Source organism: Heterocephalus glaber, unplaced genomic scaffold (genome assembly GCF_053883595.1).
Source record: "Heterocephalus glaber isolate CG9 unplaced genomic scaffold, H.glaber_assembly_v1.0 deba00001504, whole genome shotgun sequence".
In the NCBI taxonomy this organism is placed as follows: Eukaryota; Metazoa; Chordata; class Mammalia; order Rodentia; family Bathyergidae; genus Heterocephalus; species Heterocephalus glaber.
In genome coordinates, this window is record NW_028258324.1 from 72,749,798 (window position 1) to 72,890,706 (window position 140,909).

The 140,909-nt window shown below is 50.6% G+C and overlaps 4 protein-coding genes and 1 pseudogene across 6 annotated transcripts; 2 read left to right on the plus strand and 3 right to left on the minus strand.

The window, feature by feature from the left end:
• The first annotated feature begins 15,970 nt into the window (after positions 1–15,970).
• On the plus strand, positions 15,971–16,769 carry LOC101721519 (mitochondrial inner membrane subdomain organizer 1 pseudogene; annotated as a pseudogene).
• Positions 16,770–24,525: 7,756 nt separating this feature from the next.
• Ltf (lactotransferrin) lies at positions 24,526–44,843 on the plus strand. The gene is made up of 17 exons (XM_004835024.3): positions 24,526–24,684; positions 27,193–27,356; positions 27,760–27,868; positions 28,056–28,238; positions 28,542–28,689; positions 29,253–29,308; positions 31,392–31,570; positions 31,986–32,160; positions 32,750–32,904; positions 34,047–34,137; positions 34,965–35,012; positions 35,689–35,844; positions 37,066–37,207; positions 40,544–40,611; positions 42,376–42,560; positions 43,260–43,449; positions 44,639–44,843. Exons 1-17 carry the CDS (start codon positions 24,531–24,533, stop codon positions 44,671–44,673), a joined length of 2,238 nt encoding a protein of 745 aa, XP_004835081.2. The 5' UTR covers positions 24,526–24,530; the 3' UTR covers positions 44,674–44,843.
• A 12,205-nt stretch (positions 44,844–57,048) lies between these two features.
• LOC101722915 (C-C chemokine receptor-like 2) lies at positions 57,049–62,561 on the minus strand. The gene is made up of 5 exons (XM_013069394.3): positions 62,483–62,561; positions 62,296–62,420; positions 61,556–62,230; positions 61,432–61,471; positions 57,049–61,086 (listed from the first exon to the last, which is right to left on the minus strand). Exons 1-5 carry the CDS (start codon positions 62,559–62,561, stop codon positions 60,059–60,061), a joined length of 1,947 nt encoding a protein of 648 aa, XP_012924848.2. The 3' UTR covers positions 57,049–60,058.
• A 14,820-nt stretch (positions 62,562–77,381) lies between these two features.
• Positions 77,382–80,270, minus strand: Ccr5 (C-C motif chemokine receptor 5). 2 transcript variants are annotated; one of them, XM_087186860.1, is made up of 3 exons: positions 80,185–80,252; positions 79,660–79,929; positions 77,382–78,724 (listed from the first exon to the last, which is right to left on the minus strand). In XM_087186860.1, the coding sequence occupies exon 3, from the start codon at positions 78,711–78,713 to the stop codon at positions 77,652–77,654; it is 1,062 nt and encodes a 353-aa protein (XP_087042986.1). In that variant the 5' UTR covers positions 78,714–78,724; positions 79,660–79,929; positions 80,185–80,252; the 3' UTR covers positions 77,382–77,651. The 2 variants fall into 2 exon arrangements, with proteins under 2 accessions (XP_087042986.1, XP_004835086.2); XM_004835029.3 differs by lacking the exon at positions 79,660–79,929 and having other exon boundaries at positions 80,185–80,270.
• Positions 80,271–85,939: 5,669 nt separating this feature from the next.
• On the minus strand, positions 85,940–93,014 carry Ccr2 (C-C motif chemokine receptor 2). 2 transcript variants are annotated; one of them, XM_087186861.1, is made up of 3 exons: positions 92,779–93,014; positions 91,393–91,485; positions 85,940–88,722 (listed from the first exon to the last, which is right to left on the minus strand). In XM_087186861.1, the coding sequence occupies exon 3, from the start codon at positions 88,709–88,711 to the stop codon at positions 87,590–87,592; it is 1,122 nt and encodes a 373-aa protein (XP_087042987.1). In that variant the 5' UTR covers positions 88,712–88,722; positions 91,393–91,485; positions 92,779–93,014; the 3' UTR covers positions 85,940–87,589. The 2 variants fall into 2 exon arrangements, with proteins under 2 accessions (XP_087042987.1, XP_004835087.1); XM_004835030.3 differs by lacking the exon at positions 92,779–93,014 and having other exon boundaries at positions 91,393–91,683.
• Positions 93,015–140,909: the final 47,895 nt, after the last annotated feature.

Consider the following 140,909-nt stretch of genomic DNA (forward strand, 5'->3'; position numbering starts at 1 on the left):
AGGGCCCGATCCACAGCTCCGGGGTAAGAACTGACCCAGCCCTACCGGGCTCAAAGCTAGGTCAAATACCGTAGACTAAGAAACTGGACTCCAGGACCATCCTGTCTTTGCCGGGCACAAACCCAAAGACAGAAAGACTGCAGGGAGGGCCCGGGACCTCTTTGGAGCTTCTGGTTTTCAGATGTCTCATCCACAGACCTGGTACCACTCTCCTTTTGGGAGAGAGTTGGCCTTCTTAACGTCTGTAATAAAGTTAAATAATCTTTCCATAAAAATTTTCAACAACTTTTATTAGATTTCTTCTTAGGTCCTTTCTTTTTTATTATTGTTATTATAAAACTTAATTTTTTTTTCCTTTTCTAATTTTTATTGTCTACAAAACACACATGACTTTGACATTAGCATCTTCTAACCAGAAAATTTATACTGAGACTTTCTTGACTCACTCTCACCATCTCTTTAGAGGGGGGGGTGGGGTTAGGCCCAGGCTGGGAGGGCTCTGAGTTTCCTTCCCCTTAGGCTGGTTTGGGAGTTGGGGGAGCGGGGGCTTCAGAAGCATCTGGCTGGGCCTGTGTAAAGGCCAGGATACTCAGGTTGCGCAAAGAAAACAAAATTCAGGATGCCCAGTTCAATTTGGATTTCAGATAAGCAATACATTTTTATTCTATGATAACAATTTTAGTGTAAGGTACTTGTATTACAATACTATTGAGCTAGGCACGGTGGTGATATAGGGGGAATAGATGCAACTCCCAAACCTGCTAGATATCCGAAACTTGAGTTCGTGTTTTCTAAAATCGAAGAATGAATTCTAGGAACCACTGAGGTTAAGAGTCTGGAAAAATCCACTGAGAGAAAGAGACTGGAAAGTGGGTTGCCTGCTAACCCTGCTTCTGAAAGGTGTTTTTTGGGATAAAGCCATGAGGCGAGGCGGGTTCAAAGTGGGACAAACTATAGTCCACTAGCAAGATTGCAAGTACAGTTGCTTAGGTAATATTGATTAAATGGGGATCCAATGGGGAAGCAAGTCACATAGCAAGCATATGAGGATTTTCGGTAAGGGTGGGTCAGGGATCAATCCTGGAAGGGGTGGGTTAAGACCTTGGTCCTCACCCAGGTGATTGATGCCTATTTAGAATATCAATCACTGCTATTCATCCCCAGGGGAAGTATAGGGGTGAGGTAGTTCCTCTCCTTTTACAACACTGGCCTTCAGTGAATGTCTCTTGATTGTCCTCCATGTTGGCTCCTGGAGGAGGGCCAGCCCTGTGTAACTGCCTACGAGACATCTAATTAACTCACCTATCTACAATAGTGGTGCACACCTGTAATGCCAGCTCTGGGAGGCTGAGACTGAAGGGTTGCAACTTCACCCTGGGCAATTTAGCAGCTTGGTGAGACCCTCTCAGGCAGTTAGGAACCCCTGTGCGGTGTCCAGAGGGGTCAGGGCTCCTGAGCCCCGAGGCAGCTGGATACACAGGCCTCAAAGTGGAGGGTAGGCAAGTTAGAGAGGGACTGGGCCAGCAGCCAGCCTCCAAGGAGTATGGAGAGAGCTGCAGTTGAGGCAGTCAGCACACCTGGCCCGTGGGAGAGCGGGTCCCTGGCCACACAGCCCCGCTCCAGCTGCTGTAAATTGCAGCCCGCGCGCACTTTCCTCTTGCAATGGCCGTCTAGCGTCCTCTACTGATAAATCTTAGCATCGTGCCCTCTGTAAAGGACAGATACCTGGAGAACTTAGTACCAGACCAAACAGTGGTGCACGGCTGCACTAGGAGCAATCGCAATGTCCAGAAAATATGACAGAAAATGTTCTGCTCTGTTATAATCTTATGGGACCACAGTGGCCCACTGTTGACTGAACTGTGTTTCTGAGATATGCATGAGTACATTTTATTAAGGTGAGCATTTGGAGCCAGGAAGCAGTGCATTAATAAAAGGACACCAAGTTTCTTACAGATGCATGGTGCACCTGCACTAACGGGGGTTGGGGAACAGGAAGGGCACGCCCAGATAACTCTGGAAAACAGTTTTGCCTGGAAATTCTTATAGTTGGTAAGATTATTTCCCATAGAGTATAGGTTACGGATTGCTTCCCAGGAGTACTGGGGTTGAACATATAAGTGTGCTGCTTTTTTTTTTTTGGTACTGGGGATCAAACTCAGGACCTTGCGCTTGTGAGGCAGGCGGCAGCACCACTGAGCTAAATCTCCGGCCCTTGAACATATAAGTAAATGAAGGCCACATGGTGGGCCTGGCTGTCTACACTGCCAGAGAAGAAAGTTACAGATAAGCAAGAAACCTGGAAGGAATCCTGAAACTGGAGTAGAGTGAGCGATGTCCGTAGGAAACTCAGTACATGACAGGTGAATAGGCCTGGCACAGTGTAGACACTTGTGGACATGGCTTAGTGTACACACATACACCACCCGGCTCTGTCTGTGAGGGGGCTCAGCAGCGGCTGCACCACTGCAGTGACAAGCACTCCTGTGGGCTCTAAATTCCATGCTGTAATAAAAAGGATCAAAGGCTTCCGGGGGAAATGGCTGATTCTTAGTCTGGGGCAGGGAAAAGAGAAGGGTCTGCAGCATTTGGTATACCAGAAAGAGAAGTTGCTCAAGAAGCAAAATGATGGACCAAGTTCAAAGGTCCAGGGGCCAACCAGAAGGAGCTCCTAAAGCCCAAAGCTGAAATGGTCTGAACACTAAAATAAATTACATAGTACTGGGTTATAACCCAGTGTATAAAATAAATACACTCAATATGGATATAAGTCAATAAATATTTGAATACACAGAGACAGAAAACTCTTTACAGGAATTCCAAATAACATAGTAGATATTTCTCCTTCCAGGAATTGAGGTTTAGTTCGGCTCCTACCACCCTCCTGGGTGGGCTAGACTCCCTTCCAAAAACAAGAACACAGGAACATGGGCACAGTAGCTGTACAGTGGAGGAAACAGAAAGACAGCACCTTAACCTAGGTGTCTTAGCTGCTTTGCTTGCTGCTAGAACAAATGTCTGAATACAAATCCCCGACACTCACAGTTTAAGGGAGGAGAGGTTTATTTTGTTCATGTTTCAGTCCATAGTCGACTGGCTCGAAGGCAGGACAGCATGGCATAGGGGCCTGGGGTAAGAAAGCTGCTCACAGTGATATAGGGGGAAGAGATGTTGTAGCGGCAAAACGCCAGCTGGAACATACAGACAGGTCATCCAGGAGAATGGAAGACACATCCAGAAGGTTTGGAGGCAAAGTGTACAGTTTTATTTTTAAGGCCAGTGGGTCAGTCTGGGAGTTTTCCACAAAGAGATCGACCCCCCTTTGGAGTTGAGCAGGAGAGGTTAAACTCTAGGGAGAGGGGCAGGTTTGCAGGAGTTGAGCATTTTGCATTGGTTACATAGAGCACAAGTCATCTGGGCCCAGCAAATTCACCAGTTATCAGGTATACAGACAGCAAGCTCAGTGCACAGAGCCACCTCCCATTTACATTTGGCAGGGAGATATAATAAAACCGAGAGCAAAGAAAATTCCTGAGATGCTTGAGAGGAAGTGTCCGGACACATTGAGGGAATGGGGGAAAACTTTTCCACCAGTAAGTTTGGCTTTAATTGCAGAGAAACACGTTCTCCATTCAATGTAACTCCCAAACCTACTAGATATTCGAAATGTGAGTTCGTGTTCTCTAAAATCGAAGAATGAATTCTAGGAACAATGGAGGTTAAGAGTAGGAAAAGTTGATTGGGAGACAGAAAGCCTCTGCCTAATGTGAGACCAAAGCAACTCCATTTTGCTAAAATGCACCACTCCCCTAGTCTCTCACAAATTAATGGTTAAAATGTGCCTGCTCTGGGACAAAAGACACAATCTGTACCGAAGCAAAGTTCCTAAGTTAATTACTCAACCATCTGTGTGCCTAGGAAAAGAACGTTCCGGGCCCCCTATCCATAGAACAATCTGTAGATGTGCTGACTGTCAGTACGTAATGGTCGTGACTAATAGTCAGTGTGTCTGCTGACCATCAGTACGTGACAGTCGACCACTAACCTTTGTCCCTCATTTCCCTCGTAAAACCTACATGTAACACCCCTCAACCCCCGCCATGAACCTAGCCAATCAGAAATGTACACTTCGTGCTTGCTAAATGTCAACCAATCATGTAACTGCTAAGTGAAAAATCTCCAAACCTTGCTGTAACCTCTATAAAAACCCCGCTAATTTGAAATTCGGGGCTCTCAGTCCTGACCCGCTGCGTCGGTGACGGTTGAGAGTCCCTGCTCGAGCTTGAATAAACAACCCTCGTGTGTTTGCATCGGAATCGGCTCCTTGGTGGTCTTTGGGGACTTCGCGATCTGGGCGCAACACCTAAGAGAGACAGAAGGGGGTCCGGAAAGTGGGTTACCTGCTCACCCCACTTTTCAAAGATGTTTTATACAGCAAAGCCATGTGGTGAGGCGGGTACAAAGTGGGACAAAACTATAAGACCCAATGGAAATTTACAAGGTGGGCATGACGTGGGACAAAACCATGCGCAACCAATTAGATTACAAGTACAGTCACCTGGGTAATATTGATTAAATGGGGGGTCAAATGGGGGAGCAAGTCACATAGCAAGCGTACAAGGATTTTCAGTAAGGGTGGGTCAGGGGTATTTCCCAGAAAGGCTGGGTTAAGACTTTGGCCCCCGCACCCAGGTGATTGATGCCTATTTAGAATATCGAGTATCAATCACTGGTATTCATCCTACATGGGTGTGGTAGTTTCCCTCCTTTTACAAGGTGGCCTTCAGTGAATGTGTCTTCACTGTCTCCTTGTTGGCTCCTTGACTGTCTGTCCTCCATGTTGGTTCCTGGAGGCTGGCCCTGTCTAACTGCCTACAAGATATCTGATTAACTCACCTATCTGCAATAACAGTACGGCAGACAGGAAGCAGAGAGAGCCAGTGGAGAGCCAGGGAGGGAGATAAACCCTTCTGAGTCACATCCACAGTGACCCTCTTCTTCCAACCAGGCCCCACCTCCTAGCAGCAGGTCACCTCTGAGCCTCCATGATCCAATCACCTTCCAAAAGCCCTGCCTCTGATCCCATGAGGCTTTGGGGGAGTCTGGATGTAAACCGTACCACCAGGGGTGAAGGCTCACATTGTGACAGGAAGGCTGCTCACCTCTATGATATTCATGCCCCAAACTGTGGGACTGTATGATTCCAAATTCAATTACTCCCCTAGCCTCTATTGTATTTAAAAATTAATGGTTAAAATGTGCTTGTTAGTTCTGGGATAATAGATAAAATCTGTAGCAAAACAAAGTTCCTAAATAAATTACTCAACCCCTTGTTTGTCCACAGAATGAATGTTCCCAGGCCCACTGTCGGTAGAACAATCCATCAATGTGTCTGCCGACCATCAGTACATGATGGTCATGACCATATGGTTGTGACCAATACTGTGTGTGTCTGCTGACCATCAGTACGTGACAGTCGACCACTAACCTTTGTTCCTTTTTTTTTGTACATCTACATGTTAAACTCCCCCTCAACCCCCTATAAAACAGCCTCGGACTCTGAGCCAGTTGCCTCTCTAAGCTATTTTGCTTTGGGCTTGCCATCTGGCCAGACTAATAAAGGTCTGTTTTATTTTCCAACTTGTCTGGTGTGTTCCTTCCCGGGTGTTCGTCGCTGCAGTCAGCTCCTCGGAGCGTTTGGTAGGGCCCTCGGTCTTACAAAACCTGCAGTCGTAGCTCAGTCCTAAGGAAGACATGAGAAAATCCCAGAGAATTCCCGAAGATCGTCAAGGTAATGGAAAATAAGAACTCAAAAACACAAGACCAGAGGAGACTGGGGAGACCTCATATTAAATACAATGTGATGCCCTGGATGGGATCGCGGAAGAGAAGGACACTCATGGGAAAATTGGTGGAATCCAAATGAGGCCTGGGGTTTAGTGAAGAGTCCTGTAGCCACGCCAGCTTCCTGCTTTCTGACAATGTATCATGGTAACATAAAGTAGTCACAATGGGGGAAGGTGGAGGAGGGGAACTCTCAAAAAATGAGTTTAAAAATGTGTTTGGGAACAGGTAAATTCTCTTTCCCGAGCCTCTGTTTCCCTACCAGTTGAATGAGGGGAACGGACTCTCCCAGGCCCTGGCAGCCATGGCGAAGTGTCTGGTCTGCAGGTGCTGAGCCTGCATGTGGAGCGGCAGGGGGAGGACAGTGGAGCTGCGGAGAGGCCAGGGTCACAGTCCCGCTGGGCCCCTGGTCCTGCCCACCGGCCAGACTCTTGGCTCATAGCTTTCTCTACCCCACGGGGGCCTTGTGGGAATGGAGCTGCTGGCTGAGGTCCCTGTGGCTCTGAGTCTGGGGCAGGATGTGTCTGAGCCCGGCCTAGGGACACACCTCTGTCCTTCCCAGAGGACAGGCAGCCTCCTCTGGCCTCACTTTATGTCTTTCTTTCTAGGGCAGCCAGGTCTGAAGGCAGTTTTCCCGAGACATTTTTCCTTCTAGGTTCCTTCCTTGCCCTTCCCTGGGGCAAGTGCTGGTGGCAATTCTGGTGTCGCTCTCTCTCCAGAAGAATGAATTCTAGAATGAATTCTCCCGCTCCACCTCAGCTCCCTCCTCTGGGGAGAAGTGAGGGCCCCACCCGGTGTGGTCTGTGGCCTCCTCATGCATAGTCACCTGGTGGAAGTCTCTGTGTGAGACTGGAAATGAAAACAGGCACTAGCACTGATTTACAGGCAAAAACTTTAACTGGAGACTAAGAGCAAATGAGAAGGGGTTTTAGAAGAACAGCCAAAGGGGCACAGCCCTGATGGGGATCGGCTGGCTGCTGAAGGCCCAGCATTTAAGGGGCTCTGGAGAGGGTCAGGGCCTGGTTGGCCATTTTCTCAGGCCTGGTTTCACAGCTCCAGGGAAATTCTTAGGCTCCCATGAGATGGGGTCCTGCTCATGGGGGGCTCATGGGGGGCCAGTCTCAGTTCCACACAGGCTCTTGAGGAAATCCAGGTGATGCAGGTTTATAGCAATGGCTGGACACTCATGGGCACACATTCCAGGGTTAAAACTGGTAGCTGAATGTTCCTGTATAACTCTCATCTTGGTTCCTTAGTCAAGGAGGAGGATGAGATAGGTCAGGCAAATTTAGGGTCCATAAAGCACGTATGGCCAGTTTCTGACAGACACTTCCTAAACGGTGAGCCCCCATACCTGGAAAGCGAGAAGGGATCCCAGTCAAATTTGGGTTTGTTTTTTTTTGGTACCAGGGATTAAACTCGAGACCTTGTGTTTTGTGGGACTGCATAACTCTGTAATCATAAAACTCCCCTAGCCCCAACTGTGATTGAATGTGAGTAAATAGATAAAGATGCTGTTAGCTCCCGGACACTAGATAAGATCTGTATCAGCCATAAGGTCCCAAAGTAAATTACTCTGCTCTTTGTTTGAAAACTGATGTTTATAGAACAATCTACAAACATCTGCTGACCATCAATATGTGTCAGCTGACCACTAACCTTTGTTCCTCTTCTGTAAATTACACCTGTTAACTTCCCCCGCAACCCCCTATAAAAGAGTGCAACCCCCTATAAAAGAGCCTCGGACTCTGGGCTAGTCGCCTCTCTGAGCTGCTTTGCTTTGGGAGTGCTGTCTGGCCAGACTAAGGTCTGCTTCACTTTCCAACTTGTCTGGTGTGTTCCTTCCCGGGTGTTCTTCGCTGCAGTCAGCTCCTTGGAGCATTTGGTAAGGCCTTTGGTCTTACATTCTGGAGGCACCGCTGGGATCCCCGGGTGTGCTCCACTCCAGCTCCTCGGAGCATTTGGTAAGGCCCTTGGTCTTACAGTTTGTGAGGCAGGCACTGGAACCACTGAGCTAAATCCCTGGGCCTTCGAGCCAAGTTTTAAGGTAATAAGGAGACTGATAAGCCAGGCGTGGTGCTGCACGTCTGTGATGCTAGTGCTTGGGAGGCTGAGGCAGGAGGTGAGTTTGAGACCAGCCTGGGCTACTAGTGAGTTCAAGGCCAGGCTGAATTACAGAGCCAGACCCTGTGTCAAAAGCAAACACACAAACAAGACACACAAAAGGTGGAAATGCCAAGCTTTGTCCTGCCTTAGTTACCCATTTCGTGTCTGTGGGATCAAGTCAAGAGTTTAGCAAAACTCCTTCTGTGTCCTTGACTTCCTCAGAAGAAAACACAAATCCTGTCTGTAAAGAGTAATGGGCGAAGGGCCCAGGAGCCTGTTGGTCCGCTGCTTCTCTGTGCTGATCCTGGCAGATGGATTATTTTATTTATTTCGCTCCTAGAGACACAGTGGTGAGAGCACCCTGGCCTTCAGAGAGCGCCTGGTTTTTGAGGTTGGTGAGATTGCTGGGGATGAAGACTACACACTTTTGTGGGGATCGGTCCCAGGTTAAGGCCAGGAGTGCATCGGCCCTGTGTCCCTGGATGTCTCAGAAGCCCCATCCCAGCTCAGCCTGAACAATGATGGAGGCATGGAGGACTTGATTTCTAGGACAGGTGGCTGGCAGTGGCAAGTAGCTGACCAAGAATCTCCTGACCCACAGCTCCCGGGAGGAGTGTTGGCAGGCAGGACGTCAGCCCTGTGCGGGCCCAGAAGCTGCTCCTGGGACTGGGGGCCCGAGCGCAGGGCCGGCTGCAGGGAAAGGGTTTGGCCCGAGGGCTGGGGCACATCCAGACACCCACTCTGGTGAGGCGGGCTGCACCCTGGGCTTCCTGCTGCCAGCTTCCCTGTTCTCCAAAGCAGGCTGACCTGAGCCAGGACTCACTCAGCAACGGGGGAGGAAGGAGGGTGCTGGCCCCCCACCAGGAGGTGCTCCTGCAGCTGGAGGGGCTGGGTATTTACCAAGAGGCAAACGGCAAACAGGCTGGCCAGGAGGGGCATTGCTCTGGCAGGTGTCATATCCTGTGACCTTTCTCTTCAGCACCAAGCTGACCTCTTTGTGTTGGGGCGGTGGGGGAGTGGCGGCCAGGGGAGACTGCTGATTGTGCCGCTTGACTGCACCTCCTTGGCTTCTTCCTCCTGAGGGAACGCCAGTGATTCTGCTTCAGCAACCACAGCTAATTTGCATCCAGGCCAATCTGTCGGCTCCTCGCGTCTCGTGTTCCCGGCTCCCATCCGATCTGGCACATTGTCGTTCTTGGACACCTGTGGACAAGGCCCAGTGGCCTGTAAAATGAAAATAATGGATGAGCATCGTGCAAAACTGCACAGGAGCCCTTCCAGGCCTGTGACTGTGCCCGTTGTCCTGGAAGCCGGGACATAAATGCCCTCTGTTTCCCACCGTGTGGGCATCCATCTATCACAAGGTTTAGTTGTGAAACTGCTACAGGCAGGAAGTGCACGCTGCAGAGAAAGATCCTAGTGGCCCTCTGAGCCATACACCAAACAAGGCAGGCAGGAGGAGGTCCCTGAACAGCTAGGCTCTGATCACAAGGCAGCTCCTGCTTTCTCAGATACTGCCCCCCGGCTCTCCAAAATGGTTGTGCCAACTGTCATGCAGGTTAGTGAATTTTTAAACCGAGGTCAGCTGTCCCAGGACCACGGGTGTCTAGACAGTAAGGCCTTGGCCCAGGACACCGAAGCCCACACAGCCCAGCTGGTAACAAAAGGAAAAAATCCCAGCCGCAAACACTTCCTCCTTGGCGAGCAGCACCAAGGAGTGACCCGGGCAGGGCAGCAGGGTGCAGGGAGGAGGTGGCCATGTGGGTGTCGCTTGGGTGCCCCTGAGGATGGCGTGGGGAAGGGGGAGCCAGCAGCAGGCGGGGCCAGGGTGGGCACTGGGCCAGGGTGTGGCTGGGCGGCAGTGCCCACCAGCAGGGCCAGAGGGCAGATGTGCCCCACTGTCCCTGGTGCTCTCCTTCACGCCTCAGCCCCGCCGTCAGCTGGCAAGGGCCATCACGGGCTGTTCCTGGCCAGAGCCCGCGTGTGCAGTGTGTGCTTTCCCAGGCTTCTTGCCTCCCTTAGGCTCACGTCGGGCCTAGTGAGTTCCTTTGTTCTCTGGCACCCGTGGCAATGGTGAGTGGGCTGTGAGTTACGAGCAAACAGTGTCGGAAACTGCACACACCCTTCCCAGGCTCATGAATGAGCCCATTGTCCCCAAAGCCGGGACATCAATTTCCTGCTGTTTCCCACACGCAGAAGCCACCTTGTGGCCACTGATCAGTCACAAGTTTCTCTGTGAAGTCCCAGCGGCCAGTTTAGCATCAGCGTGGACCATGCAGAGAAAAATCCCGGCCCCCTGAGTCCATGGGCGAGGAAGGAATCGGCCACCAAGCAGGGCAGGTGGGAGACAGGTCTCTGTGCCAAAGGCTCCCATGGAAAGTTGGCTACAGATGCTGCAGCCATAGGCACCATGGAGGGGTGCCAGTGAGGTCAGGGCCTGGCGGGGAGGGTCTGCAGGAAAAGTGGGTCCAGACTTCCCAAGAGTGTGCGTGTCTGTCTGTGCCATGGCACAGAGTGCTCTGCGACCCAAGTGGGACCCAGCATTTCCATAAATGGCATCTGCATTGTCCTAGGGAGGAAATGGACCTGTGGGCCGAAACGCTTCAGATCTCTCCTTTGGACTCTGCAGGGCTGGTGCCACTTGGAGGGACAGTGGGCCAGGTACCTGCTGCCTCTTGGGCCTCCTGGATGTCCAGGATCACCAGCCTCACCATGTCCAGAGTGGACTTCTGGTCAACCTCCTCTCTAATCTGTTTTATCCAAGCTTCCCTGTTTCAGTCGGTGTCTAAGCCACTTGCTGTGGTGGCACCCTGTACCCCACTTCTCCATGCCACACAGTCCCCTGTCACGGGAGCAAAGCCCATGGCCTCTACCTTTAACACATGTCTAAGGTTCAACCTGTCCGGCTTCTCCACGGCCACAGCTAGGCCTGGGGACCTCCTCTCTCTCCTGGACTATGGCTGCAGCCCTACAGTTGCAGGCTGCCCCCTTGGTCCATTCTTGGTCTCTGTGTCACCTCTGCAGAGTGAAGCCGACATCCTCTGGGTGTCCACAGCCTCCCCTCGGCCCTGTGCTCCTGCACTTACCGGACTCCGGACAGGGTTGCGGCCCTCTGTTTCTCTTCTGTGGTCACTGGCCTCTCATGTCCTATGGTGGGAGCCACTGGCTTGGCACCTGTTGCCCTTGGTGGCAGGGACCACGTCTGGCTCACATAGGTGGCTCCAGCACCTGATGATGCCCTGGCTCAGAGCAAATGCTCCACAAGGGTGTTTCCGTCTGAGGGAGCCCCCTCCTCAGACACGGAGTCGGGGTGGGTGGCAGAGACCCCCTTTCTAAAATGGCAGTAGAGGTCATGTTCAGCTCCCATGGTGGTTTTCTTTTTTTTTTTTGCTCAAGTTATTTCACAGGAGCAACCTCAAGCCAAAATATTTCCAAATATCCTGGAAATTGCTTACTTTCCTGATGCTTTCTTCCGTTTCCAAATAGCTGCAGGTTCTGCTTCATCTCCCAGGTACCCTGGCTTTCCCCAACCCCAGGTTCCTCTTTCTTCCAGTTGCCTCTGTCCCAGGCCTCATGTTGGCCCTCTGGCCGCCATGTTGCCCCTGTGCTGCTTCCTCTCAGGCTGCACCTTCCCGGATGATGGGGAGGGCTGGCCTCACCTCTCCTGCCATCCTGCTGCGCCTGCTGATAGGCTGGGGGAGGCTAAGCTTGTCACCTGCCACAGTCACCAGCCCAGTGACTTCCAGATCCGGGCATAGTGCCCAAGTGGTTGCATGGGTTCAAGGAAAAAAGCAGGGCAGTGAGAGAGGCAGAGAGCTGAGGGCCAGGGAGAGGTCTAGAGTTTGGGAAAGAGGCGAGGCTGAAAAGTAAAAAGAAGGTGGGTGTGGTGGCACATGCCTGTTGTCTTAGCATTCTGGGAGGCTGAGGCAGGAGGCTTGAGGCAGGAGCCCAGCCTAGGCAGTTGGTGATTTAATTGGTGACTCTGTCTCAATATAAAAATATAAAAAGGCTGCAGTCATAACTCAGTGGGAAGGTTCTGGGTCCAATTCCTAGAACTGGAAAAGAGAGAGAGAGGGAGAGGGACAGAGAAAGGGAGAGAGAGCGCCTTGCAAAGTCACAGATAACAGGACAGAATGTGGCTATGGGGAGGCAGGCTGGGGACCAGAGCGCATGGGTCACAGGGCAGGTGTCTGGAGTCAGGAGCTGCAAACCCTGCTGGGCTCAGCTTCCAGAGGAGCCTGGGGAAAGTAGCCCCCTTCCTCCATCCTCCGTGTGGCCTTGCTTTAGTCCGTGTCATCTGCACACACCTGGTCCCGTGGGAAGCGGCTGTGCCTGGATCGGGCTCCCAGCAGGGCTCAGATGGCCTGGAGAAATAAGAAAGTGGCCTGGCTTGTGCCTGGCACCCCAGCTTTGCCCCCTGACCCATCCCTCTTCCCTCATCCTGAGGACGCCGGAGCAGCAGCCCCGTGTGTGGGCGATGCTGGAAGCATGGTATCAGCTCACATCACGGAATCCTAAGTTTCATGAGAAAAGTACTTTTAATCCTGTGATTTTCACACAGGGAAACAGAAGCCCAGACAGGCTGAATGCTGTGCCTACAGCTGGGAACGGGAAAGGGGTAGAGCTGGGGCCAAGCTCCCAGGCCTTGGATTTTAACCACTCAGGTCACGGTCCCTGAGTTTCCTGCTTAGAAGAGGAGGCCCTGGGCCCCGGCAGGGAGACTGGTGGCTCTGAGGAATCCTTAAAGGACCCTGTGAGCCACAAGGGACAGATGGACCCAGCAAGCAGGATGTGGGCAGAAGACAGAGCAGTCTTCAAAGAAGAGGACTCCTGTGCTGGAGGTGGCTCGGGGTAGGGCACACACTCAGCCTGCACCAGGGCCTGGGTTCCAGCCCCAGCCTGAGGGGAGGGGGTTCCAAATATGCATTTGTGATTTGTGCATTTGTTATAATATGTAGGACATGTAGACATACGTGTGCTATATTTCAATAAAATTTCATTTTTAGGGTCCAAATGTTGCCGTATTACAGACTGAATATCTCTTATCTCTATTGCTGTCTATATATATTCAGAAATGTAAGATCAGCTTGGCATTTAGAAATAAATATTTGCAATTCATTAGGAAAGAGAAAAGTCAAATGATTATTTTATTTATTTATTTATTTATTTATTTATTTATTAGGTACTGGGGATCGAACTCGGGTCCTTGTACTTGTGCAGCAGGCGGCGAAACCACTGAGCTAAATCCCCGGCCCTCAAATGATTATTTTAATAGTCTGGAATTCAATATTCATTGTGTTTTAAACTACTTGTGTTATGTACATGGACCAATTCCTCAGGATTAAATATAATCGTTACATATTGCAAACATGTACTAATAAAAATAAAAATTAAGAAACCCTGAAAAACACTAAGTATCAAGGACCTTTTTAATTATAGAAGTCGGCAAGCCTATAAAAAGCCTGCAGTAAGCAGGTACCATATGTAGTGCAGGAAATGTGGAAAGCTTTCTTCTGGATTCAGAAATGAGATCCAGATGCCATTATCCCCACATCTGGTCAGTGTTGTACTGCAAAGTTCCTTCTAGTGCAAAATCAATGGAAAGAAAATAATCAGGCTGCTTACTGTGTTCATGGAAATTCCCAAGTAATTAGAATTTATCAGTGAATGGTACAAGGTGGGCAACATATGGATATTATGAAAATAGGCTGTGTTGCTAATGTTATCAGCTATTACAAAATAAAATAATAATCGGAAAATTAAAAAAGGATGATTGCACAAACAAGGCTGAATGAGAGGACTCTGACATAAAAAGACTCATCTTGTATTATGCCATTTGCATAAAAGTCAAAGCTAGACAACACTAAAGGATGTGTTAGAAGTCAGGAAGCAGCTAGCTTTGGGGTGGGGAGCTGTGGGGAGGGGGTGTTGGGAGCCTTCTGGGTGTGTGTAAGATTTCCTTTCTTGACCTTGGTCTTGGGTACATGAGTGCTCTCTTTGGAATGACTTGCGCAATCATACATTTAAGTTTTTATATTTTTCTTTAAAATATTTTTATTTTAGTGTAATGCATGTAGATATGAATAAAGAAAATATAAAAGTGGTTCTATGAAAAAATAATTTTTCATAACAAAATTATTAAAGAAGAACAATGGTAAATATACTGTGTATCATGATCTTAAAAGAATATATATATTTTCTTTCTTTTTGGTACTAGGAATCAAACTCAGGACCTTGCACTTGTGAGACAGGTGCAGTGCCACTGAGCTAAATCCCTGGCCCAAGAATATACACATTTTCATTTGCTAATCTATCTCTCAACTCCTTTACTAATAATACTATACGTTTTTTACATAAAATATTTTGATTATTAACAAAATATCTCACACTTGGTACAATTTTGAACAATTTCTTCCTATTTCACAATATCTACTATTGTTTTTGGTCCTTATTTACACTTTAAGTTTCTCACACCAGATAGACAATGTGATATTTACACATGTGTATTCGATTTATTTCACTGGGGTCGGAGATTTAGCTCAGTGGTTCTGCTGCCTGCCTCACAAGTGCAACCGAGTTCAATCCCCAGTACCAAAAAAACACAAAACAACTCAATAAATGATTTATTTCACTGAAGAGTATGGTTTCAAGGTGCATCCATTTACCTAGAAATGTCTCTAGCTTATCCTTCTTTATGACTAAATAGTACTCTATTGTATTAAAAAACACGTCTTCTTTATCCATTCATCAGTTGATGGGCATTTGGGCTGTTTCCAATATTTAGCTATTCAAAACCATGCCACCATAAACATGGGCGTACATATATCGCTGTGGTGTGATGGTTTTAATTCTTTTGGGAAGATACTCAGAAGGGGAATAGCTGGGTCAAATGGAACCTCTAATTCTACATTTTCTTTTTTTTTTTTTTTTTTGGTACTGAGGATTGAACTCGGGACCTTGTGCTTGCGAGGCAGGTGGCGAAACCACTGAGCTAAATCCCCAGCCCTAATCCTACATTTTCTATATGAGAGTTTTTCTTTAAGATTACATGTCCAGCGTGAGTTAGGGGATCTCTCAACGGTCAGTGGGGTGTGGCCAGATCGCAATGGTCATGTGGCTCTCAGCAAGGAGAGAGCCATGTGCGTGTGTGTGTGCGTGTGTGCGCGTGTGTTTGTGTGTGTGTTATGGGGCAAGCAGAAGGAAGTGACTGATATCTTTGGGGTTTTCTCCAAAGAGTAATGGGGTACTCTATTTTTGTAACATAGAGGCCTCAAAATGAGTGGGACAGTATTTCTTCTACGTTTTAGAAGAGATGGTGTAAAATTGGTGATAATTCTTCAAATATTAGGTAGGCTTCAACAGTGAGAGCAACTGAGTCTGGAGATTTAAAAATATTTTTAAAATTGTGATTTTATTTCTTCAGGTTATAAGGCTACTCGAGTAATTCATCCCATGTGAGTGGGTTGTGATAGTTCTTTCAGCCTAGTTCATGCCAGGTACCAAGATGATGTGTGTAGAGACATTTAAACAGCTTGAACTGTACTTTCGGGATCTGCAAAGATAGCTCTTGTTTCACTCCTGATATTAGTAATTTCTCTCTTTGTTCTTCAGTCTTGCTGAGGTTTTGAAGATTTTATTTATCTGTTCAAAGGCCTAGGTCTTCCCCCTCTTCAACTTCATTGATTCCTGCTCTTATTTTTACCGCTTGCTTTCTTTCTTTTGCTTGGGTTTTAATTTGCTTTTCTCTTTCGCATTTCTTTACTTTTGACTTTTGTGTTTATTCGTACACGTTTGCAGTACCCGGTGCTCACTTTCCTGGTGGGGAGTTGCTACATGTGCATAAAACAACTTGATTCCTTTTTGCCCCCACCCTGCTCCCCCGTGCACCTCGTCCTGCCCCCTTCCCATTTGCTAAAGCCCTGGTCGTGGTGGCAGTTTAGACGTGGATGTGAAACTCGTCCTCCGTTAAGATAAGCAGTTAGTGGCGCGAGCTCTTGGGAAGCCTGCAGCGTGACGGGGCGGCCCCCAGTGTGGTGGCGTGGGTCTCGGGGCGGGGGGGGGGGCGGACGATCACTTGCCCCTCATCCAGAACATCAGCACTGGGATGGCCATGGCTGGAATAATGTTATTTCTAAGAAGTGTTCGACTGACATCAACATTTATAAGATCTTCAGATAATCCAGCAGAATTTATAAGGAAGAATGTTAAATTACAAGGACGATTACGCCGGATAACTGAGAATCGTTTAGAAATTGAACGTATTCCCACCGCTTTACCTGTTACATCTTCATGGAGAAAAGAGCCATGCGGTGTTTTGCTGGTTAAACTGGCTGGAGTAGAACTCACCGAAGCTGGGAAGGTATGGATACAAAAAGAGCTCAGAGCTTCCCCAGTACTATGGTTCCAACTTATTGGAAAGGAGAATTCAGTGCTCTTTTGCTACCTTTTAGTAAGGGTGGATATTTTAGCGTGAATCTGAATGAAGAAATTTTGTGAAGAGGCCTGGGCAAAACTGTTCTTGTTAAAGGGCTGAATTATAATTCCAAAACTTACTGGAAAATTCACAGAAAATCACTTGAAGCTGAATTAACAGCTATAAAAAAAAGGAGACGGACTATGGAAGGAAGAATCTGAAAAAGAAAGTTATTTGGAAAAATTCAAAGACTCCTGGAAAGAAATATGGAAAAAAAGAAAGTTATTTAAAAGCAACTGGATGGCTGAGGATTTAGCTCAGTGGTTCTGCTACTTGCCCCGCAAGCGGAAAGACCTGAGTTCAATCCCTGGTACCAAAAATTAAAAATAAAAATAAAAAAATAAAAGCAACTGGATCAGATTTCAACATGAAAAAAGGAAATTATTACGACAAATTGAGAACTTTTGAAACATGGAAAGACAACATGAGTGACTACTCCTTAATACCGAAATTCAGAGAACTCATGAGTCACTTACACTTTTGTAGGAAAGAGTGATATATCCAAGAGGTCTAGAGGTGACTCCTCTGAAGAGTAAAATACATAAACATTCGGACATTTTTCACTGAGCCTGCATGGAAATTTCCATAAATGATTGAAGTTGAATTCTAATGGTATTTAAACATTAAAAAGATTAAGATTAGTGTAATATCAGAAGTAATTTAAATAAATGAGTAATGGTTGATGTAATATGCTTTTAGGAACAATGAAGTACTACAAAAAGTTACCAGAACTAGACTTGGTGGTATAGGCCTGTAATCCAAGCACTCTGAGGGGCTGAGGCAGGAGGAGCAAAGTTAGATCCCAGCCTGGGCAATTTAAAGATTTAGTGAGACACTCTCAAAATTTTAAAAAAGACTGGGACTGTAGCTTAGTGTGAAGGCCCTGGGTTCAGTCCTCAGTGCTGCTCCCTCCCATCATCAGGCTGTATATATGTTGTAGTACCATTGTTTGAAGAGAAAATCCAAGCATTGGCCATTGCGTTACATTAGGTTGAGCAGCTGAATTTAATTTCTGTTCAAAGAGATCTTTTCCATCTTTATCTACTCTCATTATTTATATAATAAAGGAATTACTTATAAAAAAGCTAAGCATTTAGTGCTCTAAACTTCCTGCTAAGCACTGTTTTAACAGAATCCCACAGGGCTGGGGATTTAGCTCAGTGGTTCCAGCACCTGCCTCAAAAGCACAGGGTCCCGAGTTCCATCCCCTGTACCAAAAAAAAAAAAAAGCAGCAGAATCCCACAGTTTCTGATTTACAGTATTTTCTTTCTCATTAAGAATGAATTAAATGTTTCAATGAATTAAGAAATGTTTTCCCTGAGACTTCCTCTCTGACCTGTAGATGATTTAGAAGTGCGATGTTTAGTTCTTAAATCTTTGGAAAATTTCCTGTTATCTGTTACTAAAGTCTAGTTTAATTTCATTTTGATCGAGAAGATGCTTTGTATGGTTTCAATATGCACAAGTTGCTCAGGTTTGTTTTATGTCCCTGTGTGCTGTATCTTGGCAGTTGTTCTGTGGGAATCTGAAGAGCTTTTGTCAGGTGGACATCCTGTAAATATTGTTTAGATCCTATTGGTTGATGATGGTGAATTCTTCAACCTTGGTTTTTATTTTGTTATCTCTTTGTATCAATTATTGTTAGAGGGTTGGAAGTCTTCAAGTATAACTGTGGACCTGTTTTCCTTCAGTTCTACCATGCTTCCTTCATATATCTGCAATTCTGATTTTTTTTTTTGCAGTACTGGGGATCGAACTCAGGACCTTGCACTTGCGAGGCAGGCATGGTGCCACTGAACTACATCCCCAGCCCTGCAATTCTGATTTTTGGTAAATGCACATTCAGGATCGTTATGATTTCTTGGTGTATTGACATTTTTCTCATTAGGTACCAGCCCTCCTTGCCTCTAATACTTTCTTTGCTCTGAATTTCACTTTATCTATTTTCAATGTTGTTGCCTCTGCTTTCTGTTCTTGATGTTTACTCTCCATATATTTTTCCATCTTTTTGCTTTCAAGCTACCTGTATTGTTATTTATTTTAGTGAGTTTCTTGTGGCAGCTTCGAGCTGGTTTGTTTTCTAATCTACTCTTCCAATCCAGGTCTTTTAATTGGAGTAGACTATTTGCCTTTTGTGTAATTTTTGTTGTGTTGGTGATAAATCTGCCATTTTATTATCTATTTATGTTCCCTCTGCTTTTATATTTTACTGTTGTTTTTTTTTCTTGCGGTCCTCTGAGTCACACATTTTTTTAGAATTCCATTTTGATCCCTCTTCAGTGGTTTTGAAGATCTAGCTTCACATAGGTTACTTACTGGTTGCTGTAGCATCACTCTGTAGGTGCACAATTTACTCCAACCTAGTGGTGTGATATAATGAGTAATCATTCCTGAAGATACCCATGCCCAATTCCCAGAACCTGTTAATATGTTACCTTGAAAGACGAAAGGGACCTTACAGATGCGATAAAGTTAAAGATCTTGAGATGGGGAGATTATTCTGGATGATCCCAGGGCCCCCAACAGTGTTACAGTGGTCTTCATAAGAGGGTCAGAGTGTGAAGAGAGACACAAGGGTAGAAACAGAGATGGGGATGGCATGGGACCAAGTTCCAAAGAGTGTGGTTGGCGTCTAGAAGCTGGAGAGGGGAGGGGATTGCTTCCCCCGGAACCTGGAAGGGACACAACCCCGTCTGCTCCCTGTGCAACGAGGCTGAGTTTGAAACCCTGACCTGTAGAACTTAGGTGATACATTTTTGTCATTTGAAGATGCTGTATCTATAACCTCCAGGAATGTAATCTGTGCTTAGCCGGAGGAACAGAGGGAGCTTGCTGTCTCCATCTTGGCGCAGAACTGGAAGGTGGGTGGGTGGCTTCAGGGCCAGGTGGGACTTCTGGTTGGGCTGCTCCAGGCCGCGGTGGGTACTTGTTTTCACAGTGGCGCAGGGGAGAGCAGTTTTCAGCATACAGCTGACACCCCAAAAGAGGGAGGAGAAGCAGATTCCCTAGGACTGATCACAAGGAGAGAGGCAGGGCAAGGAAGATGCCTTGGGATTCCTGGGTGCACTGTGGTGGGGGACACAGAGGCAGGGAGAGTGGCCAGAAGCTGAGACAGGAGCCCAGGGCCAGCTATGGCCGAGGAATGGAAAGGAAGAGGTGGGCTCCAGACTAGGGGGAAGGGGGGATCGAGGGGGGGGCCCAGCTCAAGGCATGACCGAGAGACCAGGGTGCACTTGCCAGGAACCACCTGGAGAGACTGAGTCTGCCCCCACCCTGCCCGAGGGGAGCAAGGAAGAGGCCCAGGCAGGGGACGAGGGTCTAGAAAGGCAGAGGAGGATGTGGAGAAGGGCAAGAGGAACGGCAAGCAGAGAAGCTCTCTGATTGCTGAGTTTCCTTTACAAATGGGGTAACATTTGGCAATGTTGTTGGATCAGAGCCATTGCTCTCCTGAGCCTCCCAATCCTCTGCTTTCCAGAGCCCAAGTCCTCCTGACAGCACCTGCTCGGGAGGTCAGCGTGTTTGTTCTGGGAAGTAGAGTCCACGAGGGTCAACCAGATGGCTAAACTCGCAGTACCTTCCAAGCCTGACTCTCCTGGAAGTGAATACTGGGAGGGTGCGTGGGGGGCTTTGTGCAGCATTAAGCTTTGCTCAGTAGATTGAGAGAGAAGAGGGGGCGTTTTTTGTTCCAGCTGATGAGGTCTGGGGTCCTGCTCAGCTCTGCTGCTCCTGCTCCTCCCCAAGAAGGCCCCGCTGGCTGGGAGGTCTTCGCCAGGCACAGAAGGGAAACTGAGGCAGGTCCAGCTTGCCCGCCCCTGGGGCCGGGGCTTCTGCTACTCCCACATGCTGGTTTCTCTCTACTTCTGGGAAGAAGAGGAGGAGGAGAGTGCTGTTAATTGTAACCAAAAGATTTGAGAGGATCCTCAGCTTCTCAACCCTTGTCTTTCACACTCTGCTGGTCAGCCCTCAGTGAGGCCCTTGATGTGGGCCCTCGGGTGCAGGGACGGGTCAGGCATAGCCCTTCCTTCTGAGGTTCAGAGTCGGGTGGGAAAGGGGACAGGGCCAGCAGGTACAGTACTGTAGCAGAGGAGGCTCAGTCCTCTGTGGAAGGCATACTCCATACCTATAGGCAGGTGTGTTTAAGAGGAATGAGACAGCCAGGTGTGGCGGTGCACACCTATAATGCCAGCACTCTAGGAGGCTGAGGCAGGAGGATTGCAAATTTGAGACCCATCTAGGCAACTCAGTGCCTTAGTGAGACCCTGTCTCAAACTATGAAATAAAAAAATGGGTTGGGGATGTAGCTTGGTGTGAAGGTGCTGGGTTCAGTCTCCAGTATTGCAAAGGATAGAGGCGAGACAGGGAGCTAGGCAGGGAGAAGGAAGCTGGGAGAGGGACAAGGAGAGAGAGAGAGGAGGAGCAGAGATCGAGACAGAGTCAGAAGGGGAGGCGAAGCCCAGGAACGGTGAGACTCTGAAGCCTCGAGGAAGAGTGGGAGCCCTGTTTTGGCCTATGACAGGGCTCGTGAATGTGGACAGCGGCATGCACACTGAGAGCTGTGTGAGCATCCAACACCGGCTTCCGGCTCCACTCCCCCAGGACGTGGCTGCCACTTCTGCACATGGAGAAACTGAGGCTTAGACAAGTGGAGAGATTGCTCAGGTCTCTGGCGCTGAGTAGGGTGGAGTGGGCTCACAGCCAGGCATCCAACGCCGTCTCTGCTTCTCGCCAGGTCTGCAGACCTTCCCCTGCTCGGGTCCAGCGAGGCGATGAAGAGAGGGAGAGGAAGTCAATGGGGGCAGCCGGGAGCCCGAGGACTGGGCAGAGGGGCCCAGGAAGTGGAGGAATTTGCCTTCTTTGCTTCCATTCTCAGTGAAGGCTCCACCTGACTTTGTCTTTGACCTTGCAGGAAGCAGAAAGCAGGTGTGATGGGCAGCTCGCTCCCAGGCCAGAGTGCAGCCCCTTTGGAGGGGCAGCCCCGGCCCGCTGCTTTCTGTCTGGGGCTTTCCCAGGGCCTCGGATCCTTCTGGGAAGAAGTGGCGGTGGCTGGTGCCGGGCCCGCCCCCAGTGCCCTCTGGGCTGCCCTGGCTGACACCTTCCTTCTCAGAACCTGTCCCCTGGGCCTGGCCGTGTCTCCACAGATGAGATAACTGTGGGGCCACAGAGCTCAGATTTCTGCGGGGACTTGGGTGCCACCCTGGCCAGGAGCATGGAAATCTCAGCCCTGGGGGAGGAGCAGGAAACCCCAGAGTCTCCACCCTGGCGGGAGACCTGGGCGGAGCCCAGCAGGTCTGGGGAAGAACTGCCCCCGGAGGGTCTGTCGCTGCCCTGAGAGGGTCCTGGCCAGCCAGAGGGGTGGGCAGGGAAACAGGTGCCCTTTGTCTCTCGGAGCTTTGTGAATTGGGCAACATTTGGCAACCAGACACATTGGTTCACAAAGCCACTGTTTTCCACCTGTTGCTCTACAGCTGTGCTTCCTCCTGGTGGGGCCCCCACCCCTGCACCCACAGGAAATGCCCAGGGCCTTCAGCTCCCCTGGAGGGGCCAACGCAGGTCATGGGCATCCTCTGGAAATCAGTGTCTCTGGCGGGATCTCTGCGGACTCGGTGGTAGAGAAGCAGGGAGGTCTCCATCCACCTCTTCCTCCTCCTCGCCTGTCCTCTGCCCTTCTCTTCCAATCATCAGCAAAGGAATGATCAATACCAGGGCACCAAAAGCCCAAGGGATCACAGGGTGGGTTCCAAGGCCCGCCACTTGCCAGCTGAGTGCCTGAGGGTGCAGTGCTTTCCCTGTCCCTCATCTGGACACCTCAGGCCTGTGTCCTGGGGTGTGGAAGCACTGGAGCGTGCCTGGCTTACAGAGGGCCCATCCTTGCTGGTCTCTTTCCTGCTGAGATCCGTGGGGGCCAAGTTCACATCCAGCTCTCAGGGCTTGGCCCCGTGGGAGGGAAGAGCCCTGGCTGGAGGCCCCTGGGAGACTTGGGATGCATGGTTCTGTCTGTCTCTGTGACCACAGGGCACTCGGTTCACCTAGGAGAACCAGAATGATGACTGTCACTCCACAGCAGTGATCACAGACAGCTGTTTGGAGTTAAAAGTGCTGTCCCTATGCTGAGAATGTCTTGTCTTAGTGCTAGGGATGGCAGAACCGCGCATACAAGTGCTCGCCCACCCCACCTGGGCACCACGTGCCACCCACAGTGACAACGCAGGCCCAGCCGTGGGGCACAGTGGCTCTCCAGGGCACAGTGCCGAGTGGTGGCACTCGGTGACTTTTAGTGAAACCGTAGCCACCCACTCATTTCAGAGTACACCACTGGTTAACTTTCTACAGAATCCCTAAAAGTTTAACAAGTGGCTCTCTTCCAAGATAGCAACCTCCTGCCAGTGGAGGAACAAGAAAGCAGGCCTGGGACCCTGTCAGCCAGGCTGGGTGGGGCCTCTGGGAGGTCTTTTTCTTTGTCCCATCTGGAGCAGGTTCTGCCCAGACCCCTTCCCAGCTCTCCCCTTGGGATTCGAAGCTAGAAGACTTCTAGGGGCATGGACCGGGCTTAGTCTGTGGGAGCCTAGCTTGGTGGGCAGCTACTACCCTGCTGAGGCTGAGGGGGCTCAGACTTGCAATTCTGCAAAGGGCCCCCTGCCTGCCTGTTACATACCAGCGCTCACTGTTGTGCGGCTCTCTATACTGCACCCTTTTACTAGGCTCTGCTTCCCTCTGGAAGGCCCCTCTGTCCGGGTCCCACCCTCCCTCCAGGTAGCCCTGCTGGTGGCCCCAGGTTCTGTGTCCTCATGACACTGTCACACACCCCGGGCCCAGGGATCCTCAGGGCATCCTGCTTGTAATTTGCCCTCCCGTAGAGACGTGGGCAGTCATGTTTCTTCATTCTTTTCTAATCACAAAAAGCCAGGCTTAGCTGCTAACTCTGGGACTGCACCAAGATGCTTCAGGACTCTTGAGCATTGGCCAATTTTGTATTTCTTCACCATTTTTGAAATGGCTTATTTCAATTATTGATGGGAGCAACTTTTAATGTTGCGATATCTTATTTCCAAACAACAAGGGACCCTGGACCTGTCACCCCCCACCCATTGGAGATTCCAGCACCAAGCCCCAGGCCCCTCTCTTGTGCCAGGCTGCAGGATCCCGACCAGTCCCTTGTGCCCTGGCAGGACCATGCCCAGGATGGAGAGGCCCCCACAGCTCCTCTGGAGCCTCCCAGACTGGGCACTTCTCCAGGGCACAGTGCCTGCGGGTGCCTACCCGTGCCAGCACTGGCTCCCTGGGGCTTTACTCAACTGCTGCTCCAGGAAACACCTGACCACCCAGTGGTCTAAGCAAACAGTCAGGACCAGTCTTTCAGGACAAGCACATCTCTTAGGTGACTTCCCCGAGGGGTGGAGCCTCCCTGCCTCACCTGCTGACTCCCAGCCAAGCTCCCACCTGCAGGGACAGGGCTGCAGTGCCCACGAGGGCCTGGAGCGTCCAGGGCGTGCATGGAGGGCCACAGGTAGTGGGCTTCCAGTCAGTTACGGGCACACAGTGAGCGGTGCGGGAGATCTTTGTTACCGAGGCCCCCGAATCATGGGATGGAATTGACAGACCTGTCCTTAGAAGCCGAAACTAGCTTTGCAACGAAAAAGGGCCTCTCCTGATAGGACGTGTGTTAAAATGAGGTTGACCTTTTCGTCTATCTCCCATCACTACTAAAAGAAAAAGAAAAAAAAGAAAGAGAGGAAGGGAGGGAGGGAGGAAGAAGGAGCAGGCATCTCCCCCTTGGCAGAGGAGGGGACAGGGCCGGGGGTGGACGGTCCCCTCTGAGGCCCCATCCTGTTTGGGGAGCCCGACTGTGAGTCTCAGCAGGACTGGGAGGGTCCCTTCCCTTGGAGCCCCAGGTTCCCTCCAAGTGGCCATTCTGTCCCGAAGCTGCCCCTGTGCCCTGTAGGTGGAACCGCTGTGCACACTGCCTGCTGAGGAGCGCCCAGCTCCCTGTTCCCGGAACCCCCTGGCCTGTCCCCCACCTCCAGGCACTGAGCCCAGCAGGAACCAGACTCGGAGGGGAGGGACAGAGGGGAGAGCACTGGGGCAGGGAGGCAGCAGCCTGCACCACCGATGGGGCAACAGGGCGGGGCCAGCCCGCGGGGCCTCCTGGATAAAAGGGCGCAGGGCAGCTCGGGCAGAGCCCTGACTGGCTGTGTCACCACGACAGGAAGCACCATGAGACTCCTCCTGGCCGCCCTGCTGTCCCTGTCCCTCGGGGATCTTGGTGAGTGCTTCGCATCCAGACAGGCACGGACTGGTGCAGGGATGAGAGGCAGAACAGGACTCCCCTAAGCCATGTGGGCCACATCTAGGTCTTCCACAGCTTCCCCAGGGCCTCCGGGGAGGCCTCTGCTGCCCGTGTCCCCCCAGGACCTCCATCACCTATCCTAGTTACACAGGTTCAGAGAGGGTGAGCAACTTGCTAAAGACACACAGCATTGTAGTTGAAGTCAACAGGATCCTAGTTCCTGCAAGGATGTGTGACAAAGCTGGTCTGAGCCTTGGTTTCCTCATTTAGAAACCCTGGGGCTGGGCGGACGTGGAGGTGGGCCGCCACCTGCTGGGCAGAAGGAAGGAGTCTCTTGGGTCCTGGGGTAACTTGGGGCTGCAGTGCTCCGCAGGGATGTGTCATGGTGGAAGCCATGAGTGTGTGTGTGTGTGGGGGGGGGTTCGGGGCGGGAACAGGGGCTTAGACAGCCGGCCGGTGGGGCCGGGCAGAGCAGGCGCCCCACCCTTACCCAGCGCTGTTCCTCCCTCCTGCTTTAGGGCTCCACTCAGGGTGGGAGTTCCTGGAGGAAGAAGGGGTCAGGGAGGTGGTTAGAGAGCCAGGGAGTCCTTCCCCCCAAACCTGGGGAGTGCGAGCAGATCCCGGGCCGCTCTCCTGACCCCTCGGACACCGGAGAGGTGGCCTATACCCCTGCGGAAACCCCATGCTTCTCTGGGATTCCTGCTCTGGTCTCCAGGAGTGGTGTCCAGGCTGGTAGGGGTCAGGCCGGCTGGATCCAGGGCTCGTGGGCAATGGGGGGGGGGGCTTGGAGGAGCCAGGGGAGGCACTCATGGGCTCCCACCAGGCTGGGTCATGTGCCTGGGGCCTCCCGGGGCCTGGGCCGTCTGTGGGGCGGGAAGGACGGAGAAGAAAGGAGCCCTGTCCTTGGCTTCCGCCCTGGCTTGCCCCACCGTGGCTCGCGGCCTGGACTTCCCTCTGGACTCACTTGTTCTCTGGCTGATTTCTGACACCAACCCCCCGTTGCTGCCCCCTCCGTTCTCGGTGATGTCCCTACGCAAGCTGTCCATTCCCCCATGCCTTCTTTGTGCAGTTGTTGGACAGTTAGGCTATTTCCAATATTTTGCTATTCTGAATAATGCTGCTATGAATATTCATGCAGGAGTCTGAACGACGACATGTTTTTATTTCTAGAAGCTCAGATGCTGGGCCATAGGGTTGGTCCATGTGTAACATTTTGGGAAGCACCAGGCTGTTTTCCAAAGAGCCTGCACCAGTTTACACTCCGGGCCATGCAGGAAGGTTTCCATTCTTCCACACCCTTGCCCACACATGTTTCTGTCTGTTTCAGCTGTGATCAGCTATGTGATGTACTCGACTACCTTTTAAAATTCACATTGTTCACTGACTACTGATGCTGAACAGCTTTTCATGTGCTTAACAGCCATCTGTCTTCTTTGGTGGACTCGAGATCTTTTACCCATTATGTATTTAGTTCTCTCTTGTTGTTATTATGAATTAGAATGACAGCCTTCAGGCCTAGGCTTTTCAGTGCTTGTATGCAAAGATGAGATTGATTTTTGTCTCCTGGTCTGGTATCCCTGACCCTGCAGCACCTGCTCATCCGCTCTGACAGTGCTTTGCAGATGCATTAGGGTTCTCTGCATCCAGATGTGTGTCAGCTGCAAAGTTTCACTCAAACTTCTTCACGGTGCCGTTCATTTTGTTTCCTTTTCTTGCCTCACTGCATGTCCCGGGCCTCACACTGTGCTGGGTAGGACAAAGGAGGCTGGACACCTTTGCGTTGCTCCTGAGCGTGGGCAGAAAGCTTTCTTTCTTTTGCCATTTTGATTGGACCTGCACTGTAGGTTTTCCATAGATGCCATCTGCCAGGCAACCAGGTGAGCAAACCTGATCCAACTTCTGCCCAGTTGCGGATTCTAGCACCAAAGCAGGCTGACCAGGGCCCCATCTTTCTGGGCAGGGAGGCCTGTTGTGTCCCCGAGTCCCTACTCCCACAGCCTCCACAGTCGGCTGTGTTTTCTCCCGCTCCGAGATACCCTCTTGGAGGTGCTTAGACCCACAACTGAGAGAGACTCAAGGCTGGATTTGCACCCTTAGCCTCCCTAAGAGCCAAGCAGCGACCCGTCTCTCTGCCCACCTCCCAGGTTCAAATGGGGCAAAGCAGGTGGAAGAACTCCCTAAACTGATCTGAGGGCTGGGTCAGCAGCACTTTTTTAGGAGCAGGAAGAATGTCCAAGTTACAGGAAGGAAAAGAATCTAGAGGCTTTGCCACCCTTCTTTTATTAAGACCCCCCCACCCCACCCCACCCCCGGCCAGGGCAGGGTCCCTCGGGTCTAGTGGAGGCCTCCGTGAGAACGGCTGGAGCGGTGGTGGGGAGCAGAGGACGGAGGGCGGTTGGGAGCACAGAGCTGGGAGGCTGCCGGGGGACAAGGTGGTCCCTCCCAGACCATCCTGGAGACCTATCTCGGGCTCCTCTCTCCCAGGACTGGGCCGGGCCACCCCCAAGGAAAATGTGCGATGGTGCACCATATCCCAAGACGAGGTGACCAAGTGCTTCCGACTGCAGAGGAACATGAAGAAAGTGAGGGGCCCTCCAGTCTCCTGCATCAAGAGAGCCTCCTACCGTGACTGTCTCCGGGCCATTACGGTGAGTCTCGGCTGGAAGTGGGGGGACCAGGGTGCACGGGGGTGCCAGGAAATGGATGGAGTGCCGTGGAGCCGAGCTGGCCCTTGTCCCTCTGCTGTATTACGGTCATGTCAAGACATCTGAATCGCTGTACTTTCTGTTGAGTAAAAAGAACTTCAGCCAGCACGAAGCAAGGCTAGGGGAGATGCACCCAGAACAACTTCAAACACAAACAGCTGGTGTGGCCAGGGGCCGGTGCCGGTCTCTGGAGTTAAAGCCCTTGGGCAGGACCCTGTGACATGTGGCCTCGAGGCCTGCAGGCCCCTTTGGAGCTCCTTCCGGCTGTGCAGCCTCTTGGAGCCCCGACACCCACTCGCTGGGCTCAGGAGGTCTCCCTGCAGCTGACGGACCCCTCATCCTCCAGGATAGCAAGGCTGATGCCATGACCCTGGATGGCGGGCAGCTGTACGAAGCGGGGCAGGCCCCCTACAACCTGCGCCCCGTGGCGGCTGAAGTGTATGGCACAGAAGCACGTGAGTGCTGGTGGCTGAAGGCATGGCCTAGGCTCCCGGGATTGGGGTGCACACCGTGCTGCAGGGAGCAGAGGTGCTGGCCTGGGAGGAGAGGACGCAAGGGCCCCTCTTACAGGGGCTGGCTCGGGGGTGGGTTGTGCTCCTTCTTTTGCCCAGGCTGACTTTCAGGTCTCCCTGCCCCTCGCAGAGCCCCGGACACACTACTATGCTGTGGTTGTGGCCAAGAGGAGCAGCAGCTTCCGGCTGGACCAGCTGCGGGGCCTGCGGTCCTGCCACACCGGCATCCGCCGGACTGCTGGGTGGAGGGTCCCCATAGGGCTGCTCCGTCCGTTCTTGAACTGGACGGGACCCCCCGAGCCCATAGAGGCAGGTAAGACGGCAGAGGGGACCCTGGGAGAGCGCGGCAGGGTGTCTACTACAACTGTGGGCGGGGCCACTTTGGGGTCCCATGGGTGCCTGCGGTGACTCCAAGGTAGGGAGGGCCAGCAAGGAGGCAGGTGTCCCTGGGGAGGTGACCAGAGCCGCTCAGCTAAGGTGTCTGTCCCCAAGCTCCCAGCCCAGGCCAGAGGGTGCCGGGCAGGGTGTGGGAAGCGGCTGTGTCCCCAGGGTCACTGCAGGGGTGACACTGCGGCAGGGTTGCCTCCCACTCTGCAGCCCCCTCTCTGCTCCACAGCTGTGGCCAGATTCTTCTTGGCCAGCTGCGTTCCTGGTGCGGATGGAGCTCGGTTTCCCAACTTGTGTCGCCTGTGTGCAGGGACAGGGACAAATAAATGTGCCTTCTCCACGCAGGAGCCGTACTTCGGCTACTCTGGAGCCTTCAAGTGAGTGACGCTGTCTTGGTCCCCACTGTGGGTCACATGCCTCACCCCAGGGGGCCTCTGCTAGGGCCCAGGTGACTCAGCCGTTGCAGGGACCGAAGGGGACCCAGTGTCCTGGGTTCTGCTGACTCCAGCCCCTCCCCTGGGCACCCTGGGGCCGAAGGAGTCTTGTCATGTGGAGCCAGCTGGGCAGGAGAGCGCTGCGTCCGGGCTCATGTCCCTACCTCTTCCCCAAGGGCAGAAGGAGCCCTGCCCAATTTGCCTGTCCACCACATTCCCCGAGCCCTGGGCTCTGCAGTGTGCAGAGATGCCTATCTGCCTGTCCTCCCACTCGGGGAAGCTGGCAACTCAGGCCCAGGAAAGAGCCACACGGCCAGGGATACCAAGCCTTTCCCCTCCGTGCAGCTCTCTCTTACACAGACAAAAAAGTGACCTCCCTTCCGCCCGAGAGCCATGGTCAGGCCCTGTCAGCACCTGAGCCCCACCTGGAAGGGCCCGATCTCCACCTCAGGGAGCGGGCAGCACAGGGCCCAGGCCACTCACCTTTGGGGTGTCTTGCTTGGCAGGTGTCTGAGAGAGGGGGCTGGAGACGTGGCTTTCATCAAGGCGAGTACAGTGTTCGGTAAGAGCTGGCTCGGAGCCTCGGGTCCCACACCTTCCGTCGGGTTCCCTTGTCGTTCTGTTTTCTCATGAGCGCACTCGGCGTGGCTCCGTCACTGGTGTCTGACATCGCCCACCGACGCCTGCTTTTCCCTGCAGAGGGACGCGAGCCCAGGTGCCCACACTGTCTCCTCCGGGCTGTGTCATACTGTGACGTGGAGGGGCTGCCTGTGGCCCTGGTTCTACGTTCACACATTTCCTGAGTGTTAGAAACCATGGGGTCCCCAAGGGGCTCCGCTCAGCATTTGGTTTGGACACGGGTCTGCGTGTCGTGGGCTCGTAGGACTTGCCAGGGGCCAGCCCAGCGATGGACACCAGGTGTGTTCTCTCCTGGCCTCACACAGAGCCCTCCTCCTCTGCCTGTCCCACCGTGAGGCCCTACTGCTAGGTGCAGACAGGCTGTGGAACTCCCTGGGGCACCTGAGCAGTCATCCAGGGCCCCGGGAGGGACACTGCTCTCAAGATTTCAATTCTGCTCATGTTCGTCTCTGCTGATGTTCTTGCTTTTGCACAACTTTGTTTTTTGACATTCATTGTGTTTGTCTGAATGACGATGGCTATAGAACAATCTCATGGTTGGTTTAATTTGCACTTCTGACACCTGTGAGTCGACTCTCTCCATATATCTCCTGCAGTTTGGGTTTCTTGTTCTTGTTTTATAGACTCTGACTTGTCCTCCAGGGTTTCAAGTTCAGGACTGTCTCTGTCTATTTAGACTTCAGGGTGTCTGTCAGTAGTACAAAGGTCTTTGAAACCCATGAGCTAAAAGCCATCAGTTTTGCCCTGCTGATTTGTGGTTTTGGGGTCTTTTAAAGATGCTCATTTCACCCCCAAATCATGAAAGTTTCAGTGAATAAGATGAATGATTCCTCCCTCTCACAACTGCCTCCGTGTATACCAGCTGGGAAATCAGGCATGGATTTGCCTTAGCCTTTTCCTCCCTTTATGGACCCTTTCCCTGTGCTAACAACAAGAGCTCCACCTGTGTGCTCATGCTACATGGAGTCAGTCCTTTGCCAGGTCTGTACTTATCCATGTGGCCAGCTTCTGGGGTGTTTCGTTTTGCTGGTGTTTGTGTCTTCCTGTTTTTATACCCTGGTATGTGGAAGCTTTCTGTAATAGAGGGAGTTCCTAGCCCCACTTTGCTATTTATTTTCAGTTTTTCTGAGCCCAGTGTGGAAGTGTCTCAAGGGTATTTTCCTTTTTTAATTTTTCAAGGGTATTTTTTGCCTTAATCTTTTGGTCCTTCTTACTGTTCCTTCAGATGTGGGGGGGGAGGCAGCTCTGTGAGGTGACCCTTTCCAGCAGGGCTGCAGGGTGTGTTCAGTCACAGGCTTGAAGCTCTGCCAACCCCTGGCTCTTTCTGGGGCTCTCTTTAACTTTCTGAGTGTTCTGGAGTCATTCACTGCCTTTCTTCTCAGAATTTCCCTCCTTCCCTCCCTCCCTCCCTTCCTTCCATGCAGTAGATGGAATCTAGGGTCCCACACATGCCAGGCAAGTGCTGTACCACTGAGCCACACCCTCAGCCTGATTCTCCACCTGTATCCACTTTGGTTGCCGAGACAGAATACTTGACACCCACAATTTAAAGGAGGAGAGGTTTAATTTGGCTTACAGTTTCTAGAGGGTTTAGTCCATGGTCGCTGGCTCCAAGGCAGAAATGGCTGGTGGAAGGGCCTGGGAGGAGGACAGCTGCTCACCTCATGGTAGCCAGGAAGCAGAGAATGGAGAGAAGAGCTGGCGGGGAGATACGCTCTTCCCGTCACACCCCAGTGACCCGCTTCTAACCCGGCCCTGCCTCCTAACAGCAGAGTCAGCCATGGCCACATCCATGGCTGAATCCACTGATGAGTATAGTGCCTGATCCAGTCACCTTCTGACAGCCCCGCCTCCAAACACAGGAGGCTTTGGGGATATTCTAGATCTAATCTGCCACACTGCATTCCTGGCTCTCACTTCTGTCAGCCGGGCAAGATGTCTCCTCCAGCTCTGAATTCTCTGAGAGGAGCGAAGCTCTGGCTCACTTGGGCCTCTCCCTCCTGCAGAGGACCTGCCGGACAAGGCCCAGCGGGACCAGTACAAGCTGCTCTGCCCGGACAACACCTGGAGGCCGGTGGACGAGTATAAGCAGTGTCACCTGGCCCGCGTCCCTTCTCACGCTGTCGTGGCCCGCAGTGTGAATGGCAAGGAGGACTTGATCTGGGAGTTTCTCCACCAGGCGCAGGTAGCCCCACCTGTGCTGCTCCCCACCTGCTCAGCATTGGGGGTGGGGTGCAAATCTCCACTCCTGACTTGGGACACTCTAGAAGCCCCTTTGGGCTCAGGGGACTCCAGCACAGATGGCAGGAAGGCCGGACTCCTCTAGCACTGCCGACCCCCGGCAGCTCATGGCTGCAGCAGAAGTGTGTGTGTGTGTGTGTGTGTGTGTGTGTGTTTACCACACAGCATTCCCAGGACTCAAAGGCTCTGAGCCCCAGCCACTTCCCAGAGACTGGGCCAAGCTGAGCTCCTGCCTCTGCGATGACCTAGGTCCCTGCCCTCAGAATTACCCCAAAATTCCAGAGACTCATTTTCAACACTGGGGCTTGGTTTCCTCCCTACTGACTGCTAACTCCACAGTTCTATTTTTCCTTCATTAGGAAAAGTTTGGAAGAAACAAGTCATCGGCATTCCAGCTCTTTGGCTCACCCCGTGGGAAGAAGGACCTGCTGTTCAAGGACTCCTCGCTGGGCTTCGTGAGGGTCCCCAAGAAGATAGACACCGGGCTGTACCTGGGCTTCGGCTACCTCTCCTCCATCCGGAACATGGAGGAAAGTGAGTGTGGGGAGCTGTCTCTGGGGGGCCCTGCCCGGGATGGTCACTGTCCTCCCGGATGCAGGTGTGAGCGTCTGCTGTTGACCGGGTCGGGGATCAGGAGAGGGGTCCCCACACCATGCTGGCCTCCAGACTCAGGCTCCCCTGTGGTCCTGTGTGGTCAGGATCGCCAGGGCTGGCAGGAAAACCAGCCGGCCTCCTATTAAGTGAGAAATAGGAGCAGCAGCAGGGAGGACGCTGGGCCTGGAGAGTCAGCTCCTGAGCTTGGCCAGGGTCAGAGGCCACAGGGGACCAGCTGGGCCACGATCTTCCCCTGGGCTGGGGGGTGAGCCGGGAGCAGGTGACCAGAGGCCACTGTGTCCACGCTGGTGACCGTGGGCCCGGAGAGGTCTCCTCGGCCACCGCTCGGGGAGGACACTGGGCTCTGAGGGCTCAGGGATGGGGATGGGTTAGAAGCCAGGGAAGCTGTGGAAAGGAGGGGAGGAGAAACCGAGGCAGCCCCTGGGCCGAGCAGGGTGAGGAGCTGAGAAGTGGACTGAGAGGAGGGACTGGCAGGCGGCGGTGCCCACCACTGTGACCCTCTCTGCAGCGGAGGCGGATGTGGCCGCCAGGCGCGCGCGGGTCGTGTGGTGCGCGGTCGGCCCCGAGGAGAAGCGCAAGTGTGACCGCTGGAGCAGCGTGAGCGGCGGCAGAGTGACCTGCACCTCGGCGCGCACCCCAGAGGACTGCATCCCGCGGGTCATGGTGGGCGGGGAGGGGCGGGGCAGAGGCGGGTCGGGTCGTGGTGGGCGGGGCGGAGGAGGACCCGGTGGAGGACCGAGCGGGCCCCCAGGGCGCTGGCACCTTGCCCAGGGCGTGCGGTTTTAGGTTGAAAAAGCAGCTTATTGTGAAGTTCTCACCTCTTTCACCTGAAGCACAACTCAGGGTTATTGTGTGTAATCTGGAACGTGGGACGTGCACACACACCCGCACGCCCACACACACCAAAAAACCACTTGTGGTCTTACACAGAGAAAGCTACGATTAAAGGGTTTTTTTTTTTTTTTTCATTTTCAGTGCTAGGACTTGAACCCAGGGCCTTCACACTGAGTTACGTTCCCCAGCCCTTTTTTAAAATTCAATTTTATTTATCTTTTAGGGTTAGGGTCGATTCCCCGGGCTGGGGTCGGACTGTGATCCTCCTCCCTCAGCCTCCCAGAGCACTGGGGTTCCCGGGGTGTGTGGCCACTCCCGGCTCTGACTGCGGTTCTGCCGATTCTGAGCTCCGGGGTGTGCCGTGCGTGCAGGGGTGCACGCGGGGTTCCAGGACTGGGTCGGTTAGTGCAGTTTCCGAATGTTTTCACCAGACAGGAAGCGTGTCGTGGGCGTTTCCCGCGTGAATACTTGTTCTTCAGTAATGTTTTTCCGTCAGAGATTTCAGAACCTCTTTTATGTGGACCAGCTCCGATTAGTCACGATCACGTTGCCATTATCCCAACCCCGAGATAGACTCCTGTTTAGAAGTCGTGTCCAGCATTGCTGAGCGCGCTGAGCCCCACTAGTGGCCCGCGTGTGCCCGTGGGGCGGGGATGCGCTTGCTGCCCGTGAGCCCGAGTGGTGCCCGCGGCCCGGCCCTTTGAGGCTGGCGGTTGGGGTGTAGATCCCCTCCCCGCGTCCCCAGAGCAGAAGGGGACTTGCTCAGAGGACGCAGGGTGACTGCAGTGAGGGCCCGGCTCTTCTGAGTTGGCAGTACCCAGCCGAGCGGGCTGGCAGCGAGTCAGTGGGCACGAGGTATTGATCCCCTCGAGGGCTCAGCTCCAACATGGGGATCTGCAGGGGGCTGGGGAGAGAAGCCACTCCTGGGGCTGCGAAGACGGCAGGACAGGAAGCAGCCCCTGTCTCCACAGAAAGGCGAGGCGGACGCCATGAGTCTGGACGGAGGGTTCATCTACACGGCGGGCAGGTGCGGCCTGGTGCCCGTCCTGGCAGAGAACCAGAGTAAGTGGAGGGAGAGAGCTCTCGGGGCCTGGGCGGAGCCGGCCACGCGCTGGACCCGGGGGAGCAGCCTGGACGCCCTGGGGGGACGTGGGGGAGCAAGCCGCAAAGGGGCCCTGCTGCCTAAGAAGCTTGTGCTGAGACTGGGCAAAGCAAAGCGCAGAGGCTCCCTTCCTCCCCGCTTCCCTCTCCCTTCCCCTCGGCTCTGTTCCTTTCTCCTCTCACCCCCCCCCCCCCCAAGTCCTGGGCTTGCTTTTACGTTTTAATCTTTAAGCTTTTACAGATTTAATCACCCAGGTGAGGTTGTCAAGAGTTTATCTTCCAACCATTCACTCGCAAGTCCAAATTTTAAGTTCTTTGGAGTGAGGCAGATTCTTCACTGTTGACAAAGTTATTTCCAAATCACAAAAATTCCCTCTGTTCCTCCCGACAAGTCCGAGGCTCTCCTGACTTCCAGCAGTGCACGCAGCCTGTTCTGGCTGTGTTTGAACTCCAGGCAGCAGTGGCAAGGCACATGGTCAGTGCCCGATGCCTCGTGCCCGGCGTGCTGCCTGCGGTGTCCACCCGTGTCTGCGTGCAGCTGTGCAGGCCCGGGTGTAGCTCTGCCAGAGTTGCCCATCCGGGTCCCTGCGGGTGAGGACTTGCCAGCTGGCGGCCACCGCGGCTCGGGCTCATCTTTGCTTGTCTCCTGGTGACAGTGTGCGTTCACTTCTGCGTATGGCACAGCTGCAGCCCTCTCTGGAAGCCACTCTGTGCTGTGCATCTTTCACAGTGTGTGACTTCGCGGTAAATCAGTGTTTTACAATGGCTTGCTTGTCTTCTTCTTTCAGAATCCCAAGCAAACCCAGGCTCTGACTGCGTGAACAGACCACCGGAAGGTGAGTTGAGGCTGGGCACTTTCCGGGGGGAGAATAAGTTCGAGTTGCTGGAGGACGAGGTGGTAAAGACTCAAAACAAACGACAGAGGCAGACCTGGTCCTGGAAGTCCTGAAGGCAGCGGCTCATCCCTAGGGAGTGGATTGGGCTCCGGTTCACAGTGAGCTTCGAAGGGGCAGAGAGGAAGCAGACTGCACAGAGCCACGGCGGATCCTGCTGTGCACCTGGGTCTCTGTGGGGAATCCGGCCCTCTGCCCCAGTGCGGCCACTGAGAGCCAATGCACCACGTTGACCCTTCACTGCTCAGGGACCCTGCATCCATGCAGTGGAGGCCCGCTGCTCCTGCCTGGTACACACTGCAGGGGACACTTGTTCAGGGTTTGCTCCTTTCGTGGCTCTCCTGTTAACTTGGAGGCATCGTGTGGCTGCTTGAGGACAGACCTGCTGCAATCACGAACAGCCCAGCTTTTCTGATTGCTTTATTTCACAGCCCAGCCCGATCTCCCCTGGATGCAGGGCACAGCCGGCACTTGTGGGTCTGCCTAGCAACGGCCAGCCAGGGATCTGAGGAACCGCCCCCTGCCGATGCGTCTGGCTGTGGCCTGGCTTGTGGACACTGCACTGGAATCCGCATGCCAGGCATCCTGGGGTTAAGGTTGCTCTGTCGTCCGTGTGCAGGGTACCTTGCAGTGGCAGCGGTTCGGACATCGGACTCTGGCCTCACCTGGAACTCTCTGAGAGGCAGGAAGTCCTGCCACACAGCTGTGGACAGGACCGCGGGCTGGATCATCCCCATGGGCCTGCTCTTCAACCAGACTGGCTCCTGCAGATTCGGTGTGGAGTCCCGGGGTGGCGGAAGCCTCCTGGGGAGGGGCTGGGGGGACTTGCAGCTTGGGCCCACAGGTGTCTTTGGGTAGAAGAAAGTCCTCCCTGGGACTACGCCCTGTAAGCCGGGATGCCCAAGGAGGCTTCCTGCCTGACAGTTTCCAAGTCCCCCCCTATGGAGGTGAAAGGCAGGGGCATCAAGTCGGGTAAGGTGGTGCATGTCTATGATCCCAGCTGCTCAGGAGGCTGAGGCAGGAGGATTGCAAGTTCAGGCCAGCCTAAGGAATTTAGCAAGAATCTGTCTCTAACAAAAAGGGCTGGGTATGTAGATAGCCCCGGAATGTTTTCCTAGCGTGTATGAACCCCTGGGTTCAGTGCTCACACACACACACACACACAAACACACGCACACAGACAATTGGAGTATCAGCCTACTTCTCTGTTTCGAAAGAATGGGTGCAGTTCTGAGAAATCCAGTATTTCTTACCTCTTGCAGCCCCAGATCCAAATTCCTCGTAGGCCTCCACTTCCCACCAGCCTGCCCCATGCAGGGAGTTCTGTTTCTAAACAGAACCCACTGCTCACCCAGTCTGCCCTCCGCAGACCCCTGTGCCCTGGGTCCCCCCACACCCTGCTCACCCTGGCTAGTGCTGGCCACACCCTCCCTTGGTGGCCTGGCGATGTGGGTACCTGGTGCCCTCGCTGTGGCTCTCCCGGAGTGGGGACCCCGCTGCACTGTCACTGGGGCTGGTCCTGGCCGGGGCACACGCCAGTCCCCAGCACAGCAGACCATGCTTGCTACTCTTGTCATCTCTGTGCTGGCTCTGAGCTGCCCCCAGGGGCTGCAGGTCTGACAAAAGGTGGTCCGTGCTCAGAACTTTTTCATCACCTCTGCCTCCGTTTCCCTGGGTTGAGTCACATGAGGGGTTACATCCTGCTCAGTTCAGCAGCAGGAGACAGAGCCCCCCTCGGCCCCTCCAAAGAGTGGCTGGGCCAGGACACAGGCTTCGGCCTCTCCCGGGGAAGTGAGGTCCAGCCCCTGTTAGAGCCGGAGGAGCAGCCTGCTTCTGCCTCCTGTGCAGGATGAAGAGCAGAGGAGGCTCCCAGGCCTGCAGTCCGTGACGTGGTGCTGACTCCAGTGGGATGGGCCGGTGTGTTCTGTAGCCCCGGCCGGGTCACCTGCTCAGAGGAGGACTCAGGTGGCCACTGACTGCTGGCTCCTTCCTGCAGGTGAATTCTTCAGCCAGAGCTGCGCCCCAGGTGCGGACCCCGCGTCCCCCCTGTGCGCACTGTGTGTGGGCAACGACCGGGGTGAGAACAAGTGCGTGGCCAACAGCCAGGAGCGCTACTACGGCTACACGGGGGCCTTCCGGTGAGTCCCGGGCCTCCACGTGGTGAGTCTCGGGCGGGCGCAAGGGGTGGCCTGTCACAGCCACCCAGAGGCAGCTCCTGGAGGGCACCCCCGCCTCGCCCAAATGTGTTCATCCCAGCCTCTCAGGAGGCTGAGGCAGGAGGATTGCTAGTTTGAAGTCAGCCTGGGAACTTAGCTAGACTATGTCTCAAAATTAAAAAAAAATTTTTTTAAAGGTCTGGGGACGTAGCTCTGTGGTTGAGTGCTCCTGAGTTTGATCTCCAGTTCTGCCAAAAAAAAAAAAAAAAGTTTTCAGAGTTCATAAATTACATCCAGGGCATGATTCACAGCACCCACAGCCTACATTTATTTCATTAGTGGTGGCGCTGTTTAGGGGTGCAGAGGGATCATCAGGCTCCTCCCCGTTTCCAAGAGCTCATTTTGCCAGCAGGTGGCGCCATGGATCTGAGAACGACCGCGCGTGCTCAAACTGTGGCCTTTGAGCTTTGTCATGTAAACTTTGGTGGCCCGACGCTATAGAAGTTGTTTTTGTTATATTTTGAGTGAGTCATAAAAATCAGACAAACAAAAATGTGCTTTGAATGTACAAAAATATCTTTGAGGAACTAAGGATTTGGGAATAGAAGAGTCGTGATGTGATCCCACTCAGAATGGTGGCTAGACTCGAGGAGACATCGTGACCCCCAAACTGCCCCAGACATTGGGGAGGCACCCCTTTCCCGGGACTCTCTGCAAGGCAGCATTTCTGTTTACACCAGAAGACTCTGCTTTGTCTTTTGTTCTAATTATATCCAGAATCTAGACTGGATGATCTGAGATCCCAGATGTCTTATTTTTAAAATTTGCTTAATTTTCTATGCTTTTTAAAATTCACGCATTTGAAGCCCCCTGCCTGTAGCATGCGTCTCCCAACCACGCAGACTGCACAGACGCGGGCTGCCGTCTTGCTTGGGAATGCTGCTCCGGAGACCACTGTCCTCCAGCCGCAGCCTGGATCCAGAGCTCCCTCCCGGGCCACCCTCACATCTGTGGCCCTGGGACACCCTGAGGCTGTCACTTTAAGCTGTCCATTTCTCTTGCTTCGCTTTAGGCAGCCTGTTTCCTAGATTTCATTTCTTTAGCTTTCTTGGTTTTGTTGCAACAGAGCACAGCCTCCTGCAGCTTCTTGAGAAAGAGTGAAGTGTGTTGCTGGTTTTTGAAATATTTATTTACATGTCTTCAGACATCTTTACTTTTGCATTGATTCATAGTTGGTCTGAATGATGAGATCTAGGTTGAAAAACTTTTTCCCTAGGAATTTTGATAAGATTTCTATATCTAGAAAATGGCAGTATTTAATCTGACTAAACTTTCCACTCAAAACAAGCATTAACACCGGAGGCCATGCCCCGCATGCCTTCATACACATGTCCTTGAAAACGTGGAGGAAAAGGTAAAATGATAAGGAATTATTAGGGCAAAATCCAAGGGGAATGAGGATTCCAAGAGCAGCATGGTGCTGCTTTCTCTTGAGGTGTGTACTTGCTCCAACAATCTTGACCCTCACAGGCTACCTTACCCTTACAGAGTGCACCAGAGTAACTTCTGTGGCCACTCTTGGTGGAGCTGAAGTTGGCCTGAAGTTGAGGAAGATGGCAAAGCACTCTACTTCTGTGAAATTTAAATCATGACCAATCCCTGAATGGATTTGTGATTCAGACTCATGTCCCCTGGGATGGTCCCGAAATCCTCAAGTTATAAATATTTTTTAAAGTGGTCCCAGGTTAATGGTGTCTCTAGGAACTTCTCTGGGACAAAGAGCTTCAGCTTGGTCTTCAAAGACTGCTGAAAATACACTGTCAGTGTCAAAGAGCAACACAGCAGCACAACGTAATCAGAAAAGGGTGACAAGTGCAAACAGCCAACAGAAAAAAACCAACTAGTATTTAAAAAATGAATAAATAGACTTTCTAGAAAGGAATAAAATAGCAATTGAAATTTACTATGGAACTGACCGGTTTAACCAACTACATGTAACTGGAAGAATTAGTGAAATGAAAATTATCCAGAATGTGTCATAGGAAAGTGAAAGATAGAATATAGTAAATTCAAAATTTAAAATGACTAATCCATTGTCTTCTACTTCCTAGAATTGCTGTTGAGAAATATGTTACCATCTTGATTGATGATCCTTTGTATACTGCATTGTTTTCTTTTTCTTGAAAACTTTTTGAGCTTTTAAAAAAAACTCCAGTGTTCAGAAACTTCATAATGATATTTATTTATGTGTGACTTCTTCTAATTTATTGGACTGGGCACTTGATAAGCCATTTCATTTGAAAACTTAGGTTATTTAGTTCTGGGAAACTTTATTATTTCTCTGACAATTTCCGTTCTTCTATTTCTCTGATTTCACCTTAAGTTTTTATTTTTAAATTATGGACTCTCTTGCATTATCATCTGGCTTTCTTATTTACTTTTTATTATCTGTTCCTCATATTCTAATTTCTGGGTTATTTGCTCAGCTTTTATCATTTTTAAAGAATTGTAAAGATTTTTTTTTTTGCTTCCTAAGAACTCTTCTGTATCTCAACTATTCCTTTTTAGAGCTTTCTTGTTTTGTGAATGGTGCTTCTTTCATGTTTTATAAGGATTTTTAAAATAAGGATATATTAATATTTATAAGGATATATATATTTTTTTTCTGGTACTGGGGATCGAATTCAGGACCTTTCGCTTGCCAGACAGGCATAGCGCCACTGAGCTACATCCCTGCCTCACATTTTAATGATATTAATTATAGCTTTTTTCTTAGCTTTATTCTCTACCCTATATTGTCTCTATATCCTGAATTAGAATGATTTCAGCTCCACTTTTTATGATCTTTCTTCAATATCAAATGGTCTCTGGCTATTTGTCCATATTTAAGAGTAAAGTATTAGATTGATTTAAAATAAAAAGTCAGAGACACTGGGCTGATCACTGGCACGGTTCCAGTTGCCGGATGTTGGTAGTACTGGGCCTCACTGTAGGCCTGCTTCTTGGTGTTATTTTATTGTGGGCACCAAAATTTTAGAATCTGTGGGTTTTTTCTTGGGTGATCAGATTCCCTAAGGAAAAACTTACTGTCCACTCCCTGGGGAGAGAGGTCTTGGCAGGCCGCCTCTGGTGTTTTAGGAGGAGGAGGGCACAGATGTGTTCAGTCTGCCATTTAAAACTAAATATTTCCTGGAAATGTTTTCATCTTTTACATGTTTACTTCCGTGTTTCAGTTTTTGGAATGTATTTACAAATATCTGTGACAGCTCTAATAGACTCTTTTCTCTTGTGATGTGTTTATTTTCTGAAATATTTTAGGTGCCTGGCTGAGAGGGCCGGAGACGTTGCATTCCTGAAAGACTCCACCGTCCTGCAGAACACCGATGGTAGGTGAAGTGCTTCCCTTGCGCTTTCAAAGCAGAGCCTTTGTTTAGCTTCACAGCACATCCCTGTCTTCAGATGGGCACTTGCAGGAGACCTAGCTGTTCACAGACTTTTGATTGAAGTCCAGAATCTTAACCTTGGGAGGCAGCATGGTAACACCTGTAGCTGCCACAGTGGTTTTTGAAGCTGAATTCTCTCTCTCTCTCTCTCTCTCTCTCTCTCTCTCTCTCTCTCTCTCTCTCTCACACACACACACACACACACACACACACACACACACACACCATGGCTTTGTCTAGTCATGTGCAGAAGTCTGTCATTTGCTTGCACCAGATCACATGTGCCTCTAGGAAACAGAATGGACAATACGAAAAAATCGAATGATGCAAACAGAATTTCCCTTTTGAAAGAGGGAAGTAAAGGGCTTCCTGAAGCCCCCTGTGAGCCCTCTGCCCCTCCCCTCCCCATTCTCTCCCCTCCCCCTCCCCCTTGGGTCACCTTGTGGCTCTGGAGAGGGATGAGGGCCAGACCTATGGGTCTGGAAGGATCTCAGCATCACACAGAGGAACAAAGAGGAAGGCGCCATGGTTTCTTAGAGAGGATGTGGAGGGAGAGACTGGGAGGCCCGGACAGGGACCTGGATTGGCACACAGTCGAGCCTGCATGTTCACACTCAGAACTGACCGCAGGCGGTGGACGTGGGCTCCAAGGGTCAGATGGGCATCCAGTTTAGTTTTCAGTTCCTCTGGAACTTTACACGGGTATTGGATCAGAACTGACTAAGCATATTTGCTAACCCGTGGAAGTCCTTATCCTTTCTCTGGTTATAGTAAGAGCATCTGACAATGAAAGGAGATACCGGATTTGAAAACCTGGAATTGGAAATGTTCCAGAATGACGCAATGTCGTGGGAAACCCCATCCCGCCACACGATGAGGCGGAGTCCTAGTGTCTTTAGTCCCAGTACTAAAAATACCACATAAAATTAGCTGCAGGCTATGGATGTAATGTGCACAGGAGACATCGGTGAATTTCAGGTTTCAAGTTGGGTCCTCTCCCCAGTCTATAATGCATATGCAAATATCCAGAAACCTGAAAAAAAAAAATCCAATATCCAAAGCACTTCTGGTTCCAGCATTTTGGGTAAAGGATACTCAACCTGTTTTCTTTTTCTGGAACTCATTAGAAATATGGCATAGACAAAAGATTTTCTTTTAAAAAAAAAAATCCAAAAACTTTGCTGGGTGTGGTGGTGCACACCTGTAATCCCAGCACCCAGGAGGCTGAGGCAGGAGGATGTTTGTTAAATTTGAGGCCAGCCTGGGCTACACATCGAGTTCAAGGCCAGCATGAACTGCATAGCGAGACCCTGTTTCAAAAAATGAAGAACCTAAAAAGAACTTTTAACAGCTTTTTGAGATACAATTTACATGCTATAAAACCCTCCCGATCCATCTAATCGAGGTGTATGATTCAGTGGTCTCCAGCAAATGCAGAGTTGTGTGACCACCAACAGATCCCTGGAACCCCTGAGTAGCCCCAGAAAGCGCCCCATCAGCAGTCACTCCGCCACTCCACTCCTTGAGCACTGGGACTGCTGGAATTTGTGGTCTTTTATGCCCAGCTTTCATCTCGAGGCCTTGTGTTTCTGAAGTCTGTCCATGTGTGACTGCACCCCTTTTCTTGCTGAATGACAAGTCCACCCGAAAAGTCCCCTCCGCAGAGCAGGGCGGCTGCAGCTGGTGCCTCCCTCTTTCTCTCGCCAGGAAAGAGCCCCGAATCCTGGGCCAGGGACCTGAAGCTGGCGGACTTCCAGCTGCTCTGCCTCGATGGCACCCGGAAGCCTGTGACAGAGGCTCGAAGCTGCCACCTGGCCATGGCCCCAAACCACGCTGTGGTGTCTCGCAGAGAGAAGGCGAAACTCCTGGAACAGGTGCTGCTGGACCAACAGGTACGGACCTGGGGCTGCAGAGACTCCTGACGGAGCCATCGAGGGGCTGGAGCCACCGCCTGCTGTGGGACCACTGCGACCTTTTTGGGCTGACGTAGCCTCTGCTCTGAGACCTGCCCTCTCTCTGTCCTCTCTGTCCTGCGGCTTTAGGCAAACGGGGCGCCTCCCTCCCACAGTCCTCCTTGGGGACTTGTTTACTGTTTGAAGTTTTCTGGGCCGGCTAACCATGTTCTGCACAAAACCACTCAAAGAACGGACCCAGTGCTCCCCTCCTAGATTTGGGGCTGTGTCCTTGTGACTTGGAGGAATCCTAAGCTCCCCTGAAAATCCAGGATTCTGCACTAGCACCTCGGTTGCTCTGACTGCATCAGGCCCCCAGGTGTCGCAGTGGCCCAGGGGGTGAAGGGACAGTGGCTCTGGAGGGCAGGGCCTGGCTGGTCACCTCCTGGAAGGTGGGAGGACTAGGCTTCCTGTGCAGATGGCCTCCCTGAGGGCAGGCGCTTAGGGTGCCCTGGGGATCCATTCTTCGGAGCAGACCTTGGAAACCCTCAGCTGTGAGTTTCTATGGGATGAGGCCGCAGAGTGAGAAGGAGCTCAGTGTCCCCGGGGCTGGCAGGATGAGGAAGTGCCCTTGGGCTCCCTGTCCACACACGCGCCTGTCCTCCTGGGCCACTCGCTGACCCTCTGGCTTTCACCCAGGCTCGGTTCGGAAGAAACGGATCCAGGTGCCCAGGAGAGTTTTGCCTGTTTCAGTCTGAAACCAAAAACCTTCTGTTCAATGACAACACCGAGTGCCTGGCCAGACTGCAGGGCAGAACCAACTACGAGACGTACCTGGGACGGGAGTACGTCACAGCTACCGCCAATGTGAAGCGCTGCTCCACCTCCGGTACGCGGACCTGGGGGCATCACTGAGAAGCCACCGGGGGCGAAGGCACTGCAGGAAAGCCGATTCTCAAAAGGCTAGGGAAAGGCATGGATAATAATTCAACCCTTTAAAATATTAGGAGTCTTCCCTGAGCGTTGCCAGGCTGCCGGGGGCGATTCTCAACTGTGAGCATGCGCCGAGCCCCCAGCTCTGTGGTCACCCAGATTCCCGCTCCCATCCCTCACCCAGGGCAGCAGAGGCCCTGGGGACACTGTGCCCAGGCCCAGGCTTCCCTTTCTCCCTGTTCTCGGCTCAGGATGATCTGCCTGAGGCCCTGCTGTTGTCAGGGTGGAGGCCAGGATGCTTTCTAAGGAATGCATGGGACAGTCGTCCCCTGGACCCCCAAAAGAATTACGATCAGGCTCCAAATGTCCAGGGCGCCAAGGTGACAGCCAGCTCCCAGGTCACTGGCACGCAGGGGAGGCTCACACAGAGAACTGCAGTGGTGGGGTGATCCTGGGGGGCACGAGTGTGGGCTGGGCCCTGGAGGGCGGGGTGTGGGTCCCGCTGCCCCCAGCCCGCAGCACGGTGAGTCACACAGCAGGTGCTTAGCAGCATTTGCCAAGAGCGAATGGACCCAGGAGCCGCACATTCGGGAGGTTGGGACAGCGACGTCCACGGACGGAGGGAGAATGTGACAGCTGCATCTCCCAGAGATGGGCGTGGGTGGTTCTGTCCCTCTGGCCAGTGCAGGGGAGCCCGGCTTGGCGGGGAACAGAGGTGCTGTGTTCTTGGGGCACCGCAGGCTAGGAGAAGAGGGAGTGGGGACCGCATGGGCAAGGCAGCACTGACTCACAGTGCAAATTGAAGTGCCTGCTTGGATTTACTAATGTAAAACATGGACTTTTTTTTTGGTACTGGCCATGGAACTTGGGACCTTGCACTTGCGAGGCAGGTGGCAGCACCACTGAGCTAAATCCGTGGTCCAAACATGGACTTTTAAAAACCTCAATTTCTAGCTGGGCATGTGGTGCATGCCTATAATCCCAGCACTTGGGAGGCTGAGGCAGGAGGATTGCTTCGAGTTTGAGGCCAACCTGGGCTACATAGTGAGTTCAAGGCCAGCCTGGACTACATGGTGAGACCCTGTCTCAACAAAACAAAACAAAACAAGTCAGTCTCTGAACATCCTTCTGTGTTGTGTTCACAGCTCTCCTGGAAGCCTGCGCTTTCCTCAGCCAGTGAACCGGGGGGAGACCCCTGTCCCCAGCGCCCCTCTGCCGGGCCCCTCAGCCTTGATTGGATCCGAGTGCTGGGACTGCATCCTCCTCACCAAGGACCAGGGTTCCAGTCCCTCTGCTTTCACTGCTTCCTGCTGTCGCTTAGGAAGAAATAAACTTTCTGACTGAAAGGAGAAACGTTGTTGGCTTCCTGTCCTTCTCAGTGCCCCCTTCTCTGCATGGTTGTGCTGGACCCACACTTCAGGTCAGATGTAGCAGTGGGTCCTTTCCCCCAGGTTCAGGTCCAGCCCTTCCCCCGCGCCTTGGCCCGAGGCCCGGTGGCCTGGTGTTGGGGGCGGCCAGGCAGCGACTTCCCCACGGGCACCTGGCTTGTTCACGTGATTGTCTCGGTGCGGGCGGACCTGTGTGAGTGCCCGTGCATACAAGTGAGCTCCAGATTGTGTGTGCACACGTGCGTGCATGCAGCTGCTTCCCTGCACGCGTGCACATGCGAGTGTGCAGATGTGTGCCCTCCCACGGCGGGGCGGGAAGAGAGGGTGTTGGAAGCACAGTGTCAGGAAGGAGCCCGGGAGGAGGAGAGGGGATTGTCTGGGGCTGAGGTGGGCAGCATCTGTACACAAAGCACAGCCTGCACACTGTGCTGCCCGCCAGGGCGGTCACCCTCTGTCGTCTGTCACTTGCACTTTATCTCCTGCGCTCCCTGCTCTCAGGCAGAGCCTGTCTGTATCAAGCTGGGGAGATGCAAGGTGGAGGTCAGACAGCATCTGATTCCTTATAGATAGTCAACTGACCTAGCAAGCTCCCCCTCCCCTCCCCCTCCTCTCCCTCCCTTCCCTCCCAGTGCTTGGGACTGAACTCAGGACCTCTTGCATGCTAGGCAAGTGCTCTACCACTGGTTATCCCCAGCCCCCCTTTTCTTTCTGGGGTACTGGGAATAAACCCAGGGTGTAGGGAACAGGGGAAGGGGACGTTACCAGAACCTCTGCAGTGAGTCCTAGTCTCCTGCGAGCCACGGCAGCACATGGCGAATTACAGGAAAGGTAGACAAATGAGACTGAGAAGAAGCTGAGCTTTGGGTCTGATCCGTGCTGCTCTGGGCGGCAAAGACAAAGCCCCCCTAGCTTGCAGCACCTTTTACTCAGTACCTGGGGAAACAGATGTAACAAGTGCACTGCAGAGTTCAGTACTTCACAGTGGGATAAACAAGGTGTAACAAAAGGCTGGGGGCAGTGGAAATCTAAGAACAATGGGGAACTATGCAGATGAAGATTTGGTTCCTCCCTGGCGTCTCCCGCAGGTGTGGTCTGGTCCTGGAGATGACAGCATCCCGGGATCACTGAGGTCTCAGTTGTGACCCGAGGCCAAAATGCAATTATGTCTGGAATGCCATAGCTGGGCTGTAGGCAGGAGAACCAGGCCTACTCAAATGATTTTTCCCTAGAATTATGTAGCATTGCTCCTAACACCAAGGGCCCACAAACACCAGATAATTTTCTACCAGTGAACAACATACCTAGAGCTACCTGGCACCTCTCATGAAGCCCACCGAAATGTTAAAAAAAAAATACTGTTTATTCTACTTTGAGCTTTAAAAGTCTGGAGGGTACTGGCACCACTTGGATGCAGGTGCCCATCTGATAACCCAGACCTCTGGTCCACACCCTGAGCTGTTTGCCGCATACACAGTTTCCAAAGGTCTGTAAGGCCCAGCTGGTTGCATAACCATACCAAGAAGTTCTTCTCTGGTGGCACCTGAGTGGACTTCTCTGGAGACGGTTAGACATTTCCTACTCTAACAGTGTGGATGCAAAGGGAGAGGGAGAATCAGCTTCTTCCATGAAGCCAGACATTAAAGGAATTTGCAAAAACTGTAAATCAGTTCTTGTTGCTAATTTTTTTCTTTTGGAAAACACTGATTTTTTCCAGAGAAACATGTTATTTATGTTAGTATGCAATAGGCCTGTTATTTTAAAAAGCTTCTAATGAAATATCTAACATCTTTTGGTTGACATTTCCAGTGCATTAAACAGCAATACGCTGAGCCCACACACAGAAGAACCCTTTTGCCCTCAGATTCCAGGCATGTAAAACTCTGTGAGCCGCTGCCCCAGTGAAACTGCCCTGGGTAGACGGAATGTTCACGGGGCCGTGGCAGGAAGCCACCACCCGTGGGAATCTTAATACCTGTCATTCAGAGAGGAGGTTAACGACTGGAGGTTGTTTCTACACTGGATTTCATGCAGCAGAGGCCAGTCCAGACACCGCGAAATGGGCCACAGCCAGAGCATTTATGCCATGAGGCTGTTTGTGTGATTTTGCACAGCACGGTAAACAACACCAGGCTTAGCTCACGGCCACTGGTGGTGGAAACAAAATCGAGTGAAGTTGTTTGGAGGAGGTGTTGTGCCCAGATCGTGAGGACCCTGAAGACCACCAAGGAGCCGATTCCAATGCAATCACTCAAGGGTCGCTTATTCAAGCTCGAGCAGGGACTCTCGACCGTCACCGACGCAGCAGGTCAGGATTGAGAGCCCCCTACTCCAAATCAGCAGGGGTTTTTATAGGGGTTACAGCAAGGTTTGGGGAGTTCCAGTTTGGAAATTACATGATTGGCTGGTACATAGCAAATTTTGAATGTTTAAACCTGATTGGCTGTGCCTCACGGGCCAAACTGCAAATGGTTGCTCAAGCTATCGAAAAGAACATCTGGGACATTGGGGTATTGGGGTAACTACTGATTAGCTGTTGCTAGGGGACTGCTGAACATTATCACAGGCAGGTGGTCAAAGTACATCTTGTCATTTTTCTTGGAACTGGAGTTTATGTCCAGGCCACCTTATTTTAAGATGGAGCCAAATTTTAAAATGGAGTTGCTTAGGTCTCACATTCACTTAGGTCTCACATTCCCCCCTTCATATGTAGCTCTAGAGGCCCAATCATGGATCTCTGGGGGTTAATTCTATTGGGTTCTCTGATATAGGTTGATATTGTGACCTGAGAACCATTAATTGTACTGTACTGATGCATTCTCTAATGAATGAGACCAATTTGTTAAGTATGCAAGGTCCAGATATTAAGAGAAGCAGCAAAATGAGCAGGGGACCTAACAGTGTGGAGATTAGGGTGGTCAACCATGGAGAAGAGTTAAATAGTGACTCGAACCATCCTTGGGCCTGTTCGCGCTTGCGCCTTCGCTTAGCCAGGCCCTCTCTGACTTTCGCCATGGACTCTTTGACCGCACCCGAATGATCTATGTAGAAACAACATTCTTCCCCCAGGGCGGCACAGAGCCCTCCCTGTTGTAGCAAGACCAGGTCTAAACCCCTTTTATTTTGAAGCACTACCTCTGCCAAGGAGGACAGCGACTCCTGTAAGTGAGAGATTGAACTCTCGAATCTCTCAATGTCTCTATCTATGGCTGTCCTTAAATCATTATAATGTTTATTTTGCAAAATTAAGGAGGAGACCCCAGCCCCAGCTCTGGCTAGGCCCAGACCTAAGAGCACCATCAAAGTGATGGCTGTCAGGGGCTCCTGCTTAATTCTAGTTGGGGTTTTATCTAAATAGGTGAAAATATCTTTTTCAGGGTGATAGATCAGCCTGGGAACTAATTGTACTAATATACAAAAGTCACTAGTCTGGTTGAGCACTTTTCCCTGTGCACAAGGGGTGAGCCCTGTGGAACAGGCCCACCATCCGTCTGGGGGGGGTACAACATATTTTTCTGAATTAGACTGGTGAGTCTGGCTACCAAGATGTTGGTGAGTAATCGGGACATTACCAATACAAGTGCCGTACCCAACCACAGATTGTAAAGTCAGTCTAGCTGTTCCCTTCTTTTGCCACCTGCATAGAGTAGGACTGTCTGACTCAGTAAAGTTTCCTGAGAAAGCTATTCCCTCATAATAAGGGGGCTTAATGTCATAGCACAACCAACAAGACTGGGTGAGGTCAGGTCAGGATGCATTTAGGACTTTAAAAGTCCTGACCACAAGCTCCCAGAGAGGGTCGTCTGGGACTTGGCTCTGCCCTGAGTCTGTAGTAATTTTGGTGGTACCCTGGGGAGGAGGCAGAGATGGGCTTACTGTGCTTCAGGGGGGATTGGCTGGTTTAGGGGCTGGAAGGGCTAGTGCAGGGTTGGGTCTGACAGGATGAGACCATAGTGGTGTCCCTACTAGCTGAAGGGTGAACAAAAGTCCAGGGTCTTTGCTCTGTGTCTTGAGGCGGAGGCCCCAGGTCTTGCCTAATTCCCACCCAGGGGCCTGTTTACCTGTTGGAGTGAATTGTAGCCATACTTGGGAATCTCCAGGGACACGAGCCAAGGCAATAAGGTCTGATCCTTTTTTTGGTCCCCACATTTCCCTCCATTGTGTGGCCATATTTCCTACAACCATGGTTTCACAGCCCCAACTGGTGCAGAAGTAAGCCTTGGGTCCTCCATGTTGGGAGGTTTTTTCACCCCCTGGGCATACATAAAATACCCTCCAGAGGCAACCAGGATATGCGTCTGCCGTCTTTTAGGTATGTGTCCAAGACCCCTCAGCCAGTTGGCAGAGGTCAAACATTAAGTGGTCAGGGATCCAGAAGACTCTAGGTCCCACGGTTGAAGCCAAAGGGAACTGGAGCCCAGTCTCTAGGTTGAGAATTATCCAAGTCCAATTGAAAGGGGCATTGGGATTTTCAGCTGTCATCTGGGTGCAACAGGCTATGGCAATTGTCCAAATCAGGAGCATTTGAATTTGAGTTTGAGGGGATTGTCATTGTCCTTGGATACCTGCCATGTTGGGACAAAGTCCTCTCGAACCGCAAAGGGATCCACTGGTCGAACGTGCGTGTAGTGCACCCAAGTGGCTACCCTGTCAACCTTGAGAGCGGTGGGGGTAGTCAGAATTACTACATAGGGTCCCTTCCAACAAGGTTCGAGGTTTCCTTGACGATACCTCTGGAGGTAGACCCAATCTCCTGGACGGTAGCGATGAGGCTCAGGAGGCGGTCCAGACTTGTACAGGGCTTTTAGCTTGGGCCAGATGTCCTTGTGAATCAGTTGAATACCTCTTAAAGAAAATAACAGCTCTTGATCACCAAGTTCAGTGAGCACCTCAGACTGGAGGTTAGGGATAATGGGAGGGGGCACCCCAAACATAATTTCAAAGGGAGTCAGTCCCATTTTATAGGGTGAATTGCGTACCCTATAGAGGGCAAAGGGAAGGAGAGCCACCCAGTCACTGCCAGTCTCTAAGGCTAATTTAGTTAAGGTCTCTTTTAGGGTCCTGTTCATTCTCTCTACCTGTCCTGAACTCTGGGGTCTGTATGCACAATGTAATTTCCAGTCTGCCCCCAGTACCTGCGCTAAGCTTCGACTCACCTTGGAAACGAAGGTGGGTCCATTGTCTGACCCGAGCATTACTGGGAAACCATACCTTGGCAAGATGTCTTCTAGCAGCTTTTTGGCCACAATCTGTGCTGTCTCATGTTTGGTAGGAAAAGCTTCTGTCCATCCTGAAAAAGTATCTACAAAGACTAGCAGGTATCTGTAACCATATCTTCCAGGTCTTACCTCAGTAAAGTCTAGTTCCCAGTATATGCCAGGTTGGTCTCCTCTCAATCTGCTGCCAGGGTTAGCCTTATTCAAGGTAGCATTGGTCAGTTGGCAGGCCTTGCAAGTAGCAACAATGCATTCTATTTTGGTACTGGCATCTCGAATCTTGATTTCAGCGTGTCTTAGGAGGTCCTGCATCTTGCGGACACCCATGTGGGTGGATCAGTGCATTTTGGAGAGAACTTGTTCTCCCAAGGCCTCAGGTAGAATGATTTTACAGTCAGATGATTTCCACCATCCTTTGAGGCATTGGGTCATGGGCAGTTGTTTTATCCATTTTAAGTCCACCTCAGTGTACTGAGGTTTTTCTGGCAAAGCAGCACCCCCTGGATTGGGCAGTTGAGTGATCAGCATCAGATCAGCCTCTAGGGCTATTTTTCAAGCTGTCTGGTTGGCCAAATTATTTCCTCGGGCAATCAGAGTATCATTTTTTTGGTGCCCGGGACAGTGGACAATAGCCAATTTCTTTGGCAGCCATAGGGCCGCCAGTAGGGTGAGAATTTCCTTTTTGTTTTTAATAGTCTTTCCTTCAGCCATTAACAGTCCTCTTTCCCTGTATATGGCCCCATGTATGTGAGCGGTGGCAAAAGCATACCTGCTGTCTGTGTATATATTTAGCTTCCAGCCCTTTCCCAGAGTCAGTGCCTTGGTTAGCACTATGAGCTCTGCTCACTGTGCTGATGTTCCAGTGGGCAAGGGTTCAGCCCAAACGACCTCAGTCTCAGTGACCACAGCCACCCTGGCATACCTTCGACCATCCTGAATAAAACTGCTCCAATCAGTGTACCAGGTATCTTCAGCATCTGGCCATGGTTGATCTTTTAGATCCACTCGGGTCCCGTGTACCTGAGCCAAGATGTCAGTGCAGTCATGCAGCGGGGCCTCCAGGTCTGGGTCAGGCAATAATGTAGCTGGGTTTAGGGCAGCCGGGGTCTGGAAGACAACTCTGGTTGGGTTTAAGAGCAGGCCCTGATAGTGGGTTAGGCGGGCATTGCTGAGCCATCTATCTGGAGGCTGTTTTAGAACCCCTTCAATGGCGTGGGGGGTGGTCACATACAGTTCTTGGCCCAAGGTCAACTTATCAGCATCTTTGACCATCAGAGCCACTGCAGCGATCATCCTCAGGCATGGGGATCATCCAGCTGCAACAGGATCAAGTTTTTTGGACAGATATGATACTGGTCAGTGCCATGGGCCCAGATATTGGACTAGGAAGCCCTTGGCAACTCCTTTGTTTTCATCAATGTAAAGGTAGAAGGGCTTAGTGACATCAGGCAAGCCCAAGGCTGGCGCTGGCAACAAGGCAGCTTTAATTTGATCAAAGGACTTTTGTAGTTTTTCTGTCCACTGAAAGGCCTGATTGTCCTTAGTTGTCTCATAAAGGGGCCTCGCAAGTTCCGCGAATCCCAGTATCCATAAGTGGCAGAAGCCAGACGATCCCAAGAATTCTCTAACCTTTCGAGGGGAATCTGGTGCGGGTATCTTGAGAACTATCCCTTTTCTAGCATCAGACAGCCACCTCTGCCCTTCTTTGAGTATGTATCCTAGGTAGCTTACCTCAGGTTTACAGATTTGGGCCTTGTTGGCAGATGCCCGGTACCCCAGTTCCCCTATGACCGTCAAGAGTTTCTTGGTTCCATCTAGGCAGGCCTCTCGCATCTTAGCTGCTATAAGGAGATCATCTACATATTGTAACAAAGTCAATTGGGGGTTTTGGAGGCAGAACTCACCCAGGTCTTCATGCAGGGCCTCGTCGAAGATGGTGGGGGAGTTTTTGAACCCCTGAGGTAATTGGGTCCAGGTCAACTGTCTGTTGAGGCCTTGTTCTGGGTCACTCCATTCAAATGTGAAGATATGCTGGCTTTTGGGTGCCAGTGGAAGGCTAAAGAAGGCATCCTTGAGATCCAAGACCGTGTACCATTGATGGCTCGGGGGAACTGAGCTCAGAAGGGTGTATGGGTTAGGCATCATAGGGTGGATATCTATGACCCTTCTGTTTACCTCATGGAGGTCCTGCACCAGTCGATAGTCATTTGAGTGGGGTTTCCGTACTGGCAACAAGGGGGTGTTCCAGGCTGATTGACAGGGCCTTAGAATACCCTGAGCAAGTAACCTCCTGATGTGTGGAGTTATTCCTTTGTGGGCCTCCAGGGACATGGGATATTGGCGAACTAGTGCAGGGTCCGCTCCTGGCTTTATTTCTACGAACACAGGTGTCCTGTGTGCCGCCAGCCCCATGCCTCCAGTCTCTGCCCATGCTTACGGGAACATGGCAAGCCATTGTTCCACGTCAGGATTGGGGGGGGGGATGCCCCTGGTGTAGCAGATACTCATCCTCAAGGCTCATAGTTAACACTTGGATGGGCTTTCCCTCCTGGTTAAGGACCTCTGCTCCCCCGGGCTGAAAATGGATTTGGGCTCCTAACTTAGTGAGTAAGTCTCTTCCAAGTAGAGGATAGGGACAATCAGGTATAATCATAAATGAGTGGGTTACCCAGCCCACTCCCAAGTCCACTGTTCTTCAAGTAGTCTATGAATACATTTTCATGCCTGTGGCTCCTTGGACCCAGGAAGTTTTGTCAGATATATGGCCATGTGGTTTAAGCAGAACTGAATGCTGAGCTCCGGTGTCTACTAGGAACTCAACAGGTTTCCCCTCCACTTTAAGGGTTACCCTGGGCTCGGTGAGGGGCGCTGAGCCCCGTTCCCCCTAACCACTTATTTTGTCCATGGCCAGGATGGGGGCCTTTGAGTGGCCTCCCTGTCACTTTTTGGGGCATTCCTTAGCCCAATGACCTTCCTCTTTGCAGTAAGCACATTGAATTTTCCCCAACCAGGGGCACTCCCTGCATTCCCCCTTACCTTCTTCTTCTGCCGCAATTTTTCTCAGACGACGTTCACATTCTCTCGGCTCTCCTGCAGTGATGACCAGAAGGATCAGAGCCAGGTTTCGGGTCTGGCAGTTGTCAGCCTTTATCTGTCTTTCCTCTGCGGTTTCCCTGTTGTTATACACTCTCTCTGCCACTGCCACTAAGTCCTGAATACTCTTTTCTCCTAATCTGTCTACTTTCTGTAACTCTCTCCTAATATCTGGTGCCGCCTGGTTGACAAAATGCATTATTACAGCTGCCTTTGTCTCAGTTGCTTCTGGGTCCATAGAAGTATACCTACGGAAGGCTTCCTGAATTCTTTCTAGGAAGGCCGCAGGGCTTTCGTTCGGTCCCTGTTGTACATCCCCTACCTTGGCCAAATTGGTGGGCTTTCGAGCAGCCGCTTTGAGACCTCCCAACAGAGCCTGGCGATAAACCTGGAGCCTCTCCTTACCTTCTGTTGTGTCGAAGCCCCAGTCGGGCCGGAACAAAGGAAAAGAAGTGTTGATAGTATCAACATTGGTGGTTGGTTGACCATTGTCACCAGGAACCAATTTCCTGGCTTCATTTTGGATTCTCTCGCTCCTCTGTGGTAAACAGGATCTGGAGGAGCTGTTGACAATCATCCCAGGTGGGCTGATGAGTGAACAAAACAGTTTCTAATAGGTTAATTAAATCCCTAGGGTTGTCTGAGAATTTGGCGTGTTGAGTACACCAGTTATAAAGGTCACTGATGGCAAAGGGCCAGTAGTGATGAGGCTGGTTACCATGCTCATCAGGGGGCCCTGTCGCTCTCAGTGGGAGAACAGTAGAATCTGCCGGCCCTGCCTGTGAGGCAGCACGCTGAGGACGAGTGTTCTGGGCGGGGCCATCCCCGATGCTGGTGCCCAGAGTTGGCCCTCTCTCCTCAGTTCCAGCTGGGGCCGGGACTTCTCCCCCTGCCTGTTGTCACGGGGGAGTGGAGGGAGAGTGGTAAAGGGGGAGGAAAGGAGATTTTCCTCGGTTCCTCCTTGGAGGACCAGGTAAAGCGGTGCAGTCAGCTTGGTTTCGGTTTGCCTTTCGTTCTCTGGGAGTCTTTTCACAAGCTGCCAGGATCACCTCTGGCTGCTGTTTCTGTGGAGGCAAAAAGGGCTTGACCCATGGAGGGGGGTCACATATTAGATTTTCCCAAGTGATGATGTAAGGCACCTGGTCAGGATGTCCCGTTTGGGAGTGGAAGACTGCCTCTCGGACCTTCCTAGCCATTCCGAGGTCAAATGTGCCCTCGGGTGGCCGGTCCACTCCATAAGTTGGCCACTCTGAACTACAGAGAGTGATTAGTTTTCCGTTTTTAATTTCTAAACTTAGATTATGAGGGTGCTCCCTAACTTTTTAAAAATGGTCCATCATGAGGGACAGGGGGGTGGTCGCGGTCTGTCCCATCGTCTCAGTCCAAGTCAAGTGACAACAATAATACACGGTGATAGACAGACAGCCAAGCACAACAGAATAACAAAAAGCAAAACAAAACAGTCTTCTGCTCGATCGGAGGCAAAACTGAAAGTAGGACGATGGCTTCATGCCCTGCCGCAGGAGTGACCCGCACCATCCTTCCAGAAGTCTTAGAGACTTGTGGGGGACTCCGTCCCCTCCGGAGGGGTCCGGAACGTCTTCCAGGACCCCGGGTCGGTGGCCCTCCAGTGCATCCGCCTAGACCATCTGCAGACCTGCTCAGAAAATGGGCCCCAGACTTTACAGACACAGAAACACTCACCGGCTGGCTTCGACCCTCCAGTACGGGGATCCTGGGGGTCTTGGGGATCCTGGAAGAGCCCCCAAATGTTGTGCCCAGATCATGAGGACCCTGAAGACCACCAAGGAGCCGATTCCAATGCAATCACACAAGGGTCATTTATTCAAGCTCGAGCAGGGACTCTCGACCGTCACTGACGCAGCGGGCCAGGATTGAGAGCCCCCTACTCCAAATCAGCAGGGGTTTTTATAGGGGTTACAGCAAGGTTTGGGGAGTTCCAGTTTGGAAATTACATGATTGGCTGGTACATAGCAAATTTTGAATGTTTAAACCTGATTGGCTGTGCCTCACGGGCCAAACTGCAAATGGTTGCTCAAGCTATCGAAAAGAACATCTGGGACATTGGGGTATTGGGGTAACTACTGATTAGCTGTTGCTAGGGGACTGCTGAACATTATCACAGGCAGGTGGTCAAAGTACATCTTGTCATTTTTCTTGGAACTGGAGTTTATGTCCAGGCCACCTTATTTTAAGATGGAGCCAAATTTTAAAATGGAGTCGCTTAGGTCTCACATTCACTTAGGTCTCACAGGGGGAGCAGGGCCAGGGGGCGGTGGGCAGGTCACAACCTGCACGGCCTCTCTGGGAGCAGCTTGGTGGGTGGAGGGGCCCTGGGTCCCCCACCCGAGGCCTCTGAGTCAGAGGCTGCTCTCCCTGGGGTGCACCGCTGGAGGAGCCAGCTGAAAATAAACAGCTTCTGGTGCTCTTCGCTACTGGGATTAGAGAGAAGGAACAAACCCTGCAGCTGCATAGTAGGTGGCAGAAGAAGCGGGGGCCCAGCTGTGAAATCGTACCTGAAACCGCAGCTGACCGGCCTTCTTGACGCAGTTTGCAGGATCCATGGCCTCCTTACTCCTCCAAGATCCTCTGATCCTGCTGACCCAAAGGTGCGCTCAGGGGAGGGGACCCCCGTGGCTGTGGTTCCTGCTCCTAGCCTCCAGACAAGGGCACCGTTTGGGGTCCCCTCTGGGTCTCAGAGAACCCCGGTTGTGTCTCAAGAGTTGTCTAGTGTGTCTGCCTCAACACTGTGTGTAGTGTGTCTGCTTCTGCACCTCAGAACCTGGGAATAACTGCAGGGTTTGTTCAGGGTTCTTCTGGGCCACTGTGAAATGGACTAGTGCAGGCGCAGGCCATACGAAATTGGAAGGAAACTTCTAGAATGTAAGGGATCATGTTCAGGACCCTTGGGAAAACGGCCTGCAGGTCCACAGGACCCTGATGCTCGCCCTCTGCGGTGGAGGGCTAGGGGCCTCCCCCCAGACTCTGCAGGGGCTCCCGCTAGGAAGGGGGATAGCTCAGGACAGGTTGCCCTTCTCGGCAGCACAGGATGTGGGGTTGAGGAGAGCCTGGGCAGGGTGACACCTGTCGCACTGCGCCATTCCTAGCTGCCTGCTGAACGGAATCATGATGGTCATTAATCTTTGCCCTAAGCCAGGTGGTCAAAAAAAGATTTATTAAAAAAAAAATGAGCAAATGCTTTGGGATTCAAGTTGCCAGAAATAGCCATGAAAAGTACAGGGTACCCAGCTAAGTTTGAATTTTAGATGAACAGTAAATACTCTGTTGTTTACGGGACACACTTTTACTCCAAAGCAGTTTGCTACTTAGCTGAAATTCGAATGTATCTGGGGACCCTGTGGGTTTTTTCCAACTTGAAATCGTATCATTTTCCACTCACTGTAGAAGGGGTTTCCCATTTTATTTAAATTTTTAATTTTTTTGGTACCGGGGATCGAACTCGTAACCTTGCGCTTGCGAGGCAGGTGCCGGAACCACTGAGCTAAATCCCTGGCCCAGGTTTCCCATTTTAAATGTGTCCTGTGTGTGACCACAAATACACTGAACTGAGATGGATGGGGGGACTCATGAGATTTCGATCTGTCTCTTCAATGCTCCTAACAAGAATTCCACTGATCTACTAGGATTTTTGTGGGTTTTTTTGCACTGGAAAATAATTTTCAGGCAAAACAGAAGCACAGTCAGCTTTTCTGGTTATCTTCTCTCTTGCTTTTCACGGATGGTTCGTTCTCTAAGCAGTATCTGGGGACAGTGGACAAGCCTGTTATTTTTATCTTTAGGGAACTGTCTGCCAACCGGCTGTAACAGGGGAGGAAGGCTGTGTTAGGTTACTAATGTTCCAAATGTGCTCTGCGTGCCGCCGGGGGACATGGAGCCCCCTGCGTCCCTGGAGCTCTCAACTTTCCAGACCCCCGCGGAAGTCACTCCCTGTTCTGGGCGCTTGCCTGTGCACTGAAAGTTCTGCCAGGACAGCTCCCCAAGTCATGCTGCGCCTGTGAGTGCAGGAGGGGAGCCACTTCCTCTGATAGTTCAGCCTGTGGTGGCGAACCTCTCAGAGAGCGAGCACCCAAACTGCAACCCAAAGTCTGCTCATTTATCGCCCACACTGCAGTTGCACCCAAGCGCTTGGCTGCAGTGATGTGGGGGCGCCCTGGCTCGCACGTCCACAGAGAGGGCTGTGTGCCCGAGGCGGCACGCATGCCACAGAGTCGCCCCCACTGTCCCGGAAGTGGAGGGGCAGCCGACCCGCCTCTGCCAGCTCTGCTCCTTCGCCATAGCCCTTGCATTTTTCTGACTCCTTTCCTACCTGTTCAGATAGTTTTCCCCCCAGGCTCTCACCTGGTCTTCACGATGTTTTCTTTGCCATTTAGTGGCGTCTGGATGAGACTGTGGTCACCACGGGCTCTCCCTGGCAGTGTCTCCCCGTCAGGGTGGCAGTGGGCAGGGGGAGTGTGGGTATCCTGAGCACCAGGGACAGAGACTCAGCAAATGCACAGAGACAGCTCCAGTGGTGTCACAGGTGCCTGGAGTCTCAGGGATTTAGAGGATACATTTAATACATTTCTAATTTATGTCCAGGTCAGCAAAACCACCACCACAGGTCCAGATTGCAAAGGCATCCACCACAAACCCACATTTCCATGAGCCCCACTGTAATCTAACTCTTTCCTCTGCCTGCCCCAATACCCTCAACAAACATTGATTTTGGGTCACTGTAGATTTAGTTTGGATTTTCTAAATAATCACAAGTTAAGTAGTTTATTTTATTTTGAGACAGGGTTTTGCTATGTACTTCAGGCTGACCTGGAACTCTAAGGGATCCTCGTGCCTCAGCCTCCCAAGTGCTGGGATTATAGGCATGCACTATCATGCCCAACTAAGTACCATTTTAAATGAAATCTGGCTTCTTTTACTTAGCCTTTTGAGATTCATGCATGTGGCTGTGTGAATCAGTAGCCTGTTCCTTTTTGGCTGATGCGTAGTATTCCACTTTGTAGTTACACCTCTACTTGTCACCTGTGGAGGCCCAGCTGGACAGTTTCCAGTTGGGGGCTATAGAAATATAGTTGTCATGGACCACGGTGTAGAAATCTGTGTATGGATATGTGTTTTCATTTCTCTTGTGTAAACACTTAGGAGTGGAATGGGTATAAGCTTAGTGTTTTTTGTTTTTTGTTTTTTTGGGTTTTTTTTGGTACCGGGGATCAAACTCAGGTCCTTGGGCTTGCGTAGCAGGCGGCAAAACCACTGAGCTAAATCCCCGGCCCGTAAGCTTAGTGTTTTAAGAAACTGGAAATTGCACCTTTTTTTGTCCCAGCAGCAGTGTACGAGAGTTCTGATGGCTCCACATGCTTTTGGAACAAAGTTTTCTTGCTCCGTTCCTCCGTTCTTCTATGTTGGTGGCCCTACTTACCTTTGGGATGGGGGGTGGCTCCCGAGGGTCCCCTTTCAGTTGTACCGTGGCCTGCTCACTGTGGCACATCCGGGCTCAGGCTGAGCCTGTCACGGCCTCGAGGGGGACCGGTGGGCTCTGGGACCCTGTGTGTGTCCTTCCGTCCTCTCCCTAACACCCTGTGGCAGCTGCTCCCTCGTCCCCTCCCTCCCCAGACTCCCGAGCTCGGGGGCCCAGGCAGATGGTTCTGGCCCAGGCCCATCTTCGCCTCAGCCTGGGGCCTGCATGGTGCCACCTTCCGCCCCCCTGAGCAGAGTGGCTTGAGCTGGGCCCTTGAGGGTCTCGGCCTCGTCCTAACAGGGTTTTCAAAAGTTTCATAAGTCACACCCCGGCCCTTCAGGGACAGCGTGGAGAATGCTGAGGTTTGGAAAGCAAGATTTTCGTCACCTTACTTCATCAACTTAAGGCAAATTTCCCTCCTTGGCTCTGGGTCAGCAGGAGCAGCCATGAGTCCCCCAGTGGTGGATCGAGCCCTCAAAGGCCCAGAGTGAAGGTCTTGAGGGAGCAGTGAGCCAGAATCCAGCTGCCACACGGACAGGAAGCAGCCTTGGGACCCTGGACGTGCCGAGCCGCCCTGCAGATCTCGGCTTGGGGACTGAGCCTGGGTGATGAAGTGGCCGAGACCCTGTCGTCTGTAACTCAGCCGCAGAGGGGAAGCGGGACCTCACTGCCTTGCAGTCTCGGGCCAGTGTGGCCTGAGGTGTGTTATATTTAAAAGGTCCAAGCGTTCTCCTGTTAGATGTTTCTAAACCTAATTTTGCATTTGCTGTTGGTAGACTTCCTACGGCCCCATCGCCTTTGTGATGAAGTCACAGTGCTCCCAGCAACCTGAGGAGGCTCACGGCTGGCTGGATGGGGCCCTGGGTGTGTCAAGCAGGTGGGGGAACTTCCAGGACTTGCACAAAACCAGCTACCTGGCTTCTGAGCTCCACAGCCCCCTGCCAGCCACTTCTAATGACTGCAAGAAAATGAGCCTGAAAAATTGCTTTCTTTCCAGTGGGTTGCCTCTAATGTGGAATATGGCCACATTGGTTTGCTTAAAGCACATATTTATTCCATGTATTTTGTGGGACAGCATTTGGAAGGGCAGTGAGCTTGGGTAAGGCACAGGCTCTGCCGCCGGTGATACCCGGGCTCGAGTCTCAGTCCCGTCCCTATGCAGCCTCAGACCCAGTTCTGAGCCCCAGTTTCCTGCTTGGAGCAATGAGACCACGCCCAGCCACCCCGGGGTGGGGGGGGGTTGTTCAGGTTTGTGAAGAGCCCGGCACCTCGCATGCTCACCCTCCCCTGTTCTCCCGCGTCCCGTTTTGCACACAAAGGTACAAAACCACCGGGGACAAAGTCCCCGTTTATGTGGCCCGCCCTTGGTCAGGGGAGTCAGAGTCGCGTGGACCGGTCCTGGCTGCCCCGCAACGGGCCCCGCGCAGATTCCCCGCCACCGGGCCGGGGCGGGCTGTGGCCGCGGCGAGGGAGCAGGCCGCAGAGGCGGCTCCGAAGTGGGGGGTCGAGCAGCGCGTACAGAGGGGGGTTGACCCAGCAGTGCGCGGTGCCGATGACCTTGGCGACCCGCGCGCCCGCGTCCAGTCGGCTGTCGCTCTGGCAGCCGCGCAGGGAGAAGCACTCCTTGAAAGCGGACAGGAAAAGCACGATATTGTAGGGCAACCACATCAAAAGGAAGACGACCGCGACAGCACGGACGAGCCCGGACCTCTCACGCTGCTCCTCCCCGCTCCTCTTCCCCAGGCAGCCGCCCAGGAGAACCAGCAGTGGGAACACAAGCACCACAGCGTTCATCTTCAGGGTCAGAACGCGCTTCCAGGAAGTCTCCTCCGCCGGCAGGAAGTGAGGGCTGCTGATGGAGCACAGGGAGCTCTGCTCGTCCCGTGGAGGTTTATAAAACACCAGTTCAGGCAGAGTCACCAGGAAGGCGGTCAGCCAGGCCAGCAGCGCCATAATGACGCCCCAGGTCGCCGTCCTGAGGGCCGAGGACAGCCCTCTCACCCGGGACGCATGCACAGTCAGGAGCACGGTGAAGAGGGCTTCGCCGTGCAGCCCGAAGGACTGGAGCGCGAGGAGGACTCCGCACACGGAGCGAGGCCAGGCGGCTGCGGCCCAGAACGGCAGGGGCAGCAGGAAACACAGATTGGACAGTGCCACGTTGAGGAAATAGATGTTTTCCACGTGCCTGAGTCCTTTGTATTTGATCAGGATGAACAGAAGCCAGCCGTTGGCCAGGAGGCCGACCATGAACAGGGCGGAGCACAGCTGGGCCGCCTGCTGGGCCGACAGGACCGCAGCGCCCGACCTGTCACAAGGGTCCCCCTCCCCGCTGCTCAGATCACCGTCGATGAGGACGTCGTACTCGTCCTCGGGCACCGCCGTGTGGTTGGCCATCTTCCGGCTGCCTGCGGAGAGACAGAGGCTTTTTCCTGCCCGGCATCGGCGTCAGCCCAGAGGACAGGGCAGAGGATCAGTGCCCACACAGCCACACCCGACCTCCAGCCAGCCAGAGTCCTCCACACTCCCAGGAGGGAACAAACACTCCCCAGACACAGGCCTGGCCCCAGAGCCGTGACTCAGCTGGTAGGGGACGACACCTGCCCTCGCTCCCATTCTTTTGGGAGAGAAGCAAGACTTTCTCACGGGGACATGGCATCTCAGAAGCAAACAGTTAAAGAGACAAATACCGCGGCTTAACTGGGAGAGATGGGAGCAGGTTTAACCTCCGCAGGGTCGGAAATATCGCTCACCCTTGAGGCGGCTTCCTGCGGCAGGCTGAGATGGCTTCCTCTTGAAGGACACAAACAAGTGTTTGCAAAAGTGAAACCGTGCGGGACGCGGACAGGGACAGGGCTGGGGACACAGGGGACTCACCGCTCCGGGGTTCCGGGGTGGGGGCAGGGTGCCGCCCCTCTGCCACCCATGGGGGGCTCTGGGAACGCTGGGGGGGCCACTTCCTGCTGCACAGACCCGTCCTGACCCGGGGCGGGGGGAGCCACCGCTTGGTCCCCCGGCGCCTCTGCCCTCCCGAGACAGATGGAGTTGGCAGCTGGAAGAAAGCAACTTGAAAGGCGGGGGGGCCTCTGCAGCCTTCTGGGCCTCTGAGAGAAAGCGGGAAGTTGTCTTGCCTTCCCCTCCTGCACCCCGCCTCTGATTTCCCCAGACCTTCGCCTTCAGACAGCTGACTGGCTGCTGCTGATAAGGGCGCTGAGGCACCACCCGCCTGCTGGGGCAGATCGGAGGGGCGAGGGTCAGGCAGGCAGCGCTGAGTAGGGGGCAGCTACAGCAGAGAAAACCCTCCTTGGTCAGCACAAGTCCATCCCGGGTCCTGACCCGCAAAGGCAGCTGGGCCCGCGCTGAGCATACCCACGCTGGCCAGCCTTGCGCCTGAGTTTCTGGGGTCCCTTGTGAGGGTCTGGGTGGGCTGACGGAGGCACAGGCCCGAGAGAGGATATGGGGAAGCGAAGCCCCCAGGGGGTGTTCCCAGGGTAAGAGGCTGGGGCCGTGGGGACTGGATGGAGCCTGGGAGGCGGCCCCAGGTGGTGACAGCTGGAAACACAAGGGGGCCCTGCAAGGCACCTAGGGGGCTGGAGCTGGGACGCCGGGAGCCTGACCCGAGAATCCCGTGTGAGGACCAGGAGGTGACACAGCAGGTCGGGTGACCCTGAGAAAAGAGCCTGGATGGGCCCGGGGAGGGTGCGGGAGGGGTGGGTGGCTTGGAAGAGGATGAGAAGAGGAACTGGAAAGGACATGAAAAGTGAGGGTGACCTCAGGCTGAGGCTCTTGGCAGCTCTCCCCGACCTCCCTGGGGCCTGTCCCGCGCGGCCTCTGCTCGGCGGTGTATCCGGAAAGTGTCCCTGCCCTCGCAGACGCCGACCATGGGAAACCCCAAGGAGAAAAAGAAAATCGGAAGGGCCCAGACTTTGGCACGGCTGAGCTGAAGCCCCCCGAGGCAGAAGAGGGACGCGGGCTGGTGCTGGGGGAAGAGGGCCGGGCCTCTCCCAGGAGGGGCAGTGGTGGTCACCGGGGCCCTGGGAAGCTCTGACACCCTGGGGTCCCCTTCCAGGGTCTCTCCCTCCTGCAGCTGGGTGATGGGGGCCGCCCCAGGACACTGGGAACTGAGCGGGCAGCTCACGGTCAGTCAGTCCAGGGCAGGAGAGCAAAGTCACATCAGACTTGGCAGCGCGAACAAGCCCTGCATACACGGGTTGCTCTTTGGCTGGCCACTTGGAGGGGAAAAACAGCAGCAGGCGCCACACCTGCTGTGTGTCACAGAATCATGGGACGTTTGGGAAATTTGAAAAGTTTCCCCAGGAAAGCATTGCCCTGTAAACTCAGGCTCACCCCGACTTTCTGATTATCGCAGCCTCCGCTTTCACTATTGTTATTTTGGCTCAATTCCCAGCATGCTGCTTCTCCACATCCACGCAATGGGATTCTAGAAACTTCTACACTGGTGGAAGAGAAGGCTTAGGACTCCAAAGCTGAGGGAAGAGGGAAGATTCCTTTGCCATCTCAGTACCTGAAGCTAGACAGGGCCATCCTGCCAGTCAGCTTCCTGTCACTGCAACAAAATACCTTTCAGCAGAGGGGAGGCTCGCGTTCCCGAGGTCTCAGGCCATGGTCCCAGGGCCACACGTCCTGGCGTGATGGCCTTGTCCGGGCCTTTAGTCTGAAGAGCTGTCACTTTAGACTCTCACTGCCCCATCCATGGAGCTGGCCAAACCATGGGTTCCTCCGATAGCCAATGCTCCTTCTTGTCACCAAGTTCTTATGTCAGGGACTCTGAAGACGCTCACTGGGGGTGATTTCAGCAGTAAGCGTACAGAAGACACGAAAATAGACTTCATGTTATATCGACCTTCGGTTAAGAAAAGCAGGGCACACGGGCCTGGCTATCACGGCCTTCCAGCTCCTGGGGGCTGTCTTGGGCTCGCTGGGACTCCCAGGCTGGACCCCACACACGTGTCCCCCTTGTCAGCTGGAGCAACAGGTGTGGGAAGGGCTCAGTGAGAGGCAGGGCCTTCTCCTTCGGGCTCCAGGATGGGGGTTTATTCTTCTGTTTGGGCAGATTTGCCACTTCCGTATGGAGACCCAGTGGTGTGTGCCCTCTGGCGGTGTCTGTGGACCCTGAGGTCCACGACTTGCACGTGGCCTCTGTCTCCTGTGTACATGCGTGGGAAGCGGGGTCCAGGGTGGTGTCATCGAGAAGCACTGGGACCCTGAAGTGGTGCCCCATGGGAGCTCGACGGGGGCCCCGCTGTCGGCAGGGTTGATGAGGCTCTCAGGGACCCCAGTTAGTTCCTGGAGAGCGGACTGATAGCAGACAGCGAGGTTTCTGGCTTCGTGTCTCACGGTGTGACTTCTCTCTCTCACCTTCTCCCTCCAGGGCTGTGCTGGCACCGTGCCTTGAACCTCGAAAACTGTGGGCTCATAAACTTTTCTTTATAAAGTCCCCAGGCCTGGGCATTTAGCTATAGCCATGGAAGGCAGACAGATACACCTGTTGAGTTTGGATGTTGCCCTGGTGGGCAGCCTCCTAGCGGAGTCGGCCGGTGTCTGAGAACAGCTTCCTGACAGAGCAGTTCAGGGACCCAGGTCCACACCTGCTAGGCATCTCCCGGCCCCCTCCACAGTTCCTGCTTGGCGGCCCCAAGCTGCAGCCCCTCAGCATATGTCACGACTGCACAGGGGCTGGCAGCCAGCGCCCTCTTCCTCCAGGTGTGGGCCAACCTCCTGAGGGAGGCAGCTTCCAGGCTGGCGCTTTCCCTGGGGCTCAGTGGAGAGGTCCTGGCTGCTCCCCACTTCTGCCCTCCTGTGTTCTCTGGAGCTCTCCTTCCTGTCTTTAGTAGCTCATCCCCTTTTGTGAGTAATTTTTAAAATCTTTAATGCCAACTGTTCCAATTACTAGTGTGGTTTCTGTCTCTTGATGAAATGCTGATTCCACAGACAGTAAATTTAGTTCAGTGCCAGGATGGTGAGTGTCATTTTTCAGAGACCTAACCTGATATAACGACACGGAGTACTACCCTGCCATAAAGAAGGAGAAGCACAGTCATTTATAGGAAAAAGAGTGCACCTTGAGACCATAATGGTAAGTGAAATAGATCAGACACACAGACTTAAATATCACACGGTTTCTCTTATAGGAGGAACTCAAGGCATAAATCCTAAGAAATGGGGAGAAAGTTCTTTCACAGAAGGGAAGGGACCAACAGACGGAGGGAGAGGGGAGGGGCCAGGAGGAGAAAGGAGTTGAGGTGCGTTGTGCAGGTGCACCAACCCCCCACGAGGAGTGCAGTTGTCACATGCAGCCAACATGCGCTGATAAAAAAATTAAAACTGAAAAAAAGTATTAGGTTGTTTAAAATTATAAAAGTATGACCCATTCTTTCCAACAGCTTCTTCAAATATCAGTTCTTCCAGATTATCTGTCTGTCATCTGTTTATGTATGTATGTATGTATGTATCTATGTATCTATCTATCTATGTATCTTTCACTTAATCTGTCAATTTTTATTAACAAATAAGACTTTACAGGACATTTGGGAAGTATAGAAGAAAAGAATCTGTGATACTGATATCCCCAAGTAACAGTTATTATAATTTAAAAAACAACACTGCTTCTGAATGAAATGTGCAAAAACAACTTTTAGAAAATAATTTTGTGCTGGATTAGTTGTTCCTTGTTGAGAATGGCATTGAAGGAGTAACCCCCCACGTGCTGTGATCGAGGGGGACCTGAGAATGTCCCACCCTGCCCCAGGCTTTCCCCACTCTGGCTCATGCCTGAAATCCCACCCTCCTGCCTCAGCCTCCCAGCAGCTGGGACCCCTGAGGGGGAGGGGATGCTTCTGAAACACAAATCACCAATGATCAACCCGGGAAGTTCAGGTTTCGGATGTCCTCAGGGGAAGGAAGTTGTGAACAACCTCCGAAAGCAGTGCTTTCCAGTGTGCGCTTCCCTCTGCAGTGGCGAAAACACGCGGAAAGCAGGTGCACCTTCTTTAGTAAAGTTTTAAAACAACAGGGCAGTAAGAATAAAGTGAGTTTCTTTTTCACAGGGTCTCTCCGGGCCAGTACCCTTCCTGACGAAGAGAGGGTGCAGGGTTCGCAACGTGGATTGCAGAACCTCTTTGTTCTTTGCTTTACTTATTTTCAGTTGACAAATAATATCTGTGCATTGTTACTGGGGTATTATTATTCAATCTGACTGACACACCCATCACTTCACCAATTCATTGTTTTGGTGAGCATCTTAGAAGTGTATTGTTTTAGCCCTGTTGAAGTAGACATTATTTTTCACCTGTGGCCACCATGTGCTGCACCAGATCACTAACTGACTCCTTCCATCCGAGAGTTTTAGCCTTTTATCAACATCTCCTCTTTCTCCCATTCTTCCCCTTGTCCAGCTTCTGGTAATCACCTTTCTACTCTGAAATGGACGTTTTAAGATTTCATATAAATGAGATCACACAGTATCTGTCTCTCTGTACCTGACTTTTTTCTTATGCCTATGACTTAGCATAACATCAGAACTTCCTTCTTTTTCCAGACAGTATGCTATTCCACAGTGGATATATACCACATTTTCTTCTATTGATGGACACCTAGACTGCTTAAATAGCTTGACTATCATAAATAATGCAAAAATGAATACAGGAGTGCAGATATCTCTTGATTTGAAGTGAGATTTCTGGATTATAGGGTAACTCTAGTTTTAGTTTTTTGAGGAATCACCATTCTATTTTCTAAAATGGCTGTAGTAATTTACATTCTTTTGGGTGGGGGTAGTGCTGGGGCTTGAACCCAGGGCTTCGGTGTGCTAGGCAAGGGCTTCACCACTGAGCTACATCCCCAAACCACAAAGTTTACATTTGTACCCACAATTCACAAGGCTCCCTTTTCTCCACCCTGGGCCGATGCATGTCGTAGTTTGTCTTTTCATGATAGCTGTCCTAACAGCCAGGAGTTGATATCTCATTGCAGTTTTACCTTGCAGATCCCACTTTTTTCACATATCTATCGGTCCCTGTACCCTTATGTTTTGAGAAATGTCTGCTCAGCTCTTTTGGCTATTTCTTCATTCAGTTATTTGTTTCCTTGCAATCGAGCTGAGTTCCTTACACGTTTTCCATGTTAGCCCCACATCCAATGTACAATTCGCACATATTTTCCCCCAACCCATGGGCTGCCGCTTTACTATGAATTGCTTCCTTTGCTGTGCAGAAGGCCTTTTGATTTGCATGCTTTGGATCTGCCTACTTTTGCTTTTCCCCTGTGCTTGTAGCCAGGAACTCGCTGCCCAGCCCCATGTGGTGAAGATGTTCCCTCACTTTCTTCTAGTAGCTTTGCAGTTTCAGGTCTTACAGACTTTAACCCTTGGGGGTTGACTTGTGTCTACAATAGGAGATGAAGATCTATTTTCCTTCTTCCCATGGATCCCCCATTTCCCCAACTCCAGTTACTGAGGAGCCTGTGCTTTCGCCATTCTGGGTTCTTGGCACCTTGGTCAAAAAGCAGTGGACACTGATGGATTTGTAATAATAAACATATCTGTTATTAAAAAAACAACAACCACCAGCAGGCCGTGAGCACCTGTGTCTTTCAGGCTCTCTCTCCAGATCCCATCTCTTTTTGTGCCAGTTACCATGCTGTTTTGATTACAATAGATATTGAAATCCAGTGCGATGTCTCAGATTTTGCTCTTTTTGGTCCTGATTGCGTTGGCCATTTGAGGTGAATTTTAGGAGTTATTCTCTGGCTCTGTGAAAAGTGGGATTAATACTTTGATAAGGGTTTCATGGGTTCTGGAGTCACTGTGGGTGGTGCAGACATATAGTGACACTGATGCTCCAACCAGAGAGCCTGGTGCATCCTCCTCCTGCCATGGCTCTGGGTTCCTTCTTCAGTGTCTTGGAGTTTGCAGCAGTCAGATCTTCTCCCTCCTTGCATAACTGTATTCCTCAATATTTTCGGATACTGTTGTAAGTGGAACTATTTTCTTCATTTCTCTTCAGATAGTTCGATGGTATGAAATAGAAATGCTACTTATTACTGTGTATTGATTTTGTTACCTGCAAGTTGTTGAATTGATCAGTTCCAACAGTTTTTGGTGTGGAGTCTTTAGAACTTTCGATAAATAAGATCATGTTATCCCCAGACAGAGTGCATCCCACAGCATCCTTTGCCCTGGGGTGCTTTTTATTTCTTTCTGTTGCCTGACTGCTCTGTGACCCTCCAGTACTGTGTGGATGGGAAGCGGCCAGAGAGGGAAAAGCTTTCAATTTTCCATTGATCTGACTTGAACCCTGGGCTTGTACTGGGAGCACTTCATTGTGGTGAGGCGATTCCTTCTGTACTTATTTTTTGAGAGTTTTAACCTGCGCAGATGTTGAATTTTGTCTAAGCCTTCTCTGCATTTTTGAGATGATTGTGTGGTGTTTGTCATTTTTGTTATGACGGTGTGTCATACTTACAGATTTATATGTCGCGTCCCCCGGATAAATCCTACTTTATCATGCTGAATGATCTTTATTTATTTATTTTTTATTTTTTTGGTACCGGGGATCGAACTCAGGTCCTTGGGCTTGCACAGCAGGCGGTGAAACCACTAAGCTAAATCCCCGGCCTTCTGAATGATCTTTAGATGCACTGTTGAGTTCAGTTTCCTAGTATTTGGTTGGGATTTTTGCATCTGTATTTCTCAGGGATACCAGTATGTAGTTTTCTTTCTTGTTGTGTCCTTTCTGGCCTTGGTATCAGGGTAATGCTGATCTCATAATACCAATTTGGAAGTATTTCCTGTTTTTCTATTTTTTTTGGAAGCGTTTAAGGAGAGTTAATATTAGTTCTTTTATAAATGTCTGTTAACTATGGCAGTGAGGCCATTTGGTCTGGGACTTTCTTTGATGACAGACTTATTAGTGATTTGATATTCTGTTTTGTTGTTGTTCTACTCAGATTTTCTATTTCTTCCTGATTCTGTCTTGTTTGTTTCTAGGAAACAAACTCATTTTCTTTGCAGTTCCATGATTTCTTGCTGTGTAGCTGTTCACAGTAACCTCTTGTGTTTCAGAGGTGTCAGTAGAAGTGTTTCTTCTTTCCTTTCTGTTGCTGGTGTTTGTTGTTGCTGTTGTTGTTGTTTTGCTTTTTGGTACCAGGGATTGAACTCAGGACCTTGTGTTTGTGAGGCAGGTGTGGTGCTACTGAGCTAAATCTCCAGCTCTTCTTTCATTTCTGATTCTCTTGGAGTCTTTTCTTTTTCTTTGTTAGTCCAAGTAGAGATTCATCAATTTTATCTTTTCAAAAAACACAACTTGTAGTTCTACTGATCTTTTCTATTGTCATCTGGTCCCTATTTTTAAAATTTTGTGCTTTGATCTTTGTTATTTTCTTCCTTCTCCTAAGTTTGGGGTTACTTTGTCTTTTTCTGGTTCCTTGAGGTGTAATGTTGGATCATTTATTTGGGATTGTTCTTCTGTTTTGTAGGTATTTATTGCTAGAAACTTCCCCATCAGGACTGCTTTGGCTGGCCCCCTAAGTTCGGATGTTACTGGACCTTGCGTCGGCTTTGAAACAGGAAACAGTGAGAACACCGGACATACAACTCTTTAACAGGAAAATGGGAGCAAAAAATGGCTTTTAGTGATGCCGGCGGTTCAGCGAGTGACTCCTGTCAGTCTTCAGAGCCTCAAATGGAAGTTTGCCCTATCTATCTCTTTCTACATCTGCAAAGCTTAATTCCATTGCAGTTTCCCTGGGAGGATAGCAAGCAGAGCAGTGGAGGGTGGGGAGAGCAGAGAGTTCTGGCAGGACTTTCTGAGTCCGTTAAGCTCCTTTGGTGACAGATTACAGAAGTTGTCATGGCTACTCAGGTGCTTTCTGCAAAGAGCATAGCTACCTAGTTAACCCATAGTTGCCCAATAACACAGTTAACTCCTAGCTGTCCAATTCCACATGGAGGGAAGGCCTCTTCTCTCAGCGTGAGGTGCAGTCTTGGACTCCCAGAGTGGGTTTCCCTCCGCGTAGGCTGTAGGCTCTGCTTGCTCCTGTCCTCTGCTTGTGAGAGGGCTCCCTCCAGCCACCTTTCCCACTTCTAGCTGCCTTAGGAGATCACTCTCAGCTCCAGTCTCATGGAGTCCACAGACTTGTTCTTTGTCCTCATGTTCTTTGCTCTTAGCAGCCTTTTAAAAAAAGTTTTATGTGCATAACCTTTGATTGTCTGTACCAGACAGTGACCAAAATAAATATCTACTGAGCCATGTTTCAGTGAGTTTTGTTTATAGTTGTAGCTCATTTATCCACAGATAATTTTGTTGTTGTACCACAGATCCTTTGTGCTTCGATTTTTGAGACAGGGTCTCGTATGTGGTTCAGGTGGGCCTTGAGCTCACTCCTGCCTCAGCCTCCCTGGTGTGGGGGTTAAAGCTGCCCCACCACTCCCTGCTCGTCAGCTCGTAGTTGTCCCCCGTTCCTCCTGCGTCTGCTCTCCAGCTCCTCCCCACGTTATGTCTAGGAGCTTAATCGCTAGTGGCAGATTCTGTGCTCCTCTGAGTTTTAGGGGCTTGAGGCCAGTGGGGAGGTCAGGGATTCGGCCCTGGCTCCTTCCTGGGGGGGTCTCAGTGGGCCACTCTGTCCCTCCACCCGAGGACAGCGCCACACAGCGCCCCCTAGGCCCCTTCCAGTCGGACACAGGGCACGGAGGCTGCTCTCCCCAGCACCAGGGACCCCAGGAGCAGTGGCTTCCTGCGTCTGCCCCTCCTCAGCTGCCCTCCCCTGCCTCCCTTGGGTGAGCCGTTTGGTTCCTGCTCAGATCCAGAAGGAGCCATCACCCAGGTGCCAGGAACTTTGCCTGGGGAATTGGTGAGCGGAGCAGATCCTGGCGCTGCTCACACAACACCACACCCCAGACGGAAGTGCTCAGTAGCGTGATGGGTTGTCATCTGAGTCCCGCGCAGAGGGGCACCTTGAAGTCTGGGGAGGGCCGGGCCCTGGAGACCCCACACCAGCAAGCCCCACGAGTCTGCGCTCTGCTCCCAGGGGACGGTGGGCCTGAAGGTGGCGTCTGGACAGGTTCCATCCAGGTGGAGGGTTCTGGACTCCCTGCCAATCTTGTTGTCCCCTTAATAACAAGCAACAGAAACCAAAATTTCCCAAGCCACAGTGTCTCAGACTTGCACAAGAGAAGGAGGAAGTCACCGCCAGCAAGGCCACACTGCTCTTGCTCAAGGGAAGCACTCGCTGGTTACTCATCAGGGCCCCAGGAGCATGACAGGAGCATCACGGGGCAGCTGACGGGCCTCCCAGACTGCTCCTCCAGCTGTCCCAGGTTCAAGTCTACACACCGGTCCAACATGAACTGCACCATCAATGGATAAGAAATGCTCCCCTTATGAACAGAAGTAAAAAGGAACATACAAAGTAGCACCCTCATTTGGTCCTTTCAATAAAATTAAATTCTGACTCACGATCATGGTGCAGGGAAGTCTGGGGCTGCTCTCCAGTGGGGGTCTCTGGGGGTCCCTGCACCTGGCTCTCCTCAGGGATGGTCCCCAGGGCTGCTCCAGGTCCCACAGTCCCTGAGGCCTTGGCTTGAGCCTGCTCCTGTCCTGGCCCAGAGTGAGTTCAGGACCACCACCTCCTTCCTGTCTCAGAGGATCCTACACCCTCGGGAAGGGCTCTGGGCAGAAGCTGATATCCAGGAGTCCAAGACCCCGAACCACAAGGCCTACCTGTCCCCTCCAGCGAGCCCAGAACTTGGGGATAAAAGCAGTGCTTTTTTGGGGTTTGAGGAAACGTCACCCTGAGCCCCTCTGCCCAGAGCTGGCTGAGGAAGAACCGGCCAGGACTTCTAGAACCCCGTGACCTCACTGTTCCCAACCCATGCTTGGGTCCCTGGATGTTTCTCCTGATGTAGCTGGAACTTCCGGTCCCTCCCACACCCCTCTCCTCCGGGCCACTGTGAGGCCCCCAACTTTCTCAGCACATCTTCTTGCTTTGGGGGCTCCTTTTGCTGCCTGGACATCTCAGAGGAACTGGCAGGGAAGAGGTTTGATTTTCCCTTAGGAGAGAAGTGGTTTCTCCAAACTTCCGAAGCCTCAGGCATCAGCAGCCACCTGCTTCTCCTCACCCTAGGGAAGGGACAGAGTATGCAGACTCTGTCGCAGGAAGGACATCGAGTCCAGCTTCGTTTCTACAGGGAAGGGAGGAGAGGTCCGGTGCTGGAAGGAATGGAACAAGCCTGAGCTGGACGAGGTGGTGCACGCCCGTGATTCCAGGTCTGGGGAGACTGAGGCAGGAGGATCACTGTGAGCTGGAGGCCAGCTCTATCTCAAAAAATCAAACCAAGCAAAACAAGCCTGGACAGGTCTGTTGTGTCACTATGTCCCTCCCTACACTGTGCCTTGCTACCAACACACCTGTACTCAGGAAGATGGCGACTTGGGAAATGGGGCCCTCCATTTCCTCAGGGCTAGCTTTCAATAAGCCCTTCCTCCTTTGGCTGAAATCTCCGGCCTCCTTTGGTCTGGTCAGCAGTGAGCAGATGAGCCTGAGCGTAGGGATCCAACTGGCTGGCTCCATCGGGGCTCTGAGCCACCCAGTCCGCCCTGTGGTGTCCACTGCCCGGGTCCCTGGGTCTAGGTGTCTACACGGGGCTCTGCTGAGTTCAACACTAGCGCTTGTGACGCAACCTAGTGTCTACGCCCCCCCTCCCGGAGGCCAAGTCTCCACGGCCAGTGGGCTCCCCTGGGCCCCTCGTCCTCATTCCCTGCCACTCCCTGAACTGCACTTCGGCCCGATCTGAGGCCGCGCTGGCCGGGCTCCTGGCTTGCTGGCCCCTGCAGGCCTCAGCGGGGTTCAAGTTCCGCCCATCCATCCTCCCTCTGGCTGTCCTTCTGTCTAGTCCGCTCCTCGCCATCCCCAGTCCCTGAAGTCCCTCTCCACAGCCTCCGTGTGTTCTCCACAGGGTCCCCTGAAATTCCTCCCGGGCTGTGCTGTAGACAGGCTTTCCTGCGTAATTTCTCCCATGTAAGGAGAGGTGGGAAGGGCACCAAGGACAAAGGCGACATGGTCTGGTGACACACGAGACTGCGCACGGGTGTGGACCCTACGAGGAGACACAGAGGGCTCGGTGCTGACTGGGAGCCTCCTTGGGGCCAGGGGGACCCCTGAGCCCCCGACCCAGACTCCATCAGCCTGCAGTTCGGGAGGTTGTGCTCCGAGGCAGCCCTCCCACTGCACACTGGACTCTCCGTAAAGATTTGTCCCACAAGTGAACAACTGTAAGTGCAAATCTGCTAAGTCTGCTATAATCTTTTCTTACTCCTTGTAGGGGGACCTGGATGGGGGAGGAGAAAGACTTTTTAACACCTTAAAATGGGGACCCGCTGTTCTTGGTGAGGACTCTGGGTCCCTCAGGAGAGCAGGTGCTGACAGGAAGGCAAAGAGCCTTTGGTGCAGATGGCTGGTGACGGGTCCCCTGCACTGTCACTGTCCACGCCACTGGAGCAGGTGCTGAGGGAGACCGGCTTCGCTGCGGCCGGGTGGGAGGGTGGGGACTCGGCGTCTGCTGGAAACTTCATTTCCAGACAGGCACTAGCCTGTGCTCCCCTGCTCTGCAGAAACCATGGTGGTGGTGGCCGGCGCCTCATCTGCCCCAGTTGAGCCTGCTGCAGCTGATGGGAAGCCAGCGCCCCCTGCTGGTGCTCCTCAGTCAAAGCTGGCGGGGACACCCTTGCTAGTTGGTGGATGTGGCCTCCAGGGGGCGGCATAGGCCAAGGTGCTCCAGGGCCTGGAAGGCCTTTCCGTGGGAGAGCTTGAAAAGACTCAACACCTTCAGAAGTGTGTTCCTGAAACACAGTGACGCAGGACTTATCATCAGACCAAGCAGTGACAGTGTGGAACCCAATGTAAGGAAGCCAGAAAAATGCTTATAGACAATTATGCAAGAAATACATTATCAGAGATATTAAAGTGACTGAAGGAGCGGTGGAGGTGCTGTGATGTCCTGCGCTTTGGGTCCCCTCATCCCTGAGGCTGTGGGAGGCCCTGAGAACAGCGACTGCAAGTGAAGGGCGCAGAACCGACGGCGGGGGGGGGGGCGGGTCCTGTTCCGCAGCTCACAGCCCCGTGTCCAGGGTGGCAGGGGTGAGTCTAAGGCTTCAGCAGAAGACTAACAAACCCATGTTTGGGGGTCTGTTTCTCCCTGTGCTGGAAAATAAATGCCTTGTAAACTTAACCCTAAGAAAATAAATGGCTGAGGAGCTCAATCCTCACAGTGGAAAGACCAGTGCATTTTAATTTAGTTGGAGCTGCTGAAACTCAGAACGCTTGGAACACCAACGCCCACAGAATCCCACTTTAAGAACGTGCACGTAGCTCTCCTTGCTGAGGACAGTCACCCCGACTTCGGTTTGTCCATGGCGTGCAGGTAACCCTCCTTGGCAGCGCCCCCCGGGCTGAGACAGTAGGGCCCCTCACCCAGGAGGTGGGCAGTGGGTCAGGTCCCCAGTGTGACGGCGAGTGGGTGTGGGGAGCTTGTGGGCACTGCCGTGGGGATGGCCGCCGACACCTCGGAGAGCGTTTCTTCACCTTAACGTTGGGTACGTTAAATACAAGGGCGGATGAAAAGAATATGGTGAACATTTAACTTGAAGAACACTCACTGCCGTCAAAGATGCCCTGCCGTGAATCCCCCTCAGAGTCCTCCCCTCAGTTTGAACACCCCCATCCCATCATCCTTCCCAGTGTCTGAGGCAGCTCTCGAGCCCTCCTTCACAAATGACTTTTCAAGGTGTGATCAAAAGATTGGCAAATTGCCGGGGATTTAGCTCAGTGGTGCCGCTGCCTGCCTCGCAACCACAAGGATCCAAGTTCGAGCCCAGGTACCAAAAAAAGAAAGAAAGAAAGAATGGTAAGAGCCACCGCCCAGTGGCATCCGATGGAAAGGCAGCTCGTAAAAACATGACGCTGTGTCCTCACCCTCCTTATTCACCGGCTGTGGTGCATGTGACTTAGCGCTCTTCCCACAGTCAAAACAACCACGAAAGGGAAACATTTTGAATGGATTCAAGACACGAAGCAGCCAGGACAGCGCAGCTAAAGACACTCAGGAAGGAGGACTCCAGAGCTGCTGCAGGAAGTGGCGAGGACAATGGGACACGTGTTAGAAACGAGGGGAGTACAGTATTTTGAGGGGGATTAGCAGCCATGTGCCTTTTACTGGAGTAAATTAAAAACTATTTAAACATTCGTGGTATGTTTTGATCACACCAGCAAGATGGAAAGGGAAAAAGGCATGCAAGCATCGTGCAGCCACAGAAACAGGTCCCTTCCCTCTCCCTCTTCACAGAAGGGAGGCTCCCTTCTCAGCTGTCCTCCTCCCCTGCTTTAGCCCCAGCAGCCTCCCACCCTTCCTGTCTCATCCCACTTTGTGACCCAAAGCACGGAAGGCCGTCCTTCCAGGGTGGGAGGGAGAAGCTGCCCCAGATCCAGCCAGCTGAGCAGGATCATGGCCGACTCTGGCGTCTGCTGCTCGGGATCTGCTCCAGAACCTGGGTCTGAGGTAGACCAGAAATCAGCATGCTCCCAGGGGGAATGGGACCCAGAGTGGCCACCTCTGCCTGGAGCACCTGTCCTCTCTCAGGTAAGTGAGCCATGCCCGGAAGTCCAAATGTACCCTTTGCCACTAACGCAGTTAAAACTAAATTTGGGGGAGGGCTTGTAAATGAAAGAAAATCAGCTTCATAGAGGCCAACATCATGCCCACTTGTGAGGGAGGGGCTGCCCCTCGAGCTGCACACAAACTCCCAGGCAGAGGCTGCCATTGTCCCCATTCTCCTTTTAAAGACCTGCTGACCCTTCTGCTGAGGGAGTAGTTACCTGTGAGACTTAAAAGCTTTCAGGTCAGCTGCTCAGAAACTCCATCTTTAAATACAAAACGACTGTGGCAATTTGTCTCAGGAAGAAAGTTGACTTTTTAAAATATTTACAAGGGGCCTGGGATTTAGCTCAGTGGTTTCACCGCCTGCTTCGCAAGCGCAAGGACCCGAGTTCAATCACAGGTACCGGAAAAAAAAGATTTACAAGGATGTTTTCCAAAACAAGCGACTTAGAAGATGCCTTTGACAGCTACCTGTGTTGGCCTCTAGATGTACACTTGGCGGAAAGACTAAAACAGAGTTACACTTAGAAGGTGGTTTTTATTAGATGCACGTCTTTTCCAAAGAATCTGCAACTTCTTATGCACATAAGAACATACAAGTACATGTGCAGGCTCCTGCTGGCCTTGGAAGCCACCCGGAGGCAGGGGTCCCAGGCCCTCATGCTCTCGACCATCTCCCACCGGTCCGCTTCCTGCTGACACTGCACCCTCGGCCACGCTCTAGTTTCAGGGCCTGAGAAGACTTCGCGACACCTCTTACACCTCTGACACCTTAACCCCAAGGGGGCCTCACCTCTTGTGTTTTCTCACCTCATCCTCCCTTTCCTGGTCTTAGTTGCTCGAGAATTCAAAAACAACCTCAGGGATGGTAAAAAGTCATCCGAATTGCGAGGACAGCACCAACAGCAGCGTGCCAGCCTCCTCTGGAATGAAATTCCCAAACTCCTCAGTGTTTGGGAACCGTTTTCCTGAGAAGCCCTCTGGAGAAGCTGCTGAGGGCCCCCACGCTCCGCCCGAAACAGGGAGCTGGGGAAGTTTTGTGGCTAAAGGCAACTGGTTTCTGAATGAATGTGTCACTTCCTCCCTTTGCCTGTTGACAGGTGAACCCAGAAAGCTGGTCCTGCCTTCCTTCCTGCAGGGCATCCGTCCTCTGAGCTTCTCTTTCTGCCCTGGGGCCTCTTTGCTCAGGGTGTGGCGCTCTGGACTCTGCAGAGCCCCCAGGCCTCAGGCACCTGCTTCATGGATTCGTGGATCAAGAGTTTCAGGGCCTCCAGGGGAGGAGCCCTGGGCCAGGTGGAAGGGATGGCGGACACGCGAGTCCCTCTGTCCTGCTGCATTTGAGCTTGTCCTCTCTCACCAAGCCCTCTCTCCTGCTCCCAAACCTCCACCTCCTTCCATGTTTCATGACTCCCTGGCTTCCTCCATCTGTGTGAAGCCCAGGGTTCTCCCTGCCTCCCTGGAGAACCCCTCCCCTCCGCTCCAACCCAATTCAGCCCAAGTTGCACTGACTCTGCATCCTAAGTGCAGGACCCTGGAGGCCGCCCTCGCCCCGGCCTTACTGTGTCTCCTTGTCCCAGATGCTCACCTCCCCTGCCCCTGTGGCCACGAGATGAGCTTTTGGCCACAACTCTGCTGGGCAGTGCTGCCTCCGCCCCATCCCTCTGCCCCATGTCCTCCCTCCTCGGGGACAGCCACCTGCAGCCCGAAGCAGGGCTCCCCTCTTCCACTGAGAGATGACCCAGCTCAAGTTCCCTCCACCTGGGACGCATTCCCAGGACAGGTCCCGGAAGTCTGTGGAGCCTGCTGTCCAGACCTTGGAGGGCAGTCAGAGCCGGAGCTGACTGTTGTTTCTCAACTACTGAGCTGTTTCTCAACAACTACTCACATTCTAGCTCCCCACCACGGGGAGACTAAGACTTACGTTAAGCACATTTACCACCTATGTATTGCCTTTTACGGAGTAAGACCCTTGCAGTATTTCTCAGTGAACGCTGCTATTTCAGTTTAGATCATCAAACCCAAAGGCCCAAGACAGCAGTTCTCCAAGAAGATTTTTATAGTGACCTTTTGCTCTGAAGGGAGAGTTTACCAATGACTCAGTGTAAGCAGAGGGAAACCAGGCCTCAATTTTGTCAGTATTTTGACACTAGAGTCCATGGCCTTCCAAGCTCCCATAGACTGAAACAGATGTCAGATGGTGGGCGGATCGTCCATCCTCTGGGACAGTAACTTCCTTTTTCAAAGAGCCACTCTCCCACCCCAGTTGTGCATCAAAGCCGAGTTGTGTCTGGACCTCGGGCCAGGTCACAGGCCCGTGAAGACCTCCGGCTCCCCAGTGGACCGGGTGTAGACGGAGCTGCTGCGCTCCTGGGTGTCTCGCTGGAAGACTGGACAGCGTTTGCAGAAGCGCTTGGCCACGTGCTTGTGGAAGAACACCGAGAGGTACCTGCGGAACTTCTCCCCCACGAAGGCGTAGATGATGGGGTTCACGCAGCAGTGCGTCATGCCCAGGGTCTCCGTCACCTGCATGGCCTGGTCCAGCCTGTTGGAGCTGTTGCAGTTGTTCAGGTTCACAGGCTTGGAGAAGGTGCTCAGGAGGAGCACAAGGTTGTGGGGAGCCCAGAAGAGGAAGTAGACGATCATGATGGCGAAGATGAGCCGCACAGCCTTGTGCCTCCTCCTCTCGTTCCGGCACCGCAGCAGGGTCCGCAGGATGCCTGAGTAGCACACGACCATGACCAGCAGAGGCAGCACCAGCCCCAGGATGACCATCTTCAGTGCCTGGAAATTCTTCCAGAAGTAATACTGCTCGGTCGAGTAATGAGGGCTGCACGTGTAGTGAAAAGCTTCCTTCTGAGACGTGGCGAAGATGATTCCTGGGAGAGAAGCGAACACAGCCACCACCCAGGTGGCCCCACTGATCACCGCCCCAAAGGTGACCGTCCTGGCTTTCAGAGCAAACACGGCATGGACGATCGCCAGGTACCTGTCGACCGTCAGGAGGAGGATGAAGAAGATCCCTGCGAAGTAGCCGACCTGGTACAGCCCCGTGAGCAGTTTACACACCGCGCCTCCGAAGGCCCACTGGGAGGCCGCAGCATAGTGAGCCCAGAACGGGAGCGTGAGCAGGAAGAGCAGGTCGGAGGCGGCCAGGTTGAGCAGGAAGATGTCGGTCATGCTCTTGAGGCGCTTGCAGGTGATGAGGACCAGCACCACCAGGCTGTTGCCCACGAGGCCGGAGACGACCACCAGCGTGTAGAGCGGGGGCAGGATCCGGGCTGCCATTCCCTTCACTTCGCTTTTTTGGCAGGGTTCTGCTAAGCCATAATCGATGTCATAAATGGGGCTTGTCGCTAGATTATCCATCTTGCTCTGCCCTGTGAAGAAAGAGAAAGTGATGGTTTATAGAGCTGCACACACGCAGTCAGTGGTCTGCGATGACCGCGAAGTGTTACAGATTTCTGTACTGAGTGGAGGTCCCTTTTTGGTCCCAACGATGAACTTTATAGTGAAAAACAGAACAAAACAAAGGTTTTCTGCCAGCCCCAAGCTCCCCAGCTGGAAGTGAAATTGAGGAAGACGCCGTCTCACCAGAGCAGCTCTTGTTTTCTGTGTCTGTGAAGAGTGGACGAAGCTACAATACAATTGTAAGAAACTGAGGCAGGCCCAGGGCACTCAGTCTTTCAGTCCACATCGAGGCTGCTGGCCCTGCAGCCCACAGAGAGCAGGCGCCACAAATGAGGCAGAAAGAGAAACAGGTCCAAGGCTCTGGATGCCAACGCCATTCCAAGCTTCCTGCCCGTTTCTCCATTTAATCCTCAAGGCAACTTTGATACTATTCGCATTTTGCAGACAGGGACACCAGAGCACAGAGAAAACGAGGGAGAAAATGAGCAGTCTGCCCAAAGCCACACAGCCAGGAAGTAACCGGTTTTGAACGCAACCATCCCACAGCTTTCCACGCTGCCTGTGTCGCAGTGCCTGTGAGAATCACAGAGCAGGACCACAGCCCCAGTGCCTTGGTGTCGGCAGAGGGAAATGTGCTCAGGCCCCGTCTCCTGGGAAGGTCACAGTAGCAGCTCCGATTGCCTAACCCAGGCCACCACCTCGCACTGTCTGAGGGCTGTGCCTGTGGCTCCTGAGACTGAGAGCAAAGCTCTCCTTCACTTCCACTGGCGAATGTCCCGCGTCCCGGGCAGGCGGCCTCATGGCCAACTGGTTGCCCCTTCTGTGTAAGCTCCGAGGATCCAGCAGTCTCCAGCTCCCTGACTCTCAGATCAGGCAGCTGGGAGAAGCACCCAGAAAATCTCACCTTTATAGCCCGAGCCAGAGAAAAGACTCCCACATGGAAGTGCATAGACCCGATACACTAGAGGGAGGTGTTGTCGATGGCTGCCGTTTGCTATCAGTTTGGACAGACAGGTTTTAGGGTTCCCTCCTTCCCTGGGGTGGGGGAAAGCACCACCCAGATGCGGCTTCTGGTGCAGGCACAGGCAGAGGCGCCTGAGTGAGTTTCGGTTCTCCTCAGCTGGAGGTGATCCTTGCTGAGATTTCGGTCAAGCTCCTCTCCCTGGAAAGGTTCCTTGAAAAAGTGAGGGTGTTTGATTTTTAAAAATAATCAGTGTCCCCTGTGAAGTCCTTCTTTCCCAATCATGTCTCGTATCTTTGATGGTATCAGACTCTGAAACTCACTCTAAATCCTGACCCTTTCCTTATCATAAAGATTATATTTTAAGATAGTTCTATGAGCACCTGGTTTGGCCAGGTTCCTGTGAGGGCTTTTACTCCTCACAGAAGCTGTGGCGAAGGGCAGGCCCGGCAGTAAGAGGGGACTCACCAGACAGAGGCTCTTGTTGGGGAACGGATGTCTCAGCTCCTCTGCCCAGCTGGGCTCTGTGATTCAACATATAGGCAGCTAAAGTAGGAAATACACAGTTTCTTTTGAAGGGGGTGGAGTTTAATGAATTAGTCCACTACAGGGGGGAAAAGCAAAGAACAATTCTCCTTCTCCTCCTCCTTCTTTTGAAGTTGCGTTTAAAGTAAGCTAGAGGAGAAAGCACTAGCCTGAAAGTTTATTCACGGGCTTTTCTTCTTAGATGATTTCACTTTTGTTCTCTGTTCATCCAACTATATAGTCTGTTGGAAACTAAAAAGAATGAAAGGAAGCTAGAGCTAGAAGAACACTCGTATCCATCTACGCAAAAGCCCACCTTTGAATAAAAGAAATTGCTGTCCAAGAGGCAAGGCAAAGAGGGTGAGTCTGCTCTCTTCAGAGCTGCCCTTAGTAAAGCCAGCCTTAAATTCAGGGGGACCCTGTTCTTAGCATCAAACTGAGCCCCCTTTACCCATCCCTCACAACACTCACGCGTGCTCACCCCCAATATAATTTTTCTTTGTGAACTGAAACTACTGGTTGTGCAAGAGGTTTGACTATTGGTTCATCGTGAGCTAAACACACACATCTTTCTCTTGTCCGCTCTGGGGGGCATGGCACTGCGCATTTCTGCCCTTGTCACTGTTTGGTGTCTCCCCCTAAGACAGTCAGCCTTCGTAAGCACCCAGCCAGGCCAGATTTACAGGTGACAGCATCCCTCGCTCCAAGGACACGATTTGTCTGGAGCTGTGGGGGATTTTCCACAGGAAACAGGCAGCAGCTGACAGAAGGACACCGTCAGGGGCAGGGCATGAGGGTTTCGTACACAGTCGGGTCGGGTTCTCCTGGTCGTTGGTGACTTGCCCCCGAACCTCAGCTAAGGACAGCAGAGTGCAGGACACCCTGGGCTTCCACTACCTCAGCTAAAGAATGAGAAACGTTGGCCTGTGACCTACGGGAAGACAAAGGAGAGGCCTGACAGCCTGTGGCCTAGCACACGGACTAAGCAGGTGGGCTCTGTGGAGAGACTGTCAAGCTCAAAGCCATCTCGGCCTTGGCTTCCCACCTGTGGGTTTGTTGACGGGACCAGAGAGTAACAGGCTGTTGCCACCAGTGGCTCCATCTTGCTTTATTCCCGGTCCCATCCTCGTGGCCAGGAAGTGGCCTTTACTTTGGACCAGGGCCTCAAGAACAGGCTGTCACAAGCCGTCAGCTCTGGCCAACAACTGACGGTAGAACTCATGCTCAGGGGAAGTGCTGACTTCTACATGGAGCTCATAATCCAGTCCCTATATAAATACCCCTTCCTTCCCTAAGGCCTCGGAAAGAAGAATGTGAGAACTGAAACTCTTTGCCCTTTCTGGGTCGCTGGCACCCTCAGTGAGGCTACTTGGCCTCTTAGGCATTGGCTTCCGGGCGGCGAGCAGCCAGGCCCAGGCTCGGTAACAGTAAGAGGCACCACGTTGGTGGCACAGTCTACTCACAATAATCGCCCAGCTCTGCACTCTCGCTCAGTGATCCTTGCTGGAGAGTTTATCTCAGAAACAAAGTTTAAAGCATTTTTTTTCCTAAGAACCTTGGTTCCCCAGGGGCCTTGTGCAGAGCAGATTCATTTCAGCAAACTGGCCGGTGTTTGGAGAACAGAAAAGAGTGGCTGTTCCAAAAGAGCCAGAAAGGCAGGGATGCATCCAGAGTGGAGCAGAGCACGTCGGGGTGAGAACAGCCGGTGACAAGCAGGTGAATCATCAGGAAAAAGCCCGAGCCACCCCACGCTGTGCCCGAAGCCATGAGCAACAGTGCAGTCAAGCTATGGGTCCCGACCCGTCTCACTACTCACTACTTTACTTGATTGTAACAAGTTATTGAGTCTCTCCAAGCCTTATCTGGAAAATGGGGTTTAAGAAAACTCAACAGCAAACCTACCCCCTGGGTCTGTGGTCAAGCTCGGTGATCTAACCAGCGAGCCTTGTGCCCTCAGTGGTTGTCTAAACCGAGCACTATCGAGTGTGCTTCAGGAAGACTTCACAACCTGGCCACACAGACACTAAGGTGAAACTCGACAGAAGAGAAGCCACACAAACACAAGCTTGTTCTTTTGAGGACAGCACCAGTGACGTCCGGGACAGGGACTCGGGGATGCTGCCTGGCAGCGCTAGAGTCCCGATTGTGACCGTGGCTGGTTCTTACTGTCACAGTGCAGACCTGGGGTTGCCTGTGATCTGTGTGTGACTGTCTCCGGGTGGCCGAGGGTGTGACACATGCTCACCTCTACCCCCAGGGGGCAGCGTGGAGCAGCGCGGGGGCTCTGAGTCACTCGGACAGGGCCTCGGTGTGTGCCCTGGTGAGACTCTTGCCCTCTCTGAGCTCCCAGGGGACGGGCTGAGAGGCCACCTGGCTGCATGCCGTTTGGGAAGTGTGTGCTGGGCAGGATGTGCTGGGTGGGGTGTGGCCTCCACACTCCCACAGGAGACCACTTTTTGGTCAGTCGGTCACTCCAGACTTGAGGCCCGCATGGCCGGTGTCTCATGCCCCCCGCCTTCAGGCACAGGCCGGGCTTCACTCGTCACTGGGTTCACCATCCAGGCCCATTTTGCTTTCCTCGCCCAAGGCCACCACTGTACCGCATGCTGAGAGCGTGAGCAGAAAGTTGGGGAGCGTGCTGGTCCTTCGCTCAGGCTCGGGGACGGGGGACAGCTGACAACTACAAGCCCCAGGAGCCACGGCAGCTTTGGGAAACACCAGGGGCTTGAGCAGACCTGGCTGAATTCCGCTCAACAGCGAGGTGGGCTGTAAATGCAGCAATCCGTCTTCTGTTTTTAAAAACGAATATCTGATTATGAGACCGACATGTGCCCATATGAAATGGGGAAAATAGGGATAGGCAGATTTTCATAATCGCAGAACACGAAATGCTTCAATCCTGATCTTTCCCACGCACACCTTTAGGATAATCATCCTCTCTATGGTGGTGCTTTTTAGTCTTTCCTTGTTTAGTATTACAATATGGGCAGCTCTTAAAATTCTTTATAATGCAATCCTTTCGTTGCTACTTTTGTTGAGGGCTCGCATGCAGCAGGGCACACTGATCAGCTTGCTGAGTTTTAATCTGCACGCAGCCGTGGAAGCTCTGCCACATCGGGGATGAGGAACATCTTCCCCAGAGGCGCCCTCTGCTGGCGCGGAGGGCGAGGCTGCTCTGAATTCGTACAGATTAAGTGCGCCTGTTTTTAAACTTTCTATAAATGGAATCACAGCTGCCCTCCTGGCTTCTTTTGCTCATCATTACTCCATTAACCGTGTTAACAGAGACCCTTTGTTAGACAGCCAGGCTGTTTCTGTTTGACACACACAGCGTTGTATCAATTGTCCCTGTCTACACTCTGATGTCTCCTCAGTGTCCCCAAAGCCACCTTTGCCAGGAAAGCCAGAGACTCCCCACGATCCTCACAGAAACAGAAAGAAGCCCCAACCCAGTGTCACACTCTGTCACCTGGGCCCCTCAGCAGCGATGCTTGGGTTTCCTGAGTCCCGGCATCCCGCTGGAGCCAGAGCCTTCACCTTCCAGCCGGGACGTCTGTCAGGGCAGGTGGGGTTGCGGGTCACCCTGCTGTTTCTCTGAGCCTGTCTCTGTTCCCATCTCATCCTCTTCCCGGCCCCTGGGCCACTTCCTTCCTGTGCAGAGCACAAAGCAGGTAGACGCTTGCAGTCTGTCTCCCCCCCCCGCCGGGAGATCTGTCTATCTGCACAGTGTAGGCCTCTTCACTCCACTCAGCAGCCCGCCCTGTGCCTTCGGGAGATTTCTTTCAGATCGGTGCCAGCCCTGGGCTAATGCAGGCTCAGGAACAGTGACACAAGTCCAGGGTCCAGACAACCTGTCCGGTTATGTGGGTCAGACTCTGCCTCTCACCCACAGCTGCGTGTTCCTCTCCACGCATACAGGAAGTTGCAGTATGTACGGCTATGGTCTAAGGCCCAGGGTAGGGAAGTGAGTGCCCCACGCTTCTAGGGAAAGCCACCGACACTGGGACCAGAGATCTCCCCAGGGCCCCTGTCACATGACTAACCCCACCCAGCCTGCACCAGGACCGGTGAGGGGGAGGGAAGGGATGAAGGCACGGGTGGGAGCAGAGAGGGGTCCCTCTACTCTCCCTGGGTGAGGAACAGGCACTGGCCGAAAGGGTCCCGAGGCGGAGGGCCGGGGTCTGGAGCGGGGTGGGTGGGGACAGGCGGGGTCGGTGAGTTAGCAGTGGAGCTCCAAAGATGCACCTGCCCTGGGGCCGCACCCGAGGAGTGGCAGACTCTAGCCAAAGGAGACCTCGCAGTCTAAGAAGTGTCCAGCAGCCCCGCCAGCTCTGGACTCCCTGGGGCATCTCAGCCACCTGGAGCAGGTGATGGCCCAGCGCTGGGTACAAGGGCAGTGCCCTTTTCCTGACCCTCCACCCCAGCCCATGCCCAACGGATGAGTGGAGCACTGACGCTCCTGGCTGGCCCCAGACCCAGCTGAAACAACCAGCGAGGGCGGAAGCCTTTGGATGTGAATGGGTCACGTTAACGGGGATCCACGAGACAAGACCTTGTTCAGGGCCCTGACCCCCTTGGCTTGGATGTCTCCAGACTCCAGCCGGGGCACCAAGGCTATGGACCTTGTACGAGGCGATGTTTCCACGCGCACGCACACACTTTTCCGAAAGTGCAAATCCAGGGCCCAAGTAATTGTGTCTGAAGAAATATTTCCAGCCTCCTTCACTCCCCAAACGGGGCGCAATCTCCTCCCGCAGCTCCCGAGCTGCCTGGCAGAGGTCACTCGGCAGCCGGGGCTCCTCCTCTTTTGACGTCGTGGGGGGCCCTGGGGGGCCTTTCCTGCCTGCTAAATGTGCCTGGAGCTGTTGTGATTTCTTAGGGAAGCTTCAACCATGAGCAAAAGCAAAAGAGAGACAGGTGTGGAGGGCACACTCATCCTGGGGTGCCCGCCTCCTTCCCTACCTCCAACCGCTTATGTCAAACTGCCGCCCCCAGGTTCTCCTGGGAAACAGCGAGACCCCCAGGTCCACATCTAGTGGAGACAGCAGTGACTTTCGCATGGCAGTCTCTCTGGGGCACGGAGTCCTGCCATGGCTCTGACTGTTCTGGGATGCAGGGCGATCCTGGACGCAGCCACCATTGCTCTCTCCGGAGCACTGCACAGCAGCTGTAAGTCTGTCCTCTGCCGGCCATCAGCAGGCGGGGACCGGGAGGAGAGATAGGAGGACACGGGCATTGGCAGCCACCTTTATCTTCCCGACCCAGCCTGGGTGGGGCAGGCCCTGCGGTGCCTGCCATGCTGGACTCCGTGATGGAGAAGACGGCACCTCCCGATTTCACCTGTGGAGCCGCCGTACACCATGTGTGTCACTCGGCCTTGAGCTTCTTAAACGACCCCCCAAACTCAGGATTGTGGGAGCAAACAGGGACTTCTGGGGGCTGGGGCCCTGGGTGGCTCCCCTGCTCCCTTGTGTGCTGCGTCCTCTGGGTGTAGGGCTGAGGGTGTCAGTGGGCCAGGCCGCACGGCCATGCTGTCTCTGGAGGGTGAGGCCGCTGTCACCCGGGCTCGGACCCCAGTCGCCGGCTTGGGTTTGGGGTCCGGTTGGACGACCTGGAGAGCTGACTGCAGCTCACACTGCGACACCTGGAGGAAGAAGCGAAACGCTGAGAACAGAACACAGCCGACCACACCATGGTGTAAGAGGCGATTGCCTTTTAATCTTTGAAACGACATAGAGCAGTCATTTATTTTCCAAAGCATCATTTTGAAAACCAGTATCTATTAAAACACAACAGCATGCGTTCAGTAGGTGACACTATCCCGTTCCCCTTTTTGTTCTGAAACCTTCTTCAAACAAGGGCAAAAGAGTCAAACCACAGAAACGTCCAGCTTCCAGGGTGCCCACAGCTTCTGGCCTCCCTCAGACCGGAAACGCACCAGGTAACCGGTGAGAACATCCCTGACTGGCGGGCTCCCTGCCCAAAGTCCTCGCTTCCCCAGCGAGCTCCTCGGTCTCTCTCCTTTGCAGACTTCCAAAGCTCTGATGGGGGGACTGACTCCGGAGCTCCCGCTGGCCGCAAGGGGACGAGGACACCGGCAACACAGAGGCACTCGGATAGGACCACGTCCATGGCTTCCTCATGAGGGAAGAGGCACGTGAGAGCACACTGTGGGTGGGGTGCGTGCTGCGAGCCCAATAATATTCCTGCTTAGACGCCGCCTGCCGCCTGGCCACAAGCCCGCAGACCCCCGAGTCCCGGGGTCCACTGGAGCTGTTGCTGTCCCTTTGGCAGCCCCCAAGCACACGACAATGGCTCCACACTTTCCCGCTCAAGGTCACAACTGTCTCCGAGGCGACTCCAGCATTCCCGGCTCAGCACCGTGGTGACTTACAGTAACACTTCGTCATGTTGGCTATTTGCTGTTTTCAGCCTTAGTTTTACTTTTACTATATATTTTTTTAATGTCTGAGCTCTGTGCCTGTATCCACACGTCAGGCTCTGGAAGGTGGTCCCATAAACACCTCTCCCGGGGCATCTAGAACCTTGCTCACTGGCCTGGCAATGGAGAAGCCGCACTTTGCAGAGGAGATGGTGACTTCAAATCAGGGGCCTCTGTCACTTGTGCCTCAGGCTCCTGAGCACATGGCCCGGGCCCCCAGGATGGAGGGTCCTTTCCTGTGACCATGCAAGGGCTGGCAGGGGTGCGGTTTCCTTCACAGGTAGGCTACTTGGTTGTCACGGATGAACCATGATAAAGCAAAAATGTGCCATGCGCTTGTACAGAAGAGACTGTCGGATCCAACCAGAGCTCCCCCAAAATGACTAAGTTCGCAAAGTTTCCAGGACTGGTGAAGTCTTCCAAGTCATGTCGAGGTGGGAGACGGGGCCAAGGGCCAGGACCCCTTCCCTGGTCACCTCCATCCCCATCAGGCTCGGGCCCACCCCATCTCCCTCCTCCCGCATGCGGCCTGGACAGTGGGTCCCCTCATCCTGGTCCATCCCAGGCCTGTGTCACTCTGTTTCCCACTGTCAGGGGGCTTTGGTCAATCAGGGACGGATAGAATCAGAGAATGAAAGGGTGAAGTTGGGAAAAACCATCAGCCCAAGGCGAGGAAGCATTGTTTTCCAGAAACTGGGATGAGCTTGCTGGAGATCCGTGGTCTTGATGACCGTTCTTCTGAAATGTTCCCTTTCCACGAGTAGTGACATAGTCTATCTGGACACAGCCCCAAGGCTCCTGGGCTCCTCATTTCCAGGTCTCTGGTCACCAACAAACCCCTGAGGCTTGCTACCACATACGGATGGCCGTCTTGCCTAGAATATGACGGGCTACCTGGGGCCCACGTTACAAGCCAGCCGAGACCTCCTGCTCCCCGGTGGACGGGGTGTAGGTGGAGCTCGTGCGGTCTGCTGTCTCGCGGTAGAAGACTGGGCACTGTTTGCAGAAGCGCTTGGCCACGTGCTTTCGGAAGAACACCGAGAGGTACCTGCGGAACTTCTCCCCCACGAAGGCGTAGATGATGGGGTTCACACAGCAGTGCGTGATGCCCAGGGTCTCCGTCACCTGCATGGCCCGGTCCAGCTGGCTCCCGTTCTTGCAGTCGTCCAGGCCGAAGAACACCTGGAAGGTGTTCAGGAGGAGCACGAGGTTGTGGGGAGCCCAGAAGAGGAAGTAGACGATCATGATGGCGAAGATGAGCCGCACGGCCTTGTGCCTCCTCCTCTCGTTCCGGCACCGCAGCAGGGTCCGCAGGATGCCCGAGTAGCACACGACCATGACCAGCAGCGGCAGCACCAGCCCCAGGAAGTTCCTCATCAGCCCATGGAAAATCTTCCATGTGGGTGGAAAATGGGGGCCGCAGGTGTAAAGGTTTAACAACTCCTCCTTCTGAGACGTGGTGAAGATGATTCCTGGGAGAGAAGCGAACACAGCCACCACCCAGGTGGCCCCGCTGATCACCGCCCCGAAGGTGACCGTCCTGGCTTTCAGAGCAAACACGGCATGGACGATCGCCAGGTACCTGTCGACCGTCAGGAGGAGGATGAAGAAGATCCCTGCGAAGTAGCCGACCTGGTACAGCCCCGTGAGCAGTTTACACACCGCGCCTCCGAAGGCCCACTGGGAGGCCGCAGCATAGTGAGCCCAGAACGGGAGCGTGAGCAGGAAGAGCAGGTCGGAGGCGGCCAGGTTGAGCAGGAAGATGTCGGTCATGCTCTTGAGGCGCTTGCAGGTGATGAGGACCAGCGCCACCAGGCTGTTGCCCACGAGGCCGGAGACGACCACCAGCGTGTAGAGCGGGGGCAGGATCCAGGCTGCAAGCTGCCTGACGTCCTCCTTTCTACAGGGCTGGCTGAAATCGTAGTCATAGGTGGTGGTGGCTTCTTCGCCACCCCATTTGCTGCTTCTTAGAAATGCAGAAAGAGGCGCATCCCTGATGAGCCGGGATAACATGTCCTCGTCCTCCATGTCCCTCTGATCTGGAAATAGAGAATGAAGTGATGAGCACACAACCTACATGCCTCCTTCCAACCCCGATCCAAAGCAGCTGCTCCACATATGCCCCATGCACGCAGCCTCGGGTCAATCCTTTGCAGCGTCTCTTGCAAGCATGCGTACATCATTTCCGGTCATTCCTTGGGGCAGGCACCAGCTGGCACCTGACAGCCACTCAGTGGCCTGCTTCATCTTCCCTAGGCAGCAGGATTCCCAGCACAAGGCTAACAAGCCCAGGTACTCCTGTTCTCCGCTTCCTTCGTGGGTGGTGCACAGCCTGTCCCCGATGTGTGCCGGGGGACCTCCAGGAAGCTCTTTCCCAATACATACCCCGCCGGGCCCTGCCACATTTGTGGCTTGGCTGTCATGGGCCTGGGTCTTGGCAGCAAGAACAGAAGAGCCAGAGAATTGGAGAGAAGCTGCTTGGAGACCCAGCACTGTGGAGTCCCAAGCTCACCCTCGAACTACTCATTGTCTGACTTATTATTTGAGAAAAACGAGCCTTTGGGAATTGCACTTCCTGTTCCTTGCAGCCCCAAACATTCGGAGAGTCCTCTCAGCTTCCTGCTGCCATCGCCCGACCCAGACTTTTCCTGTCCAGACTCAGGGACCACCGGGCGCTCCAATGCCCTCGCTTCGTGCCCACTCCGTCCTCACCAAGTATCGGATCTTTTTGTTAACTCCTTCCATTTGAAGCCCTTTGATTTCTAAGAGGAAGCACGCATCTGACCACTTCTTACTATCGCTCTTCCTGGGGATCTCCTCCCACTGCCCTCAACATAGCCATGCCCTGGCACCTCCTGCGACTGTCTGTTATCCTTGCCTCTTTAATCTCACTCCAGAATCACGTCCCCATTTCCCCTGCATGCCAGGCCCCCCCAGCTCTGTCTTCAAGCTCCACCTTTCTCCTCAGCTGAGTCGAACCTGTGTATCTCCCGTGGATTCAGTCAGGGTTTACCGGGTGCCGTTTTGATCCCTACTCTGTTCCAGGCCCTGGAGACAGCAGTGGGCAAGGTGTGCGTCCTGCAGGGACCTCGAGCTCGCCACCCCCAACGCAGCAGCCCCTTATCCTAATCAGTGCCATTTCCCTGCACAGCCTGAGGAGCAGGCTTTGCCATTTCCCAGACCCATTGCCCTTGAGGGAACGAGGGGCCAGACCTGGGTTCCAATCCTGCCTCAGCACAGAGCTGTGTGACCTGAGGCCAGTGAACGCCTCCAACTCTGCTCCTCTCTGCTGAGCTCCCGCCAAGGCCGGCTGGGAGGGAGCCGCTCTGTGCAGCCGTCTTGTCGCAAGGCCCACCCTGCACGGCCCTCCCCTTCATCCCCTCCGAGCTCTGTGGCTGCCAGCAGCTCCTGGCCTGCGCCCCCTCCTCGCTTTGCCACTTCCTCCTGGCTGGTCCCTCGCCAGCCTGCTCAGCCGTTGAGATCGGATCGGGCACTTCTCAGCCTGAGCCTCAGCAGCCCCTGGGCTTGTGTGTCACAGACCACAACCACCTGCTTACTGTGGTGTTTTGGGGCTCAGCTGTCAGTGTCATCCTTCGTCGCTTCTCAGATCCCCAATCCTGTGCTTTCCCCGCAGCCATCTTCTCTCCCTTCCCCAAATGCGCCTTTCCTCCATGCTTCTTTGGTTTTGCCTCCACTCGTCCCTCTGACTAAAAGGACCTCCTATTCATCCTTCAACACCTCCTGCTCACACTTCCCTTCTCTGTGAAGATTAATCTGCCTTCTCTGACAAATCGCTCTTATCTCGTAACAGCTCCTGCATCTCAAGCCATCTTCACACAGCGTGGCCCCTCAAAGTCAAGGTCTGAGTCATGTTTCTGTCTCCAGCTCTTACGATTTCATCAGGGTAAAAAAATGTTCACTGAATGAGTTCACAACTCTATGATAACAGTGATTATTATTAGAACCCCTGACATCGATAGGGCTTGTTATACGTATTTGTTGACATACCCCCCCCTCACAGAGTGACTATGGACTTGTTTTTATAGGCCCTGAAGCTTATCCTGCCCTCTCGATGTGGATCGCCACATTTCATGGGCTTGCACCTCAGGGGACTGGACTGGTGCAGAGCAGGGACTAAAGGCAACCTCTGAAGGAGGCCTCCCACTCTGCTCATTCCTCAAGTGCCGCTGCGGCTGCACATCAGATACGGCGCGCAAGCTCACCTCGGCCCGCCACCTGTGCAGCAGGTGGTCAGCCAAGTGCCCAACACCTGCTGGCCCAGGTGAGCTCAGCCCCGAGAATGCTGCCCCCAGGAGGAGCCTCTCGGGCAGTGTTGGGTGAGACAGGGGACTGCCCACCCACGTGGGCCAGGGGCACAGATGTGGAGGCAGGAGGTTCAGCCCCACCGAGCCCCTGCCTGTCTGGGAGGCACAGCAAGCCGGGTGACTGCAGAGTGGCAGCCCCACGGCCACTGTGTCCACTTTCTCCTGACACCTCAGCCCCGAGGAAGGTCGCATCCTGCACACCCTGCCCCGTCCATCCTCACTGCTGCCAAGGTCCCCCCACAGCTGCAGGTGCACCTGACACCTCCCTGCCTGCCCCTCTGGTCCCTTCCTGCAGGGTCAGGCTGCACCTGGCCCTGCGCTTGCATTTCCCCAGTGCAGTGCGTTCCTGATCCCTAAAGTCATGCACAGAACCGAGCCACTCACCAGGGGTGGTTTCTTCCAGGTGGCCTCTCAGCAACGGAACCAGTCAGATCTGGAGGTGGAAACTTTGCATGCAGAAGTAGGAAATCAAGTTTCCTGCAGAGAGAGAAGGCGGAGATATAAGGGCGAGTGATGGTGAAGATTTGAAGAAAAAAAAAAAGATGAAGAAGTTCTTCTTTTTCCAGCCAGGAAGGTTGTACACTGGGCTGAGGTCTCCAGTAAGGGATTGGTTTTGAAATCTTGCTTGTGCAACCAACCCCCAGTGTGAGTCAGGCCCTCCTCGCAGTCTGGCCTGCACCTAAGGACTCCGGCTTCCTTATCTGCATCTGCTTTTGGCTCCTCCTCCCCTCGAGGGTCTGCAGGACAGAATGCGTTAGAACTGAGCGGTTTCCAGAGAAGAAACTGGAGGGCGGGCGGGCCAGGTGGAGGGACGGTGAGGTGGTGGCCTGGGTTGTGTTACTGTGGATTCGGGATCTGGGTAGAAGGTTTATTTAGATAAAACCTCCTAACGAAAGGGAACGCGGGATGGTTCTGGTGTCAGGCAAGTCCTCAGTCGCCACAGGTCCCACACCTCTGAAAGTTTTGTGGAAAGAAACAAAACTCTACCATGAGGGCTCCACACTCGGGAGCAGCCTTAAAACCCTGTAGACCTTAGAGCCACCTGGAACTTTCTGGAGTCCTTGGAGCCCAGGGCCAGGATCTCTTGCTATGGTCTTGGCGAGTTTCTGAGCTTCAGCTTTGCCAACCGGAGAGTATGAATCCCAAGCTCTCTGGGTGTCTTGAGGGTTAAACACACATGAAGCAAAGCGACTAGCACAGCTTTGTGTGCAGTCAGGACGTGGTGAGGGTCAGAGCCGACCACACTGGCTGAGGCTGAGGGCACATTAGAGTTCGCAGCAGTGGAGAGATTGCAGGTGGCCACCCGTGCTTTCCAGATCTGAGTACGAGGTCACCCTGGGTCCTGCGGGGGCTCAGTTTCTGTGCCCTCCCCACAATTTCTCTAGAGAAATCTGCTTTCTCGACTGGCATGGTGATGCATGCCTGTAATCCCAGCACTTGGGAGGCTGAGGCAGGAGGATCGCTTCAAGTTTGAGGCCAGCCTTGGCTACGTAGTGAGTTCAAGGCCAGCCTCAACTACACAGGGAGACCCTACCTCAAAAACAAACAAACAAACAAAAAGAGAAGCCGCTTTCTCTGCCTGTTGAGGAGCAGCATCCCCCACCACATCCTAAACTCCTGACTAAGGATCTTGCCACCAGCTCCTTAGACCCAGCCTAAGACTAAGATGCCATTTCCCTCTGCACACTAGAGATCACCGGCCCCAGCCCTGTCACTTCCTCAACAGCGAGAGGGGCAGGCAGGCAGGGGAGAGCAGGATTCTCATCGTACCTGGCACTGGGCGCTCACTCGGACGAGATTCCAAAGACACTGAATCAGGATGAAAGTGTTGCTGGGCGTGGTGACGCACACCTGTGATCCCAGCACTCGGGAGGCTGAGGCAGGAGGATCATTGGGAGTTTGAGGCCAGCCTGGACTACATAGCAATAGCCTGTCTCAAAAAACAAAAACAAAAGTGTTGAAAGCAGGGCGAGCAGATGGTAGAACCAATAAGGGTGTGGAGGAATCCAGAGGCGAACAGCAGTGAGACTTGCTCCTCCTACTTTGTGGAAGGCCCTAACACACCACCCTGAACAGGCCTCTCTGCTGTAAGGATTGTGGAGCCAAAGGCAATTTGGAAGAAGCTGACGCAGGAAGCTCACTGCTTTCCCTCTGTTGGTCAAAAACAGGACGTAGATCTTATGAAGGTAAAAGGTTCTCACTTTCCATTTAGTCAGAACAAGTCAACCCTGAGGACACTTGAGATCCTATCTACCTGGAAACCCCACCAGGAGCACCTACGCCCCTGGAGACTGAAACTGCTTTTCCTCCACCAGTTGCTTCTCTAAACTTCTACTGCCCTTTGTTGAACAAGCTGAGCAAGTTGGAATCCAAGCCACCTACCTCAGAGTCTCGCATTTGCGGACCTATCCTACGTGCGTATGACACAGACTGCTGATGTGCTTCCTTTTCTCCTCTTGTTAGCCTGTCTTTTGTGACAGGGGTCTGCTCCAACTGGGAAATTATCAGGGTTGTGGAAAAAATTATCTTTCCATCTTATAGCTTCGAGGGTCAAAAGGAGAAATAATCCCTTGATGCTTCGCTACTGTCTGTCGCCATGAACTGTTCCCCCTCTGCCACCCTGCCTTGGAGCCAGCCGATTATGGACTGAAAGCTACAAACTGTGAGCCAAATTAACCCTTTCCCCTTTAACTTTGGGTGTCCGGTATTTTGTCTCAGCAAAGGCCCGTAAGCAAGAAAGTCATTCATCCCTCTTAACAACCTCATAATCTCTTAAAAGCGCCATCACCCCGTACAACCATAACGGCAATGGAATTTCAACATGAACTTCAAAGGACACAAACTGTGTATGGCAAAGAAAGTATAGAGGGGCCTGGGAATCAAAAACTGTGCAGGATTACTGTGTGGTTTCCACACTTCTGCATGGAAAAGGTTTTGAGCAGCCGCCCTTGTTTAGGTACTGCAGATCACTGGTAGGCAGATGGTCAGGAACAACAACTCAAAAGGTTGTGTAGACGACAACTATCTAGTAGGTTCAACCAAACCTGTAAAAGAAGCTGGTTGTGGTGGTATGTGCCTATAGTTCCAGCTACTCAGAGGGCTGGACCTTCTCAGGAGGATCACTTGAGTCCAGGAATTCAAGACCAGCCGGTGCAACATAGCAAGACTGTTAAAAAAAAGAGTCTAAATTTCTAGAGGCCTCAGAAATATTTGTACTTTTAATGTAGTAACTGAAAAAGAAAAACTATATAAAAAGTATATTTTATTGAAAAACTGAAGTCATCTAAATGTTACATGAAGAAATTAATTCAGGTTACATGTGTTTGATAGAGGACATTATGAAGCCATTAATATATATATAATTATAATATATATATTATATATACATATATTTACAGCTGAGTGCAGTGGCACACGCCTGTAACCCCAGCTACTTGGGAGGCTAAGACAGGAGGATTGTAAGCTCAGCGCCAGCCTCAGCAACTGAGTCAGACCCTGTTTCAAAATCAAAATGGATGGGGATATAACTCAATAGTAGTGTATCTCTGGGTTCAATCTCTGATGCTGTTATAAAACAAAACAGAAAACACAAACCCATGGTTACAACATAATAGGGTGATGGATATGTCCTTTATCTTGATTGTGATGATGTTTTTTGTTTTGATGATGATGACATTAAAACTGATCAAATTACACATTTAAAAAGGAGAAACAATCTCCCCTGAGTGGAAATGGGAGTAGCAGCCACTGCCTGGCTCTCTGACTCCCTGCCTGGAACCCTCCAAGGCCGAGCCGGAAGCTTCTTGGGGCTCAGAGAGGATCTGGGGGACCACACAATGGTCAAGCCAAACTGATGTTTACGCTTGCTGCCTCCCTTTCACCTGATCACAGGGACTCAGGAAGCTGGGGCCCTGGAGTGGCTTGGTTTTGAATTCTTTTATGCACCTGGAGAGCCGGGAAAGTGCGGTTGTGCGAGCTTGGGAACTGCGTGTCTTCCTGTTGGCATCGACCTCATGATTTCTGGGCTTCCCGGTCCGGGAGACGGGTGCTGTGCGGCCTCCTGAGTCGTTTTGAGGGGCGGTGTGTCACCTCACACGTTGGTCTAGTGTCCCTGCTGACCGAGCCGGCGTGGCTGTCATCACCTCCCGCGCTGGGACCAGGATGAGCAGTAGCCCTGCTCTTCTGCAAACCAACACAATGAAAACAGTTTATGCTCAGGTACCAAAGGAAGAACCAGGCCAGTGCTGCCAGGAGCCATTTGAGACTTGGCTGATTGTCATTCGAAGGTCAGCGGCCGAGTTGGGGGCTCAACCTTCAAGCTGGAAGTTGGGTTTGCTTGGAGGACCTTTGCTGGGCCACTGCACAGACGGCAGCTGTCAGCTGGGTGGCTGAGGGGACTGGTGTGGACAAGGAGGCGAGAGGTCGCCAGCAGCCTGAGGGCCCTGCGGCGATGCCCGCAGCTCTCTTGCTCCTCAGGCAGGTTTGTCAGTGGGTACCTTAGGGAGGCAGACAAGTTCTTGCCTGTTGCCATCAGGGGTGCTTTTGGTTTGTTGTGGTTTCTATGGTTTTCGTGCTTCCTGTGCCCTACTAAAATAGAACAGTGAGTTCTAGGGTTTTACACCTTCAGTTCTGGTTAAACATGTTCTGGACTAAGTTGATACACACAGAAAAAGCAGTTCTGTGGCCCTACTTGTTCTGGGCATACCTTCATAATAACAAAAAGCAAACTATTTCCGCTGCTTTGTAATAAGTGACAAAGTGCTGACAATCACAAGAAAAGCCAGCAACTGCACGGGATTCCTAGCAAGAAGGTGTCCAGTAGCAGAGGTCACACACGAATCTCCACTTCCAAATTCACCTCGGGGTCCAGATGAAACCAGAAGAGACAAGACTGAGATTAAACACAGACGTAAAAGGTGGTCAGGCTGCTCACTAAAGTCTTTATTAACTCAGCAGGTCAGATGTCTTCATAACATCAGGCAAAATAAACTTTAGGGAGAAGGAGGTAAAGTCAGGAATGTCACCTCGCTTGCTCAGTCAGTATACAGCTCTCTCGGGGAGCCTTAGAGATAGCTTTGAACTCCGCATTAGGGAGACGATGATCCTGTGTTCCCCTGTGGTCCCCAGGGTCGGTGACTGTGCAGATGCCTCTGAGGTGACCTGTTCAGGAGGGAAGCCTTAGTGGGGACAGAGCCCACACAAGTCGTTTATGGACGCCCCCGGGACATGGTGACTGCAGGCTGGGATGAGGCCACCCCTCACGCACCACCAGCACATCCCTGCCCGGGGCTTGGTGAATCATCCAGAGCCAGCAGGATGGGGTTTTGTGCACATCTTGTGGCTTCCGAGGTGCCCCAGGGAGGGGCACAGTGCTACAGCAAGCAGCAGGAAACCCTGATTGTGCTTTATGTAGGTACAAGGGACATGAGGAGGAAGCCGCGGTGCGGCACGTGGTAGAGGCACTGATCGGTGGACAATGATGGCTTTGCAGGAGGCCCAAGCAAGACAGGAGGGCAAGCGAGACAGGAACGTGGAGGACAAGGCATTCACTGTGCAACTCAGGCCCGTGTGACTCCTGCAGAAAGAATTGGCATAGAAAGCAAAATTTGACTCCTTATAACATCAACAAACAAACCTTTATTTACGACGACTAAGGAAAAGCAGAGAAAAGATGCAAATATCTAAAATCTGGTGAAAGTGGAACCACTGCCGCCAGCTTTATAGAATTAAAAAAGATTACAAGAAAATATGATAAATAATGATACACCAAAAGTTAGATAAACTAGAGGAAATGAATAAATTCCTCAAGGAGAAACAGAAATAGACAACCTGAAAAGATTTATAAAAAATAGCTTATGTCAGTGATGTCAAATCTCCCCCAAAGAACAGCAGAAGGCCTGCGGCAGGTGGCTCCACTGGTAAGTCTGCCAAACATTTCAAGAAAAATTAATACAAGTCCTTCTCAAAGTCTTTGCAATAAAATAGAAGAAGAGAGAACACTTTCTTACTTATTCTTTAAAGCCCAATATTACTATGGTAGAAAAGTGGATAAAGACATCATAAAAAACGAGTCCAATGTCCCTTAGGAATAGAGATGCCAAAACTCTCAGCAGGAGACTAGCAAACTGAACCCAACAGCGGACCAAAAACTCTGCTCCACAACCAGCTGTGATTTATCCAAAGAATGCGAGTGTAGTTCAATGTTAAGAAAATCCCAATGTAATGTAGTATGTTAACAGAAAGAAGGTAAAACAACAACAACCCCATGTAATCATCTCAATCGACACAAAACAAACCCAATATCCTTCAGGGCAAAAGCACTCAATAAGTTGGCATGGAAAGAAAATTTCTGAACGTGATAAGGGCCATTTGTCAAAATGCCACAGCTGCTGTCATACTCAAGGGAGAAAAACTGAAGATTTTTACCTGAGCTCAGGAATAAGACAAGGATGCCTGTTTTCACCACTGCAGCTCAACATCCTACTGGAAGTTCTAGCCACAGCAATTAGGCAAGAAAAGGAAATAAAAGGTATTCAAATAAAAAAAAATTATCTTTATTTTTTGGGGGGTGGGGGCAGGGTCTTGGTATATAGCCCAGGCTGGCCTCAAACTCACAGCAATCCTCCTGTCTCAGCCTCATGAGTGCTGGGACTACAGATGTGCACCACCACGCCCAGCAAAATTATCTCTACTAAATGATGCCATGATCCTCTATATGGAAAATCCCCAATAATCCATAAAAACCCTGAGTTAACAAAAAATTTAGCAAAGTGGCAGAGTGCACAATCAACACACAAGAATCAGATGTGTTTTACACACCATCAATGAGCAATCCAATAAAGAAATTCAGAAAAGAATTTCATGTACAATAGTATCAAAAATAATAAAGTACCTCAGAACTTAACCAAAAGCAGGGAAAGACTTGTACACTAAAACTCTAAAACATGACTAAAAGGAAATAAAGAAGATCTAAATAAAAGGAGAGGCAGCCCATACTCATGGGTTGGGAGACTTAAAATTGTGAAGATGGAAATGTTACTCTACCAGTTCAATGTGGTCCCTGTCAAAATCCCAAAGACTTTTTATAGAAATAGAAAGGCCAATCCTCAAATTCACATGAAATTGCAAGAGGTCCTGACTAGCAAAACAAAACAAAACAAAAACCCAAAAAGAGTAACATAGAAGCACTCACATTTTCTGATTTCAAAACAAATTGTAATAAAGGCAAGGGACCTCTTTAGACAACTGTGCCGGCATAGAGCCTGTGGGGATTGTAGGTGTGGACCACTGAGCCTGGCCAAGAGGGACTTTATAAATCACGTTAAGGGTTTCAACTCCAACCTAAGGCCAGTGGTAGCTGCTGAAGATTTTGTTTTTAAAAGTTGTTCTAATTACAGTGCTAAAAAGAGAACGAAGAAGCTGAGTTACACCCTAGCCTTTGCATGTATTTTTGATTTATGAAAATTTCAACTTTTGGGGGTGGTGGTGGTACTGAGAACTGAACCAAGTACCTAAGCTATACTCCACGGAGCTTTTTAAATGTTTAAAATTTTGAAGCCAGGAATGGTTGCACTCGGTGTCTAAAGAGCTCCTGACTGAGAATGATGGGCAAAGTGTTGGGACAAGTTGCTCATCAACGCCAAGCCTAATTCCAGAAAACCCTCTACTTTTCAGTTTGGATAGAGAGGAGACCATTTCCAGACCAAGTTCAGAACTTTCTCCCAGGAAAATGAAGAGCTCAGGAAAAAAGTGGAAGCCATTCCCCCGGGTCATTTAAGTACTGAAAAGTATATAATATTGAATAGTATACAAATGGATGTGGTCTTATTTGATCTGAATCAGGCAGATTCAAAAGAAGAGGATACTTTAGAAGAGAATTCTGAGAGTCTGAGGCGAGGTGACACGGGTGACGTTAAGCTTCCTAATTCAGAATTCCTAATTCTTTCGGAAAAGGCAAGATGGAAGTTTTGGGCAATCCAGCAACTAAAAACAAGGAACAGTGAAATAAATGATGGAAAAGGAAACAGGTGATATATACCTGCTAATTCAGTGAAGACGAATGCTGCTCTGCATGTTTTGCATTTCGGGTTCCGACGGTGCTCTTACATGTTAGAAGAAAAACTTTGGACAAATCTAACAGTTTGAGCAAAGAGCAATTCGTGGCACCACTCAAAATGGAAAGGGGTTCAGAGAGCTTCGCTGTGTAGCGAGGGCACCACACTCATGTAGTCGAGCACAGAAATCAAGGAGAGAAATAACTTGATCAGCGATGGGGAGGCCTCTGCCTGGGCTGGACACAGTCTGATTCGTTGTGGGGCTGGGATCTGCTGAGGCTCCGCTCTTTGTGTTTGGCCAAAACCCAGCTATCTGTTACAAAAATACTTTCCTATTTCAACTGTTAAATATCTTTTCTTTGTGAATAAAGTAATGCACTGTGATGATACTTCCATCTCTAAGCTTTGTACAGTAAGTTTTGACTTAGTTAGTAAATAGTTATTTCAAAATAAATAGAAGATTTTTAATGTTTTGCTGCAAAGAAATGACAGGCATTTGAAGTGATGGAGATGTTAATTAGCTCATGATGCAATGTTTCTGGGTATTAAAACAATACACTGTACCCCATAACTTTGTACATTATATGTCAATGTAAATAAATAGAAGAAAAAATACACTCCTTAAACAAAACAAAACAAATTGTACCAGTATAACTGGGTACCAAAGAGTGAAGGGGGTGGGTCTCTTCCTCATATCCTAAACAATCATTGAGCTGTGACCTCAATATAGGAGCCAAGACAATACAACTTGTGAAGAAAATATAAAGGTAAACCTTCAAAATCTTTGATTTGCCCATCATCCCTTAGATATCATCCCAAATACATAAGCAACCAAAGGAAAAAACAATCAAGAAATTATACATCAAAATTAAAAACTTTTACTCATCCAAGGACATTATCAATAAAGTGAAAAGATAATCTGTAGAATGAGAGAAAATGTTTGCAAATCATATATCTGAAAAGGGCCTCATAATACCCAAAATACATCAAGAATGCCTACATCTCAATGACAAAGACAGACAACTCAGTTTAAAAAATGGGCAAAGGGCTTAATAAGATATTCCTCCAAAGAAGATACATGAATGACCAAGCTCAGGAGAAGGTACTCAAAGTCATTTGTCAATTAGTCATTGACAAATGCATCAAGCCCACAAGGAGATGCACCTTGCATTTGCTGGGAAGGCTGTGTTTTTTTTAACAAAGAAAGATAGCAAGCACTGACAAAGATTCGGAGAAACTGGAACTCTATTACATTGCAGCTGATATAAAACGGTGGAACAGATGAGGAAGATAGTGTGTCAGTTCCTAAAAAGTCTCAACATAGAATTATTATACAACCCTGTGATTCCTGCATATCTCAAAGAACTGAAAATGGGTCATCAAGTACTTGTACATGGTATTCAGAGCAGCACCACGACAATAGTCAAAAGACAGGAACCAGCCAAGTGTTCCTCTGCAGATGCATGAATAAACAGACTGTGGTCCGTGTGTACAATCACCACTGGTACGTGCTGCATTGAGTGAAAGGAGCCAGACGGGTCACACGCTGCATCGCTCCATTTGTATGGTCTATCCAGAGTAGGTAAATCCATGGAGACGGGCTGATGGGTGGTTGCTAGGAGATGGGGAGGGAAGAGTGGGGAGTAACTGCTGAATGAATAGAGGGCTTTATTTTGGAACGATGATAATGTGTCAGAAGTAGATAGAGGCAGTGGCTGTTCAATGTTGCGAGTGAATTAAATGCCACTGACTTACTTACATTATGTTATGTGGGATCCACCTCAATTTTAAAAAGCATTTATCGGGCTGGGGATTTAGCTCAGTGGTTCTGCCACCTGCCTCGCAAGCACAAGGACCTGAGTCCAATCCCCAGTACCAAAAAAAAAAGGATTTATTAGCAAAAAAACCAAACACTACAGAAAATAAAAATAAAGAGGAACATAATCATCCACAATTTCATGACCTCAAACCAACATTTACTATTATCTTGGGTTATTTCCATCTGTTTCATTTTCCCTCTGCTTGCAGGCTTGTTTTTGTGGCTAGTATTGTTTATGTGGCACTGTAGTCTTAGCCTATATAGGCTTACGCACTTCTTTGTGTTTCTACTAAGCAAGCCAGGGTTTCTCCATGGTGTGAATTATGCACAAACATAGGCTTAGTGGGGGTGTGCTGGTCATGATTCTCAGCAGCCAGACACAAGAACATCATCTCAGACTTCTCTCTCACACTTTGCTTCAAGGCCAAGACAACCAGGAATCATTGTTCATCAAGTGCTGTCATAGGGATCCAGTTTACTTCCTGGGGCTCCGGAGAAAGTAGGACCATCTGGGTCTTTCTGTAATATGTCACCATGCTTTGCTCTTGTCTCATTATCTTGGCCAAGATTTAGCTGGCTTGAAAGTCAAGCTGACTGAGTGTTGTGAAGTATAATGACTGGCGCTTAGGACCGTTCATTACACTGCCTTCCATGTTTGTTAATGGCTCCACAGTGGCCTTCGTTACTTAAAATTCAGGTCAATAAGAAAGGGAGGTTAATTTCAAACATGAACACATGTGCCCAGAAACAGGAAGTGTGTATTCATCTGTCAAATGCTGATGGAGAGCTTAATGGGTTTGGGGGCTCTGTTAATGAAAGACAGAGATGCACCACATGCTAAGATGACACTTGGCAATGGAGAAAAGTTCATATGAAGCAATGTGTGATGACGGCCATGAGTGTAGACTTCCGTGCGTGGAGAGCTCAAGAGGCAGAAGCTCTCAAAGGGGATTTTCATGAAGCAGGAAAGGGCACTTGAGATGAGCCTAGAAGGGGTTAAATTTGGGGAGACAGAGAGAGAGGAGCAGCAGCATGACCAGGACACTCAGAGAGAGGAGAAGGTGGGGTCATTGAGGAGGAGGCTAAAATGCTGGGTTGATACGTGGAGGTCATGGAGGACCTTGAGTGATTTGTTCAGGAGTTTTAGGCAATGCGGAGGAACAGAAGATTTCTAAAGAATTGGTGCTGTGATCAGGCAAATGTGCAGCTTGGAGGTAAAGTGTAGATGGCAGGCAGTGTGGATGGGAGGCAAAGAAACTGGGTAGATGAGGTAGGCGGGGTTGTAGTGTTACTGTTGAAGCTACTGGAAAGTGACCAGTGTAAGGAAGTGTAAGCGAACAGAAGGAAGGTGGATGGAGTTGTGTGTATGCTGCCAGGCAGCAGTGGCAGTGAGCTGCTAGACTCAGAAGTTTGGTTCTTGTTCACTTGCCATCAGGTCGTTTAGTCTTCCCATCAGCATGTCATAGGCTTTGCTAGTCAGTGCAGCATTAGTGGGACTTGGAACCTTGCTGGAAATGCAAATTCACGGGCCCCACCCCTGCTGACAGAATCAGAAACTCTTGGGGTGGAGAGTTCTATTCTAGGAAGCTTTCCAGATGATTCTGATGAACACCAAGACTTGAACACCACCGGTCCCGAGAAATGGAGCTTTCTGAGTGAAAGGGCACTACATGTTCAGTTCAGTGCACTGGGTAGGGGCCCCGGGCTGTCCCCAGTGGTCTGGATGACCAACTGCAATCGCATGGCCTCCTTAGGCAGGCAGGTCCTGAAGCCAGGCAGCCTATGTTCTGATCCCAGCTCTGTTAGGCCCAGCTGGTGACCCTAGGCGGCAGCTTTGTCTCTCTGAGGCTTGGCTTCCTGCTTAGCACAGGACCATAAAGACTTAGAAAATGGAAGCACTTGGTGTAATCTCCCCCTCTGCACAATTACACAGGTGACCAGCACTCTGTGCTTCTAAGGAAGCTCTGCCTGGACTCCCAGCTGTCGCCATTTTGCCCGGGAGTGGTGCGCCTTGCCATGGCTCTGTTGGCTTCCGAGGCAGGAGACTCAGCTGCAGTTTGGCCCTTGCTCTCTCTACACCTCCCACCCAGCAATCAGTTCCCTTCCTTAAACTTCATCCTGGGCCCATAGAAAAGGTCCATGGGACACCATGCACTCCTCAAAAAGGACAAGAACTTTTTTGGGTAAATTGTGAAATGCATGTTAATTATTATTCATACTATCGCAATGAATAGAGCATATAGTATTCCTGGATCAGCGGTTCCCACACCACAGTGCAGGGGAATAGCTGATGAGCTGCTTAGGACCAGACTTCGACCTCAGGCTTTCGGATTCCACAGGTCTGGGTGCGGCTGGGAATGTCGCTTCTGAGTCCTAGTCTATGCTGCTGCTTGAGTCCCTGCTCTGAAAGCCGTAGATTTAGATGGAAACCTGTTACTGAGCCAAGCTCAAGGGAGTGTTGCCAATTCAGTGCAATGAATCCATGACCTTGACGTAAGAGTCCAAGGAAAAGAGCCCAGGGCAGACTTTTCTAGCCTTGTCTCTGACCCCGTTAGTTCTCTGACCCCTGGAGAGCTTCAGAGGCCCCTCAGCCCTGTGTTCCTCTCTGGGATGAAGGGACAGGGAGATTTTAAAAATCCCTTTAAGCTTGAACACACCTTGAATGAAGAAATTACCCTGCTCTGCACCAGTGCAGGTGGCTTGAATCCTCAGCCGGAGAACTGCAGAGAATTCTCTCTGGGAGCTGCTCCCCACTGCCCAACCCTCTCTCCCCATTCTTGATGGCATAGTTGGGAAGAGAGGGCAGATTCTGGACTTTCTTTGTAAGCCAATTCAATTTCCATTCCTCTTTTTCGGTAACTATGATTTTATCTTCCTCTTTTGGTTTCTTACTTGCTAGCCCTGCCTTCTCTGAAATGTTTCAGTTCCTTCTCATGTATTTTTAGACCAATTTTCTATCTTTCAACAGATGTGGCACAGGATAGCACTTTGGCACAGTTCCTTGGGGGCCAGGACTCTAAGAAAGGCCTTGCTGGGGAGAGGAACATGGGTCCCCAGATTCCCTCTTCATCCTTTCCAGGTGTCTGGTTTGAAGTGCTGGTTGCTGGTATAGTTTACCATCTTGGTTGAGTTTTCTTGGTGTCTCAGTTACTTTCCTCATTGCTGAGACCAAATACCCAACACCCACAAGTTAAGGAAGGAAAGGTTTATTTGGCTCCCAGTTTATAGAGGTTTCTGTCCCTAATTGGCTGGCCCCAAGGCAGAGTGGCTTGGCAGAGGGGCATTGCAGAGGAGAAACAGTCCATGGCAAGCAGAGGACAGCAAAAGCAAGCAAAAAAGCATCTTTCTGCCCCTTATATTGTATTCAGGTTACCAGGATTAGAGCAGTGGACTGATTTAGTAATCACACACCCTTAATCCCAGTATCACACTAGATTCAGCCACCTCTGAAAAAGTCCTATGACCCATGAGGCTTTGGGGGACATCTAGACACAAGTCTTAACACTTGGCAGGTCATTAATCCGAGTAAAGGTAAAGCCATTTCACTCAACATTGTTAATGTTGATTAAGATGTTTCATCTCTCCCATTCCTTGGCTCATTTTTCCATCTTTCTTGGACATTTTAAGACCTATGGAAAATTAAAAGTATATGTGGTGCACATTCCTGCACAATACACCTTCTCTTTTTTCTTTCTGATCTCTCAACTTGCTGTTAATTAGTTAATGAAGTGGTCTCTCCCTCACAAACTTCTCAAATTCTTTAACTTAGACACACAAGCTTAAATATAGCATGGTGTCTCTTCTATGAGAAACCCAAAATATAAATAAAGAGCAAAATAAGAGATTGAGGGAAATGGGAAGGTAGATCTTGTACAGAAGGGAAGGAGATGAAGAGATGGAAGGAGGAGAGAGAGGAAAAAAGAATTAAGATGTTTTATGCACACGTGCCAGCTTCCCCCGTGGAATGTGATCATTACGTGCTCCAAATGTACTGATAAAAATTAAAATAAAAAAGAGAATGTATTAAAATTATTTCCTTTCATGAAAGATGGAAAGATTTTCCTCTAAGATCAGGAACAAAACAAGGATGCCCACTGTCACTATTCAAAATAGCACTGCAAATCCTGACCTGGACAATTAGGTGAGAACATGACATAAAGGTCTTTGGAGCTAGAAGAGAAAAAATAACACGATCCCTGTTTGCAGATGACACAATCCTTTATGTAGATGTCATAAAAAATACTTTGACAAAGTTGCTGGATATAAAATCAGCACACAAGAATGAGTTGGCATTTCCATACATTAACAATGAACAATCCCAAAAGGAAATTTTTAAAAAATCAACATGTAATAGCAAGTTACCATGTGATCCCTATAATCAATGAGTTAAAAGCAACACTCAAGCAGATGTTGGCACACCTGTACTCATAGCAACATTATTCACAATAGCCTAAATGTGGGTGTAACTCAATGTCCGTCTGTAGATGAAAGGAAATGGAAATTGGGTGCCCAGATAGTGCCAACTTAGCATGATGCAAAAATAATACACATCCATTAAGAACCATACCTCAAATTTTGAATCTTGATTTTTTCCTGGGCTCATGACATGAGGCAGGACACTCTCTTGTGCTGGGCAGAGGTCCTGAGCCACACCTGCCAGTCAGCAATCCTGAGGGCAAATGCTTGGCACTGTCTGAACACTGTGCTGTGAAGCCGCTATGTTTGGTGGCAGGTTGTTGTAAATGGATTTCAATTTACACCATTTCCAACTTATGGTTTATTGAGCTGTAACCCATCGAGAGTAAAGAAGCATCCATACACTCACTGAGTGCTACTCAGCCTTAAAAATAAAGAAAATTCTGTCACATGTTGCAAAATGGATGGATCTTAAAGGTGCTATGCTAAGTAAAATAAACTAGTCACAAAATGTGCGATAGAGAAATACTATAAGATTTCACTTATACACAGTAATTAGAGCAGCTGTTTCCCAAACTGTTGGCACCAGGGACCAGTTTTGTGGAAGACAATTTTTCCACAGTTGGTGGTGGTGGGAGGGGAATGGCTTTGGGATCAGATTTCCATAAGGAATGAGCACACTAGCTCCCTCACCTGTGCTGTTCACACAAGGATTCGAGTTCCTATGAGAATCTCATGCCCCTGGTCCAACAGCAGGTGGAGCTCAGGTGGGGATATGAGCCATGGAGGTGGCTGTACATACAGAGGAAGCTTCTCTCCCTTCCCACTGCTCATCTGCTGTGCTTCCTGGCTCCTACCAGGCCACAGGACTGGAACCTACAGTAACCAAATGCATAGAAACAAAGTACAATGAATGATGGTTGCCAGGCTGGGTGGAGGGGAATGTCGAGTAGGTGCTTAACGGGTACCAAGCTTCTGTTTTGCAAGATAAGTGATTCTGGAGAAGGATGGTGGTGATGATTGTACCACAATGTGGGCATGCTTAATGCCACGGAGCTGCACACTTAAAAATGGCTAAGATGGTAAATTTTAAGTCAGGTATATCTCACTATAATAATAAAATCATCTGCCCATGTTGGAGTCAGCACTCTGCAAGTAACACATGCATGTAGTTTCCCTAGTTACTGCCTTTGCACATGGCTGTGCCGCACAGCCCTGTCCAGAGCCCAGGGTACACACCTCAGACTGTTTACAAATGGCTCTCATGAGGCCACAGCCCCAGCCAAAGGACTTGGTGGAAATACAGATGCTCAGGCCTCTTCCCAATCCCGACTATGAAGGACCAGCTTCGGGGACTGGCAGGCTACACAGAGAACGCTGGAGGAGGTGGAGGCAGAAAAGAAGGTCGGTAGCCTGGGAGGAGTGGCAGTGGGGATCAAAGTGCTCAGCTCCGTACTCCTGGCACCTAGTGTGATGTCCAGTGCCACTGAGATGCTCAAGCAGGAACAGGGCAGAAAGCTTTGCTTTGGGTGCAATCTCCACTGCAAATAGTGGGGTCAGGGGGCAATGCAAATATTTTTTCAGCTTCTTTTGGAACTTTGCTTTTGTTGGTACTGGAGATTGAACCCAGGGCCTTTGCCTGAGCTACATCCCCATTTCCTTTTTTAGTTTGGAGACTGGGTCTTGCTAAGTCACTAAGTTCCCTCGGGTGGGCTTGGACCCTCCTGCCTTAGCCTCCCAGAGAGCTGGGATCACAGGCAGGCACCATCACACCCAGATAACTTTGACTTTTTTGTTCAACCTCTAAGACTGCTCTTTGCATATTTTGACCTAACAGTGCTCTGACCGGAATAGAACACACACACATACACACACACACACACACACACACACACACACACCCTCAGGCAAAAATTGGTGGCAGCTGAGCTCAGCAGATTCTAGCCTTACTTCCCTGCTTCTCTGAGTCAGTGGTGGCAAGGAGGGGCCAGGCCCTTTCCTGGACGCATAGGAGTTTGTTTTGGTCAGAGAGAGGCTGGAGTCTGAAGGTTGGGTTGTTAAATCAATGCTTCTCAAGCTTTAATGGGCATAGGAATCCCATGGGTGTCTTCTTGGGGAGCTGATGAGACAGTCAGATTTTAATTTATTCTATTTTTTATGGCGCTGGGGATGGAACCCAGGGCCTCTCACGTGCAGGGCAAGCTCTACCACTGAGCTGCACCCCTAGTTCATGACTCTTGTGGTTAACAAGCTCTTGGCTGGTCTAGGGAGCCACAGCATGCTTTGGCAGAGCTCTCCAGCTGGGGCTCCCGGTGGCAGAACCATGGTGGGCCAAGAGCCTGTCTCCTGCAAGTAGCGACCCTCATCTGCCCATTGTGCAGGATGGCATCGTCTCCACGATGGGGTGGCATGCAGAAGCTGAGAAGCGCTTCTGTAAAGCAGGGCTTCTTCCATCTCGGCGGGCAGCTGGGTTGCCTGGGGCACTGGGTCAAACTCCAAAGGCCAGGCTGTGTCCTGTTCCACAGAACCCGGGCCTTTGGATGACTCGGATACACACCAATATGTGGGAAACACTTGGAGAATGGTAACTTAGAGGCCCCAGATCTAGGAACTCAGCCAGGCAACTCAGCTGCTGTCAGGAGCAGGGGGCTCCCTCAGCCTTCAGTGCGCAGTGCCTGCCCTGCGTCAGGTGTGGTTCTGAGCACAGGTGACATGGTGTCCAGAAATGAATCAGACATGGATGCTTCTCTTCCCCCGAGAATGGCTTTGTGAGAGAGACAGATGCTAAACAGATAACTGGGACCAGGCGATCAGTTCCTGGCCTGCATTCTCTCACAGAAACCCACTCGGGCCCGCATCTCTGAGTCACCACATCTTCAGGGAACAGTGATTCCAGGCCAGGTGCGAAGGACGCAGAGATGAATGTGGCCCCTGGCATGTAAGCTCATGGATACAAAGGACGTGTGAAGAGCAAGTGCGCTGGGACCCTGTGGAGTCCTGGATGGGCCCGCAGAGTAGACAAGGGCTTTCCCGGCTGCTGGACCCTTGGGATTGATAGCTGGGGAGTAGCAGGGAGACAGGGCAAGTTCTCATTCAAGGAAGTTGGTTATCAGGCATGTTCCTGAGTGCCTTGATGCCCACGTTTTCTTCTGCTGCATCCTTTGTGCCCTATCCATGATCAGAATCCGCATCCCACAGGAAACAGGAGGGGGTGCGTTCTGATGTTTAGTCTTCACGCAGCTTCATCTTCTTCTGACATTCCCTGATGTGGAGCGCACCAGGATGTCCTCAGCCTCTGCGGCTCCGGTGCTGTCATACCCCAAATCCCCGTGGGTCCAAAGTCCTATGTGACAGACTTGACCGGGAGGAGGGAGGCGCAACCCCCAAGACTTGCTCCCGGCAGACCCGAGTAGCCTCCTCTGTCCGCCCACCGTTTGGGTGTTTATTTGTAGAACTACTCGGCCTGAATCAGAGCTAGGAGCGCAGTCCTCCTGCAGGACTCTGCTATCCTAGGCTCTTGCTGCCCTTTTCTCTGCACCTTGAGGGGAGGCAACCCAGCGGGAGCAGGGTGTGTTCAGATCCCAGCCTTTGATTCATTTCTCCAAACCCGGTCTAATGAAAAAGGGAAGTTACCATCCCTAACCTCAAGAATGAGGAACCGACGTGTACTACACAGTCTCTCAAGCTTTTCCACCAAGCCCTGGAAATCTGCCTGTTTTGTGTTTTAAAAAGTGATACAATTGCACCTGTGAGCTCTGAGGATGCTGTTTCTGTGCTCTTAGAATTTCAGTCCTTGCTTTTCTTTAGCCCCATCTTGCACAAAATCCACAAGAAATTACACCCCACTCTTCTCCCATGCAAGAAAAATTCTCCTTTTGCTGTAAAATAAATCTTGAGTTGCTCACTGTTGCGTGCGTTACTGTGATGGGAGAGCAGGTGCTGGGAGAGGAGGGTGTGAGGTCCAAAAGAAGCGTCCGCTGGTGGAAGAGGGGCCCTGGCAGAGACCAGGGGCAGCCTGCAAGGTGAGGCTGCTTTGTCTGTACAGCAGCCAAGTCTAGATCAATACTCAGGCTCATCCTGCACTTCCTTCTGTTCACGAAGGTTACTGACTGGTTGTTTTCCTATTCTATCCTTATAGGACTTGGTATCAGGGTCATTCCAGACTTGTGGACTGAGTTAGGAACTTTCCCTACTCATCTATTGGATGGAAGACTTCAGGAAGAACTGCAATTATTTCTGACTTAAATGCCTACTAACATTTACTAGAGAAGCCATCTGCACCCATTCCCTGCTCGAGGGGAGGTTCTTTTTAACTACATGGTCAGTTTCTTTTATAGATATACAGGTATTTGGGGCATTTGTTTCTTTTTGGCTGTGCTTCGGTTGCTCATGTCTTTCAGGGAGTTTGGTGTTCTAAATTGTCCATTGTTACTAAGTTGTTCCTCATCTCCCCTTGCTGCTCCTTTTAGATCTGAGATCTGTGCTGGTGTTGTCTTCCACACCCTTCATACTAGTGGTTTTCGTTCTCTCTGCTTTTCCTGATCATCTGGCCAGAGAGTTATCACTTGTACTGATTTCAGAGAATCAGCTTTTGGTTCCACTGATTTTTTTCTCTTGTTTTCCTTCTCATTAATTTCTGCTCTTGGTGTTACAATTTCCTTTCTCCTGTTTACAGTGGGTTTTGTTTGTCCTATTTTTCTGGTTTATTAGGGTGGAAGCTGAGGCCATGGATTTGAGACCTTTTCCCTTGACTAGAATGGGAATTCTGTGCTGTCGTTGTCCCTCTAAGCGTTGCCCCAGCTCAGTGGTGGCGAACCTTTCAGAGACCGAGTGCCCAAACTGCAGCCCAAACCCCACTTATTATCCCAAAGTGCCAACACTTCAATTAAACCTGAATACTGAGGTTTTAGTTTAGAAAAAAAGCAACTGTTATCTCACACTGGGCTGCTGGGGCGACTCGGCTCCCGTGCTGACAGAGAGGGCTCTGTGTGCCTGCTGTGGGACATGTGCCCTAGGTTCACCACCACTGGCCTGGCTTATCCCACGAACAGGTTGCAGTTGAAGTAAAGCAAATGCAAAATGAAAGAACAATTTATCACTCTAGAAAATCCTCAGAAAGACAGATGTCCAGACCACCTGGCATTAAGCAGCTTGCAGGTGCTGTGATCTTTCAGGATGTGTGGGCTGGAGTGTGCTGGAGGGGGAACGCTCTCTGCCCTCTGGGTTCCAAGCGAACGCCAGAGGCTCCTTGGCGAGGGAGCCTCTTCAGAATTTACCTGGAGGCATCCTGTGGTTGCCCTGCCCACGTTTTCTCTTCACTGTGGGAAAGGGATCACTTTTTAGTTCTGCTCCGTGTGAAACAGCTGGCTGACTTTGAGAGCCTTGTGGGGCACAAAAGGGGCATCTTTATTATACAAGGCTGAATAATAATCTTCTGCTTGCTAAATATTGTAAATATTTTCCTCTAGTGTGTTTCCTGTTTTCTAACTTGTTTATCATATCTGATTGTCTTCATTTATTGCTTATGATTTTGAGTTTTGCTTAGTAAGACCTTTCTTAGGCCAAAGGGATAAAAAATATTCTGTTTTTCTAGCACTTTTAAACTTTTACTTTAATATATTTCACCAATCTAGAAGCTTTTACATATGAAATGATGTTTTACTTTTTTTCCACGTATAATTAATTTCTTCAATGCCATTTATTGAATAACATTTTAAAAACTAAATGGAAGTATCATCTTTATTATATACTAAGCCCCGCAAACATGAATTTGTTTTGACTATTTTCATTCATTGCATATTTCTGCACTTTGATTGTTATTGTTTTATAATATATATATATATATATATATATATTTTTTTTTTTTTTTTGGGTACCAGGGATGGAACTCAGGACCTTGTGCTTGTGAGGCAGGTGGTGTAACCACTGAGCTAAATCCCTGGCCCTTTTATAATATATTTTGATACCTAGAAAGATGAGATCTTATTCTCCTTCTGTTTCAAATATTGTTGTTTACTTTAGTGTCTCACAATTTATCTTTCATGTAAATTTAGAATCACTTCATCTGTTTTTTAAAAATCCTATTGAGTCGCAAATTTATAGTTGAAATTGAGGAGAATGAGTGACTTTTGTAACTGCAACATCTTTCCCAGGAACACGGTAGGGTCCGACGCCCACTTAGATCCTACCTTATGTGATCAGTTATTTAATTTATTGGCTGTTACCCCCTACTCTGCCATTCTGGTGTGCCGTCTTCATTAATCTCATTCAAGTAACTAATAAATCATTGACTAGAAAATGGTTTGATGCATTTTAGTTTCTGATACAGATTTTTGAAGGTGATGTCAGCTCATTAATCAACAGCCATTGGAACAGGCGTTGGGCTTCTCTGCTGAACTGGCCTGCGTTTCTCTGTTTGCTTAGTTCTGTCCTACAGCTCTTCATTCACTCCCCTGCAAGTGAGCCTCTGGTGTCCTGGCCCCAGATGTCAAGCTATGCAGAGGCAGTGGTTGGTCAAGTGTCTTGCTGGGTTCTCGCAATGGCCAGTTGCTTAACAAAAGACATGTACTTGGCATGGCACGAGTTGTCGTAGTGGATTCATGCTGGGTGCAGTGTAACAATCGTCCGCTCTGCCAGGAGGGCTGGGCCACAGGATTGAGCAACAGCAAAGCCCGGGTTGGGGGTGTGGCACCATGGAACTGAAAAGCTGTTGCCTCAACCCTGAAGACAAACTGCAGGGAGATTTAGGTCAGTGGCTGGAGGTGGGAATGAAATGTGATCTTCGAGAAGCTCCTGAATGTGGGACCCTGAGTTTGTCAGATCCAGTGGGTATTTGTTTCCTGAGTTCTTCCTGCATCCCTCCTGCTCCCCAAGACCCAGCTGCACCCCACACCCCATCAGGCTGGTGCTCAGTTCCACCTGTTCTCGAAAATAGCATGAGGAGAGCCCTGGACAAACAGGAAGACTCTCCGATGCTGGAGGGCAGACCTTGAGACCCAGGGGCAGCACATGGAGCTGTCACCAGATTTCCTGGGTCTCACTTGCCCCAGCCCGGGTGCCAGAGGACAGGAACCTGGAAATGAACAACAGATGCAGAAAACAACCCCGACAGAAGCCTGCTGTCTTTACCCAATTGGCCAGAAAGATGTGAAACTTTTAGATACTAAACACTGCACTCCAGACAGACACTCCAGAGAGAACTGTGGCTCCACAACCACCAAGCCAGGCAGGGCCAGGGGGACCACAGATGTCCACTCTGCAGGCTGGAATGAGGCCCCCAGGATCCCCTCCCCAAGGCAGGATGGCCTTGGAAAGCTGACAGGGAGTAGACACCCTCCCATCTCCACCTGTGGTCATGGGGCTCACCTCCTCTGGCTTGCAGCATCAGCTGGGACCTCGTGCGATGTGTGGACTCCAACCTCGCCAGGCAGGGCAGTAACAGGGTTTCCCTCCCTCTCCCCACTGCGGTGGTGTCGGGAGGGCTGGTGCAGACTCACCCCAGCAGGAACATGGGGTGTATGAGGCATGGTAACAAGCCCCCCCACTGTCCCTCCAGAGCAGGATCAGCAGAAACCTAGTGGGGACTCTTGGGACAGAGGAAGATACATCATGCAGATGTTCATCAAAAAAGATACCAGTGTCTGTCCCAGGATAGATGGAATTCAGATCAAGAAAAGTGGACAGCGACATGACCAGTGGGTAAGACTTCACTAAGGAACCATGGAAACCCTAAATGTGTAGAAATATTGAAGCAAACATTGAAAGAACAAAAAGGAAGCTGGGCATGGCAGTGCATACCTGTAAACACAGCACTCTGGGAGGCTAAGGCAGGAGGATTTCAATTTTAACACCAGCCTGGGCAATTCAGTAACTTAGTGAGAACTTGTAACTAAATAAAAAATTTTAAAAGGGTTGTAGCCCATCATGAAAGCCCTGGGCCCACTCTCCAGTACTACACACACACACACACACACACACACACACACACACACTCCTAGGAGAAACAGACAAATGTACAATTATAGTTGGAGACTTCAAAACAGCAATTGATAGAACTGGATATAAAATCATAAAGTTAAAGGAGAACCTAATAACACCAACCAACAAGATCTAATCAACATTTATAAAACATCTCACTGAAAGAAATGGAGAATACACATTCTTTTTAAGCATCCATAGGACACATACCAAGCTAGCCTATGTCCTAGTCTATAAACAAATCTCAACCCTTTAAAAGAGTTGAAATAAGGCAGAGTGTATTCTCAGACCACAATTAGCATAAACATTAAAATAGAAAAATAACAGAAGTATCAGTGTACATTTCTAAGCTAAGCAATGTGCTTCTAAGTAATCCATGCACCAAAAAGGAAGTTTCAAGGGAATTTTTTAAAAACTACAGAGCCCTGAATGAAAAAGGAAACAACCATACTTACCTTTGAAGATATTGGCATAGGAAAAGACTTTATGAACAAAACCTCAATAGCACGGGAACTAGCAGAAAGAATCAACAAATGGGATCTCATCTTATTAAAAAGCTTCTGCACTGCAAGAGAAACCACTAAAAGAGCTAACAGACATCCCACAATGTGGGAAAAAAATTTTAGCAGCTGTACCTCAGACAAAGGACTACTATCTAGAATATATAAAGAAATGAAAAAAATCAGACCCCCCCAAATTCAAAGACCCAATTCAAAAATGGGCATCCAAAAAGAACAGACATTTCTCAGACAATGAAGTAAAAGCAGCAAATAAACATATGAAAAAATGTTCAACGTCACTGGTCATTCGAGAGATGCAGATGAAAACAACACTGAGATTCCACCTCACCCCAGAAAGAATGGCTGCTATCAAGAAATCAACCAATAACAAATGCTGGCAGGGGTGTGGGGAGAAAGGAACCCTTCTCCATTGTTGGTGGGAGAGCAGACTGGTGAAACCACTGTGGAAATCAGTATGGAGATTCCTCAGAGAACTAGGGCTAGAGGTCCCATTTGACCCAGCTATTCCCCTGCTGGGGATCTTTCCAAAAGAATTAAAAGAATCATACCACAGAGATATGTGTGCACCCATGTTTATAGCAGTAGTTTGTAATAGCTAAAGCTTGGAAACAGCCCAACTGCCCATCAAGTGGAAACTGGATAAATAAGATGTGGTTCTTTTATAAAATGGAGTACTACTCAGCCATAAAGAACAAGAAACTAGAGTCATTTATAGCTAAATGGATGAATATTGAGGCCATCCTCTTAAGTGAAATAAATAGGACACACATGTGTAAATACTGAATAGTTTCTTTAGTGTGAGAAATTGAAAGTATAAATAAGAATTAAAAGGATTAATAATGAATAATTGATACTTTGAAATAGGAAAAGGTCCAAAGGGGTAGGGGTGGTGGGAGGAGATGGGGAAAGGAAAAAATGGAAAGGAAAAATTATGAGTAAGGAAAAAATAAATGGAAACAAAGTCTATGTAAATAGGGAAGGGTGGAGGGGGTGAAGGGCACACACATAATGGGGAAAAAATAAGAACCAAGATACATCATGTACAGGTAAAAACACCCAATGATAAATGTAAATGTATTGTATACCTAAAATGTACCAATAAAAGAGTTTAAGGAAAAAAAAAAGAAATAGGAAAAAAACCATACCAATGCTGAGAGCAAAGCTGAAAGAAAAATAGCATAAAATATTTACAGTAGAAACTATTCCTGGGTGCTGGGCTGCTGTAGGCTCTTTCCAAGGGTTCTTTCCAAGTTCTCATTGTTCTGAACAAAGAAATGGACAAGACATGTGAAAAAGGTAGTGAGGGTTTACATTTATTAAGGTAGGAAAAAAAATACACTTGGCAGAATGAGAGCGGTCAACAGAGAGAGAGAGAGTGATCACATCGGACATAAGGTTAATGGTGGAGGTCTTGTATCCATGTCAGATCCAGGCTGCCCTATCAAAAACCTGCTTGATTTAATGTCAGAACTGGAAACAGCATTTCCTGATTGGTCCCAGGTCAAGGCTTGGGAACTATTCCCTGTGCCTGTGTCCCACACCTCCGTGATGGACACAGGCCACGCCCACTCACCCAGGAGGCTGACAACACCCTAATCTCCTGCCTCAGAATCTATCAATTATCATAGTTCTTTCAAAAATTAGGTAAAGACGTGCTATGTTTAAAAAAGAAGGAGAAATTAATAAAAATAAGAGCAAAAATCAATGAAATTGAAAACAAAAAATAAAGAAAATCAATGAAACAGAACCTGGTTTTTCTAAGAGATCAGTAACATTAATAAGCTTTAGTAAGACAGAGAGAAAAGGCAAGACACAAATGATCAATATCTAGAACTGAATCAGCCATTACAGACCCTGCAGAAATCAAAGGGAAAATAAGGAAATACTGTGGATTACCTGACACAAATACATTCCACAACATGGATGATAAGGGACAATTCCTTGAAAAATATTTTATTCCTTATTACCCAACATAACATAGATAATTTGAATATTCTTCATAAACACTGAGGAAATTGGGTTCATAACTTACATGTTAAGAGTTTTATATAAAAATATTTTTGGAATCTAGTGCTAGACAAAGAGTTCTTAGACTTGACATCATCAAAAGAATGAGCCAAAAAAGAAAACATTGACATATTTGACATTATGTTTAAATTAAAATTTTTTAGTCTGCAGAGGAAGTCTCTCCTATGAAGATGACAAATGAGCTATCAAATGGAGACGACCAACAGAGGAGTATTATCTAGAATATATAAAGAATACTCAAAACAGAACATTAAAGAAAAACAAATAAACCAGTTTTAATGAAGCAAATGATATGCACAGCCTTTTCTCCAAAGAGGAGAAAAGAAAATATTGAACACTATTTGCCATTATGGAAATGGAGTCCATGATGATCACTCCACATTTTTTATTCATTAAGTTTATTGGTGCATTTTAGGTATACAATACAGTTACATTCATCATTGGGATCTTGTACCTTTACATGATGTATCATGGTTCCTACTGATCACTCCATATTTAACAGGTTGGCTAAAATTTTTTAAAAATACTGGGCATGGTGGCACACTCCTGTAATCTCAGCTACCAGAGGCTGAGACAGGAGGATCACAAACTTGAAGCCACCCTGGGCAACTTGGGGGCTGGGTGTGTCGCTCAATGGTAGAGCCCCATCCTCCCATGTGTGAGTACCATGGTTCAACCCACCACCAAGAAAAACATATTTGGTGACAGTAAATGCTGGTGACAATATGGTACACATGCTCATGTGCTGCTAGTGGGAATGTAAAATTGCACAGTCATCCTAAAAAACCGTGCAGCAGTTCTTAAAAAACAAAACATCCAAATATGATGCAAAACATAGCAACTGAATTCCTAAGCTTTAATCTCAGAAAAATGAAAACCAACATGAACTCAAATACCTGGACATGAAGGTTCATAGCAGCAAAAAACCAGACACTACACATCTGGCCTTTAATTGGTGAATGGTTAAACTGTTAACCATCTGTAAGTATTCATAACCATATTGCTAAATACTACTCAGCAATGACAGGAACAACCTATTGATATCACAGTATGAAACGGTTTCAAGGGAATTATGCAGAGTGAAAGGTTGCATATGGTGGCTGAGAGTTGCAGGCGCAGGCCCGGGGCTCACTGTGCATAAGCTGAGTCACCAGTCACCTGTCCCACTGTGTTTAGACCTGGTGTCCCGGTCCTGGGCTAAGGTTCAACCCAGAGGGTGGGTCCAGAGCAGAAAGGCTCCCAGGCAGCCGGATCCTCCCATCTTTCCCCATCCTCTTCCTTAGCTACCTCAGTGGCACCGCATCAGGAACAATTTCTCTCCCCCTCTCCGCTGTGTTGTGAGGTGGAAGGGGAGCTCTGCAGAGAGCTTAGCCTCTCTGGAGGGCAGCACCTCATGACCAACCCGCCCTCCACCAGGTCCTGCTGTCCCCACGCTGTCGCCATGAGGACCCAGCTTCCCCACCTGAGCCTCTAAGAGCCAAATCACATCAAAGCCACAGCCATAAGAAATACAAAATTCAGAACATCCGGCCTCCTCCACCCCACACCCCCTGCCCGTCACCAGCTCCACCACCGGAGCCCGGGAGGTGGGTCTGCAACACTGGAGATTGTTCTACACTGCTCACAAGATTGAAGACTAACTTCAGGCCAAATCCGATCTGGGTTTAAAATCATGGACTACAGCTATGGACTACATTTACATGGACCATTCCCTTAAAAAAAAGAAGAGCTCTCACTGTCTGATCCAGAGCTGCCTGGGATGCAAAGTCCTCTCTTCAGCAGTTGTGAAATCCATCCAGGCAGGGAAATATGGAGATGGGATTATTGCAGAGAATCCAGACACATAAGTGCACCCATATGCCTGTCCTGATTGTAACACTGGTGGTAGTAAAGCCATCATCACTGACTCCTAAACACTTTCATCACCCTTAAAGAAATACCATAACAATCCCAAGCTCCTAGGGCAGAGAAGCTGAGCTAGACCCAGAACTCGGAAAGAAGCTCCCCCCCCCCCGCCACTATCAAAAGCTCCCAGGGCAGAGAACCCAGAAGGAAGCTCCCCCGCCACCATCCCAAGCTCCTAGGCCAGAGAAGCTGAGCTGCTTGGGCACGAGAAGCACCCCCCGCCACCGTGGAAATGAGAAGACACATAAACAAACCTCAAAAGCAGACTTCTGGATCACCTACAGCAACCCCAAAGGGAAACGAGATGGAACAATCTGATACTCAACTACCTGGACTCCCTGAACTGGCAACAAACAAGGATCTGGGAAAAATGAAATCAGAAATAATTACTCAGATAACAGCAAAGATTTTGCTCATGGTGCAAGACATGATTAATAAATCTAGAGAGGACACAGATAAAAAAAATAGAGGATCTGAGGAACATGATGGAATCCCAACATAGGAAACAAATGGAATTCATAAAACAGATGCAAACAGATTTCCAGGAGATAAAAAACTCCATCGAAAGTCTGCATGGCAGAACGAACCAATGTGAGGATAGAATTTCAGATATAGAAGAAAAGATTGCAATTAGTGACCAGGAAAAGAAAAATTGCTTTAAAATTGTAAAGGAACATGAGCAATCAATCCAGAAGCTGCTAGATGATGCAAAGAAGAATAACATAAGGCTGATTGGAGTCAATGAAGAAAGAGGAGAGAGTGCAGATGACATAAAAAAACTATTCACAGAAGTGATGGCAGAAAACTTCCCAAGGAGGGGAAAAGAACTTGACATACAGATAAGTGAGGCATATAGGACTCCAACTAGCCTTGATTAAAAAAAAATCTACACATAGGCATATAATAGTTAGGATTCCAGAAATCCAACAGAAGAACAAAATTCTACAAGCAGTGAGAGAAAAGAAACAAATCACATACAAAGGAAAGCCCATCAGAATCACAGCAGACTTCTCAATGCAAACCTTCAAGGCAAGAAGAGCTTGGAGTGATGTATTTCAAGCACTAAAGGAAAAGAGCCTCCAACCCAGATTGATGTACCCTGCAAAACTATCTTTCAAAATTGATGGAGAAATAAGATACTTTCGTGACAAAGAGCACCTCAGGAACTTCATGAATATCAAATCGGCACTCCAAAAATTTTTAGACAATACCCTAGGAAAAGACAGTGAGGATCACAACCCCAGGAAACCCAACAGAATGAATCTATTGGGCATGACAAATTAAATGCAAAGGGGGAGAATCCAACAAAAAGAAAAAGTCATGACAAGGCTTTTAAAACTTTGAACTTCATCTCCCTAATGAGTGTATAATTCAATCTTGTTATTGTACTGATTAGTATTTTTCTGATTCTAGAGTTGCACACTTTTCCTTGTGCTGTACTGGCTATTTATCATCTTCTTATGTCTACTTTTTAATTGGGTTGTCTGTTAATGAGCTCTAAGAATTCTTTATATATTCTGATCATAGGTTATATGCATTGTAAAGAAATACAAAATTCACAATATGAAGTATTAAATACTAAGCTTTTACAAGTTTTAAAAATAAAATTTTCCAATTGTTAAATGAGAAATGAGGCTGCTCCCACTGACATAAAACGTTATCATATTTTATGCTTGAAATCACAATCAATCTGTACATTCCCGATCAAAATTTTGATCTGACAACTGACAACATTGTTGATTTCTTGTTATTTGTGATCAGTGAAATCCTACTCACAGAAGCAAGTGATCAAAAGGAGGGCAGAATTAAGAATTTCCCAACTGTTGAGATTATACTTGAAGCTCTTCGAATTCTTTCTCTTTCATTAATACACGTAATGTTGAAGTTTCTTGTCATGTTGAAATACAAATGAAAATCGAAATTGTTGAATAGTTTAAATTAAGAGTTCTTATGGGGTACAGGTCCAGTTTCCCAACCACACACACCTTCTCAGAACAGTTACTCCTGCACCTGGTTTGGATGCCACCAAAGGGTTCAACAGCCACAGGTGGACCAAAGCCACCATAGTACGTGACATAAAGCAGAGTGGTTTGGAGCTCTCTCTGCCCAGAGCTCCAAATGGACTTCCCTGGCCCTGACTCTGCCAAGGCCCTGGCACGCGGCATATCAGCAGATGCCTCCTGTGATGCCCCGGACGCTCTCTCCCGGTGGCCAGGAGCCCTGCCACTGCCTGGTGACTGTAATGTTCACTGAGAGCTGGCTTCTGGCTCTGTAGAGGACCAGAGAGCAGCCGGGGCTGGAGAAGCCCAAGGTGCCTGCTGCCCGGGGTGCCAGGGGCTGCCCCTGAGTGGCCCCCGTGGGGATGCTCAAGACAAGGCACTGCCCAGCGGGCCTAGGGCAGAGGACTTGGTGGGTTGCAGGACCCCAGCCCTTTCTCGGCTTCCTGGCTGAGCGGTTCTGACTCAGAGATTGTGTATGGAGTTTGGCACAAGCTCACAGTAGAGTTATTAGCAAATCTGAAAGAGCTGATACCAAACAGACTGCACTCTGACCACAGCACATTAAGTGACAGACCATCCTCGTGGAGGTTATAAAAAGCAAACTAACAAATACGTGTCTACATGCCTTGTGAGTTAAAAATGAAAGCAGAACAGAAGCTATAAAATATTTAGACTGGAACAAAAATGAAAACATAGATCCATAACCTGCAGTGCACAATTCTGAAATCTTAAAGATTCTGAAAGCTGAGACTTTGGTTCACAGCTCGTTTGGTGGCAGAACCTGATGATTATCTCACCCCTAGCAAAGATGAAGAAAACCAGGGGACAAAGCATGAGTGCGGAACAACTGCATCAGCAGTGCCATCATAAGAGACTTGGTTAAGTGGTCTCTCGGGGATGGCGAACCTTTCAGAGACCGGGTGCCCAAGCTGCAACCCCAAACCCACTTATTTATGGCAAAGTGCCAACGCTGCCCCTCTGTGCACTGTCACCCCATGCTTGGCTGGGGGGGTTGCTAGGGAGACTGGAAACGAGGGTCAAAGTCCTAACACTGGGGCAGCTATATGCCAATGCATTTGAAAATGTAGACAAACGAATGATTTTCTAACAACCCCAGACACATTTGACTGTTTGATCTTCAACAAACAGAACAAAAACATACCCAGGAGGAAAGAAAGACTCTAACAAATGGTGCTGGACAAACTGGTGACATACATGCAGACTGGGACCAGACCCATACCTCTCACCAGGTACTGACTAAACTAAAAATACTCAAAGATACAAATGTTAAAACAGAAACAATCTGCTGGGAGATAAAATAGGTAAAACTCTTGAAGTCACAGGGGTAGGCAAGGACTTTCACATCCCTAGTGGCACAAGAAATAATACCGAAAATCAACAAATGGGATCTATCAAGTTAAAAAGTTTTGCATATCAAAGGAAACAACCAACAGAGTGAAGAGACAACCTACAGAATGGGAACAAGTTTTTGCCAGCCATTCATTGGACAGAGAACATATATCTGGAATAAATAAAGAACTCAGAAAATTAGACACACCCCCCAAAAATAAAAGACCCAGTCAAAAAAAATGGGCAACTGAAATGAACAGACACGTCTCAGAAAAAGTACAGATGGCCAATAAATACATGAAAAAATGTTCAGCATTGCAGGCCATTAGAGAAATACAGATTGAAACAACACTGAGATTCCATTTGCTCCAGAAAGAATGGCCATCATCAAGCAATCTTATAATAACAAATGCTGGGGAGGCTGCAGGGAAAAGGGAACCCTTCTACACTGTTGGTGGGAGTGTAAACTGGTACCACCACTAGGGATCAGTAAGGAGATTCCTCAAAACACTAAAAGCAGAAATTTCATTTGACCCAGCTACCCCCTTTCTAGGTATCTTCCCAAACAAGTTAAAGACTTCATATTATAGTGATCCATGCTCACCCGTGTTTATAGCAGCACTATTTATAACAGCTATATCTTGGAAACAGCCTATATGTCCATCAACAGATGAATGGATAAAGAAACTGGCATTTACTCACAATTGAGCACTACTCTGCCATAAAGAAGGATAAACTTGAGGCATTTGTAGGTAAGTGGATGTACCTCAAGACTATAATGTTAAGCGAAATAAATCAGACACACAAGTTTAAATACTGCCTGGTTTCTCTTCTATGAGAAACCCCAAATATAACTAAGAGCAAAATAAAGGCTAGACAATAGGAAGTAGGCTGATCTTTTTCAAATAGGAAGGGGAACAGAGATGGAGGAAGCAGGAAAGGGTGGGAAGGGAAAGGGACAAAAAAAAGACTCAGGTGTGTTATGCACATGTGCAAACTCCCCAGGGTTTGTACTAATATAAAATTGTAATCCCTGGTACCGCAAAAAAAAAACAACAAAAAAAAACAACTTGCAAAAAAACAAAATAAAACAAATGAATGACTTTCTAGAAGATTCTGTTGCCAACACTGACTTTGTGAAAAATAGAAAACTTATAAAGAAATGGAATCATCTCAGTTCCCTCCAGCAGAGGAAATGCAAACGGCCAATAACCATGGAGATACGTTACACTTCCCTCCCAAGAAACATCCCGGGAGCTATGCTGGCCCCCCATTCCCACCCATGGGATTGACAAGCATCAAGAAGCCCGATGCTGCTAAGTTTGGGAGAGGATGCAAAAACCCAACCCTCTCCCATCATGTGGGTAGGTACATTTTTAGACTGGCAAACCCATTTTTAGAAAAATCCGGAAACAGCTAGACTGGACAGAGAGGCCCCAGCCTGCACCGCCAGGCTTCGGTCTACTTCTGGCCCTGAGAAACTGCAATGTGTGGCCTGAGAACACCCAGGAGGCAGCCATGTGTCAGCGGCAGGGACAGGGCAGAGTGGGGACCACAGCGGGGCTTTCTCCTTCCCAGGGAGCGGGGTGGCGGGGGACGGGTCGGTCAACAGCCGCTGGCAAGGGCAGAAGCGATGTAGCCCTGGGGCCTGCCCAGCACGGGCCAGGATGGGGACAGTGGCAGCATTCAGGTGGTGGACACTGCCCCGGCCACACCTGGGGTGCTGAGCCCAGCGAGGCGTCCACTGGAGGGTGGGTTGTACACTCTCAAACACCCAGCACCATCTCCGGTGTGTGCTCCGGGAAACCAGCTCCGCCTTCCTGTCCCTTGATGCCTTTTCTGTTTACTTTTGACAGTTAGAGCCAGTGCTGTGAAGGATCCTGAAAGGGAGGAGGCCTGGTCATAATTTCTGTGCACCTTAAGCGCGGAGATACCGGGTATGGAGAATATGCAACTCCAGAGAGAAAGCCTGTCCCAAACTTGTCATCGAAATCTCTGGAGCACTTGAGAAAAGCAGTCTCAGAACCAATGACAAAATTAAAATAACAGTGAGGAGGGGTCAGGGCTCTGGCCCCTGTGTCGTTGTATGGGGAGACTCATTCTACTCTGCCTGGGAATTGGGCATTGACTCTAAATGCTTGGTTGGGTCCCTGGGGTTTGGGACTTGGTGGAGAAAATAAATTATCTGAAAAGCACTCCAGTTATTTTGTGTAAGGTACAAGTTGTCAGCGATGAGCTCGAACACACATGCGTCAAAGGGCTCCCCCCACCACCCCAAGGCACCCAGCAGCACCACAGTTACTGAAACCCGAGGCTGCCACCACCCCTGTCAGGTTTCCAGTCCTTGGCCACCCTGGGCAGGAGGGCGTGCTTGTCTAGGGTTGCACGGCTGACCCTGAGCACTCCTTCTAGCCTCCTGATCCCATTTTAGTAAAACCCAGAGCTAAGAGCAGCCCAGGATCTGTGCGTTTTGGGTCACACTGCTTCCTCTTTTTCGTCCCCAGTGTTTTTTGTCTTCTGCTGACCTCATTCCACATCCCACACCGGCCAGCCGGACCCACCCCAGTTTGGGCTGGATTGGACACTTCCTTTTCTTAAGGCTGACATAGCCTCTGCCAAGGGTATCTCTCTTCCTTCTTGTAATTTCTCAGAGCTCAGACTTTAAAGAAAGTAATTTTCACAACTCTCAGTGCAGTGTGTTTGCTCGTTTTCCCCTTTCGGACGCTTTGCAGGTCGACTTAAACCAGGACGTAGGAGCGGCAGCCTTCCTTCCACCTAGCTCTGCATGACCCTCCCTCCTCGGCTTGAAGCCGGGACACTGATTCTGCAGTGGCAGTGGTTTCATGCTCACCTGTGTGGTGGTGAATGAAAACACTTAATTAGAGTGGTGGAGTCTGAGGTTGGGATTCTGGCCTGGGGCTCCGCAGAACAAAGCTGTGGATGGGGCCTTCCCACCTCTTACTTCCACATCTGGGCCTCCGAGGCTCTGAATCTGCCACGGTTCTTGTGTCTTCACAGTCCCTCCAGACTCATTTCCATCTACTTTCTCAGTTACTTTGCTCTTTGACCTGGACAAGTTCCATTTTTCACCATGGTGGGTTAAAGCAGGGAGCCCCAAGTTTCTGTTTTGTTTCTGCCTGTGAACGAGACATTGGCTATGGTGCGTTACCCCTTGGAGTCTCAGTTTCCCCAAAAGCGAACAGGGATGGTGGGGCTGTATCCCAGCTCCAACTGTCTGAGGAATCAGGGATGTTGCCTTTGCTATGTGCTCTGTGCACGAAAGGAAAAAAATCAGGGGGCGCAGTACCTTGGATGTGCTGGCGTTGGATGTTTCTGCCTATTTCATTATGACTCTGAGGAAGTGCAGTGGAGTGCCCCGAGGCCACAGCAAGGGCCTGGCTCTCCAATCAGAGCGGGGTTTGAGTGTTGAACTGTTTTCGAGTTCTCCCAGACAGCGGTTCTCAAATTTGTCTGTGTGGAAGCGCGAGGGACAAAGTCACCGAGAGGATTCTGGGTCAGAAGGGGGGGCGTGGCGGGGCCCAAAACTGCATTGCTGACATGGTACTGGTCTGGGGGACTCCCAGGTTGGAACCCCAAGATTTCACGACCTCAGCTTGACCTCTTCCTCGAGCCCCCGACTAGCTGCTCACCTCGATCCACCGGATCTGGTGAAGGGCACCCGTGCTCCATCCCCAGACCATTGTGCCAGCCCAGGTGTGCGCCAGCCCTGGCTGGGCCACTCAGCTGCTTCTGGGCACCAGCTGAGACTTCTGGGCACCAGCTGAGACCAGCTGAGACCAGCTGAGCATTTCAGCCTCTGGTCCTACAGCCTCAGCCTGTGGCACTGGAAACAGAAAACTTATCCAAGAGAGGTGCAGGGCAAGAGGGTGGGGAGATAAGAGGAGACCCCAATTCTCCAGCCTCGCCAGTTTAGAGGCTCTTTTCTGCTTCTATCTTCAAAGTCTACGAAGACCCTTATGTCTTTAAAACCAGCTCTTCCTTTGGCTAAGGCCAATGATTTCCAACTGCTAATGCGCCCCCTGGTCACTGCCTCCCCTGGAGGGCTGTATGCCCCTCCCTTCCAGGACCTCGGTGGAAGCAGCTCTGCAGGGGCCCCGGAATCTGCATTCCTGACAAGTCCCTGGAATGCTCTGCTCTGGGGACCTCACTTTGAAAAACGCCTTCTTATAAAGGAGCCTCCTCATATTCCTGCTCATGTAACAGAGACTAGAGAATCGACTGAGAGTCTTGCTCTGCTTCTAGGCAAATGTGGGTGGTTTACATATTTTAACAGTCTGGGCCCCGCTGCGACTGTCTGGGGGATGAGGGTGTTGCGATCCCATCTTGGAGGCGAGAGTTTCAGTAAAAGCACAATGTCCCTGCCTGAAGATGGCACAGCCGGGGGTTGAGCCCAAGGCCTGAGGCTTGGAAGCTCATGTTCTTACCTTGGGCTCAGCGTTACTTCCGGCCTGGCCTCTCTGGACCCATCCTCCGCCCTGAGCTTTGCTTGTGTCTTACTGTATTTTGTGTCTCTGAGTCACTGGTCTTCCCAGCTCCATTGTACAAGTTTCGAGGTCCCCTGTGGGGGCCCCACTGTCCCCGCCTCTCCCAGCCCCCCAGTGCCTCCAGCCACCCTGTACTCCGCAGACACTGCGATGCTGAACTAGGGGGAAAAAAGAAAAAGGTTCATCCCCTGTGCGGGCGGGTGGAAGGCTCTGGGGTGCAGAGGGAAGGGAAGGAAGCAGGAGCTGGAAGTGGGGGCGGCTCCCTGCAGTCTCCGTGCCTCTGGAGGTGGGGTGGGCTGCAGTTCTGCAGGACCAGGCAAAGCACGAGAGCAGCCCCAAGGTGACCCTGGGCCACTGGGCAGCCCTCTCCTCCAGGACCCAGTTCCCAAAGAAGCTGGCAGCTGGACGGGGAGGCATGCACTTCTCGGCTGCAGGGGAGTCCAGGGGTGAAGCAGGGGACCCCACCCCCTTCCACAGCAGTCCCAGCCCTTCTGACTTGGTGCTTGGCTGTGGCCCAGCCTCCCCGAGCCCGCAGGGCGACCTCGGGCAACAGCTCAGGAACGTCCACACACAGGTAACGGGGGCGCAGGGGCTCTTGGTGAAAGCCACGGACTCCTCATTTGAGACTTGGCCGGGGCTCAGTTCTACACAGACCGGGCAGGCAGGGGACCCTCGGCGGGCACTCGGGAGAGACAGCGTCTGTGACCATGGCCAGCGTCTGTGCCGGCCCTGGGTGTGGTGGCGTGATTGTCTGGGTCACCTAAAACCACCTGGGATGCGGCTGTGGCCTGGGACTTGGGGCTGATGCAGGGTTTGGGGAAGGGAGGAGGGGTGGGAGGGGCGTGGGGAGGCCAGGCAGCAAGAAACACGCCCAGGAAGGGGAGGCAAAGTCACCTCCGGCTGTTCAATGCCACTCAGCCCTTCCCACACCTGTGTCTCCCCCACACCCCCACTTTCCTGAGCCCCACGCAGAGCGAGACTGGGCAGGACTGAGCCCGGATTTCTCACTGCTAAGAGACATCACTTAGTTCCTCCGCGTTTTTGTTTGGAAAAAGATTCAGTGAGACTTCTGAATAGAGAGGGGTTGAGCAGGGCCCTTTGCTACAGCAAGCAGGTGAGGACGTGGAGAAGGACCGGGCACCAGCGAGGCAGAGGTGGGCTCTGAACGCTGGCTGCAGGGACCCTCAGGACCTTGGGCCTCTGAGCTTCCCAGCGGACGATGCAACCAGGGCACAGAGTCGGCTCTGATTCTCAGGAGAGCTGGTTCCCAGCAGACACACAGCTGTTCTCAGTACTGGGTCCCGGGCAGAGCTCTGCTCTGAGAAGTCGAGGAAGGGAAGAAGCCCACCCGATGTCTCTCACACAACACTGCGACTCTGTCCTGGGAAGCTGCAGGTCTGGTGTCACAGGCTCCCTGCCCAGGGCCGGGCCGGCTCCAGGGCTCTGGGGAGCAGCCAAGTACCCCTAGTCCTTCCTTTTGGTAGTGGGGCTCAGCTGGGAGCCAAGAAGCAGAGCTAGTGCAGCAGCGGGAGTGTAGATGTGGTGTCTCTGAGGCTCGGGCGCAGGGCGGGAGGCACAAGGCGACAAGGTGAGTGGGAGTTGTCGAGGTCCCTCTAATTCCCGTCTTCTCTTTGGCAGAGGAGCAGCAGGCCTGACCATGCTGAACTGAGGCCAGCGCTGGGAGAGCAGTTTCCTCAGTTGGGGCGAAGGGGGACGGTCACAGAGGCCCGGACCGGCCCCGTCTGCTGCTGGTAAAAGTTAGGTTAGCGTGTGGAGTGGCTGAGCTTTCTCCTGCGGTGTCTTTTGCTGTCACAATGGCAGTCGTCATAGAAACATCCTGTGGGCCATCATCCGAGTGGGGCTCACATGACTTGCAATGTGGCAGTTAGCACTGCTCCCAGAGCCTGCGCCTCAGAGATCTTCATGATTCTGCAGCCTCGGCTGACTCTGCAGCCATCTGCCTCAGTTTCCAAAAGATGTGGCTGGTTCCGGGAAGCAATTTTAAATAAAGCGCTCCTCCAGGACTGCCAGGGACCCTTCCCACACTGCAGCAGCACAGCTCAGGAGGGTGTGCCATAGGCAGGAGAGGGCCCCGGGCAACCAATGGCTCAGTTCCACACTGCACACATGTGGGGATCCATCTCCTGCTGGCTTCGAACTCCCAGTGAATCCTCCTGCTTCAGCCTCCCAAGTGCTGGGAGTACAGGCTTGAGCCACCACACCTGGCATGAATCGCTTATCTTGAAGATACCCCTTAAATTCACCCAGCTCCAGCCCACAGTCCTCCAGTGCCTCCTATCTCTCTAGTAAACCTTTCTGGTCTACTGACACCTCCTGAAAAGTCTTTCCGAAGTAGGAGGTGGGAGCCTGCAAGCTTACTCTGCAGGGCTGGGATAGGGTCCCTACTTCAGCCTTGGGACCCTCAGACCCAGCCCGCTGACGCACTCACCAGGAGAAAGGCAGAGCCAGTGCCCCAATTCATAGGGTAACTGTGTCTTTAAGACCTTCAGGACTTTTTTTAAAAAATGAGTTTCTGGGCCGGGGATTTAGCTCAGTGATTCTGCCGCCTGCCTCGCAAGTACAAGGTCCCAAGTTTGATCCCTGGTACCAAAAAAAAAAAGAAAAAAAAATGAGTTTCTTGGAAGGGAGCCTTGAAAAACGCCTGTGACTTGAAGCTGCAGTTAAGTACAACTTTAAAATCTCGATTTCCTTGCCTCCTTTCTACCCAGTTTTTATTTCTTCCATCCTACCTCAGTGGGACTTGACATTTCCCTTTTAGGGTGTCCTTGACAGCACAAGTAATACACCTCACACCTTGGCGGAGAGGAAGTGTATGACTTGCCACTAAGCACACATTTCCCCAGAAGGAAGTCCGCCTGAGGGGTCAACACCCTGGGGCTCTGTCCCCCACCCCCACCCCCCTGCCTCTCTCCAACTTGTGGTTCTGACTGTGAGCCTGGGGTGGGGCTGGTGTAAGACCGAGGGCCTTACCAAACGCTCCAAGGAGCTGAAGTGGAGCACACCCGGGGATCCCAGCGGTGCCTCCAGAATGTAAGACCAAAGGCCTTACCAAACGCTCCAAGGAGCTGGAGTGGAGCACACCCGGGAAGGAACACACCGGCCATGTTGGGAAACAGACCTTTATTAGTCTGGCCAGATGGCACTCCTGAAGCAAAATAGCTCAGAGAGGCACCTGGCTCAGAGTCCAAGGTTGTTTTATAGGGGGTTAAGGGGGGTGGTTAACATGTGGATTCACAGAAAAAAAAGAACAAAGGTTAGTGGCTCATTGTCACATGCTGATGTTCAGCAGACATCCTGACTGACAGTTACGACCACCCTGTTTACAGATTGTCCTATAGATACTGGGCCCCGGGACATTTGGATTTAGGGCAAACAGACGGCTGAGTAACCTCGGCCCTATTACTGATTGTCCATTGTCCCGAGGCAAACGCACTCCAACCATCAAATTTACAACAGAATCTAGGGGAGTAATTAACTTTTGAATCACACAGTCCCACAGCTGGCCTTCCTGCTGGGCTGTGGTCTGCATGCCTTGTCCGCCCTGCATCCTGTCCACCCTAGAAAAGTGCCCAAGCAGCCCGCTTCTCCAGAGAACCACAGGGATGGGGTCAGGGTGTGGGCAATCGGGAAACACCTTGGGCGCCTAGGCCGCCGGCTGCCTCAGTTTCCATTCCTGCTCCACCCCCCCATCCTTTCACCTCTCAGCCTCGACATCTGTACAGGGATTGAAACCCTAACCTCTGCAGGACCCACAAGGTGATCTTCCTCTGGAGGATTTGGACCCCGTAGGTGACCATGGCCCTGCGCTTTCTGGAAGTCGCTTCTCCCTGTCCCCAGCACCCCAGGCAGGTAGGTGGCTTCCCTGGTTTCACCCTGGCCTTCTCTTTCACATCAGCCTTCTCTCTTGGGACAGAGGCTCTGAGATACCTGCTCGTCCACACCCACGTCACCCCTTCGGGCTGTTTCCCTCCCTGCCTCAGCGGTCCCTCTGGGCTCTGCGCTGTCTGCACTCAGCTTCCAGGAAGGGTGATTTCCAGGTTAGGGAGGTCGGCGGCATGAGGTGCGGTGCAGCTCTGAAACTGGAGGATGCCTGTATTTTGTCACGGCTGTCCGAACCCGCAGTGTCCAGGTTGTCTCTGCTGCACAAAGATCCCGGATGGACGGCAGGAGGTGGCGGCCAGGGCCTGGGCTGGACTGGGAAGAAGGAGCAGCAGAACCAGGGGAGCCAGGCGGAAGACTGGCGGTGGACGGATGGCATTTTATTGTAGGTGGTGGTGGGGTTAACGGAAAGCACACATGCTGATGATTTGCGAGTGTGCTGAAAGCAGGCCGGCCGCCTTGCTGACCTAGCGCATTTGCTTTGCTAGAAGTAAGGGTGGGAAGGGAAACCTGAGGTGCGAAACTTCTTCCTTATCTCCCCGAGGCGTGGCCGTCAGCGGGCTGCCTGGGGTTGTTTGTCTTTTTCTCGAAAATTTGTAAGAACTCTAAGTTTTAGAGATGTTCTTTCTTGCGAGCCTCCCCCACCCTCCCCGACTCTTGTTTTTCTATTTACTTTGCTCTATTGTGTGCTGCAAGAAGTTGAAATTTTATAGAATGAGAGATGTCCATCCTTTCCAATTTGTGGGTTCCTGTGTCACTTGTTACTAGGATAAGGAAAAACTACTGATTCTTATATGTTCCAGAAGCATTTTTGATATTTATTTATTTGTTTGTTTCCTAGAGAGACTCATGGGTTTTCTAGGAACACGGCACACAAGATTTTGCCAATTTTGTCCTTATTGTCCTCCCTGGATTTCTGAACAGCCCCTCTAAGATGACACAAATTCCCAGGGTAATGGCAAACATCTGTGGGTTGTTCCAGCAAACTTTATTGGCTTAGTTTTAGCATTTCACCATTTGGGGGGGCATTTTTTGATGCTTTTTGGTAACAGACTTCCAAAGAAATAGATACACAGCTCCTATTTTAATTAGAGTTTTTATTTGAATAATTTTAAGCCTTTATCAAACAATTTTCCACTACTAATGTGATAACTTGGGGCTTGTTAACTTGCTGATCTAAGGCATCGTGAGACAGAGGGCCTCATCTGAGCTACCTTTTCCTGAGTGGATGACAGGACTTGAGCATTGGTGCATTGCTGGATTTTATTTACTAAAGCTTGGATTATTGCTTACGAATTTATAAGTGATACTGATACACAGAATGCCTCTTTTTTTGCTTTCTTTCTTTCAAATAGGCAGGCTTCATAAAATTAAACAGGAAGAGTTCCATCTTTTTATATGAGCTAGAATAATTTCAATATCATAAATAATATTCTTTAAAGCGTAAGTAGAACTGAGCTGTGAAAAATCTGTTTCTGGTAACCTTTTTTAAAATGTGAGCATAGTTTACCTCACTGGGGATTTAGCTCAGTGGCACTGCGGCTGTCTCACAAGCACAAGGTCCTGAGTTCCATCCCCGGAACCAAGAAAACCGTGAGCATTAGTTTGCCTTTCTAGTTTTTCTGTGTTCATTGGCCTAGTTTTATTTTCTACTACTTTCTGAGTTATTTTTCTTCATTTAAATTTTTCTGTGAGATCTCCCATTTCTTGTGGGTTTTTCGAATTCGTTGCTATAGACCTGTGTCAATAATTTGTTTACCGCTTCCAAATTTGTGCTTCCTTTCTCTGCCCTGATGAACGGACAGTGCACAGAAAGGAGCACACGAGGGGACATATAATGTTCCCCCAGAGTTCCCTGTCATATTAGATATCCTTCCAAAATCTGTCTCCATTTCTCTCCCTCTCTCCCTCTCCTTGGGGCTGGGTAGCAGTCTCTGTTTTCAACTAAGGAGCCCTTTTGAGGGTCACTTGGACACAAAGCTTGGACCAGAGGAAGGGACATTGCTAGGTGGATCTTGGGTACAATCATGAGACGAGTCATCCCCTCCCCCACTCCTACCCATCTTCCTCAGGGGCTGCCCAGCCTGGACGTCCTGGCTCAGATGTACATCCGGGTTCAGAGGTCAGCTCCTCTCAGTCGGTAACTTAGCTGAATGTTTATGTAATTTTTTTAAAGTCTGCTGACTTTTCAGACCTGGTAGGAAAAAGTACAGTGTCATACCAATGCATCTTTAGGTGTCTTATAAGACTTCCTGAAATATTTCTCTTGAATATTTTTCTTTAATTAACCACACAAATGCTGCTTTGTTTTTTCTGTTTTAACTCTTTCTGAGTCACAAAGACAAAAATAACATCTAGATTTTGACAAGTACCCAGCAGGGAAATCATCGATACAGGAATTTAGTGGTGTTTAACATGAGGTAGAGGGAGTAAGAGGTGGGTAAAAGGCGTAGTTGAAAGAATCCGATTCGGCTTCGGGGTTGACCTCAGTCATTGGAAGACCAAAAAGCCGGATACCTACATCAATATCAGTTTTGGGGATTCCTGAACTTCTGAGGGACGAATGGTCATGTGACTTTGTAGATCACCATCATATCAATGCCAACAGACTTATGCCAAATAACTAAGAGATATTTATAGGCAAACAAATAGTATTAAAAAGTAAAATAGAGGCCAGATGTGATGGCACATGCCTATAATCTCAGCATTCTGGAGGCTGAGGCAGGAGGATCACTGTGAGTTTGAGGACAGCCTGAACTAACTACCTAGTGAGACCCTGTCTCAAAAAAACAAATGAAAAACCAAACAAATGAAAAGTAAAATAGAGAAGAGCAGAAGTCACAGAGATCAAATGACATCGCAATTTTGATCTTTCTAGAGTTGTTTAACATACTAGAATTATCCACAAGTGAACAAAATAACCTTTAAGAACTATAATTAATTTTTAGTTTTATTTCAGCTTTAGCCAGTAATCTTTTCAGACAATTTTCTATTTGGAAATTCATGACATTTATGATGACGAAATTAAAAACTTAATATCCAGATTCCATCTCAAAATTTCCCCAAAAGACACCAGAAGAATTATAGAAATAGCCATGATAAATTATCATTGATCCAAGCATGAGAAGTAATAAGTCATAAAGAAGAAAAGAAAGTATCAGAGGCAAACAAGAACCTCAAAACATATTTTATCTCACTATTCAAACTTTAAAACAGGGTGCTTCACAAGAATATTTTACAAAGACACAATCTTTGCCCTCAAAGGATTGAAAACATAGAGGCTGAAATATAAATACAAATCTTATTAAAAATGTAAATAAAAATCTTGTTAAAAGTACGGTTAGCTGGGTGTGTGGCTCCTGCCTGTAATTCCACCACTCAGGAGGCTGAGGCAGGAGGGTCACTGTGAGTTCAAGGTGAGGCTGGGCTACACAGTGAATTCAAGGCCAACCTGAACTACATGGTGAGATCCTATCTCAAAAAACTGAAAAAAGTAAAAAATATTGGGTGATGTCATCACATCAGACTTTAAGATATGTCCAGGCTGTGGATTCTAGATTCAGTGATCTTTCTAGAAAACACTTCAGTGTTGTAAATTGTGCTTGCTGCACACAGATGACTAATAATGCGAAGTACACTAGTTTCATGTCTGATGCACCTGATATTTAGACACAGAGATAACAGATACCTTTTTGTTGTTTTTTTTTCGAAACAGGGTCTCACTTAATTGCTAAATTGCCCAAGACGGGCTCAAACTTGGGATCCTCCTGCTTTAGTTTCGCCGAGTGCTGGAATCACAGGTGTGCACCATCACGCTGGCTCCAGATGTCTTTTTTGTTGTTTGCTGGCACAGTGGGGTAAACCCTAATTCTACTGGGTTGGTTTTACTTACTTTTAACAAGATTTCTGGGTGTCATAGAAAAGCAACCTAACGGGGCCGGAGATTTAGCTCAGTGGTTTCGCCACCTGCTGCGTAAGCACAAGGACCGGAGTTCGATCCCCGGTTCCAAAAAAAAAAAAGCAACCTAGCAAGTCTGAAGGAAGAAATGCTTACTGAATGGAAAATTATTGAAGGAAAGTTTCTGCAGTTGTCTCTGATGTCGGAAAACGTGGGTGCCACTGTGGGTGATTTCGGGACCCTAGACAGGCAGCCCTCTGTTTGTGCCAGCAGCTGTGTTTTTAGAAAGTAGCTCCAGGGCAAAATGTAAAAGGGCACTCTTTTTAGTTTTTATCACGCTGTTTCCCAAAACTCATTACCAACAAGGTCTCAGTTTTCACATGGGTGTCTATAATTTAGATCAATTTATCTTATGACATTTACAAAACTGTCAAAAGTATGATTTTTGCTTATAAAGAAAGCAAAATATTTTGTTTGGTTTTGCTTTGTTTTGTTTTTTGGGACAGGGTCTCACTATGGAGCCCAGGCTGGCCTTGAACTCACTATGGAGCCCAGGCTGGCCTTGAACTCACTATGGAGCCCAGGCTGGCCTTGAACTCACTATGGAGCCCAGGCTGGCCTAATTCCCAGTGACCCTCCTGTCTCAGCCTCCCAAGTGCCAGGATTACAGGTATGTGCCACCACACCTGACCTTATCTGGATTTCTAGTAAGTGCAAATAGCCACATTTCTTAAGCCTTTTTAATTGACCTGTATTAATTGTACATCTCTTATGTACCACCAGTTTTATCCAGAAGTAAGCTATGCGATATCTATATATCTCACAGGTATGTGAGAGAGTGGATGTGTTTCATGCACATTTACCCAAAACGCTCCAACAAAAATGGTGGCATCCATGGTGTCAGAGAGGCTGTGGGTTCAGAAGGAAGTGTAACCATACACTTTACAGAAAGCAGAGCTGGCATAGTGGAACTCATAAGAACCACAGTTGCCTGTGGAAAACTAGGTCACTTACAGGAAGGGGCTGAAGGCCTCCATCAGAGAACAGAGGCTCTGGGTGAGGCCTCGCCCTTCTCACCTCAAAGAGTGGGCAGGGGAGCTGAGGTGCGGCTGGAATCTGAGGCCTTGTGAAAAATGAATGCCAGCCTGCTGTGGTCATCCCACCACTCAGGAGGCTGAGGCAGGAGGACCGCTGTGAGTTTGAGGCCCGCCTGGGCTACATACCAAGATCCTGTCTCCAAACACCCCCCCCCCCCGAAAACCAATGCCAATTGCATTGCTGGTTGGCACCTTATGAGATTCCAGGCCTAAGCACAAACTTTCTCAGGAGCTTGCATGGAAGCTGCGTGGAGAGGACTAGAAATCTGAAGATGAAGGAAGAGGTGTGATGATGGGCCCAGGGCTCAGACTGGGAGTGGCAGGGGAGGCGAGGCCGCAGCTCCCCAGCTCTGCAATGGCCCTGCCATGGCCTGCAGGCCCGGCTTCCTGAGTGCGCCCCCCACCCCGAGCCGGCCCAGGGCCCCCAGGCATCCTCAGAGCGGGCGCAGGGTGTGAGGTCCTGGGGGGGCGGCCTGCAGCAGGCAGTGCAGGCTGCACAGTGGGGCTGTCATTCCTGAGCCGGAGGGCAGCAGTGCCAACTTAGCTGCTCACCCCTGAGATAAAGAAAGCAAAGCTGAAGCCCCCGACAGCATCACCGCCCCGAGGGCCACCCAGCCCGTGCCTCAGTCACCCGCACCCTCGCCCAGCTGCAGCTGAGGGCTTGATGGTTTTTTCTTCTTTTTTTCTTGAAGAATCAATTTATTTTTAATTAATGTTTTTTAAACAGGCTGCTGTAGTCAGGGTTTACAAGGGAACAGGTTTAACACAGAACACATAATGTAGAGGATTACTGTGTAATATTCACCCAAAAAGCCAAATGCAGGGGAGTGCCAGAGATCTGTCCACCCGCCAGAGACTGGAAGAATCCAGCCGTGGGGCTGGGTCCACAGCAATGTCCCCCACAAGTCCAGCCGGAGGCCCAGAGCCCAGAGCCCACGGTGATGCCTCCTGCTTTTCCCTATGGAGGATCTGCCCCGGGAAGGCCCAAGGCCTGTGCTGGAAGCCAGTGCTGCCGCGGCGGGGTGAAGGATTTGTGCCCCGCGGCTGAGGGCTCAGCCCTGGAGCCAGGAAGTGGTGCTCAATGTGAAGGTCAGGGCTGCCCTGACGAGAACAGCAGCCACTCCCAGGACAGCAGGGACTGGAGCTGCTCCTCTGAGGACAGCCAAGTTTCTGGGCCACGATCCCAACTCTAAAGTGAGTGCACTGGCATTTAATATTGCGATTGCAGTGGTAATCACTGTTCAATAAAATTTCAGATTGTTCTGAAATCCGGCACCTTTTGCTGTGACGGAGACAGGCAGCTGGGGCACTGGCTGTGACCAGGACCTGGGATGCAGCTGACACAGGACCTGTCCACACTCACCCCGCATGCATGAGGCAGCCTCTCATTTCATATCACCCTGATAACCTACAGGGCGTTAGTAATCGCAATGCACAGGGTTTGCTTTTGCTGCAGTTCCTAAGAAATGTGTGGACGGGGTTGTTCATCTCTCTCTACCATCCTGCTCTTGTACACAGCAAGGAATTCCCAAAAAAATGAAATTCTATTCTGCTAAGCTTGTTTTCCTTTTGTTCTTATTTCTGCACCTAATAATAGCAAACTTTAAAAAGTTACTTTTTTTTTAGACAGGGTCTCCCTATTCCAAGCTGGTCTTGAACTCGCTATGTAGTTCTGACTGGCCTTAAACTCACAGCAAACCTCCTGCCTCAGCCTCCTGAGTGCTGGGATTACAGGTATGCACCACCCCACCACACCCACGTATAAAAAGTTACTTTAAAAAAAACTGTAATAAAGCCAGGGATTTAGCTCAGTGGTACCGAGCCTGCCTCACAAGAGCAAGGTCCTGAGTTTGATCCCCGGTACCACAAAAAAAAACAAGCAAAAACTGTAAGAGTACACAGCTAAAGAGTTAGAGAAAGTACCCATCTCTGACCCATCTCTCCTTACCCACCGGCCCTCCCAGGCCCCCACTCGGGTCCCTGCTGACCCTTTCTCCCAGGCCCTGCCCTCGTCTTCAGCGCATACCGATACTGCATGACTGGTTGGCTTTTAGACCGTCTTTATTGACTTCCGGTGAGGACTCAGCTCCTCACACCTCTTTCCTGCGCGACCTCCCCGAGCCATGGCGACCTGACAGTGGCTGGTTAAATCACTTGCTATGGTTCGCACTGTCTCCACCACATGAGTGTCACTCGCTGCTGTGAGTTCTGCGTCCTTGCAGCCGATGGAGGCGTCGTCGTCCCTGTCCACTTAGTCTCTTTCTACGCTTATTACCGATTCTCCGAAACCCTCCGATTTTATCTATCATCGCCCAACAAAAAACTTTCAAAATGCCCAAACCCCACACAGTCACGTTCTTTCTGAACGGCGCTGGGGCTCCCCTGGCTCCCCCTGTGTGGAAAGCCGTGACCCTGTTATTTTGCTAAAGCTTGTTTTCTGTCTTTGCCTGAGAAAGGAGATAATTTTTTCTTTTTTAACCCTGGGGATCAAACCCAGGGCCTTTGCCCTGAGCTGTTCTATTTTTTATTTTGAGTCAAGGCCTCGCCAAGCTGCTGAGTTGCCCAGGTTGGGTTCACCTCTAACCCTCCCGCCTCAGCCTCACATGCACCTCCTGGTAAATGTCAAAAAACTTAAATTTCTAGAAATATCTGTATCCTATGCTCATACTTGATTTGATGATTTGGCTCTCTCTAGACTTCCGTGTTGAACCCAACATTTACCTGAAACCGTGAAGCTGCTGCCCACCGCTTTTGTCATTCAACACTGTGGGACTCGATGCGGACCTGGAGCCGGAGCCGGGCCTGGGCCTTCCAGGCGCCTGATCTCTCCCTTACAGATCGGATCGTCCCCGCCCGCCCCCAGGGGTCTGTATCCGTGCGCTCTGAGGAGGGTCCTGTGCTCCTTTTCTGGGCCGGGAGGCGGGGCCCCTCGTTCCCGACCTGTGTGCTTCCAATCTCAGAACTGTTGCAAGTCACCCGACAACTACTCGGAGACTGCTTTCTCCAACACGTTTTTCCCTACTCTCAAACTCTTTCAGTCTGCCTTTTGGACAGCATTCCACTTGCTGGCCCTCTCTAGCTGACCGAGCTGACTTTTCTCTTTCCTTTTTCCCCTGCAGCCCTTAGGTGAGGACACAGCAGTGCAGGTGCGGGTCTGAGCCTGGGCCTGCTGTCAGATCCTGTCTGCTTCATGCCAGCCTGGGGCCTGGTGAAGTGAGCCCATGGCCCCCTCAACAGGAAGGATTCTGGGGTTTTTCTGGGCTCCAGCGGACACCAGTGACCATGGCACTCAAGTTGCTGCTGCCTGACCTCTTTCACCGTGGAGTGGAGCAGCCCAGTAACCCCGCATCGTAAACAGGAAGCAGTGTGAATGCAGGACCAAGTCTACCAGGCTGAAGGCACCAGGCGGGGTCACCCAAGCCTGCTCCATCCCTGACTCCAAGGAGCCGCCACCCTGCACCCTTCCCCAGGTCCTCAGGCTCACAGAGGTCAGCCACAGTCATCCCATTGAGGATGGGCTTGGTGGCACCTGGAGAGCTCTGTACTTGGCTTGTATCAGCTGTGTCAGTCATACCTCTCTCGGGTCGCCCTGAAAGACAACAGAGAAGAAATTAAACAAGTTATTATTGTAAGCCACTAAGTTTGAGAGCTCACTGCTACACAGCCGTGGATAGATGTTCCTATTGTGGCCTGATCCCTGGATGCCACCATCTTCCCTAAAGTGGAAGACTCTGACATTTCCTGTGGGCTTGTCTTGCACTTCCTGTTGGCCGCATGTTCTATCAGGATAGCTAGGGTTTTGTTACTCTTGCCTTCCAGGTCCTCTCATTAACAACAGCATGGACTGATGTGATGTCCAGCTGGATGTGGGTGTGCAGGTCCTTGCAGATTAGAGAGAGGCGTGTAACCCAAGAAAGAGGGCAAGGCGCACTCCACCCTGGGCAGCAGAGAGCAAAGGCTCCTTCTGGTGGCTTCTCTGTACCTCATGTAGACAAATGTATTCTCCTGATCAGAGGTTGACAAACTCCAGCCCCAAAGCAACCCTGCTTTGCAGGCACAGGGGCACAGCCACGCCTACTTGGTGATCTGTCATCTGTGGCTACTTTCTTATGTCTACAAAGGAGTTGAGAAATTGTCACAAAGACTGTCTGGATTGAACATCAAAATATTTATTCTCTGGTTCTTTAAAAAGAAGTTGGCCAACCCCTGTTCTAGCACATGTGCTGCCAAAGCGAGCACTCAACCTCTGCTCTAGATTAATATCTATGTGCAAATGGCACAGCTGCATGATGACCACATATTCAGAGAGACCTTAAAAATAAGTTCATAGGAAATGGATCCAAGAGCTGCCAGGCGATGCAAATAAGACTAACCTAAGAATAACTGGAATTAGAGAAAAATTAGAAGGTGGCACAAATAGTATAAAAATCTGTTTACAGAAATCATAGCAAAAAATTTTCCAAGTACAGGGAAGTAATTCAATATATAGGTAAACAAGGCATAAAGAACCCTGAAGAGTCACAGTCAGAAAACAGCCTCTCCACAGCACTCACAATTAAAATCCCAGAGGTCCAACACATGAACAGAACTTTAAAAGCTGTTGGAGAAAAACAACAAATAGTTTTTAAAGGTCAGCCTATTAGAAATACGGCAGAATTTTCAGCACAAACCTTAAAGGCCAGGAGAGCTTGGAGGGGAGTTCTTCAAGCACTAAAAGAAAACAACTTCCAACCAAGATCGATACATCCTGCACAACTACCTTTCAAAATTGATGGTAGAGGGCTGGGGATTTAGCTCAGTGGCACCGCACCTGCCTTGCAAGCAAAAGGTCATGCGTTCGATCCCCAGTACTAAAAAGAAAACAAAACAAACAAAGAAAATTGATGGTGAAATTAGACCCTTTACCAACAAAGAGCACCTTAAGAAATTTATGACTACCAAACCAGCACTACAAAAAATACTCAAGGGTATCCTAGACAGAGACAATGAAATCAATAACACCAAGGTGCCTAATAGAATGGGTACATCAAGTGGGGAGAACAGTTAAGCAAAAGGGAAGCATAAAGGAATCAGGAACAGAAAAACTATGCAATGACAGGAATCTGTCAGTATCTTCCAGTAGTAACTCTCAGGGTAAATGGTCTCAACTCTCCTGTCAAGAGACATAAATTGCCATTTTGGATCAAAAACCAAAACCTAACAGTATGCTACATATAAGAAACACACTAAATCTTTAAAGAAACTCATAGGCTAAAAATCACAGAGTGGAAAACAACATTTCATGTAACAAGAGCCCAAAAGCAACCAAGAATAGCTATCCTATTTCCAAACAAAGCAGACCTCAGGAAAAAACTGATCAGAAGAGACAAAGAAAGTCACTATATACTGGTAAAGGGAACAATTCAACAGGAAGACAAAACAATTTAAAATACCTATGCACCAAATAGTGACACAACCAATCTCATAAAACAAATGCTGCTGGACATAAAAGATCAGATAAACTTCAACACAATCATGGCAGGAGACTTCCACTTTCCATTTTCACAAATAGATGTCTTAGTTACTTTTCTTATTGCTGAGACAAAATACCTAACACCCAAAGTTAAAGGAGGAAAGGTTTAGCTCAGCTCACAGTCTGTAGAGGTTTCAGTCCATAGGCAGCTGGCTCCACGGAAGGGTGGAATAGTAGAGGGACATGGCAGAAGAGAAATAGTAGTCTATGGCAAGCAGGCAGGAGACAGCAAAGCAGCAGCAGCAGCAACCTTCTTTCTGTCCTTTTATATCCAATCCAGTAAGTCTATTGATTGATTCTACCAACCCCTTAATCCCAGCATCACACCCTTAATCCACATTCACATGCCCTAGATCCAGCCACCTTCAAAACTCCCCACTTATGACAGGAAGCTTTGGGGGGACATCCAGATACAAGCCATAACAACAGATGAACCAGCAAATAAAATCAGCAAAGAAATAGAGTTAAACCACATCTTTGAACAAATAGACTTAGTCTATACCTATAGAGTGTTCAGCCCCAAAACAGAATACACATTTTTCTCAGTAGCGCATGGAACTTTCTCCAAAATGGATCACATACTAGGCCATAAAGCATACTTAAATAAATATAGAAGAATTGAAATAATCCCATGCATATTATCAGATCATAATGCAATGAAATTTAAAATCAATGGCAAAAGAAGCTACAGAAATTATGTAAACACATGAAGATTAAACAATACACTCTTGAACAATTAAAGGGTCACAGAAGAAAACAGAGAAGAAAGTAAACAGTTTCTAGAATCAACCAATAACGTCAGTACATCACATCAGCACCTATGTGACATGATGAAAACAGTCCTAAAAGGGAAGTATATAGCTGTGAATGTCTGCACCAGAAAAACAGGGTCCCTAATAATTGACCTAATGATGCACCT

Coding starts and splice junctions, on each gene's coding strand:
- LOC101722915 (XM_013069394.3), bottom strand. CDS start 62,561: ATGGTCGGCGTCTGCGAGGGCAGGGACACTTTCCGGATACACCGCCGA. Junction 62,421..62,482: donor GCGGGACAGGCCCCAGGGAG/GTCGGGGAGAGC, acceptor TGTCCTTTCCAG/TTCCTCTTCTCATCCTCTTC. Junction 62,231..62,295: donor TCCTCACACGGGATTCTCGG/GTCAGGCTCCCG, acceptor TTGTGTTTCCAG/CTGTCACCACCTGGGGCCGC.
- Ltf (XM_004835024.3), top strand. CDS start 24,531: ATGGGGCAACAGGGCGGGGCCAGCCCGCGGGGCCTCCTGGATAAAAGG. Junction 35,013..35,688: donor CGTGAACAGACCACCGGAAG/GTGAGTTGAGGC, acceptor GTCCGTGTGCAG/GGTACCTTGCAGTGGCAGCG. Junction 43,450..44,638: donor GAAGCGCTGCTCCACCTCCG/GTACGCGGACCT, acceptor TTGTGTTCACAG/CTCTCCTGGAAGCCTGCGCT.
- Ccr2 (XM_087186861.1), bottom strand. CDS start 88,711: ATGGAGGACGAGGACATGTTATCCCGGCTCATCAGGGATGCGCCTCTT.
- Ccr5 (XM_004835029.3), bottom strand. CDS start 80,254: ATGTTGAATCACAGAGCCCAGCTGGGCAGAGGAGCTGAGACATCCGTT. Junction 78,725..80,184: donor CCAACAAGAGCCTCTGTCTG/GTGAGTCCCCTC, acceptor CTTTCTTCACAG/GGCAGAGCAAGATGGATAAT.